The following is a 144,179-nucleotide window of genomic DNA, read 5'->3' as shown; positions in this document are numbered from 1 at the left end:
GCAGGTGAAGTCATTTCAGACAATTCCCTTGTGCATAGACTGTTCTTGATGCCTTACCAGATTCTTACCAGACTTTTGCTAGTACTTGGAGACTTATGACCCAAGGAAATCCTGAAGTTGTCAAGTTTGATGCATTATGCACATTGCTGTTGCAAGAGTCACTTTCCAGAAAAAACAGGACTAGACAACGTGTGCAGTTGAACAGTCTCTTATTGCTTCTCAAAGAAAGGGTGGTAACAGCAATGCAGCCACTTCTTATGGTTCTTCTGCGAGTGGAAAATCACATGTTCCTAATGCTTCTACTGGCAACAATTTGTCTGGAAATTCTGGTGATAAGGGTAAAAAGAAGATGTGTTGCCATTATTGTAAAGCTAATGATCACTTGATCAAGCAGTGTCCTAAGTTGAAGGCCAAAGAGGCTAAGAAGACAGAGGGTGGTTCTATTGCAAATGCTGGTTCCACTACAAATGCAGCCATTGTTGAGTCTTCTGTGAAAGGAGACTGTGATGTTGATGTTGATACAGAATGGGCTTTTAGTGCAGAGTACACTTATAATCCTGTTGTTCATGATGCATGCATGTCAGTTGTGCTGCAGATTTACATGAGTGGTATTTCGACAGTGGTGCTGCAAAGCACATTACCTCATATCGTGAATTCTTCACCTCTCTCAAGTCTGTCCCTCATGGGAATTCAGTCACTTGTGCAATGCCTCTTATCCAGTTCAGGGAGTTGGAAAGATTGTGCTTACTGCTGCAAATGGCAGTTCTTTCACACTTGTTGATGCACTTTATGTACCTGGGATCAAGAAGAATCTTTTGTTTGTATCTGCACTTGCTAGACTTGGGATGACAGATGTACAATTCATGATCTCAGTGTTGGTGATGAAATTGTTGCATCTGGCCTTTTGTGCCATGGGCTGTATAAGCTCACTTTGTATGACAAGTGTGGACAAAATTTTGCAAATGCAGTTGTAGATTCAAGGGCTATTTCAGATGCAAAACTTTGGCATGCACTTTTTGGTCATCTAAATTTTGCCAATTTGTTGCGATTGCAGAAATTTGATATGGTTGCTTTTTTGCCGCCTCTTGGAGCACCTGTCAAACATGTTTGTGAAGGATATATTTTGGGTAAGATGCAGCATTCAAAGTTTCCAAAGGATGGTTCAGTTAGGGCCACATGCAAGTTGCAGCTTGTGCATAGTGATGTTTGTGGGCCCATGCAAACTCCATCCTTGGGTAATTACATGTACTTCGTGACATGCATTGATGATTACTCCAGGCATGCATGGGTATTTCTGCTTAAAGCGAAGTCCAAAGTTCTTATGTGCTTCAAACAATTTTTGGCTATGGCTGACAATGTCTCAAAATGTACTATGGGCACCCTCCGTTCCGATTGAGGGGGGGAGTATATGTCTTATGAATTTAATGCATTTCTAGCTAGTCATGAGATAAAACACCAATGTATAGTGCCTTTTACGCCTCAGCAAAATGGTGTTGCTGAGAGGAAAAACATGCCACTTACGGAAATGGCATGATGTATGGTCAAAAGTCAAGCTTTGCCGCATTCTTTTTGGCTTGAGGCCATCATGTGTGCCACTTATGTACTTAATAGGTGTCCTACGAAAGCTTTGTAGTCTATTACTCCATATGAAGCATGGCATGATAGAAAGCCTTCTATTGAGCACTTGCGTGTTTTTGGTTGTTTGGCATATGCTTTGGTGCCACAAACACAACGTAGAAAATTGGATGATAAAGCTGTCAAATGTATTTTTGTTGGTTATAGTGCTGAAAGCAAAGGTTACATGTTGTATCATCCGCAAACAAAGCGTATTTTGGTTTCACGGGATGTAGTGTTTGCGAAAGATTTTGTTCAGCACTTGCTGTCATGTACTAGAGACATTAATGTAAGCTCACGAGATATTTATGACACTTTGTTGCCTCTTTTCAGTGGTGGAAGTTTGATATAAATTCCAATGAGGCAAATGTACAACCTATGGGGGTTTCCAAAAATGTTACAGATCGGCCTATTACTGATGCAGATGTACATGATGTACTTGATGAGGAAAGGACTGAAAATGAGTAGGCTAGGGGTATGCCAAAATGGCTGGTGCATACATTATGTGACAGTAAATTGGATGCACCTTTGTCTAGTTGTACTCATTCAGGCTCTCGCCATGCATCTTATGCATCAGATTTTTATGCTTTGACTGTGTCTAGCTTACATGATGTTGAGGAGCCTCTGTTTTTTGATGAAGCACAGAATTCAAAAAATTGGATGGCTACCATGTAATCAGAATATGATGCGCTTATAGAAAATGACATGTGGACTTTATGTGATTTGCCTCCCGGCAAAAAGGCCATTGGTACAAAGTGGGTTTACAAGTTGAAACGCAAGCCAGATGGTGAGATCGATCTCCATAAGGCTTGACTTGTTGCAAAGGGTTATGCACATCAAAAAGGCATAGATTATGAAGAGACTTTTGCTCCCACTTGTCGTATGACTGCTGTGAGTTTTCTATGTGGATTGGCAACTCATTTTGGTTGGGATGTACATCAATCAGACATTCTTACTGCTTTCTTGAATGGTGACGTATTTGAGGAAGTTTATGTAACGCAGCCTCGCGGTTTTGTCAAGAAGGGACAAGAGGACAAAGTGTGCATATGAAAGAAGGCTTTGTATGGGTTGAAGCAATCTCCTCATGCTTGGTATGAGAAACCTGACACTCATTTGGTCAAACAAGGCTTTTGTAACAATCCAATAGAAAGCACATTGTATGTAAAGCGTGAGGGTGATGTACTTCTCATTGTGGTTCTTTATGTAGATGATTTGCTGATCACTGGACCAAATGAGAGACATATTGTTGAATTTAAGGCTGATTTGAATGCTACTTTCAAGATGAAAGATTTGGGGTTGTTGCATCATTACTTGGGTATCCAGTTTAAGCAGTGTGATGGTGGTATTACCTTGTGTCAGAAAAGTTACATAGAGACATTGCTATGTAAGTTTGGACTTGAGGATTGCAAACCTATTACCACTCCCATGGAAACAGGTTTGAAATTGAGTCTTTGTGATGCTAGTGATCCTGCAGATGCCACTCTTTACCAAACTGTTGTTGGATGCCTCATTTGTGTATGCAACACGAGGCCGGATATTTAGTTTGCAGTCTCATAGGTCATCAAATTTATGGATAGCCCAGGGTCTAAGCATTGGCAGGCTGTCAAGAGGATTTTCCACTACCTTAGTGGCACTTTACAACTTGGCTTGTTTTATCCCAAGGGGGGATCATTGCTGCCAAACTTACATGCTTTTTCGGACTCAGATTGGGCTGGTTGTTTTGACATGCGAGTGTCCAAAAGTGGTTTTTGTTTCATGCTTGGTAGTTCATGTATATCATGGTTGAGCAAGAAGCAACTTACTATGGCCACTTCTAGTTGTGAGGCTGAGTACATTGCAGTCTTCACATCTACAATTGAGTGTGTGTGGCTCAGACACCGTATGGCTGATTTGGATGTTGGATAGGACACTGCCAATACTATCTACACTGACAGTCAGAGTGCATTGGCAGTTGCAAGGAACCCAATTTTTCATGCTCGCACAAAGCACGTTGAGGTGCATTACCACTATGTCAGGGAGAGGCTCTCAGCAGGAGAGATCAGCTTGGCTTATGTGCCAACACGTGACAACCTTGCAGATCTTTTCACAAAGGCATTGTCTCGTGAGGAGCTTGAAGCTTTCCTCAAAGCTTTGGGCTTACTCACCTTTGTGGACCGATCATGTCCTCAAGGCATGGCACTTCCCTTTACTCATGTGCCAGCTTTCGTTCACCGCATCAGTCCGGGGGGATTTGTTAACATATACATGTGGTAGTGATGTGTGTGAACACAGAAGGACCGCCGGGGCATTTTTTCCCTCTTTATGAGGTTTTTCCCCCCGTGCATTGTATATACGCCCATTAGTCTACAGCTATCTATCTTTCCATTGCACATTAAGTAATACACTCTCGATTGTGTGCCTTGAGCTTCCTTTGTCTTCTCCAAGCTGTGTGTGTTTTTCGACAACCCTAAATCCAACAAAATACCCAAATCTAGCCCCTTCTACAATAACCAATTAGCATTAGTATGTAGAACTAGGTTTGCATGGGAAGGAGCTACAAGAGAAGGGGGGGGGGGGGGGGGGGAGGTTTAGGCTAAAATAAATAGTAAGAAAGGCTGAAGTTATTAGGTGGATGCCACGTGAATAGCTTAGACGAGCTTTGATGCAAAAATTTCTCTTGTGCTTCTCATGCAAAGAACCATTCATTGTAATTGTATTCATTTTTTCATCATAAGTGCTCCAAAAGATACTTTGTTGTGCTTACAGGGTTGATGATGTCATTCGGTTAATTGGCTAACTGAAAACTTTAATCATAATTCCATTACATTAACTCAAATACACGTCTATTTTTAAAATGTCAATGCTTGGATGGGCAGCCCTTATATGCCATAGCTTGCGTATGCTCATTCCATTGCTTGCAGAATAATTACATGAGCTAATCCAATCTGTTACTACTAAGTTTCCTTCTCAGAACAAACCCCATCAAAGTTCAAAAAAAAATTCGACACCATCCTTCTTAAAGGAAACTTTCATGTCAAGATATATCTCATGATCCACTCTAAAGTCTAGTTGTAGAGGATAGATAGTCAACAAATTTTTGTAGCAACATCGACTGAAAAAACTACTTATGGCCTTGCCCATGTGTTTGAAATCAATCATTATTAATAGCAACAAGGATGTTATCTCCTACTAATTGTGGCAAGGAGCACCAATATAATGATGGTTATTCCTTTGTAGCACCAATTATCATATATTCTTGACCATCAAATTTAGAATATTAAAATTCTAAATATTCTTGACCATCAAATTTAGAATATTGAAATTCATTAAATTCGACACTTAATAATTAATGCCCACATACTAATCAAGCCATGCAAATCCTTGCACACTAACCTTTAATCAAATCACATATATAAATAATAAGGATAAGAAAGCAATGACAGAATATTAAAAAATGATTAGCCACCAACCAATCACTAAAAGATCAAAAGTAATCCATGCAAACATAAACATTAGTAAAGTAGAGAATAACAATATAAAACTGGAAATTTGAGCATTGTGTGAGAAATAAAGCCCCATGAGCATGACAAAGCTCAAGAACTCCATATTATCATATCCTTTGCAAAAGGTTAGTGCACAAAAAGTTTTAGTCTCAGCGCGTAGCTTTGCAAGTTGCCTTTAATATCTAGGCTTTTACTTGGGCATTGTCTAGGAACCAATAGCCTTTAGAGCTCCTCTAATAAGTGTATAGATAGCCTAATGATGCAAGCCATCCATATTAGAACTTGGATCTCTTATCTATAAAGAGAGAGATACGGAGAGAGCTTGCAATGTACCAAGCACACATGCACACAACCAAGAGAGCGCACAATGGAGATGGAGGCACCAAGCTTCTTCTTCTTCTTCATTACTCAAAATGATGATAAGTTCTATGAAACATAAGTGAGAAGATCAACAAAAAAAGAACTTTGTACAAAGGGTCAATGTGAAATTGCTAGTAAGTGAGCTGGCAAGATAAGTGACTATCACTCTCGATAAGTAGACCATGTCGGTGAATTCTAGTTGTAGTACTTTTGTGACATGCCTCGTGTCTACTATCTTGTAATAGTGATAATGTAGGCAAGAAGTCGTCCATGTTCACCATGTGTTGAGCTTTGCTACTTCAAGGGCCTTTGTGAACTCTTTGTGAAGATGTATGCATCCTACTCATTTGTCCTTGTGTAATGGAAAGGCCTATGAACTTTCAAAGTAGTGGATTTAGGAAATTAGGTGAAGCACTTTTGAGATATTACTTTGTTAGCTTAGCGGGTGAACTTAATTGATGGTAGCAAGATAAGCATGGTACTTAGTTAACTTGGCATGAACAATACTTTTGCACAAGAGAGAGAGAAAGTCTAGAGAACATGACAATAGTTGAAGACCGGATTCATACGGAGCCGGTCCCCCCCCTCCAATAAGCATTTGTATTATAGTTTCTCCCATCAAGAGAGACTTGGTACAATCTTTGTGTTCCTTGTGACCTAGCTGATGCAATGAAGATGGAAAGCTTCATGCATCACAAGCATAATATAAACGTTGTAGAAAGCATTAACTATCCCAAGCCTCGGTCCCAAGGCCTCAAACACCTTCGAAGGTGGAGAGAGCTGGCAGGGAATGAGGATAGGAAGGAGGAAGAAGAAACATTCCATAGGAGAAAGAAATAGTTCCTCACTTATCATTACTCTTCTTGCTAGCATACAAAATAGCATAGTAATGAAGATTGAGAAGATGGCAAGCTTAAGCATTGAAGCATGGCTCTTGGTTGGATTTGCATTCCATAGCCAAGAGTGTTGGCATACTCTACAAGAGGTAAGTACTTTTCCCATTGTGAGCGTTGATCTACTTCGGTAACATAAGTCTTGAGTAGATCGAGTATCGTAAGATTGGCTATCTCACTTTGGCCATCCGTTTGTGGGTGGCCGAAGAGAAATTCAATCTTGTTCCTAGATTTTCAAAAAGACCTTTTCAGAAATTACTGGTCATTCTAGGATCTCTATCTGACACAATGGATGTGGGTAATCCATGGTGCTTGAAAATCTGAGATATGAAGAGAGTTGCCATTTGATGTGCCTTAATAGTCTTTTTGACAGGAATAAAATGTGCTTGCTTGCTAAACCTGTCAACTATTGTCCATATTCTTGTATTCCCATGGATAGACTTGGGTAATCCAAAGATGAAATCCATGGATATACTCTCCCATGGTGAATTTGGAATAGGCAATGGCTGGAGTAATCCAGGTTGCTTCCCTCTATCATACTTGGTCTTTTGGCATACTACACATTTTGAAACATACTCTTGTATGTCCACTTTCATGGTAGGCCAATAGAAGTACGTCTCTACTCCTCGGAGAGTAGGTTGAATACCTCTATGCCCCGCATATGGAGGAGCATGGGATTCATACATAACTTTCTCACAAAGGGAATGGGTAACACATAGCCTATTTCCGTGGAGAAGATAACCATCCTGCAAGGTGAATGGTTCCTCTTTCTTCCCCAAAGCAAGGGCTGACATTATGTCTCTAAAGTCAGGGTCAGTAGCATACTCATCTATCATAGAGGATAGATCATTGTGAGTAGCTATAGACACCGCATTAACTTTGGGTCGTCGTGAAAGTGCATCGGCCACTTGATTGTGCTTACCAGCTATGTGAGCAATATGGAAATTAAATTGCGAAAGAAAATTTGTCCACCTCATTTGTTTGTCGGAAAGCTTGGTTTGCGTCATGAAATACTTGAGACTTTGGTGGTCGGTTCGTAGGATAAATGGAGTCCCCAATAGGTAGTGCTTCCATGTGTCTAGGGCATGTAGAACAACTAAAAGCTCTTTCTCATAAATGCCCAAGACTCGTTCATCAATATTGAGCCTTCGGCTCTCATATGCTATGGCATGCCCTTCTTGAAGCAAAACTCCTCCAAGGCAATCACCACAAGCATCACATTGAACCTCAAATGGCTTTGAGAGATCCGGAAGCACGAGGACTGGTTAGGAAGTAAGATTCTCTTTGAGCTTTTCAAAAGCATTTTTCTCCTTAGCAGACCATACAAACTTAAGCTTCTTCTTAGTTAAGTCGTGTAGTGGTCCTGCTACTTGAGAGTATTTTGCTATGAAGCGTCTATAGTATGCGCACATACCAACAAGGCTTCTTAGCTCATGTAGATTTCTTGGGTTAGGCCATGCTTATATTACCTCTAACTTTGATGGATCCATTTGGATACCATCTTTAGAGATAATATGACCTAGGTATTGAATCTCTTGAAGGAAGAATTCGCTTTTCTTTTGGTTGAGAAAAAGCTTGTTCTCCCTCAATACTTGAAAAATCACTTGGAGATGTTGCTTATGTTCCTCCAAAGACTTGGAGTAGATTATGATATCATCAAAGAACACTCCAGTGAATTTGCGGTATGGTCTAAAAATTTTGTCCATCAACCGATTGAACATAACTGGTGCATTAGTCAAGCCAAAAGGCATGACTAGGTATTCATAAAGTCCAAACGTTGTGCAAAATGCGGTCTTTAAGATATCTTCATCCACTATCCTTATTTGATGATAGCCACTCTTAATGTCAATCCTACTGAAGTAGGTCAAGCCTTGTAGCTTATCAAACAGATCTTATACCCGAGGTACGGGAAATCTGTTTTTGATAGTGATATGGTTTAGTGCTCGATAGTCCACACACATACTGTATGTACCATCTTTGTTTTGCACTAAAAGGACTGGAGAACAAAAGGGAGAGGAACTAGGTCTCACCATCCCTTTGTCTACGAGCTCTTGTACTTGCCTCATGATCTCCTCTTGTTGAGCTTGTGAGACTCGATAAGGAGGCTTGTTAGGTGGTGAGCTTCCAAGAAGGAGCTCAATGTGATGGTCATCATCCCATCGTTTTGGAGGTAAGTCCATAGGGATATCATCGATGAACACATCTTGGAATCCTTTTAGAAAATTAGACAAGTCTAACTCTTCTTGATTCCTACCATTTACATTTGATGAAACATTAGTATCTTTTAAAGACTCTTTGACAAAAATCATGTACGCAGAAACTGAGCTCTTCATTGAATTATCAAAAGCAAGAGGATTTACAAGTGGAATAGTGCGACCACGCTCTCTAGCATCTATATACATGTTCTTTCCTCTGTAGGTGAAGTAGATTCTCCTTTCAGGGAACTTCATGTTGGCATCCATGCGATCAAACCATGGTGCCCCTAGGATAACATCCTGATGTTGGAGAGGAGAGATGAAGAAGTCTTCTTTGTCGACATAGCTTTGGACATGAAGCCTCAACTTCCCAATCAAGGGAGTAACGGAGGCTTGTTGCCCCTTGAAAGCTGCATCAACCACTACTATATCTCCCATCTCAAAAGCTTGAATGCCCAACTTGGTGGCCAACTCCATTGATATGAAGTTAAGAGTAGAGCCAGGGTCAAACAAGATGAAGGCATCATGCTCTCTTACCTTTCCCCAAGCATAGGAAAGTGATGATCCTTTGCAATGAGCATCCTCTTTTGGAGCTTCGATGGTGGAAGCCCTAGGAGTCTCATTGCGAGTATTCTTCTTGGGGCAAGAACGATAGCCATGTCCTTGCTCCCCACACTTGAAACACTTATGGTCCTTGCGAAAAGCTTCAAGCCCTTCAGGAGAGAGTTTGTTTTTACCTTTGTAAACTCCCTTCTCCTTGGACCGATTGTTGTTGTTGTTGGAATTGACTTGGGAAGTATTTTGAACATTGGTTTTTCCCTTTGCATCATTTTTGTCTTTGTTTTCCATGGGCTTGACATTACGTCTAGCCCCTTGATGGAAATTGATGCGTGAAGCAACCATGGTGTGATGGATTACTTCGCTAATAGTACCAGGCCATTGAGAGTTGATGTATTCGGCCATATCTTCGGGTAATCCCGCATAGAATTGCTCCCTTTGCTCGGCAAAGTCTATCTTTTGAAAGACAATAGCCTTAAGATGTAAATCCCAAAACTTGTCTACATATTTGTGGATAGACTCATGGGAGAGGAGCTTCAAGCTGCGCCATTCGGTAAGCACTTTGTCCTTTGCATCGCTTGCAAGGAATTGCTTCATGATGGAAACTGGTAGAGTTTTCCATGTCTTTGGGGCTTCGCCATTTCCAGGAAGGCTAGCCCACCATTGACGAGCTGATTTTTGGAAGTGCATATCTACATGGCGTAGCTTAGAGGACTCTGTGAAGCCCTCATCTCCAAAGGCCGCATCAAATTGCTGGATGAAGGCCAACACTTTGTCGGTAGCACCAAAGGTGCCATCATAGGTGAGAAAAGAGATACTCTTTCCTCCCTTGAACTTCTTTAGCTTTTGTGACCTTCACCATGCAGGAAATGATTTGCGATGTCGTCCCCTCTTGTATTCTCTAGGAGAATAACCATAACTTTCTTCAGAAGAGGAGGAAGGTGAAGAAGAAGGAGAAGAGGGTGACCTCTTCCTAGCCCTTTTCTTCCTTTGTTTGCTCTCTTGCCTTTCAGAGTGATGAGGAGAAGGACTGCGTGTTGATCTTTTCCTCTTGGGAGGAGTGGGCGATTGTCTAGACCGCCGTCTTCGTGGAGCCACATCTTCAGAGGAACTTAAACTTTCATTGCTTTCTTGCTCTTTGGATTCCTCCTCTGGAATGGGAGAGAGTCTTCTTTTGGGTGTCTCTTCAAGAGGCCTCCTAAGCTCTCTCTCCTCTTGGAGAGGAAGGGAAATTCCATAAGCACGAAGTTGTTGAGTAACTTTGGCTTGCAAAGCAGGGTTGCCCATAACTTGCTGCAACCTAGTGACGAGATAATTCACAAAGATGGGAGCATCATCATTAGCACCTTCATGTGCAAAATCAAAGCTATCAATGTTCATTCTACTCTCTTGATTATTGTCATCCATGTTAACAAAATTTATGTATGTACTTAGTGTATGCTTTGGCAATTCAAAACCTTAGTTGCCACTCCTCTTAGCCTTTGAAAATCGGCTCTTAAGTATCTACACCCACGGCTCGAAGTGGTTAATTATAGAGAGTAGAGGAGTAGGTCTAACATAGCAGAGTTGCCAAGGGCTAGCTCCTTTCAGACTTCTTATGGCTCAATAATGGTAAAGCCGTAGGCAAGTCTAAAAAGACTCCATTATTAAGTCCAAAGCTCCCGAGGTGTGCACCATCCCCCACATAGTGGGCTCAACAAAACCGATAATAGATCCCAGTTCCACTTACCCTAATATAATTAACAACATCAAACATTTATAGGCTACTTAAGGAACTCTCTTATTAAGCAAGAAAAGAGAAACCAAATGCTCTGATACCAATGTAATGGAATTGGCCTATTTAATTTGAGAGTAGCAGAAATTAATGAGAGTACTTTTGAGAAATGACTTTGTGAGCATAGCAGGTGAACATAATTGAAGATAGCAACATAATCATAGCAATTAGTTAACTTGGCATGAACAATACTTTTGCAAGAGAGACAATTTAGAGAACATGACAACAGTTGAGGACCGGATTTATGTGGAGCCGGTCCCCCCTCCAATAGGCATTTGTATTATGATTTCTCCCATTAAAAGAGAGACTTGTTACAATACAATCTTTGTGTTCCTTGTGACCTAGGTGATGCAATGAAGATGGAAAGCTTCATGCATCACAAACATAACATAAACTTGAAGAAAGCTGTAACTATCCCAAGCCTCAGTCCCAAGACCTCAAACACCTTCGAAGGTGGAGAGAGCTAGCAGGGAATGAGGGTAGGGAAGAGGAAGAAGAAACATTTCGTAGGAGAAATAATTAGTTCCTCACTTATCATAACTCTTGTTGCTAGCATACATAATAGCATAGTAATGAAGAAGAAGGAGATGGAAAGCTTAAGCATTGAAGCATGGCTCTTGGTTGGATTTGCACTCCATATCTTAGAGTGTTGGTGTAGGCTCTCAACCTCTACTTGCTTGGAGAAGGAGAGCTAGTTCTTGCACTTTGCATAGCACACAATGAGAGTGTTTGTGAGTGTGTGTGGGTGAGTATACCCCCTAAGAAACCCCCTAGCTTGCTTGGGTCGACCCCCCCTTGTAGCTCATGCTTGAAGCTCATTGGACCCCTCCAGGCCTAGCCAATCACAAGCAGGAGGCATTATAAGCAGCAAGGGTAGCCTTGAGACAAGTGTCCCCCTTTCCCCTTTGAGAGAGAGGGCTAGATAAATGCTAAATCAATTAATTAAATCTCCTAAATTATTATTGGACCCCTTGGGTGGCCAACCAATAGGCTTCAGACACACCATAAGGGCAACATGAGGAGGAACTTGACAAGTGTCCCTTTTGCTTTCTTTGTACCATGCATGCCTTGTGTGAGTGTGTGGGTGTTCTCTCTCATCCCCACTCATGTAGGGCTCGCCCCCTCCTTGTAGGGATTGAATCTTTGAATTTTTGACACCTCAAGCCCCTCATGCATAGGCCCAGTTCCCACCACAAGCTTGGCTCATAAGCACTTTAAGCTTGGGCTGGGTTCTCACCTCAAGTGCAACCCTAGCATCTCAAGCATGTCAAGCACCTCAAGCATCTCAATAATTAAGCGCCTCTATCATCAAGCACCTCAAGCACCTTAGTCATCAAGAATGAAAAGCAGAACAAGCACCTTGAGCTGGGTTGGGTTCCCGCGCCTCAAGCTCAGCCCTAGATTACCTAAGGTCAAAGGCCTTTTACACACATTATTGGAGGTCTTCAATGAAGCTAACCCTAAGGTCTTATGCTCCATTTGTTAGCCTTGCTCTTTGATAGACCATCTCTCATTTGGGCCCCTTTACCATTGGCCCCGTGTTGAGATAGATCTATAAGCACATGTCTATATCTTAACACTTGTTCCCGTTTATTCTCCTACATTGAGTGATCAATTTAATATGAGAAAATCATTCGGGTTGGTTAGATATTAGATATTTAGATTTTATGACAGTTGCTACCATTTCTGGCCTAGTGCACTATTAATATACATGTCGTGGGTGCACAACATCAAAGCCTCTCTCTCTCTCTCTCTCTCGCTCTCGCTCGCATGCGCGCGCACAGACACACACACACACACACACACACACTAACTTTAAACATCCATTTGAGATTGATGATGAAGTTATGTCAAGCACAAAGAGACAAATTAAGGTGGGCAGGCCATGTCACATTCACCCACTAGGTGCATGTAGATAGTGGCTTCCTCTTCAACCCTTTATGCTACAAGACTATGGTCCCACCAAAATCACTACAATTTGAAGAGAAACCTCCCCAAATGTGTACATAGACTCTTCCTCAAATGTTGAGTATGCACATGTGTGTGTGTGTGTGCGCGCGCGTACGAGAGAGAGAGAGAGAGAGAGAGAGAGAGAGAGAGAGAGAGAGAGAGAGAGAGAGAGAGAGAGAGAGAGAGAGAGAGAGCACATGTTCTGTTTGACCTGCATTTGGTGGCACGACAAACCCTCCTCACGCTAATTGTGTATTTGCACACATGAAGTCAATCGATGACACTTTGGTGCAAGTTGTAGGCATAAACAAAATGATTCTACTTGCACACAATGAAGTCGATCGATGGTGAAGTTGATGATAACTTGGAGCTCATGTAGTGATCACGACTTTGGTACAGGCTGCAGACATAAGAACAATGCTCCACATTAGCTATTGGTAGCCTTTGCAAGGCTCATATTCACTCTCCTCTCTTCCCCCTAGTTAAACATATCTACATCAAATGGAACATAATGAGGGGGAGGGGGGGCCTCCATTATGATACGACTGCTGATGATTATCCAATGCTTGCATACAAGGGTGTGGCGGGCCCAATTGAGATGGATCTTTTTCATTGGAGCATCTCCATGTACGCAACATAAGAGAGAGATGATGTCATGAAATTACATGTCCAAAATGACCCATGAGACCAAAGGCAAAGGTTTGGTAGAGAGAAAGCCACTCCCCTATATTTTCTTTTTTGAAAAGTCATTTTCTATGACATTTGGTGCTACCGTTATGACCTAGATCAAGGCCAGCTTGACACTCATGAGAGAGAGAGAGAGAGAGAGAGAGAGAGAGAGAGAGAGAGAGAGAGAGAGAGAGAGAGAGAGAGAGAGAGAGAGAGAGAGAGATGACATTGGCCAAGACAAATTAAGAGAGGAGCGTGTTGCTACTTGTGAGATTGAAGAAGGCGTGAAGAGAAATTCATAGTGTGCACAAGAGTACTAAGACTGCTTGCAAAAGGGCCAGAGTGTTAATGGGTGTCATGGATTTTGAGCTGCAGTCATTAACGATAGAGTTGCTGGCAGACCACTACTTGCATGAGGACTACTTGTCACATGAACATGAATAATGCTATGAGAAGTTGGACCACTATTTGGGGTAGATCTTGCAAAAGATGTTGGAGTGCCTAAACCACAATCCATATTGTAAGAAGTTTGGGTAGTAAAGAGAGATCCACTTGCCTGCAAAAGCTATCAAGATGAGGCATGCACATCATGCATACCTCACTAACGGTGCCCAAGGCTTCAATGGATCTCTTGTGTTGGTCTACTCTTCATCTCTCACCTATCTGCTCTCCTTTGTTGTCATCGAGGGACTTCCAAATAAGCCTCATGGGCTCCTGGCAATAGGCAATACTAAAATTACTTTGATGCTACCACGTCTAGCTTGGTGCACTATTAATAGACACGTCGTGGTTGCACACCATCAAAAGACTCTCTCTCTCTCTCTCTCTCTCTCTCTCTCACACACACACACACACACACACACACACACACACACACACAATTACATGAGTTCTTTCACTTGACTCATCTCTTAAATTGGACAAAAAATGCATCTACATCTATATTAAGCCGCTCATTACATGATCACACAAACAACTGTCACAGTAAAAGCATGTATTTGGACGCTCAGCTAAATGTAAGATACGAGTCGCCAAGACTACCCCATACTCCCGAGTGCGTGGTGTACTATTAAAATATCCTCTTAGGGGATGGCCATAACTACGATACAAAAAATCCTTATGAGGAGGTAGGAACTTGGTATAACCGCTCTGAAAAACCTTGCTTCATTGAATGTTCTATGTAATAATAATGTGGCCCTAGGCCACAAGCCTCAGTTACCATCGCCAATCGGATATTGTTCTTGAAATGCTCGCGACCCCAAAGGGTCACATGCGTCACTCGGTCCTGATATGTCCACCACTTAGTTTGGAAAACAGAGGTTCCTAATTGCGGAAATAGATGATGTTCATAACGGAGTAACATTGCTCTCCGAGTAGATTCACTTGACAGATGAAGATGTGCTGTTGCTATGGCAAAAACCTGTTCTTGACTGTAAGCCATAATATGTTAGATACACCTGAGGAACAAATAAGCTGGAGATGTTAACTCCGGAAAAGTTACTCTATACTAATGCTATGGACTCGGTTTTGTAAAAATGTCACCTGTCTTTTATAGACCCACTTTATGACTCCTAGACCAAGGAAATAATAAAGATTACCCAAAATTGACTTCTCTAAGTAGATTAACTCACACCTTTGAGATCGGCGCATGTATACTTTACCCTAGTGGATAGCTGTATGACATAAGCTCATTGTAGGGTTCTGTCGTAGCGTAACGGGTTATGTATGATCAACCAAGGCTAGGTACAATAACACGTAACGAATTACGGACTGGGTATCGACCATGTGAATGGATTATTATCTGTTGCAAGGGTGAAATTTGGGACAGTGTGACTTGTGTTAAGTCTGGAGCCTGATTTACCTTGTAATCTTCTGTGGTAAAAGCGCACATTTGTAAGGCCCCCATTATGAGGAGAAGCCATCGTGCGTGAAGGAAAAGCACTCGCCGAAATTTTTTTTTTTCACGCGGCCAAAAATCGGGGGCAACTTTAGGGGCCTCGGGGGCGGAAGTCCCCAAGACTTTTTTTTCCGTCGCCGGAATATTCCTTTTTGCTGGAATATTATGGCCGGACGGCGATCGAAAAGTGGTCAGAAAACAACCGTCGGTTGGCCGGTGGCCGGTGGTCGAAAGTCAATGGCCGGTGGCCAAATTCAAAAGCGGACTTGTCTTCTCAAGGGCGGCCACACATGGGCGGATTGGAGGGTCCGATTTGGACTTATCTACACAAGGGCGGCTACACATGGTTGCCTCTCATGAGAGAGGGCAGCCCTTTTGGCCTATAAAAGGAGGCCATTTCTATACACATTTCATAGTGTGAAGTTGATGCAACAAGGTGAGTGTGAGGTGGTGAGAGTGAAGCAAGGCGGGAGCTCCATTAAGGGTATAATCCCTTTGTAAAGTACTTCTTGTTTTGAAGTACTAAAGCCATTGAGTGGCTGCTTTCCTGTGGACGTAGCCCACATTGGGTGAACCACGTATATCGTGTGTATTCTCTCTCTCTCTCTCTACTCTATAATCTTTTGTGTGTGAAATCTATCTCTCTCCATTAAGTAATCTACTCAAATATCTATTTAGCTACGTCTGATTTCCTAACAACTTGTCCTTGCATTTAACTTAAATCTATCTCTACATTGTACATAAAAAAATGTTATGTAGCGTTTAATGTATTCTCTGCATTAAGTTTTTGTGCTTCTTGCCACACGCTACCGCCTGTGTACTGGGGTTTGGGTCTGCAGGTGAATACAATAGCGGATGTGGCACGACATGGCCTGTAACCGGATCTTTGGCTGGGGGTAATCCCTAAAAAGATGGCCCTTATTGGCGATCTCGATTGTGGGTAACCTGTCCAACTCTGTGTCGTGTCTTCTACAGATGGGCATCAACAAGTATAAAAGCCTCTCAAGGTGAGTACTCATACTCACTTAGCATTGTGCTATGTAATCACCTGTGTGTGTGTTCAAAACTGTGTGAGTACGAATCTATTGAATACTGTGAGCTCAACATGCCAAAAAATACTGAGAAGGGGATTGTGGAGGCTTCTTCGTCTCCTAATTTACAGGTTTTTTTTTTTGCTCTTGAGACTGTTGAAAGATACTATGAGCCGGAATATGTGGCTATGTTGAAAGTGCTTGATTCTTAGTAAAATGAAAAGTTTTGAAAAACCATTAATTAGACTTCTTTTATATAAAAACCATGTTCTGGAAACTGGCTCTTTTTGGTCTATGGGAAGAATGTGAGTGGCTCATATGGCTAAGAACCACCAGGATTTTAGTATAGGTTTGCTTTATGACAGATGGGAAGTGGTGAGTCTCTATGACTAATGATGGTGGTTTCCGTAAAATAAGCGGAATGTCGAACAAAATCCGGGTTCTGTAAACGAGTTTTTTTTGGATGAGATAAAATTTGTCCCTATTGGCTAAGAACTGCCAGGTCTTGAGTTTATTTTAATGTATGGCTGTATTGAGTATTGGATGGCGTCGTGTTTAATGGAAAATGGTATGTCTATATGGTTGATGATGCTATTTTTTGTAAAATAGCTACTTAATAGGAGGAAAGTACTTATGAATGGGATACCGCAGGTCTCTAAATAAAGCTGGAAATTCACATAAAAATAAAAAACTCAAAACATTGAGCTGTAATGGTCTTATAAGAATGATAGGATACTTTGGTAAGATGTAATACTATTGGTTTGAAGTACTATGGGTAAGTTGACAGTTGATTTGTTTCTTAGTTCAGGTGCCTATTTTACTGAATTGTCTAAAAGATAATTTGAATTCACTGAATACTGATTTCAGATGTGTTGCCCTATCTTGTGATATTCTGTAGGTATTGAGTGGCATCACATACCCTATTGTGGTAGTAAATAGATTTTTGCAAATTTACTCGCTCTTTTTTACCATATTACATCACATGCTGGGAAGATTAGTGAAAGTTTCTTGTGGCTCATCTCACAGATTCACCGTATTGACAGATTTTTGCTGGCCATGGTTGGTTTGACCCTCGGTTATTCAATAAAATAATCTTTCCATCATCTGCTCGCTTCTTATTCTCACTCAAGTATATATGAATAATTCTTTGTCTACCATCTTGCAGTATATACAACGAAAAGTTTCTAGGGGGTTGGTTTAAAAGGTTCTCGATAGTATAAGGAATGTTATCAATTTCCCTTTAGCTGATCCTGGGTGGTTACTCTTACTTCAATTCTTTCTCGGACAATGTCTGGGCTGGCTCTATGGACTGAGTCGTCTAGGGTATTATGGTATGAAATATAGTTTATAGCTGGCTTGGGCAAAAGTATATCCGACATGACATAATAACAGAGGTATTTTTTGATAAAGGAAGTGAATATAACTAAACCAGAAAAAAAGGGCTCTGGTTTGTAAATCGGTAAATACTTAGATGTTTTTTGGGATATCTCAGTTTTTTTATAAAATGTTTTTTGAAGTAGGAACTGTTCCAAAAGATTACTTTTTCTATGCTTCAAATTACAAGGAAGGGATTGTCCTTAATAAATTGATATCTGGCTCGAGATTGCTTGTGCATACTTCTATAGAGTGAAATTCTCTCCAATCTGATTAAAGAAGAAGTTCTTTTTAGTTTTGATAATCTCCCTAAAAAACTCCTTAAATCTAAGGTTAGGCAAGGAAAATTTTATAAATTTAATCAAGAAATAAACAGATATATAGCTGCTCTGTGGGGATTTCACTTTCCTTTATTGGATTGGCAAAAAGCCAAGGAACTTTTTTTCTAAAAGAAAAAAATACAAGTTAAGGATTGTGTGTTTTTTATTGTGACATGGATAACAACTGGGATGCTCAGCATCACCTGCGTACAGTCATGTGCTAATGAATTGTTTTCTTGTGGCTATGGGTGCAGGTGAGGGCTACCTTCTTTGATTAAAACATTCTGTTCTTAACATATGGCGGATCTCTTAACCTAAAGCAAAATTTCCCAGACTTTGGGATTGCATTTTCCCGCGCTGTATTCTGTTATCTTCATTACCTTGTACAAAATTTATTTTCAACTGCAAATAAATTACTCTACAAATCCATTGTATTATTCTAGAATTGTTGGTCTATGAACATGTAGTGTTCGTTTGCGTATATATATAGATTTAGATCTCCTACACACACAATAAACGCAAAAGAGAGATTTACTTGGTTGTTGATCTCTCTCAGACAATGACTCTAGAAATAATCGCCTATTATAGTATAATATATTATTATCTACTAGGTTGGGGTGCTATCACACAGTCTCAGTGGTTCTTTTTGACCTGACTGGTGAAAGGTTGCTAACACGACCATTCCACTCTATATTCATGATTCTTGTTCTCACTTTACTTTAATTACTATCATTTCATATGTTATTACTCCTGTTTACTAGGTTTTGGGAAAGCTCACTGCAAGAATTAAGGTTTGCTCTGACTCAGAGAAAAGAGCCCTGATTTTGGAGAAGTTACGACTTGCTAAAGAAATAGAAAAGACCTTCCCTAATATCTCTCTTAGGATTAGGCCTTATCTACATAGGGCTATAACATTAAAAAAGATGTAACACTATGTATTAGATCTTCAGATCTACTCAACTCTTCCAAAATTACGGAAATCTAACTACTGTTATTTTTGCAGATTGTTTCTCTTTCCCAAGGGCTCGCTCTTCCTGTGGAACCCCTTTCCCTTCCTTCTCTTCTTGTACTGAAATGTATACAAGACAGAGAATCCTCTGCCTTAATTTTTGATGCTTCAAAGGAGTCTAGTATGTCTCTTGTCCAGCTTATTTCATTTGACCTCTCGGTAAAAGTTCTAGCTCTCCTTGTTAAGAATAAATCTAATGGTATCAACCTTCTGATGGAATTTACTTCTAATTTGGTTGGTCTTTCCAAAGCCCATATTCAGGACTTAGCATCATTCTCTTCCAAAGGCTCTGAACTACTATCCAATCTTCTTAGAAAATTTCGTTGGCTTAGTCCCATCTTTGTTACGACTTTCCACCTAATAGCCTCTTTTGCAGAGATGCAGTTGCATTAGAAGCTGTAAAAGAATTTCAGAAGGACCTTTGTTCACTAAGTGAAGCTTCGCTTTTGGATATGGTACCAAAAGTCTCTAGGGCCTTTCCTTTTTACCATCACGACAGATTGAAGTAGAATCCTTGGGGGTAGAGCACAGGCTGTGGATGTCCCCAAATAAAGGGTTTCTTGCATCCATTTCTATGGAAACTTGGGTCTTCCCTGACAACCTGGCCCTTGCTACTATTGAAGAATGAAAACTTAAAGTTCTTAAAGGGATCCAGCTCTTGGATAAAGGGGATATGATTAAAGCTCCATTCAATATGAGTTTCCTTGATGATAAAAAATGTAGTTCAAATACAGGTTTATATGCAAGAACCAAAGGAGTGATGACCTTTAGTAAAAATAATACTGATTACTACACTGAGACAGTGTGGAATGTGTTGAGACCTTACCCTAAGTGTGCTTGCAGATTTTTAGACCCCAAAGTTGCTTGTGAGTCAAGGATCATTTGGTTTGACCATGCTATTTGGTACGCCCTCAACAATCTGCCTAGTATCTTTCCTGACAAAGCAGAAGAATTTCACCTTTCCCTCTTTTGCTCATGGCTTGGTGGACAAGCTAAGAGCTCAAATCGCCTTTATTCAGTACATATTGATTATGTGTGACACACTTGAAGAGCTTGGTTATGATGGGTGTGGTACTCTGCTAACCACTTATGGTGGCTTTAAAGGAATCAAAAAGTATGGTTGGGCAAATCAAGCCTAATATTGAAGATGATGAATCTCAAGTTTCCAAATGACCTAGCACTCTTGTCTCTCCGGTGGCTTCTTACGCCTCTTTCTTAACTCCCTCCTCGAGTGAATCAGTTTTTGGGAGAGGGAGAGGTAGAAGTTATGTTAGACGACGGGTATAAACCTACCAATCAGAAACCTTTTGGATATGTAATGTGCACGTACGAAGGAATGTGTGTGGAAGACTTTACCTACCTCCAAAGGAAGAAACGTGTAATAAGATAATCTCACATTGCTTGTTTACTAGCAAGATTTTGGATTTCTTTACTCCCCAAGCTATTTTTTAAGAATGTTTTGGACATATTTTTGGATCTAATCTGTTACTAAATGATGTGATGTTTGGATGGAAATACTCACCGCCTATCAAGAATCTTTTTTATTCAAATGATTTTCTCCATAATAAAGTGATTCCTATCTGCTCTTGTCATCTATTTCAAAAATTTTGTAAAAGTTTCACTAACTTTGGATTACATGTTTGTACTTCTAACTTAGAATCATTTTTGATCCACATGTAAGGAGCCTCTTAAGTAAAGGCTTGAATCATATTCCTCCTTTTCCACTAAATCTTCAGATTGCCTTATTGGCTCTACTTGAATGCCTGGCCGACTTGGCCTTAAAACTCCAACTGGAGGAGGAAGTTCACATCCAACTTACCTCAACACTCAAAGAATTTTTTTGGAAAAAGATCAGTCTTATGCCGCAAGTATGGCTAAGTACTGATACTACCTGGCTTACGCCTAAAATTAAGACCTCTATTTTTGACTCTAAGGAGAAATGGCTCATTATTGGCCTAGATAAAGCCTCTAACACTGCGTCCTTTATATGTAAAAGATTAGCATTTGAGGCTGCCTATTCAAGACTCAATAGTAAGGATTTTCTTAAACTTGAGACCTCTCCGCTTTGTATAGCTACACTATTAAATAATGAATTATCAGGACTTGGTTATTGTCCTAACTCTCTGAAAATTCCTGTACTCTTTCCAACTTATAAGAATCATAAGCATAAATTTAGATGGATTTTTGACACATCCAATAGCTTGTTTTCTTGTGTTACGAATGACATCACCTACTGCTTAAATTTTGTTCTGCTAGAAATTGAAGCTATCTATGCCATCAAGCATAGAGACCTAAAAAGATTCAGAAATATAGATTATTGCCCTTTTTGGGTCATAAAAAACGCAGCTGAGGTGTCTATCAACCTCCTAGAAAACATTTTCTCTATCTTTACGGCAGACATAACTCAATGTTATGAAAATATCCCTTTAAATGGACCGTATGGGCTTGTTGATACCTTATCTAGCCTTATAAAGATTGCCTTTTCTCATAGAAAGAAACTAGGGTATACATGCATCTCACTAAAGAGGAATAAGGATGGGTGAAAAATATAATAAAGAGGATGATTTATATAAGTATATCTTTTGGCTACTTAATAATTGTTGTATCCAAGTAGGTGATACCTGCTACAAACAAAGTTTAGGGATCCCAATGGGATTTTCATGCTCTCCGATTATGTGTAATCTCTATCTTTGTTACTTCAAATACGAGTGGCTCTTAAAAATATTAAATAACCCTACTAGTGCTTCGTTACTCACAAACTTTGAACATTCATTTAGATTTATGGATGACCTGTGTAGCCTTAACAATCCCATGTTTGAGATATATATCCACCTTGCATTAATATTGAACCTACATTCTCTGATAGAGTTCTATGGCAGGATAAATGGGTAATTTCTAGGACTCATTTCCTGAATATTGAGTTTACTTTGACTCCCCCATTCTTGGGAAATTTTTATACTCGCTTTTTTTGGAAAAGAGAAAAGCTCGAGCTTGTATCCTCAGAATTTACAAAAAGGAAAAGCAATAGACCCTTCAAGAATTCTCTACACACCTGTCTAGGACTGCTTTTTCTTTTAATGTATGCCCCATCTGGCAGTTTTATAGCATATGAAGAAATCAATACTATGATTACCAAGTTCATTAATAATGGGTTTTCTAAAAAAGACCTCGTTGCGTGTATTTGCAATTCCCTAAAAAAACACAACTGGACCTACCTTAAGTTTGACTTACAAAATTTGACAAGTCTCCTTAAATAAGAATAAATTTAACTACAACATTGCATGTCGCAAATTAATTAAAACACTTCCTGAGGTAGTAGGTCCCTATTCTATGGGGTCTACTACCTCATAGGATATGATGACTGGGAATGGGTGGGCATGCACACACACACACACACACACACACACACAATTACATGAGTTCTTTCACTTGACTCATCTATTAAATTGGACAAAAAAAGCCTGGATGATAATTGTTTTGGGATCCCTTCATCTACATCTCTATTAAGCCGCCCATTACATGATCACACAAACAACTGTCACAGTAAAAACATGTGTTTGGATGCTCAGCTAAAGGTAAGATACGAGTCGCCAAGACTACCCCATACTTTCGGGGGCGTGGTGTACTATTAAAATATCCCCTTAGGGGATGGCCATAACTACGATACAAAAAAATCTTATGAGGAGGTAGGAACTAGGCACTGTAATGTAATTTGCCTATTCAATTTGAGAGTAGCGGAATTTAATGAGAGTACTTTCAAGAAATGATTTTGTGAGCATAGCGGGTTGACATAATTGAAGATAGCAACATAATCATAGCAATTAGTTAACTTCGCATAGACAATACTTTTGCAAGAGAGAGAATTTAGAGAACATGACAACAGTTGAGGACCGGATTTATGTGGAGCCGGTCCCCCCTCCAATAGGCATTTGTATTATGATTTCTCCCATAAAGAGAGACTTGTTACAATACATTCTTTGTGTTCCTTGTGACCTAGGTGAAGCAATGAAGATGGAAAGCTTCATGCATCACCATCATAGCATAACCTAAACTTGAAGAAAGCTTTAACTATACCAAGCCTCAGTCCCAAGACCTCAAACACCTTCGAAGGTGGAGAGAGCTAGCAGGGAATGAGGGTAGGGAAGAGGAAGAAGAAACATTTCATACGAGAAAGAGCTAGTTCCTCACTTATCATAACTCTTGAGCTAGCATACATAATAGCATAGTAATGAAAAAGAAGGAGATGACAAGCTCAAGCATTGAAGCATGGCTCTTGGTTGGATTTGCACTCCATATCTTAGAGTGTTGGTGTAGGCTCTCAACCTCTACTTGCTTGGAGAAGGAGAGGGAGCTCTTGCACTTTGCATAGTACACAATGAGAGTGCTTGTGAGTGTGTGTGGGTGAGTATACCCCCTAAGCACCCCCCTAGCTTGCTTGGGTCGACCCCCCCTTGTAGCTCATGCTTGAAGCTCATTGGACCCCTCCAGGCCTAGCCAATCACAAGCAGGAGCCATTACAAGCAACATGGGTAGCCTTGGGACAAGTGTCCCCCTTTCCTTTTTGAGAGAGAGGGCTAGATAAATGCTAAAACAAGTAGATAATTCATGTAATTTATCATTGGATCCCTTTGAAGCTTAGCCAATAGGCTTCAAGCAACACATGAAGGTAACATGGGTAGGGGCCTGACATGTGTCCTTGCTGCCTCTTTAAGTTGGGGCTTCCCTTGTGTGTGTGAGTGGGTGTTCTCTCTCTAGCCCCTAGGAAAAGGGCTCGCCCCCCCTCTTGTAGGAATGCTTTTGACTTTAGGTGATCAAGCACCTTACTCACCAAGCATGACAAAGCACTTGAACTAGGGGGTGTTCCCAAAAGCATCTCAGGCAAGCTTCTCAAGGCACCTCAAGTACCTTAATCATGCAGCAAGTCAAGCACCTCAAGCATGGAGTAAGTCAAGCACCTCAAGCACCTTAATCAAGCACCTCAAGCAGGACAAACACCTCAAGCAAGACAAGCACCTCAAGCAGGTCAAGCACCTCGAGCTTGGGCCGGGTTCCCACCTCAAGCTCAACCCTAGCTTAGCTAAGGTCAAAGGACTTTTACACACATTATTGGAGGTCTTCAATGAAGCTAACCCTAAGGTCTTATGCTCCATTGGTTAGCCTTGCTCTTGATAGACCATCTCCCATTTGGGCCCCTTTACTATTGGCCCCGTGTTGAGATAGATCTATAAGCACATATCTATATCTTAACACTTGTTCCCATTTATTCTCCCACATTAAGTGATCAATTTAATATGAGAAAATCATTTGGGTTGGTTAGATATTAGATTTTATGACAGGCTAGCAGGTATAACCTCTCTGAAAAACCTTGCTTCATTGAATGTTCTATGTAATAATACTGTGGCCCTAGGCCCGGAGCCTCAGTTACCATCGCCAATGGGATATTGTTCTTGAAATGCTCGCGACCCCAAAGGGTCACACACGTCACTTGGTCCTGATATGTCCACCACTTAGTTTGGGAAACAGAGGTTCCTAATTGCGGAAGTAGATGACGTTCATAACGGAGTAACGTTGCTCTCCGAGTAGATTCACTTGACAGATGAAGATGTGCTGTTGCTATGGCAAAAACCTGCTCTTGACTGTAAGCCATAATATGTTAGATACACCTGAGGAACAAATAAGCTGGAGATGTTAACTCCGGAAAAGTTACTCTATACTAATACTATGGACTCGGTTTTGTAAAACTGTCACCTGTCTTTTATAGGCCCACTTCATGACTCCTAGACCAAATTGGAAATAATAAAGATTACCCAAAATCGACTTCTCTAAGTAGATTAACTCACACCTTTGTGATGGGCGCATGTATACTTTACCCTAGTGGATAACTGTATGTGACATAAGCTCATTGTAGGGTTCTGTCGTATGGGTAACGGGTTATGTATGATCAACCAGGGCTAGGTACAATAACACGCAATGCATTACGGACCGGGTATCAACCATGTGAATGGATTTTTATCTGTTGCCAGGGTGAAATTTGGGACAGTGTGACTTGTCCTTGCATTTAACTTAAATCTATCTCTACATTGTACACAAAAAAATGCTCTATAGCATTTAATGTATTCTCTGCATTAAGTTTTCATGCTTCCTGCCGCACGCTACCGCCTGTGTACTGGGGTTTGGGTCTCCGGGCAAATACAGTAACGGATGTGGCGCGACATGGCCTATAACCTCCGGATCTTTGGCTAGGGGTAATCAGTGAGAGGATGGCCCTTATTGGCGATCTCGATTGTGGGCAACCTGTCCGATCTGTGTCGTGTCTTCTACAGATGGGCATCAACAAGTATAAAGGCCTCTCAAGGTGAGTACTCATACTCACTTAACATCGTGCTCTATCACCTGTGTGTGCGTTCAAAACTGTGTGAGTACGAATCTTTTGACTAATGTGAACTCAACATGCCGAAAAAGACTAAGAAGGGGGTTGTGGAGGCTTCTTCGTCTCCTAATCTACAGGTTAATTTTTTTTTCTCTCGAGGCTGTTGAAAGATACTGTGAACACGAATATGTGGCTATGTTGAATGTGCTTCATTCTTAGTAAAATGAAAAGTTTTGAAAAACCATTAATTAGACTTCTTTTATATAAAAACCATGTTCTGGAAACTGGCTCTTTCTAGTCTATGGGAAGAAATGTGAGTGGCTCATATGGCTAAGAATCACTAGGATTTTAGTATAGGTTTGCTTTATGATAGATGAGAAGTGGCGAGTCTCTATGACTAATGATGCTGGTTTTCGTAAAATAAGCGGAGTGTCGAAAAAAATCCAGGTTCTGTAAACGGGTTTTTTTTGGATGAGATAAAATTTATCCCTATTGGCTAAGAACTGCCAGGTCTCGAGTTTATCTTAATGTTTGGCTGTATTGAGTATTGGATGGCATTGTGTCTAATGGGAAATGGTATGTCTATATGGTTGATGATGCTATTTTTTGTAAAATAGCTACTTAATAGGAGGAAAGTACTTATAAATGGGATACCGCAGGTCTCTAAATAAAGCCGGAAATTCACTTAAAAATAAAAAACTCAAAACAGTGAGCTGTAATGGTCTTATAAGAATGATAGGATACTTTGGTAAGTTGTAATACTATTGGTTTGAAGTACTCTAGGTAAGTTGACAGACCTTAGATTGATTCGTTTCTTAGTTGAGGTGCCTATTTTACTGAATCGTGTAAAGATATTTTGAATTCACTGAATACTGGTTTCATATGTGTTGCCCTATCTTGTGATATTCTGTAGGTATTGAGTGGCATCACATACCCTATTGTGGTAGTAAATAGCTTTTTGCAAATTTACTCGCTCTTTTTTACCATATTACATCACATGCTGGGAAGATTAGTGAAAGCTTCTTGCGGCTCATCACAGATTCACCGTATTGACAGATTTCTGCTGGCCATGGTTGGTTTGACCCTCAACAATTATTCAATAAAATAATCTTGCCATCATGTGCTCGCTTCTTATCTCACTCAAGTATATATGAATAATTCTTTGCCTACCATCTTGCAGTATATACAACGAAAAGTTTCTAGGGGGTTGGTTTAAAAGGTTCTCGATAGTATAAAGAATGTCATCAATTTCCATTTAGCTGATCCTGTGTGGTTACTCTTACTTCAATTCTTTCTCGGACGATGTCTGGGCTGGCTCTATGGACTGAGTCGTCTAGGGTATTATGGTATTAAATATAGTTTATAGCTGGCTTGGGCAAAAGTATGCCAGGCATGACATAATAACATAGGTATTTTTTGATGAAGGAACTGAATATAACTAAACCAGAAAAAAAGGGCTCTGGTTTGTAAATCGGTAAATACTTAGATTTTTTTTGGGATATCTCAGTTTTTTTATAAAATGTTTTCTGAAGTAGGAACTGTTCCAAAAGATTACTTTTTCTATGCTTCAAATTACAAGGAAGGGATTGTCCTTAATAAATTGATATCTGGCTCGAGATTGCTTGTGCCTACTTCTATAGAGTGAAATTCTCTCCAATCTGATTAAAGAAGAAGTTCTTTTTAGTTTTGATAATCTCCCTAAAAAACTCCTTAAATCTAAGGTTAGGCAAGGAAAATTTTATAAATTTAATCGAGAAATAACCAGATATATAGCTGCTCTGTGGGGATTTCACTTTCCTTTATCGGATTGGCAAAAAGCCAAGGAACTTTTTTTCTAAAAGAACAAATTACAAGTTAAGAACTGTGTGTTTTTTTAATTGTGACATGGATAACAATTGGGATGCCGAGCATCACCTACGTACAATCACATGCTAATGAATTGTTTTCTTGTGGCTATGGGTGCAGGTGAGGGCTACCTTCTTTGATTAAAACATTTTTTTGTTAACATATGGCGGATCTCTTAACGTGAAGGAAAATTTCCCAGACTTTGGGATTGCGTTTTCCCGCGCTGTATTCTGTTATCTTCATTACCTTGTACAAAATTTATTTTCAACTGCAAATAATTACTGTACAAATCCATTGTATTATTCTAGAATTGTTGGTCTATGAACAATTAGTGTTCGTTTACATATATATATATATATATATATATATATATAGATTTAGAACTGCTACACACACACACACACACACACACACACACACACTACAAACATCCATTTGAGATTGATGATGAAGCTATGTCGAGCACGAAGAGACAAAGGAAGGTGGGAAGGCCATGTCACACTCACCCACTGTGTGCATGTAGATAGTGGCTTCCTCTTCAACCCATTGTGCTACAAGACTATGGTCCCACCAAAATCTTTGCAATTTGAAGAAAAATCTCCCCTAATTTGTACATAGACCCTTCCTCAATTGTTGAGCATGCACATGTGAGTGTGTGTGTGTGTATGTACATGAGAGAGAGAGAGAGAGAGAGAGAGAGAGAGAGAGAGAGAGAGAGAGAGAGAGAGAGTAGTTTCCAGGTAATTCATCTCTATGTGTGTGTGTGTGTGTGTATGTGCTTGTAATTATTGACTCTTCCCCCCCCCAGGTCCAACGCATCTTCACCTTCCACAGCCATTACCTTCTCACGAATTCCCTAGTAGACTTTCTTCCCTCACTACCTCAATGCGTCCATAGATATAGCCACATGGAATTGTCTGAGAAGGGTTCTCCATAATAGAGTAAATAGACTCTTAGCAACCTCACTGGCTAGAGTGGCTAGTGTCAACTTGGCAAGTTGGCACTGGACCAATAGGCTCCTGCTTCATGATTAGATGCCTTGCCATGGTAGATTTTGTTGTGCCTTTCCATGGTAGATTTTGTTGCCAGAGCATTAGGGGTTGAACTTTCTTCCATAGAATCTTGAACTTTTCCCATAAAATCTTGAGTTCTCTAGTAGTCTCATGATTGGACCAAGGGATCTCTCTCTCTCTCTCTCTCTCTCTCTCTCTCTCTCTCTCTCTCTCTCTCTCTCTCTTTTAGGATGACACTTGAGAGGACCTTTGGTTCACTTCTTAAGAGCCACCACACCGTTTAGAAAATTTTGTTTTGCATGCATACATAATCAATCCCTTGAAAGAAATTATTAGTAGAAACTTTCACAAAATTGGCCATACATTTCTCCATATTTGCACTATTTTTCACTCAACTTCTACAAAACCCACCATGTAATTTTCCATATTTACACTATTTTCACTCAAATTTGAAGGGGATGAGTCAACTTTTTGAGACCCACCCGCCAATTAGCATCAACCATATCAACTTTTGGCATCACAACCCACAATGGCTATCGTCATTAGAATATTGATTATGGGCATTGCAACCTTCGTAGATGCTCTCAAGCAATGATTGATGGGAGAAAATGCAAAACTTAGTTTGATTGATTCACTAGAGTGCCATCCATGGAGCAATCCAAGAGCAGTGAGCCTATAGCAAAAATGAGGAATCAATTGAGCAAATAGAAGTGAGCATAAAGTAGCTCGAGACAACCTCACTGTAGTAAAATCAAGCCCCATGTATTTAGGGTTTAATAATTCTATGAACAATACTCCATTGGATCCAAACAAAGCATTAACAATGACAACGAATTACTTAAAAAGAAACTTTAACATTTTTATAGACATTCATGAATGTTAATACTCCGTAAGCATATATTGGTAGGGCTATGGAAAATTTGCATGCCCCATGATTTCTTTTAAATTATGGGAAAGTTTTATAGGGAGGAAAATTGGTAGAGAGCTTGTGTGTGTGTGTGTGTGTGTGTGTGTGTGAGAGAGAGAGAGAGAGAGAGAGCTCATTTGAGATGTACTACTAACATCTACAAAGGGCCCAAATGATCTATGAGACAAAAACATACAATAATCATACCTATGATACAATTATTTGGAACATGAATGAAACGAAAGAAACAACCGAAAAAAATTATGAGTGGTGGGTACAAAATGAGACAGTGACAAGCTAGAAGGGGTTTGAAGGGTGTGTGTGTGTGTGTGTTGGGGGGGTGTGCATGTGTGTGCGTGTGTGTGTGTGTGTGTGTGTGTGTGTGTGTGTGAGAGAGAGAGAGAGAGAGAGAGAGAGAGAGAGAGAGAGAGAGAGAGAGAGCATGCCATTCAACATTGATCATTGGAGAGCAATGGAGATTGCAATATAGATTGGAGAGAATGCCATGGTTGAGTTGCAAAGATTGCAAAACTCTTCAAATATGTTATCGATGGAATCGATCATATTCTCGAAGGAATAACCTAGAAAAAAAATGTTTTAGTACCTACCTCTTATAAAAAGTTATGCTGATTCATTTCAAAAAAACCTTATGAGTGGGTTACGAAATGGACTAAATAAAAGGTACTAAATAACTGTAGTGATCTATAGACTATAGGTTTTGCTATCTTGTCTACCCTTCCAAAAGGAGTCGAACTAAATAAGACATCACCCGAGCTATAGCCCTTATAGCTGATTTGGCTAGATTCTAACTGCCTTTGTTAGCATATCCTTAAGGATGGCCTTTGGAATTTGTGCTTGATGGATATGCATGTTGTTGACATCTTGTCCAAGTACAATCAAGTACACAAATAAAGATGCTTGCAAGCAAGAAAGGAAGCCTTCTTTGCCAATCTGCCTTGAAAATCAATGCACAAACAAGATGTGACATTTTGAATTATATCTTATATGCATGATGTAGGGGCTCTACTGTGACCTTCTCAACAACTCTATAGTAAAAATCTCTTTCTCTCCTTCCACTTCTACATGGCTTCCAATCAATTTTTGGCATTCCTAATGCTGCATTAATTTGAGCATAGGCATCCTTCAATACCCCTGGTCGATAGGGATAATTTTGATCTTCATTTTTTCTAGCATGGGGCTCTCTCTGATGCACTTCTTTGGGGATCAATGATTCCATTGACACTCGAATCTCAAATCCTACCTTGACAAGTGCACAAACTTCTCAGATATTGAGTTTGGTGCCCTTTGCAAAGGTCATACATGTGGAGTGCACTCTGGTGGGGTGTATGATGCTTGTGACCATTCTCCATGTATGCCTCACATCTGTGTTGCAAAAGTAGCAAAACTTATGCTTCCACCAAGAAGATAATTGACGATACTCCAAAAACACGGAGTTGGGTCTCCCGATCTTTGCCTCAACCCACACTTATTACCAGTTGTCCAATGGTTACACTCCACTCTACTTGATGTTGGTATCCTACGAATAGCCCACTTTGTGTCATGGACATTTTTCTCTAGAGCTTGCAAAAATTCACTGCATGCTTGCTCATGTGCTGCATTTGACATCTTATCTTGAGTGACATAATTATACTCAGTCCTGTGGCTACAATTGCTTGTATCCATATCCATTAATGGTCACTTGGCATGCATTGTCCTCTTCTCACCCTTGTAACTAACTATATTATTGAACATTGGAGTACCCATGGAAGCATCATCCACTGCCCTAGAGGTGGCTGCTAGTGATGGATGAATCTACATCCTTGACATGGCTCTGTCAACTAGAATTTCCAATGTTTCCCCCCCTCCAATATATTTACCATCCAAGAAGGCTAAACGACAGGCACACTGAAGATACACATTAATTAGATCAGTGACACATGCATCATACAACCTAAATTTTTGCTTGTACCCCTCTCAAGTCCACCAACTCGCATGTTTGCTCTCAGAGAGGTTGGTCCTTGGAATCAATGCATTCATTATGGGCTCCCCATTCTTGACCATCATATGTCCCCAATGACTAACCCTAAAATGCCACCAACTCAACCAACTATCTAGCTTTGGTATGTTTTTATATGTTGTCTTGCATGTTTCCCACCTACGAAATTGCTCTACTGCCGCATCTGTTGTCTCAGACAATCTCCACTTCTCACACATCTCTTTATGCTTTGATTGGTATTGGGAGTGGATATACCTTTGTGTGTGCACCCTCAAATTATCCTCCCAGTGCTAGAGACAAGACCTTTCCCTACCCACCATTTCCTTCTTGTCCCCAAACATGTCTCATTGCATTCCAATTTTCTTTTGCCTCATCTGACATGAATCCTTGGAAATTGGATGGCCTACGTGTGTGCTCAATCATAACCCGGTTCATAAATTCCCAAAACATTATTTGTGCTTCCTCGCCCTCTTCTTTGAACTCACATGTTGCATTGTTAGAAGATCTCTAGTCCTAATAACATCACAAAGTCATGAGCCAAGGTATACAATAGTTTACATAATAAGTATCCACATCCCCTTATGTATATCCTTATACTTATTTGTTACTTACATGTGATCATAAACATGTGCTACCATTGTGTGCCAACCTCCTTCTATTCAACGGACATGGTCAAAACAAACCCATGATAGTCGAAGGTCTCCATGTCCATCTTTATCCATCCTTCTAACCACATCTACTCCTAAACTTGGGTGGGTAGTAGACATCTTGAATATGAAGGACCGCTCTTGTGCCGTTGATGCTTGCAATGGAAATTGAGAGCCATGGAAGAACTGAAAGTGGAACTTTCTCTTTAGTTCAAGAATTGTATCATATCTATCACCCATTGGTCATGTGGTCCTTCTACACTGCATCACCATTTGCTTTACCCTACAACATACATAATCATGGGTGACCAAATTTTCAAGGAAACAAGTGTTTTCATGCTTATAAGTTGAAAACTTACTTCTTCATGTTGACAAGGGTAAGCAATTCTTGGGACATCTCATGGACCTCCTTCTTACTTCTAAACTCCCCACTTGTAATATTGTCATCTGTGAAGGCCTTGAGCACCATTTCCCTAGCCAATATCATTTGTACCTTCCTAGCGCTTGCTCTATTGTCCATTATCACTGCCTTAGCTACTAAGGATTTTATGTTCTGAATTGATGCTCTAGACATTCCCTTAGGGATGATGTGCTTGTGCTTGCCGTAGTGCATAAATAGCCTACTATGGCAAGAATCCCTACGCATAAAGTAATAAATTGTTGGTGGAATATCTTTCACACACATGGGAACATGCTTGCAAAAAAAGCACTCCCAATTTTTGTAGCTCCCCATGGCTAGGCAGCCATTCTTTGGGAGCTTGGACAATTGACCATTCCAATGTTGCTTATTAGTTTGATTAGTCCTGCTCCTAAATGAGCACCACTCATTCATACATTGGAAAACCCCTCCACAAAAACTCTTCCTAATGACAAAAGATTTGTTGGTTCTTGTTTGAGTTTGTGGTTTTGTCCACAAATTCCCTCATACTTTTGCTCCATACCCTCCATTGCCTTCCCCTCAATCATTTCATAGATGCAAAATTCATGGTAGCTTTTTGGTAGATCTTTGACCCTGCCCTTGTATTCACACTCTTGCATAATAGTGTGAAGCACATCATTGGGAGGGTGTGTACGGATAATATGGAATGCAAAAACTGTTGCCTCAAAATTTGGAGTTTCTTCATTTAGCTTATCAAATTCAACATGATCTTCATTGTCCTTGTCGTCATCAATTTGTCTGCAAGAGAAAAACAACAAAAATAGTGAAGACATGAATGATCTTGGACTTACGTGCACTTACATTGGTGCAGGTGCTGGACCAATTGGAGATGACTCAGGGGTCTAAAAGATGAAGCATGCCTCCATATCAACCCCTTCATAGGTGGGAAGAGGTGCCAAAACCCTAAACTGTCGTCCCCCCATGAACAAGAGCCTCCACAATGATCCTAGTTGTACCACACAACTTCTCTTGCAGGAGCTTGAGGGGAAGGAGGAATTTTCCATTGATGAATGGAATGTTGATGGACTGTCCGGACACAGAGTGCAATAAAATTTTAGCTTCCGTGCATATTTCAATCAAATCAACACCATATCCATAGTTAGTAATTTTGAGTAAATCGAACACGTGGCAAGTCAATCTGTACCACCAACTTTATAAAAATTAATAATTTCATAGGCAATACTTGTGTCAGTGTGTTCAAAGGCATTCAAAGACACTACTATCAATCCATTCAAAGACACAAGACACAATTGTCAATCCATACAGAGGTAGATCATCGAAGCAAGACAACTTCAATAGGTCAATGGCAAGAGCAGGTACTCAAGAGTATTCTCAAGTAATTCAAAAGGATGTTGAAGATGTTAGTGACAATGAGGATGTTATTGGCATTGAGGATGGTGGTGGTGTTGAGGAGCTGGTTGATAGTTGTTCATGACTTGGAGCAAGAAAACCTTGAGAAGGTAGTGGATCAAGTTGCTATTGAGAGAGAGGAGTAGGGAGATGATACTCAGAGAACTCAGGAAGTTGATAATGAGGAGGTGGTAGTTGAGCAACATGACGAGGTGACTGAGGAGCAACATGATGAAGATGAGGTGAGTGAGAGGCAACAAGATGATGAGGCAACAAAAGGCCATAATATGTCCAATCTTGCAAGGGGGAGAAAAAACAAATTAAAGGTGTTTGGTAAGATCCTTGAGACCTCTACACCACAGGCATTCCTTGAGAGAATCAGAGTCACGTTTGTTGGACCACCCCCTAGGATCCCATTATGTAGGTTATTGTCTAGTGAAGCCATTAGGAAAGTAAGCCCTTCCACCGAAAGATCACTCACAAGAAGTTTTATTAAGATGGGAAGATATCTTGAGAGCAATGCGGGCCTTTACTCTCGCCCTCATTGACCTAGAGGAGGAGGAGACACCAATCACTCAAGAGAGGATAGATTGACAACAGTTTATGAAAGATTTGAGAGGTCCCTTTATTTAGAGACAGTGGGGGCCCTACTTGAAAGGAAAGATGGTCCATGTTCTGAATGGCAGCAATCATCTACATGCATGGATGGAATGCATTAGACAAGGTATTCTTTAACTTAATCTCCTTTAAGAACTTTTGTTGTGCTGCAATCTTTTGTTGATTGCACTATTTTATTATAATTGTACAATTATGCAATACAGGGTTTGAGAATGACCTACCTAGACATTCTTGTGTGGTCTACCACTTTTTGCAATTTGCAAAGACTGATGTGGGGGAACTAATGTTCTCCTTGGCAAGAGTGAACAAGTAAGAATGATGTTGGGCATCTACTATTCTCCCTGAAGATTTTAATTGTCGTTTTTGAATTTTTGATATTTTTTATTTATTTATGCTATAGGATGAACGATTAGGCATATGTGCCAACCACATTTGGAGATAGGGTGTTCCAATTGAGAAGGATAGGAGAGGCAGACAAGACTCTCTTGGATGGTTTGGCTATTGAAGACAAAGCATGGGTGGAGAAAGAAATGCAAGTTGTCTCATCTCGGGGAAAAAGGAGTTGGTTTACACTCCTTGTGCAAATAATGACATGGTTGCTCTTTAAGGATGAGATGGAACGGAAGATTGAAGAGTTGGCTAAGGGAAAGGATGAAGCTAATAGGGCCAAGGTGATAAAGAAGATGGAGATTACCTACAAGGGAAAGACCTCCAAGTATGCAAGGATTGAAAATCTTGCAAATGGAGAGAGGTTTTGACGTGCTACTCCGTCCTTGCCTTGGCATGAACCGAGTGTGCATATGGCGACTGAAGAGAAACTCCACATGATTGGAAATGCTTGCATAACAGATGTGGATAGGGCACACATTGTGAAATTGCTAGATAGCTCACAAGTATCAATTTGATCCTTGGAGTGCCCTCCCAATGACAAAGCAAAAGTTACGGACCGGATTCACATGTATTGCTTTTGGTTGCAAGTCAATCAATATGGTCTAGGTCTATTACTAGATATTCAAAATGATGATCAAGTAAGGCTCCCATTGGAACATTGATTTAGCAACTTTGTCGTGCTTTGTTGAAGAAAGTACTTCAATAGAGAATTTTGGGCTGTGGAAGGTGGCATTCAGTCGACCAATGCCATGATCGAACAACCCGGATTACACAATGCAGCCCGTCGAGTTGTTTATAGGTTTGTTAATTTGTATGGTTCAAAATTTTAGTCCTCACACTAAACTAATACTCAATAGTTGGTGTGTGTTTAGATGGCTACTCAAGGAGATTGCACAACATATGCTCGATGAGATGACCCCCTTGGAAAGTGTGTGGACATATGCAGATAACCCAACGTTCATGTATTCTGATGTGAAGCTTGGAAGGGTAAGTGATGCATTACATTGCATTTTTTATGTTAGTTCTTAACACATAGGGAGCTTATGCTAAATAATAGTTGTTGATTGTGCAGTCCTTGTCCACCATAGAGAAAGCCATGTGGCCGTGGTGGCTAGACATGGTTAAGAACCATGTGCCGGATAAAGAGTTGGAATTACTTCAAAACAGCAAGCAACCCTTCAACTTACAACTACTATGATTAGTGTCCTGGAAGAGGAGACTACGACAACTTCTCAAGTAGTAGCATCCATTGCATCAGGATCATTTCATAAGACACTTCCTATAAATCTTGGTAGGGAAAAGTTGTGCATAGGGCATTACAAGCAAAAAAGGCTAGAGAGGATGGCAAGATGCAAGGGCAACATCAAAGTGCAAGTAGTAGTGGAGGCCTAAGAGAAAATGATGACATAATCAATGAAACATTGGAACCTACAAGTAATGTTGATGCCTTTGCTTTGTCTATCTGATCTGATCCATGGAGTGTTGTCATTTTGATACATTTTCTTAAATGTAAAAGCTTTGATTTGTAGGGACTATTTACATTTTCAACATTTCTATTGAAGAGCTTGTTCATATTATTGAATATCCCCAACAAGCAGAGCAAATGGGGCTTGGGGTGTTAGAGGCCTTCAATGTAGTTTGTAGCCAAGGCACTGTGAAGGGCACTAAGCTATACTTGTGCGTAGACCTCATAATTGTAGATTTTTTGTCTAACATGGTTGTCGAGGGATGCTTTTTCAATAAAGTTCCTTTTGAAACAAGATGGGGGATAACCTGTATGACACCACATTTCAGCTTGCAGACTCGTGCTTGAGTGATTGGGGGTTTTATGTTTGTTTGTACACCATGGAGGAAGGGGTGAAAGTCCAGCAAGTTGGCAAGCAAAAAGGGTTTCACTTATATCATCGTCAGTTTGTGAGATTCACACCACCTATTGGGAAGAGGTTGGGACCCATTGTCACACAAGTACAAGTAATTTATTCAATGTGCAATAGAATTTAGTGTGACATCCTTCAATGTGGACGGGACCTTATCTTCGATATGTGAGTTGACTCTATCATTTACTTGTTTATATGTTTAATCCATCATTTATTGTTTATATATATATATATATATATATATATATATATATATATATATATATATATATATATATATATATGATAGTAAAGTAAAATGTGTATTTAATGAATAGTACCTGGAGCAGATTTAGTAAAGAGGAAAGGAAATCCATGGAGGGGTGGTTGTCAAAGAGGTCAAAAGCTTGTGAAGTACATAATCGCAGTTTTCAGTCATCCACAAGATGTAGTCCTTGACATATTTGTTGGCACGGGTACACTTGGCTTGGCAGTTGGCTTCATGGATAGACATGTCATTACGTTTGAGAGGGATGAGCGCATATATGACCGCTTGCTGAGCCATTTGGAGTCAAGATATGTTAGGAGTAGGTTTGTTGAAAATTATAAGTTGATTGACAAGAGGGATTGTATTAAGAAAGTGTGTATTTTTTTGCAGATGGATTGATTTTAAAGGGCCTCAGTGTAGTTGAAGATTGGATCTAGCCAAGCTTCACATTTTCTTTTTGCTGTTATCTTAGATAATTGTGATCAAATTTAGACTCATTGACAGTGTTGTAGATTTCTTTAAAACTACCTTTCTTTTATGGTTGTATTAGAAGGGTCGAATATGGCATATCGATGTTTTATGGTTATATCGTTAGTCAATCTTGTCTGGCTATTAGGATTGGTAGCAAATTTATTATATGATTTTACTATCATCATAGTGTTTATTTTGGCTAGTTATGTTGTCATAGTTGAAATATATATTCTACTCTATTAAGCAGAACGATGACAAATAAGAAGGGAGAGTGTCTTTTTCTTTTGGTGCCTTGAGATCCTCTGCCACATTTGTAGGCTTGCTGCCATGCTCACATAAAATAAACGCACTAGAGAAAATGATTGAGGAGTTGAAAAAGTAGTGGATGATCACATAGAGAGGGAAAGTTGAGAGAGACCCAAGTGGAGAGGGAGTACCCGATGGCCCTTCAGCCAAGAATCTAGATAGCCAAGACTTGACGGACTCGTTGTTTTTTACAACAGGTCCCTCTACGTCTTACCGAGATTCCTCTCTCTCTCTCTCTCTCTCTCTCTCTCTCTCTCTCTCTCTCCGCGATGCCTCCTCACCTCCCTCCTCCTCCTTCTCTCTCCCCCCCCCTCAGATGTTCAGCTCCCATGCATTCCCGTAGGTAGTCCTCCCGATGTCTACCTGCCCATGCATGCTTATTGAGCCACCTAGCATGCTAAAATTTGGTCCTGCTTAATAGAGTAAAATATATATTTCAACCACACACTTATGGACAAATGATGAAGTATTAGGGATGTTTTAAAGTTTCAAAGGTGACAAAAGTCAATGTGCGAGGCAATTGAATGCCTATTCCCATGGACTGAGAATTTGATCGATCTTACCTTTTTTTGGCATATATAAAAGAATTGTAGTATTCTTGACACGATTGTATTGTCAAAATCCAAAATTGTAATCTTTGTAGCCTCCAAAGCATGAATCAATGATTTAGCTAGCATGTCAAACATCTATGTCATAGAGAGCTGATTTTCTCAAGATGAGCTCTCAAAATCCCCCAAAAAACTCCAAGTGCTTGTGATAAAGAAATCCCACCTAACCTTGAACTAACAACATCTACACTATATATGAAGCAGCTTAAATTTTTCAAGGAAGGAGAGACCCTCCATGTGTCACATTCTGCTTCATTTCAAAGAGAACCTTTAAAAAACATTCAATGGAAAATGCAAAAGTGATGAGTAATTACTAGGATGGTAGAAAATGAAAAGACTTGTGAGGTTGTCTTGCCGGTGGAAAGTCAAAAAGACCTTAGTACTCTATCTAAATTTACAATACTTAAGCTTGCACTTTTTGGGAGACCATTTCAAAGCAGACCACTAGCTACTTTTATTTTTGAAAATCATTTGAAGGGTAGCTTTCCTTTACATTTTGAAGGCCATAAAGAATTTTTCTCCATGTGTTGTTCAATGAACCTCTCTTTGCATGTTTGCACGAAACTTCTATGTCGTAAATAATCTTTGGTCTCGACACTAGAAGTTCAAAAGCTAGATGCATCTATTTGTGCGTGTGTGTGTGTGTGTGTGTGTGTGTGAGAGAGAGAGAGAGAGAGAGAGAGAGAGAGAGAGAGAGAGAGAGAATGCATGTGTAATTGAGTGAGAGAGAGCATCATTCACTACAGCTCGTGTGTGTGTGTGTGTGTGTGTGTGTGTGTGAGAGAGAGAGAGAGAGAGAGAGAGAGAGAGAGAGAGAGAGAGAGAGAGAGCACTAAGCTCTCCGTGGCTGGAGAGAGACAGAGAGGGATCTCACACCGGCACTAGAGAGAGAGAGGGGAAGGAGAATGAGCATTGGTCTTACAATCAGTAATTGTCAAAGCGACAATCAACAAAATCCACAATCGAGAATCAAAAATAAAAATCGACATTGACATTTACAAAATTGAGAATTGACAAAATTGAGAGTTGGCGCAATTTGGAAAGTTCAATCTGACAAACCCAAGGCAGAAGATGTGCAAGCCCAAGGTAGGATCAGACGTAAACAGGCGGCAAAGGTGGATGATGAGAGATAACTCCAATAATTCTCAGCTATTTTTGAAGGTTTTTACGCTAGATTTCTTTGAGCTTTGTGAGTGCTCTCGCCTTTGGGTTGACTTGGAGTTCAAAGGTGAATCTCAAAATTTGTAAGTGGGATTGCACTAAATATAGGTTTTCTCAAGCGTTTAAAGGCGACTTAGAATTTTTGAGAAAAATCTCAAAGTTTTGTAAGGGAGGTTACACTAAATCGAGTTGAGGCATAGTGCTTTCTCCTAAAAACTTAGAAAACTTGTATATGAGAGATTTTAGGGGCAACTTGATTATGTTTTAAGACTTTTACACTAAATTTCTCTATACTTTATAGGTTTCCTCACCTTCAAATCTATAATTTAGAGAAACCTGTAGGTGGGATTACACTAAATTGAGGATTTTTCAAGCATTTAGCTATACCATACCTTGTTTCAAACATTTCAGAGACAATTTTACTCTATTTGAAGGTTTTTGCACTAAACTTCTATGCACTTTGTAGATTCTCTAAACATTAATTTATGTTCTCTAACCTTTGTAGTTTCTTTTTTTTAATATAAAAATGCTCTTAAGAGCTTGATTTGAATTAACTAAAAAAGAATACATGCAGACCTTGGTATATCCTTTGCATAGGGGTCTCCAACCAATACAACATATGCACACTATGACCCAAAACATACCCCAATATTTTTGCAAGTATATTATATTTCTATCAAGGACGTATCTTCTTCTTCTCGACAAGCTGCTTCCTCCTACTTGATAAAAGCCATTTGTAATTAGAGATAAATCTCAAAAATTATACTAAATTTTAATTTTTTCCTCCAATTGTTGTGGGTGTCCTAAAATTCAAATTAAATCTTACAAGTGTGTGGTCCATCCTATGGATGTAGAGAGAGAGAGAGAGAGAGAGAGAGAGAGAGAGAGAGAGAGAGAGAGAGAGAGAGAGAGAGAGAGCCTTTTCTTGACACCCAATCCACTCTCTTTATTTCTTTGCCTTAGTCTCCCTCCCCCCTGTCCCCCCTTTCACGCCCTTTCCTTATATCACATAGCAAGAGCCTCCAAGGTTCATTAGATATAGTTGAGAAAATTTATAGGCCAAATTATACTAAACTTAGGTTTTTCTTGAGCACTGGGGTACATAATAGATTTTTGTTATTATTCAATAGTCCATTATCTATACCTTTTTTAACGAAGTTTGAAAAATTAGAGGAAGGAGAGGACCTCCTCGTGTTTGGTTGATTTGCATGGCCTATTGGATCAACGCCGAAATTATGTGAGCATCGTTGGCTTAAGACAATCCATTCCTAGGATTCTATCTTAAATTCGGATGGGTAAGACTCTGAATTTTGCAGAAGTATTATGACCATCCAAAGCAAAATTCAATGTATCCACTGAAGTAGAAGATCTAACCTTCCTACTCGTAGCTAATTCTACTGTAAGGTCTGTATCAGGGTGTTCAGTCAGAATGAGGTTTCTGATGCACTTAGGAGATATGAAAGAATCTGTACTTCCTGAATCAATGAATAGGGTAAAATGGTCACCTTGATACTCCGGTGGGGTTTGAATAACTGAAAATTGTTCATTCACTCCCTGATGTTCAATTGCAGCATGAACATACGCGGTTGTCTGATTTCCTTCACCTCTAGTCCCTTGAGCTCTGTTAGCTTGAGGTCTTCCCTGAGGTCTTTGATTTCCCCCTCCTCTTGGAAAAATTTGACAATTAACATTCCCATTGTTGTTATTGTTGACAGGCGGTCCGTTCCAAACAAAAGGCGGATTGCCTGGTCTAAAATTCCCCTGGTTTTGAGGTGGTCTCTGATTTTGGTTAAAGTTCTTTGGTTAAAGTTCTGCTGATTGAAGTTCCTCTGAACAGTCTATGGTCTGGGTCTATAGTTTCCATAATTTCAATTCGGATTGAAATTTCTATGTTCATAATTGTCCACCAATCCTGTGAAGCTTGAGTTGTTAAAGGGACAACAATCCCTGGATTGATGACCACGATCAAAACAAGTTTAGCATAAATGATCCTATTTAGCTTTCATACGTAATAAGTTCTCTTTTCTTTGCTGTGGAACTCTATGTCTTTGTTCCTCCTCTGGACGAGGTTTTTTGATTTCACGAACAGAAACAGTTTCTGGTTTTCTTTTTTTGGTAGTAGATAACTCTATTTCAATGGGTTTTCCTGCATCAAGGACATCTGCAAAATTGGTAAGACAAAGACTTTGGAGTCTAGTCTTCATAGGATTATGTAGTCCTGACACAAATCGAGCTACCTTAACCTCAAGAGTCATCCCTGCTAGAGCATACTTGACAAGGATTAAGAAATGCTGGTAGTATGATTTCAGATCTCTGGTCCCTTGAGTACAATCAAGAAACTCATTCATACGGTCTGAATGATAAACATTGTTTTGATAGTTCTTCTTAAGTTGGGTCTTAAAATAATCCCAAGTTGCAGCATTAGGATCAACATTGTTCTCTGTGCAATGGTCTCTCCACCAACGCTTGGCTATTTTCTCCAGTTGGAACTTAACGATGATAGCTTTGCTCATTGCCGATGAGTGAGCCAAGTCAAAGTAGTCATCCATGCGCTCAATTCAATCTTCAAGAATTTTGCTTACATCTTTGCCTTCCCCGTTAAAATTTCTAGGTTGAGACTTGTGAAGCATAGCATCGATGTCTCTATCGATGATGGTGTGTTGAGGAAAAATAGGTGCATTTGCGTCAGCAGTAGCCGCATTTCCTCTATGAGACATGGTAACTTCCTGCACCATATCAACCAAGGTCATACTTAGCAAAATATTCTATTTCAATCCAAGTCCTTAAATCAAATAGAATAGACGTTTAAGATAAGATGAAAAGCAATTTGGAGAAAGAATAATGAATAAATCAATCAATTTTTGATACCACAAAACTTTGGGTTTTCAAAAGTCTACACGGTATCTCGGAAGTTTCTGATAAATCCTAGTGGCTCTAACATAATGTACTCGATAATATCCATTGTGATATCCTTCCACCAATGGAGCATAGTTGTCCCATTCCTTTAGTATGTCTGATGGTTGACTCCAATGGTCCTTTACAATCTTTGTTGGCATGTGAGTCATACCATTCTTGAGTAAGAGATTTGTTTGTTACAGGTACCCCCATTTCAGTGTGGATAATCGCCTTCCTGTACCCAAAGTAGTCATCGAAGAAAGAAGATTCCTTTGGAAACACATCGGTGTATCCCATCCAAATGAGCTGTGAATATTTGCCCAATCTGCAAGGCACTGAGGTCTGCTGTAGGTATTGTATAAAATCTTTACATTGCAAGGGTTGTAGATTAGTGACTTTCCAAATAAGTCAAAGAATAACTTCCAAGGTACTGGACTATAGGAATGTCGGTCATTGTTCTCGTACTGTCGTCCCCATACATTAAACATAACAATGCTGAAACATCCCGTAGCCATTACTAAGGGTAATATGTTTCTAGCTATCCACGTTTCCTTTATTGGTCTTAATGTAAGCTCATACGCATTTATATACAATATTTGGTTTGTGACAACAATTTCCTTTCCCAGCTTAGAATGTATCCACTCGATATACCCAGCAGGCGAAGGTTTATGTTGAAGTGGTCTAAACTCGGGCTTCCCTGCAGCATAGTGATGCCAAGCTCTGAAGGTATTTGGTACAATGAAATACGTAGACATCAACCTTTTCCTTTCTTCCCTGTTATGCGTGGCAGTGACAAGTCTTTGTACTTCCACTCCAGTTTGGAAATGCTCTTCCACCATAAGGCGAAAGAGTATATCCGCCCATATCCCTGAAGGTAAGATTTCAATAATCTACACACACACCCCATCACTCATGTTAGCTAGAAGGATAAAAAACCAAGATTCAAACTCAAGTATTATATCCTCAAAATAATATGTGTTATATAAAAATCATTTTATTTTCAATAACTGTAGAAGATCAAGAAGATAGATAGTGTTTCTTGGGAGATACATAAATACGAAAGGGTCCACTGAACCAATTCTTGGTTCCTACGACTGAGGTTCTACCCCTATATTTGTTCACATCTCGAGTGTCAAAGTTTAGCACTTCAACTTGTGCACTAAAAGTCGTGTCTTTTTCTTTATACCATTCTCCCCTCCGTGACACATCCTTGGGTGGTAATCCATTAACACAGTTTACATGGGCATGTCGTTCATTTACATCATTTCTGTAGAAATATCTACTCGAGTTCACTGCTATTGGTTGTGCTCGAGCAAAGTCACTAATGCACCTTGGTTTCTCATAGTTATCAAAGGTAATGGTAACATTGTGAGGGTTGTACTTGAGAATGGGTCCATAGACTCTATTGAACCAATCCTCGGGTACATAATAGAATTGGTTGCCGCCATTTGACTTCTTCCATACTTTGATTATGACCTTCTTACAAAAGCCGTATCTTTGGTTTAGCAGAAGGACCTTTTTACTAAGTATGACTTCACGACTTGGTATGTCCAAAAGAGAGCATAAGTTAAGGTAAAGAACACATCCTTGTACTTTAACATCACCTTCTTGGATTTTTTCCCGCACCCAAAGCTGTGGGTTGGTCACGAATCTATCAGGTACTTGTGTTCGATGTTCGGGTTGAGCTTGAACATATAACTCCCATGCTATGTAAGTGTTGGGTATAAGGAAATCCCTACTCCCCTTTGAAACTCGAGTCACTTCAATTCCCCAATGGAGACTGAATCCAACCACATAATTGAAAACGATTCTTTGTGCAAAATCGCTCGGAAGCTTATCAAGACAATTAAGAAGATCCATCTTTAATAAGAGAAAGAGAGAAAACTTAGTACACATGTGAATCAAAACTAAGTTTATGCTTCTTCTATTCATCAAAATTTGATCTTTATGATTTCATTACAATATTATGGGTGTTTTGGAGCTAATTCTCTAAATATTCTTTTAACTCTCATAACAGGATATTCTCTCAGACCTCCCACGCGACAATGTGGTCTGTAGTTATCCTCCAACTTTTCTTTTTCTATGACAGCTGCAAGAGCTTCAAACTTCTTGGAAACTTCGGCAATCCTTAACATTTGGGAACACATCGCCAAGTAGTAGAACATGTCTTCTAGGCCTAGCCATATTCTGAGTTGAAGTAGTATGAGGTTGGCAAACCAATCTCTTGTCGTCAACATAGATGAAGGAATTGACAGAAAGGTGAGAGATACCCCTCCCCCATGGGTCTATGCACAAAATATACAATTTACACTTTTATACAATTTCAATATATATCAGAATTGTGGAAGCATTTGCGTAGGGGAGGAGTTCTCAGCACCCGACCAAGCATGGAGTTTAGGCCATGAGTCGGACTGCATCTAGAGGTACCTAGCGACTAGTGCTACCCTTGAATGGGTGTTATGAATGAAAGCGTACTCAAGAAAAAATATAACATTGTGGAGGGTGAATATGTGTACACCACGTTGCGGGAAGAGAGAGAGAGAGAGAGAGAGAGAGAGAGAGAGAGAGAGAGAGAGAGAGAGAGAGAGAGAGAGAGAGAGAGAGAGAGAATATAGTGGAGGGTGAAATAGAGTGCATAAAGACATGAGAAGATGATGATAGAGAATCTTTAAGTGCCCATCTAAATGGAATAGGAAACCATGTATTACTGCAATGACAAAAGTTGGGTATACCATAACATGAAAAAGTTTATGACACAATAACTAGCAAAGCACCAGCCCCTGTGTAGGGATCGATCAGTCCATCCATCCACTTCCACTCTACTATGGAAAGAGAGAATTTCACTTCCCCGGGAGCGAGCCAGAACACCTCCATCCTACGTGAGCCAGACATAGGTGAGGCCGCTTTGCCTCCCTCCATGAACTCGAGCTCTGAAAGGATCCCAAATACCAGCAGGTGGTAGGGTATCAACACCAACCATACCAATTTAGGTGCCCCGCCTCTTCGATGCCCATCACCGGGTGTTTAGGCAAAGCCAGGGCAAGATCCCCGATGCGTTAGCCGTGTAGGTCATTCAACCCCTGACGCACTAACCGTGTAGATGAGCCTAACAAAAAGAAGAAGACCTATGCAACACCCCCAATCCAACAAAGCCCCAGGTCAGCGATCCTTTAGTCTAAGGCTAAGCGATGTAGGTGATCCTAGTCTTGTAGCGACACTGCCATGAGAAACATAACACATGAGTCCAATCACAATAGCACTTCTCATATGCACAAACAATCCTTTTCCAAATAGTTAGATTGTATAGGGTCTCTACCCTTACACGTCTACCATAAACCATCTTGACCACTTCATGATCCAATCCAAAAACCATAACCCACAAACCATAATCCAATCACATCACACGGGTGAGCTCTCCACCCTACTTGGGTGAGGCACGACCAATCCTGCATAACCACTTTAGAACATAACATGGCTGCAAAAATTTTGGCAGCATTTCGACAGCATAACCCAATCCAGAAAAAAACCATAAGCCACACCGACTTCCACCATTAAATATCAACCATAATCCATGAGGGAATCTCAGCCCTTAACCATAAATCATAATCAGCCTGGACCAACTCCCACACTTGGAGTTTGACATATCCCCTGCAATCAATTGGAGTCTACACACATGTGACCCTTAAGATGTGATTCTTTCATGCATAAAAAGAGTTTGGCCAACGACTAATCATAATATAAAAAACCAATTTTTGACAACATTCAACCATGCAAAGTTGATGCATCACATCTGCACTTCACCACTCTAGCACATAGAGCTAGTTTTTGACCTAGAAAGGTGGAAAGCAATCATAACCATGCATATGAAGCATCCACATTAATCCATGAGTTCCCATGAATCATATGGTAATGTTCCAACACCATAAACATGATGCAAAACAACTTCAACCTTTAGGTCAACCATAAACCATAACTTCACACATGTGCAAAAACAATTTTTTGACATTTTTGGGAGCATGCAAACATGCAAATGAAAGTGTTTGACTTCAACCCAATGCATCAATTTCAGCTCTATAATGTATACTATCACTCTATCACGCCACTTTGACCATATGATACTCACACAACAAACGATAACCCCAAAAGAAAGTCACTTTATTCATATCTGCTTATGCGGTTCGGAATGTTTAACCACATACTCTCATGTAAGTTTAGGGCCATCTAATAATTGAAATCAACTGACCAAAACAAACCATAATACATATCAAACGGCTCGGTTAACTCACGACGTCATATGGTATCCCCCCTTTGATAGCATACGCGTGTAGGTTAAACTGATAATAGAATGATTAATAACTCTCATTCCCGAAGTGATAACAGAGACCTCAATTCATTTATCATCAAGTTTCATCAAGCTTTTCAATTGGTTAAGTGGCTTTTCCCATCCAATGAATCTATATAGTAGTTCTCCAAGGAGCCTGGAGTCAAAACTTTTGGTTAAGTATAGTGGGCAGCAATCTATTTTTTTGACCATATCTCTTAGCTCATGCGTGTTTTTCACATGACACATTAGAGAGAAAATGTTCTAAATGATGTGTTTTATCTATGGTATAAAGGGTTCAGGCTGATTCATAACGGTTTGTGATTTATGACCAAAATAGTATTCCTACCGCTTCTATGACGTGAAATAAAAAGTGCTTCTTTATGCATGTGCGTGCCCATAATGCATTATGTTCATAAATTAATGTGTAAAACATGATGAAATAATCATGAGGCAACCTCGTATGTACTTGGTTAATCCATACATGCACTCGTATGCGAAAAAAACAATCACCGAGAGGGTGACTACGTAGAAAAACGACATAAATAGAGAGATGATGACTATGGAGTTTATGGTTTCTCACCGTGCTTTAGAATCAATTAGGGCTTGTCGAAAGGCTTCTTGATTTGCCGCAAGAGAGAGATGATGAGAGCTATGTAGAGATATCCGCCACGAAAACTTTTGGAGAGCGCGTACACTGTGAAACGAGAGAGGAGATAATTAGCAAATAGAGCGAGAGTATCCTTCTTCTTCTTCTTCATGAGAGAGAAGAGTTTATGGAGATGGTGATGAAGAGCTTGCACCACTCCGTATAATAGATAAGTAATTCTGACGTCAAGGCAAGAGAGCTTCCGCGTTCGAGAGTGTATCTATCTCCCTTAAAGTGAAAGAAGAGAGGTCTTTATATAGGCTCTCAAGGCCAAAAGCACTAGCTAAGAATAGAGTGAGCAAGGAGAGACAAGTTTGTGTACGTTCGTAGCTTTTCATTTTTTTTTTCCTGAGGACACGGATTTCGACGCACGATTTACAGACTCTAAGAAGAAGATTGGCTTCCAAGAAATGAGTTCTAAACTAAGCTCCTCTTCTCTTTTTTAAAAAGACTCTTTCTTTCCTAAAAGCAAGCCTTTGCTTTTTGGTGGTCAACTCTCCCACTTACCATTCAATTTTTACATTAAATTTGACTATCCAAACAATATCTAACCAATTAATAAAAAACCGTAGTCAAACTACGCCACACCTTAACATCCCGACATAATTATGACTTTCCAATGCTATCAATCAAAATTCGACGAAATAGATATTGAAAGTTATTTTTCTTATTTTTAAAAGAGACCCAAAAATTGGAGATCTTGCAAATTTACATGTGTGGTATTTTGACAGTGGTACTACAAAGGACATTACCTCACATCGTGATTTGTTAACTTCTCTTTAGTCTATCCCTCATGGGAATTCAATTAATTGTGCCAAGAATGCTCTTATCCGGTTAAGGAGTTGGAAAGATTGTGCTTACTACTGCAAATGATAGTTTTTTTCACACTTGTTGATGCACTTTATTTTCCTGGGTTCAAGAAGAATCTTTTGTCTGTATCTGCACTTTTTAGACTTGGTCTTGTAGTCAAATTTGTGGATGACAGATGTACAATACATAATCTCAGTTGTGGTGATGAAATTGTTGCATCTGGAATTTTATGCCATGGGATGTATAAGCTCACTTTGTACAAAAAGTGTAGCTAACGAACCTACAAACAACATTGCATCAAGCAGGTCACACAAGTCTCTTAAAGGCCAACAATGATTGGCTACCTACATCGTGATTGCGAAGAGTTGCGTGTGATTGGCAAGGATACTTCTGAGATGTGCCTACACTCTACTACTTAAAGGTGAGGGCTACCCTCACTTAGGAGATTTCTCTGCATTCTTTTGTTTTTTTGGGCATTTGTGCTTTGCTGCAATGACATGCTTGTTTCAGTACTTTGTGTGTGTAATGATATGGAAAAGGGGAAGGAGAAGAAAACATCAATGGAGGTGCAAGCATTGGCTTCTTCTCAGCACAGGTGGGTGATTCTAGCCTGATGTAAAAAAAATAATTTTTTTATTAGATGTATACTGGGAGACATGCCACGATTGAATTTTTTACTTAAATATGAGAGAATGAATGCACAGTTTAATCTAACAGTTTGCATGTATAATCCCAAGTGGATGTGAACCATTTCTAGCTTAAAATTGGAATGTGATTGCTTGATTACAGTTTCACTATTGTCCTTTAAAACTTGAAGGATGGAGTAGCTTCATTTGGCCAGATATGTCTTGTTTGAAATCCTGCTGAATATATGTACTTCATTGGTACAACCCGTTCGAGATTAAATGGTTATACATATACTAGCAGGGCACTTGATAGCCATGTTATGCATGCAAAACAAGGTGGGATATATGGTTAGGACTTCTTGGTATGGCTAATTACTACAAATGTATTAGCTGGCTAATTTTGGATAGTCTAATGGTATGGCTACTGGTTTTAGTTTTGATTTAGCTACCTGCACTTAACATTATTCTGTAACTCTCCTTGTTCTCTTAGAAACTTTCCTTAATAGTTAGGGCTAACTAAGAATAGGTTGAATGTGTGAATTTTAGCACGATCCCTCCGGACGACCTAGTCTCGCATTTTGAGTGAAATAGGACTCTTGGTTTATGATATAGTACACTATGGTATGCCTTTGATGGTTTCGTACTTGTATGACTGAGTGCATATCTAAGCTAGTACCTGATAACATTTGTTCCTGCTTACTCTAGATTGGAAACTACATAGACTTGCTAAAAGGGTTTATTATACATTAATAAAGGCAAACATTCTTCAGAGTGTGGTGGATGTTTTGCAGGGTCTCCTATCCTTGTTAACCAATGGTTTTTGAAAGGGTTTCGGTTAAATATTGCCTATCAAAGTAGGTGGACATGTTTTGTGGTGAATGTATGAGCTTGACACTCGGTTGCTATAGGGTAACAACTAACAAGGTGGATCTAATGGGGAAAGGTATGGCTAATGAGCTGCAGGTCAGGTTTAGCTACCTGTGCTTAGCAAGTTTTGATGGTATTACTTGTGTTCCTAGTTGCTTGTCGGCGGATGCACAAACTGTGGTAGATTACGCGGCTGGTGGCCTGATTTGGCTTACTAAAAGAAATAGGACCCTTCGGTTAATGCATGGTGCATAATAAATTTTTTTAAAAAGTTTCCTATTAAAAGTACTATGGATGAATGCATTCTCGCATTTGATATGATACTCCCAAAGTTGGTCTTTTGTACTCTAACATGGAATATGCATGTGCTTGCTGGCATGGTACATGGTTTCATTATACATTGATAAGGTCTGTCATATCTTAGGGTATGCATGAGTCGATGCTAGGTCTTTGTTAATCTTTTACCAAAGGTCTTCATAGGGATTCTGCTCCATGCTTATACACGGCCTGCCTGACTGGGTCGAGATGGTTTTAATGAATAGATAATCTTGACACTCAATTGATGTTTGATAAGTACAAACAAGGTTATATATAAGGTATGGTTATGGTATATAGGGGTAGTTAGAAAAACTAATGATGATTGAATTTTTAACATCAATAGAGGTTTGGCTGATGGGATTGATATGATGATTAATGTAGTAAAACAAAGGATAGATACATTGTGAGTATAAAAAATAATTTACTTACATGTTTAAATTGTGTGTTGAAGTCTCGAAAGGAAATGCTGATGGAATTGAGGGTTAATTCTGTTACATCGAACTTGTTGGTGATAAGGAATTTTCTTACTTGATATGCTTACTTTTGGTGTTGGTTTTCTACATGCTCTTAGATACTTGTTTTTGTAGCCTATGTCTTCTCTGAGGGCCGGGACTCGGATCCATCTCCCCCACCCGTTTGGTTTTCACTCGGCTTGATAAGAAGGGATGAGGTCTACAAAACTTAATGAGAGGTGAGGCTTGGGTATGATAAGGTGGGGTAGCCTTGTTGTCCTCATGACTACGGACAACCTATCAGAGTAGTATCTAAGTTTACGTACACACAATTTGCTTTCATATGCTCTAAATGAGGGTAGGAATTATGCTTCAATTAGGAGTATAAGATTGGAAGATTTTGTGCAGAGGGTCATACTAATGTTTATTTTTAAAAAACCAATGTGACGATCGGGTAAGCAATACTAATTTTACCTAAATCTAAATGTTTATTGATGCCAAGAGGTACCGAAGTATAGATTGACTGCACGAATATGTAGTGTATATGATCCTATCAAGCGGGCTCAAATCTTGGCAAAGATTAGATCAGTAAGGGTTGGATATGTGGCCTTCTTTGCGGCAAAGAATGTGGCAAATATTAGGAAAATACCCTACCTTAAAAGGGCTTGCAAGAATAAGGAAATTAATTATAAAAATATTTAGTAGAGTAATGCCTCTTTTGTAAAACCTGTGCTTTTTTCATGATTTGTTTACAAACTTGCAAATAAAGTGTTATTATTTTTGAGAAATATTGCCTAAAATAGTAGCTTTAATGTCATATAATTTCTCTTTTATGTTAGATAACTTTTACAAAAAATTTGGGCCTTTGTGACATTGATAACAACTAGGATGCCCTTGCTACATATAGAACCGATGCTAACTGAATGTTGTGTTGTTTCTATGGGTGTAGGTGAAGGCTTCTTTATTTGGTTCAACTTTTTGGTTGCTATCTCCACTCGAAGAAAGGATTCAAGTATGAGGTTTTGAGAACAAATCTGTACTTATATAGGATGGTGACTTATACCAGCATGAAATTATTTCTTTGTACAAAATTTTCCATCTAAGTATATCTTGTACAAAAGACCTTGTTTGAATCTAGGTTCCTTGGTCTTGGAACATGTAAATGTTCCTTTGTGGGTAGTATATGTCTACAAGTGTGTGGAGCTTGTGATTTCCACTTGAGCTTACACAAACTGGAAGCCTTGAGAGCTCAAATAATTCCCAAGCTCTTTGAAAAAGAGTATAGATAGTTATATGCCCTTCCAATTTGACTAGAAAAAAAAGGGCAGTTTCATTAGAGTGCATTCGCATACAGAAAGACCATCATTTTTGTTGATGAAAGCAGTCTTGGTTGGCTTGCATAAATGGCAAAAGTGTCACTGCCCTTGATTGCACCAAGAAGGAAGAGAGAAAAAGGGAGAGAGAAGCTTGAGTTTTGCCAATTTTTCCAAAATTGGTAGAGTTGGAGTACAAGGGCAGCATTTTAGCTCCAGACAAAGCGTTTTAGCTCCAGACAAAGGAGTGCTTACTATGGCAAGACCTTCCATTGATCTTCTTGAAAAATCCACCTTAAAACTTTTCAAAAGGGAATGAAGAACACCCTTTGAATTTGATGGAAGGAAGCATGGTTTGTGTAGAAAGGAAATGGGTGTTTCTTTATGGCCTTCAAAAGAAAAAGTAGTGTCACCTTCAAAAGGAAAAGTAGAGTCACTCTTTTTCATGGCTTGACATGTGGATGTCTTCGAGGCTCTTTTTGGCCCGCCCAAAGGGCAAGGCTATAGTGATGCCTTCTCTTTTTGCTGACTAAAATATAAAAAAAGTAGAGTTATATTTTCAAACATTTTTTTATAAAGTAAATAGGCTGATTGGTTGAAATAAGATAATGGACACTCATTTTAAATGAAGAGTGTGTAAATCTAATGATAGACATGTCTTGAGTGTTGAAATATGAATGAATACTCATTTACCAAGAAAAGATTTTGGGCTTCCATGCTACCGTATGAGTAGGTCCTGCCTGTCAAATTTGGGAGGGAGGTGAATCAAGGAGAGTCTCGAAAGATGCTCCCAAAGCTTCAAGGGGAAAAAGAGAAGAGCTGGCACTGGTTGGTTGCACAGTTTCTTTTTAAGATATCCACAATGATGCTCACTTTGGTTTGAACTAAAAAAAGGGGGCCAGCGACACGAGGAGGAGGGAGATATATTTCCCACAGCTGGGCAGGGTAGAAAACGACGCGTGTCTCGATAGTGCGGACAAGAGCAACGGAGGCGACCAAGACAAGAGGCCAGTAGTGTGCAGGTAGGGCAAGGGCCGAGGAGACCTGGAGACTCTCTCTTTCTCTCTCTCTCTCTCTCTCTCTCTCTCTCTCTTTCAGGCGTGCGCTACTAGATCTGCAACAGCAGGGGTAGGGGGAGAGGCTCTTACTGATGCATGTGCGCAAGTGGAGCAGGCACACTCTCTCTCTCTCTGTGTGTCTAAGCTAGGGTGGACACTCTATGTCTATTTCACAATCCAAGGCAGGCAGAACAATAAAAGACAGGTTGTGAAGCCTAGATGGATCCCTCTCTGTGCATTTGTGCATGCATTTTAGGAAAAAGGTTAGCAGCTCGCACGTGGGGCGGAGAGAGATATGAAGAGACATAGATTTTTCTTCTTTGCTGTAAAATCCATGAAGCAAAGGTCACAGTGAGATTTTTTCCCTCTATTTCTATTGTGTTGACATTGCGACGGAGTGTCAAGAAGAGCATCGTGAGGGAGACCAGACCATAGACGGATATAATGCCAGCTGCGTGGTTGTGGACCAGAGAAGGTACACAATGTCTGAGCATGAACGCAGAGAGAGAGAGAGAGAGAGAGAGAGAGAGAGAGAGAGAGAGAGAGAGAGAGAGAGAGAGAGAGCAATGCCTTCATTTATTCTGTGCAATGCATCCTGAGGCTGGAGTTGTTGTGCGTGCTTTAGTTGGGCTTGGATCGGCTTCTCTCCACTGATTGTCGAGAAGGTGAAGTCCGAAGGCGATACGGGGTAAGTTGATATGCGATATGTGAGGGCGAATGTGGACACTCAAAGTTTGATCAGCTGCAAACTGCAGGCAGCATTGCAGAGCAAGACAGTGGCTTGAACTCTCCGAGCTATGGTCGCGGAGGATCAGGGCAGCAAGATTGGGTTGAAGAGGGATGCAGATGGCGAGTTCTCTCTCTCTCTCTCTCTCTCTCTCTCTCTCTCTCTCTCGTTGGAGGTCTAAGAGGGATGCACATGGCGAGTTTGCTCTCTCTCTCTCTCTCTCCCCCCCCCCCCCCCCCCCCCCCCCCCCCCCCCCACCCATGAGCAAAGGAGATGATAATGGACGTGTAGATGGCATGGAATGAGGCTAGCAGGTCTGGAAGAGGATGTGGAGGAGAGAGGGAGAGAGAGATGTGAGCAGCACGCACGCACACACACACACACACACACACACACACACACACACACACACACACACACACACACACACACACAGAGAGAGAGAGAGAGAGAGAGAGAGAGAGAGAGAGAGAGAGAGAGAGAGAGAGAGAGAGAGAGAGAGAGAGAGAGGATGCTTCTCCAGTTGAATGTGCACGTGCAAGAGCGGGAGAGATGAACTCAGAGATCGTGTGTCTGCTCTCAGTGAAACGATGCAAGGGAGACATGAAAGGATGTGATGGTGGGACTAAGGGTGGATAGAGGTAGATAGAGGCGGGGGAGGCCAATGGTGAATGTGCTGAGTCATGACCGTGATGTGATTGCAAGAGAGAGACACAGAGATGCGATGGGAATACGGCTACGCAGAGCAGACGGAGGTGCATGTAGGAAGGAGCCACAACGGGAGGGTGTGCAGAGGGGATTTTTCTGTGTAGAGTTGTTATAGCAACGTGGAAAAGGGTTTCCCTTTGTAATTCATAGTGTCTTGGGAATCTTCCTAAGAAATTAATGGACTTAGTGTAAGTACACTTTGATTAGCCTAAGTTGGTTTCCTTAATCCAGGTCTCTTTGCAAATTTGTGCCGCATGTTTTGAGCTGCATTTTTGAGTCTCATGTATAGAGTGCAAGCATGTACACAGATTTCATTATTTCTCTGTCTTAAATGTTTCATTTCAAGTCCTACATTCCAGGTATGTTGTGCAGATGATTAGACGGTTTAGTACTATCCTTGGATTCCTTATTGTTGGAGGTGTCCTTTAGTACTATCCTTGGATGCAACTCGTTCATGTGTGTTTCTAAGGTGGGCACTTTAGGAGCTGCCATGATTCCCTTAGTGTAATTTGCGCTCCTTGAGCTCTTGAGATATTGGGCGACTCATTTGACATAAAGACATCTCAACCTTTTCAAAACAAGATGTTGCAAATGGTGCCATGCAAGTCATAGGTGAATACAAGGAAAAAAGCACTACTCTTACAACAGTTAGACACCCTTCTTGGAGTCAAGTGGCATTAGAGCCTAAATCTTGCTTACAACAAAATCCGCTTTAAATTCTTTTTTCGGTTGGTCACAATTCATGGCCGTTAGTGCTGCTTGAATTAGCAAGACCGGCAACACTCCTTGCCGTGCTTGTTGGTTATACTATAGCTGGCAATATAGAGCAAAAGAGAAAATTTGCGTTAAAATCTGATAACCCTAGTTGCACTACACTTCCCCCCTCTTTTAGACACGTCCGTTGTTACTGTTGGTTTCTCTGTTGCATTCAATGGATTTGCCTTGGTCTTCCGCTACATATACAGCACCAAACTAGGGGATGAGACGTAGCAGAATAGGAAGAAGAACAATGATGGGCAATTGGAAGAAGCCGACATGGATGCAAATAGTGCTTAGTGACATATGTCTAGGGTGGAGCAGGCGTAGTAGCATGAGAAGTAGGAAATCTATAGCTGCTAGTAAAAACATACGATGATGAGCACCTTGCACTAGAGGGGCATGGTGTAGGCAACGAATGCTCATCCATAACACCACATTCTCTTCATACTCCTTAAAGGTGTGATAGTCTCCCTAAATGAGCCTCGAAGTAGAGCATTGCGCCAATAGTTTATGTGGCCCTGAATGAAGGGTACACGATCTATGAGAGTCTCTCTCTCTCTCTCTCTATCTCTCTCTCTTCCTGTTTTTGGAAGCGGCTGATGGCTATGAACATGAATATCATGGTGTTGGGGGCTACATTCTCCACATTGACTTCAAAGACTTGGGAGGTGCACTTTTCTTCCAATGCCTTCCAATTGGCATTAGCGCTTGTAGGGTTTCAAGAAACAATTCTCGATACTATAACATGCACATTCTTTTCTGCCTTCCCCTTTCTACCCTAGCCCTTATAGGCACGCCTTGCAGGCCTTGTGATTTTACAACGACAAAATTACAAAACAACCTCCAGCTTACAAATTGAATGCCTGCATCCTCTAATGGAGGCTCAATATATTCTCAAGCTCTATTGTATAGAGAGAAGTAATTGCTTACACTAGTTTCTAAAAAATATCTCATTATGACTTATTTTCATAAAAGTATAATCGTAGCTTAGAGATATCCATCACAAATTCATATTATTTGTTTTTGAGCCAAGAAAAAATATATTTGTTATGTCCAAAGAATCTCGCCATGCTTTGATTTTACCATGCTGTATCTTAAGCCCTCTTGAAATTAAATTTGTAGCATATTCTTTTTTGACCTTTCAAAGGAAGGACTATGTGGAGGGGTAATTCTTTTAGCAACTCCAGTATAATGATGACATTTGATGTGAAATAAGAAAATAATGATTAGTTTGATGTGAGTTCATTGAAGTGAGATAATGTTTTCTCTACTTTTTCTACAAAGAATCATAAATAGGATTTGTTTAAGATTTTGTCAAATATTTGGCTCTCTAAAATATTGGGGCCGCCGCAAAGCCCTTATTGGATAGAAATGGTCAGGAAGGTGAATAATAAGGGGCTCGTTCGATTAGAGCAATTATGGGATGGCAACAAGAAGTGCTGGAAAACTGCTGACTCTTTAGCCATCCAATTTCAACTGGATGGCCTTGAGATCTTACTAGTCTATAGGGTGATTAAAGAGCTTGGTAAGGTGGTGATGCCAATTTGTGAATCCAACTTTGAATGGGACGCTTGGAGATGGCCGGGGAGTAGCCTCTTCTGGAAACCACACTCTAAAGGCATCTACCATGCATTAATGCATGAGGCTAATTGGTGTAGCCCCCTCAACAAATTATGGAAGAGGCACTTGATGGAAGAACGGTGAGAGGGAGTCATGGAGAACATCTTGAAGCCAAGATGGCCTCAGTATATGAAGATATTTCTATGGAAAGTGATATGGGGTGCTCTGCCGACGTGCGTAAAGATACAAGAAAGAGGCATCGGGTCTGATCGTTGCTCGGGGTGCAAAATAGCCAGTGAAAACCTAGCCCACCTTTTCATGGAATGCCAGGCAATCGGGGGCATGGCTAGGAAAATATGTAAGTGGATTCAAAGGACATGGAAAATTAAGTTCTTCAAGAATGATCTGTTCTTTGGTAGTAACAGGATGGGAAGTCCTGCTCTTCTCGTCTGCACTCAAATAATCAGGTACTACTTGTTGCACCATATTTGGCAAGCAAGAAACTGCCGCATGTTTGAGGGGGAACTAGTTGTGGCAAGCTTTTGTGAAATCACGAAAGAGAGCAAATTGATGATCCACATGATCGGATGCAAACAAACCTCAGAGGACTGGACTAGAACAATACATAACATCTTGTAATAAGTAAAGCCGAGGAGTAGGACCAAGCAGACAACTTGTAATCCTTTGACCCTCAAGGCTCGGTTTGAGCTCGTTCTTAATACTATCCACTCACAATTGTGAGTTTTGCAAAAAAAAAAAAAAGTCAAATATTCATAATTAATTTTTTTCTTATTCATTGTTCATTCATAAGATATAATGAAATTTTTCATTAGTATCATGTACCATTCATTGCATACTGGGTTTGATTGATTAGTTTTGCATTGGGCTGTGTGTGTGTGTGTGTGTGTGTGTGTGAGAGAGAGAGAGAGAGAGAGAGAGAGAGAGAGGATCATCTCATGTTTTGTTGTGATCAATTTGATGTTCAGACATGTTACACGTTGATATTTTGTTGAAACACAATGATTAACGTTTTGTCGAAACACAATGATGACTCTCTGATGTGAGTCAAAAAAATCATGCTTAGTTTGATGTGAGTTGGTAATGATGATTAGTTTGTTTTTTTGGCTTGTTCACGCATGCTTCAAGTGTCCTTTAAACATTTAAGATATAAGACACAAAGAAAATCATTTAATTTTTGGACTATATAAGGAGTCCTTAGTGAAGGGTTGATTTTTTGGTGCAATTGTGGACCATTGAATAAAACTTGCCCATTAGTGTCATATGGCAAAAAATTTGTTTTCTTAATATTTTTCTAGGTCTTTGTACGAGGTGTTGCATTTGTGTACCTCTCTCTTTCTTGGGTCACACAATCTTTCTTGTCCTCTTCGACCTTTTTTTTTTCTTGAATTTGTTATAATGCTTTCAAGTGATTTTCAAAACATTTTTTTAATATTTTTAAAATATATTATAATCTAAATAGTTTATTGTTACATTTTTTTCAAAGAACATAGTATTTAATTATGACAACAAACGTTTTAAAAAGTTAGCGTTACTTTCATGTTTTGCTTTCACAAAGAAACTTTTATTATTAAATTCTTATCGAGGTATTAACCTTATGTGGGCCATAGTGAACTTTCACCTTGTTTGAAAACGTGGGATCTTTGCTTTAAGAGCTCCTTCCAAGATTCCCTTCACCTTTTATCATCACCTCTTTAATTTATCCTTAGAATAATAGAGTGAAGAGTCGTGAAGGCTTAGACATCCTAAAGTGAAGGACAGATACGAGTTATAGAGAGTAGATCTAAATAAGTAAGTGCAATCACATGTCATTTTTGTTATGTTTAATGTCCATTATACACACGTAATTACAAATGTCATATATCTTACAAAAGGTCCCACTTAAACAACAATATGAAAGGCTCACATTAGCATTTCAAAACAAAATTAAATGAAACGAAACTTTTTTTTTTAAAAGACCCATTGAAAAGCCAAGACAAATTTTTTTTTAATACTTTCATAAAAAAGTTTGAATTGAACCTTTATGAGGTCTTTAAAGCAAAGAAATATTTCATAAAATAAAATATTGGAAAAAAATCATCGAATTAGTACTTCACATCATAGGATCAAACTCCTGGGAATACACTCTTTAATCCCTTGTTCTCTAAGGCTTTTTTGAGCCTTTGTAAAAGAGTTTTTTCCATTAGTTTACGTAAACTTATCCTTTAAAAAACATATTAATGAAATGTACACTTTCCTTTAGCTTTAAAACTCTTTCAAATAGGATATTCAAACACGAATGCTGTTAATCTAAAACTTTACTAGAGGGAAATAGTAAGAAAGCTAAACAATAAAGGCCTCCAATGACCAATCCACTTTTGGGATGAAATCAACAAGCACTGGAAACCTTCTGAAGATTTAGCCTATCAACTTCAGCTAAATGGCATGGAGAAGATGCTTGTCTGTAGAGTTCTTGAAGGTCTGAACAACGGTCAAATGCCAATTCAAGACTCTACGTTTGAGTGGAAAGCCTGGAAATGGTCCAAAGATAGGTCTTTTTTCAAACCCCAAACTAAGATCATATATCAAGAGCTCATGCACAAGGATGACTGGTTTACCCCCTTAAATAAACAATGGAAGATACAGTGGACAGAAGCTTGGTGGACTGAGGTCACCTTAAACATTTGGAAGCCACAGTGGCCCCACTTCATGAAGGTGTTTTTATGGAAGGTGCTTTGGGGAGCCCTGTCCGACGGGCGTCAAGATTCAGGCACGAGGTATAGGAACCGATAGATGCTCTAGCTGTCGGGGGGCTAGTGAAGACCTGTCACACCTTTTTATGGAATGTCCAACCATAAGAGGTTTGGCAAGGAAGGTGTGCAAATGGATTCAAATAATGTGGAAGCTTGGTTTCTTCAAAAAGGATCTTTCTCTTGGAGAAAAACGCTTTCGAAGTCCTGCCCTTCTTATTTGTACCCAAATTGTTAGATTTTGCTTCTTCTACAATATTTGGAAGGTCACGAACTGCCGTGTCTTCAATAATGAAGTTTCTGTGGCTAGTTTCTCAGTAACTATTCAAGAAAGCAAAGAATTGATATATACAATAAGTAAAAGTCATGACTCGGATGATTGGATTTGGGTAGCACAAGCCATTCGATCAAAGCCTTTATGTTGTAAAGTTTGATGTAATATCCGCCTCTCAAGATCTGTAATTTTTTGTTCTCTTTCTAATACAATCACTCACAATTGTGAGTTTTGCCAAAAAAAAAAAGGATATTCAAAATTTTGATTATGTGTTTATAAGTATCGTCATAAGTATTTTTATATGAGATGCAAATCTGTAGCACTCGTATTTTCTTTTGTCGTTAAATTTTTATTCAATCAGAGATTTTATGAAATTTTAAAGGGATTATCAATGTTTAAAAAACGTTTTTTTGGAAGGTTATATGTTTCAACATGTTTACGTGATCACCTTGTTCAAAAAGAGCCACGATGAGTACTTTTGTAAGATTCTTTCAAGTATTTGGAATCTCTTCTATTCTACCCTAAAGATATTACGGAATTCTTCTCTCTCTCTCTCTCTCTCTCTCTCTCTCCACACACACACACACACACCATATAGATGCACATGCATGCAAGATAGTGTGTGAATGTACAAAATTTTTATTTTCTTTGCATATTACTTTTGCACATTTTGATTTCAATAAACTTTTTATGATTTTTTATTAATTCTCTCTTTCTATTTGTATATGTATTCTCAAAACTAACATAAATGGAAGAATGTTTTAATTTTTAATTAACTAGTTTCTCTACTTTTGTGTGTATATGTGTTTTGGAAATATGAGAGAGAGAGAGAGAGAGAGAGAGGTCTGCACTTTTGTATTGAGGTCCTTTTGTACACACGCAAGAAAGACGGTTTTCTGTAAGTGAAACTTCAAGGAATTTTGAAAGTGTTAAAAAATGATGTTGACATACCTCACTTTATCATCATTTAATCAATCCACTTTCCATTATGATGTATCTCTTCAAGAGATGGACCACTATCTAGTGTAACCAATCAAACTTTTTTGAGCCAAAAAAAAGAAAGAAATCGATTTTAGCCAAGTACAAGAAGTAGACATTTCATGAGGTATGAGATAGACACTACCTTCTTTACAAGCAGTGTTCGGGAAAATTCATTTTCACAAACATACAAAAATCCCTCCAAGACAAATTTGAACCGGAAATTTTACAATACTAACGAGTATTTTTGCAAAATTACACTATTTTTCATGTATTTTAAGTGGAATTTTTTCCTTCTGGCCTTTCCCTCAACCGGCTACTTTGATTTTGCAACCGGCTCAAGGCTAAGCTGAGGCACACTTTTCCCGAACACTGTTTATAAGTCATTCTATATATTATCTTGGCCCATAAGTTTGATTTAGATCTTTGCTAAGTTGAAATTCTTTTTTTCTTAGCAAAACTCACAATTGTGAGTGAATTATATTGAACAACCCAAAAAATTACAAGGTCTTGTCATGCTCTTGTTGAACCATGACATCATCTAAAGACTATAATTACATCCGCTATCAAAGCAGCCACCCCTACCAACCCGCCCCTCCTCTTTGACACACAAGGTCCATAATCTTGTCCTTTTGACACCTTTTATTTATCGATGGCCAAGATTTCCCCCCGTCCTAGGCATTCCATATGTTGAAAACAATGCACAAGGAGTCCTACACCAATCCAATAAATTATTCAAGAAAGCAGAGTGCTAATAAGTTGAAATTCTTATCAATGCTTTTACCTACTTACTTTCTAACGAGTTGAAACCCTTATGAATATTTTAACACACTTTCTAATGAGTGGTTCAAATCTCATAAACTAATGAAAGTTTTTGATTGTGAAGGTACATTTTAGAAAGAAAGAACGAAAGAAAGAAAGGAAAAAAAAAAGGGGGGGGGGGGGGGGGGGGGGACTTAGCTTAAAATTTTCAAAGAAGAAACCATCCACATATCACACTTTGGTTCATTTCAAAGAAAACCTTTTTTTTCAAAACTCACAATTGTGAGTAGATTATGTTGAGTAGCCCAAAAAATTACAAGGTTTTGTCATGCTCATGTTAAGCCATGACAACATCCAAGAATCATAATTACAATGGCTATTAGGACAGCCACCCCTATCACCCCACCTCCCCATCCTTGGTATATAAGATCTATACTCTTGTCATTCTGAGATCTTTTACTTACCGATGGCCAAGATTTGCCTCCATCCCAGGCATTCCATCAGCTGACAACAAGGCACAAGTAATCCTAGACCAATCCTCCGAGTGATGCTTGCGTCTGAGTGCCCATATTAGCACTTTGCTTTTCTGTATAATTTTTGCAAAGCTTGCCACCTCAAATCCTCCTTCAAAGACATGACGGTTCCTTGTTTGCCATACATTATGAAAGAAGGAGTACCTGACGATCTGAGTGCTGACGAGGAGTGCAAGACTACCTGAATTTTTACCTCCAAGGCATAGGTCAGTCTTGAAAGAACTAATTTTCCATGTTCTCTGGACCCACTTGCATACTTTCCCTGCGAGGTCTTTTATAGAAGGGTAGTCCATGAATAGGTGGGCCAGATATTCACTAGCTAACCTGCACCCCAAGCATGTATCTGACCCAATCTGTCTCTCCTGAATCTTCACCCCCGTCGGTAGAGCACCCCAAATAACCTTTCATAAGAAAACCTTCATGTACTGTGGAACCTTTGGCTTCCATATGTTCTCCATTACATGCTCCCACCTTTCCTCCGGCCATTGCTTTTTCCATAGCTTGTTTAGGGGGCTAGACAAATTCTTCTTTTGCATCATTGTCTGATAGGTGATTTTAGTATGGGGTTTCCACAAGAGATTGCTTCTGGGCCATTTCCAGGCATTCCAGTCCAACTCCGAATCACAGATTGGCATCACTAGATTTTCAAGTTCTTTCATCACTTTGTGGACAAGCAAGACCTCCAAGCTATCAAGTTGGTACTGGGCAATCATAAGGTCAATGGTTTTCCAACTCTTGTTGGCACTGTCCCAGAAGTGCTCAAGTCGGATCAAACCCTTATTATTCAGCTTCGTGGCTGTCTCAATCCAATAGGCAGTTTGTGGCGGATCTACAACTTTCGAGAGCCAGGGGGACCAATGCAGAATGGAGTTCTTGAAGTATCTAGCTTCTTCCCCCCACTTTAAGACTCCTGCTACTCTATTGCATTTTCTTACCAATTCTCATGGGCTACCTCCCAGTCTTAAGGTAGACCATGCCGGGGCAAGTAGTTTGTCATGAGCCTCCACCCCTCTCCACTTTCCTCCCTTTGAGCCAAGATTAGCTTCTCCTATCATATCTCTGATCATGACTGCCCAAACTTGATCCTATTTAGCCAAGGAAGCAAAAATTTTGGCGCAACAAGCTTCCGCATGGGTCACAGGGTTAAGAATCCCGAGGCCTCCTTGATTCCCCGGGCGAGCAACCGATTCCCAACTGGCCCATCGCCATGGCTTGGACGATTTCGTGTTATTTTTCCATAAAAATGTTTTCAATGGTTTTAAAAACTCTTTCCAGTGACATTTAACCATCTTGAGAAGCGGGCTAGTGAAGGAAATATAAGGAATCATAAAGGCATTTATCACTTTTATCCGGCTTGGGAATGGGAGAAGAGCATACTCCCACTACTCATTTTTGTTTTGATTTTTTCGAGCACCCACTCGAATCTTTGCTTGTGAGTTACATCCACCCCCAAGGGGGCTCCTAGATGTCTGAAGATATTTCCTTTTGTGACAATCTCCCCTGACCAGACAGAAGGGTCAAATGAGTCATTTTTCGATAGGGAAATCATCCTTGACTTCTCTATATTACACTGGGATCCCGAAGCTACCGAGAACATTTGTACAATCTCCAGAGCTTTTCTGATGACCTGGGGGCACACCTTCAAGAAGAGGAGAGAATCATCTGCAAATAGTTTTGCCAGGAGTTGTCTATTTCCTGGTAAAACAAGGCCTTGCACCTCCCCTCGTTCAGCACTAGCTTCGAGCTCCGTGATTAGAGGATGTGAACCTATGGCAAACAATAGGGGGGCAAGAGGGCATCCCAGTTTGATTGACCTTTTGACCTCAAAAGAGCCCACAATTCTATCACTGAATAGGAGCTCTGACTCCCTTCCCACCCCCATTACATGAACCATCCGACAGAGGCACGGCCCAAAGCCTAGAGCTTCCATTATGGCTTCTATATATGACCATGCTATTCCGTCATAGGCCTTGTCCAGGTCCACCAACTACAGTAGAATGCAATCCTGCTTAGTGACAGTTGTGTATTCTATGCCCACCATTGTTGCCAAGATGTTATCGTATATGGACCTTCCTTTAATGAACCCATGTTGATGGGGGGAGATGATCTTGGTTAGTAAGGGAGCTAGTTTGAGGGCCACTGCTTTAGCTATAATTTTGTAGGCTACCGACATCATCGTTATAGGGCGCCAATGTTTCAGTTTAGAGCAACATATCTATTTTGGGATGGGCTTGATAAGCCCTCTCTTCACACTTGTCTCCAACGACCCTTCAATCATGGCTTTATTGGCCAAACTTGTGATTGGGGCCTTGAGATTATCCCAAAATTCTGTATAGAATTCCACCATCATCCCATCCCAACCAGGGGACTTTTCCTTGCCAAGGGCTTGCAATGCTAGTGAACATTCGTCTTCGGAGAATTCCTGTTCCAAGTTATTAGCTTCTGAGTGGGGAATTTCCTTTTTAACACTCTGAAGTAAGGTCCCTCTGGCTTCTTCCACTTCTTGGGACTGGGTCTCTTGCCGTCCAATGATTTGACTGAGATAGCTCAGCATTATCCCAGCCATTTCATCCTGGTTATGAACTGCTGCCCCTTTCTCGTAATCGAGCGAGCGAACATGGCCCCCGTTCTTCTTGATTTTTAAGGGCCTAAAAAACTGAGCTTGATTGGAGGCTTCAGGTTGCAGATAAATCTCCCTAGAGAGAAGTCTAGACTTTTTGATATCTTCTAACTGCTCATTAGCGAGATTCAAATTAACTTCAAGCCATCGTTTGTGTTCGACCTCAGTAGCATGGCCATTGGCTTTTATAGAGGTATGCAATTGTACCTCCGTTGAAAGATGCCCAAGGTGATCCTCCCTAGCTTTCTTGATTCGGGGGCCTGAGGTTTTGATTGCTTTCTGGATACTCCGAGCAGAGAGGTCTTACGCATTGTGTATGTTGAGGTCAACATCTTTTTTAAGCTTACCCAGTGCTTTCTTGGCTAGATTCCTGAAAAGAGGGTCTTTGAATAAGTGTGCCCCTGTTACCAACAATTTTTTTTAACCTCTTGGGGCCTGCTCCTCCTCTTTATTCTTCTTAAATTGTATGTGTAGAGGAATGTGATCCGAGAGGGTTGTTGCTGGGACTATCTTCATTTCCAACAACGTCGATATCCAGTCAGCTTGGTGCGAGCAATAGCATCTGTCCAATCTGGAGGCAGTGCGAGCGTACTACAAGCTTGTGTAGGTGAACCCAAGCGTGTTGTTCCATGGGCCAACATCCCATAAGTCAATCATTGCCCACTTTTCGCACAAACTTTGCCATTTAGATCTTTCTGAGCCAGCCAACACACTAGAGAATCCTATTCTATCCCTGCTCTTTTCTACCATATTAAAGTCACCCACCAACAACCACTCCCATTCAATAGGGGTATCTCTTAGATGCATCCATAGTTTAGCTCTACCTTTTGCATTGCAAGGGCCGTACACATTTATAATGGTGAGGGGACACACTTCCCATCTGATTCTAATCCCCAATATTCTGTCGGATGGGTGGTTAAGAACCAACTGCGGCTCCAATTCTCTGTTCACAATGCTGAGGACGCCACTAAAGGCGTCATTTCCTTCTCCATAGAATACCAGTTTCTTTCCTAGCATCTGCTTTCTCTTGCTATGGGCATCTAGATGGTGTTCCTGAATGGCCCAAAAGTTGGCTGTCTTCTCCTTTCTTATTTCCTCCCAGAATAGGGTACTCTTCTTACAGATTTTCAACCCCTTTATGTTCCAAGATTGGATAGTGAGAGACTCCATCATTAATACGGGGTTCATTGGGATAGAGGAACGAATTCTTTAGCATCCGAATCATTCCCTCCTCCCCCCTTCTCCTTGGTCTCAGGAGAATCCGGGGGTTCCAAGTCAGAGTATTTCTTTTCTTGCAGTGTTGCAAATTGATTGTGCAGAGGGACAATGAACCCCCCTCCTTTCAAAGGGGTAGAGGATGAAATAGTTCCTTTCACCTCCATTGTTCTGACGACTTGCAGCACTTTGGAGTCTCTTGCCACTGCCTTCACTCTTTTGGCTCTTTTCAGACCAGGCCGTCGCCGTTGTTACTGTCATAAATTTGGGGGTAGCAGTGGCAGTAATGATCCTATTATTATTGCATGTATCTTCAAAATCTCGTTGTATGGGAATTGATTTTTCCACCATCTTTTCCTACATCCTCATATCCATTTTCTCACATACTATCCCTCCTTCCAATCCTTCTCTGTATTAGCCCCTTCATTATTGTCTCTCTGCTTCTCTAGCCCTCCCTTCGGGGATTCCATTTTAATGGGGGCCTGAGCTGCCGGATCTGCAGTGCCATTAGAATTCAATGGGCAATCCTTGGCGAAGTGACCAAAGTTGTTGCATTTGAAACATGCCCCAAAGTATGTTCCAAAGTTTAGCGGAATGGAAACAAGCCCAGCTCCGACATTGATAACCATGCTTTTAGGTGGCGTTTTAGAGGAATCCCATCCTATACAAACCCTGTTTGAGGTTCTGCCATACCCTCTCTTACTAGGTACAAATAAGGGAGTGCCCAGTTGGCTAGCAAGCATCCTGAGGTTATCCCACAACCAGCTAGGTAGTCCCACAAACTCCACCCAGACCGGATGAACCGCTTGCAAAGATTCATCTGAGTCGAACACTAACTCCCAAGGCACCACACACACCGTAGTCCTATTAAATACTAGGGGCCCTTTGTCGAGGATCTTTTCCACATCGGAGGCCTCTTTGAATCTCACTGAGCAAAAACCTTTAGCTAGGTAGGAAGTACTTTCAACTTCTCCTCCATGACCAAGGATTTGAGGGCCCTGAAGCCATTGGATCATCTCAAACTTGTTCGGGATTCTTCCACTGAACCCAAAAACAAGCGTCAACATAGCTTGGCTGGCTAGCTTTTTTTTATCAGTGTTGGTGGGATCGCTACAATAATAGCCTCGGCCACCTCCACTTGCTGTGGCAAGGACTTTTTTAAAGCAGAGAAGTCTCGATCTGGCAACCCGTCTTCTACCAGTCCACTGAATTATGAATGTGAGCAAGTTCTTTTGTTGTTGTTAGGGCCGGCCTCAAGCTTTTTGTTGACTTCGAAGAGCTCTTGTTGAAGTGTAGCTTTTGCATTCTGCAGGTTTTTCATATCTCATGCACTTGACATCCCTTCTGCTGAGCCTTTGCCATAATCCCTAGAGTTAGGCCCCTTGAGTATACTAGCAAAAGATATTCCTGGCCTGCAAGTAGCCAATGAGCTTGACACTTTATTTACATTCGCATAGATGGGTCCCTGAGGAACCCTGTCTTTGATGGTTTTTACTTCGAATTTGAACCCTTGCGCTGAGCCCTTTTTCTCTCCTGTTTCCCCCGAGGGAGCTTTTTTGGTCGGCACCATTTTGTCCTCTTTCATGGTTGATACCTTTGGCGAGCTGGGGCCTGACATTTCTGTGTCATGCACCGGTCTCAAAACCGACCCACCACCTACATCGATTGGCACCGCAGAATCTGTTTTGGACCTCTTCATCGCCGCTAACATCTACGAAAATTTGCCTATGTCCTTACTTATGGCCATCGCATCGACTTCCATTAGCACAGAATCTTTAATAGCTTATCAATGGCTCAATTCCACAATTGGGCCAGCCGCAATCAACTGTCTTTTAGGCTATGGTATGAAGGGGTGCTATGCAAAAGGGAAACTTCACAAGATGCTATCCACAATTATTAACTCATGCAAACAACAATTATTAACTACTAACAATGAACGATTATTTTGTGGGTGTAAACGCGATTATTAAGTGCGTAGGGTATCGTGCAGTTGTGGCGTGCTGGAGTGGGGGGGGGGAGGGGGGGGGGGGGATGCGCTGCCAGCAGCTTGGCGTCCGATTCACAAACTCAGCCCCGCTGAGGATGTCGGCTCCTAGCTCGTTGCTTTTTGTGCCCAGTATAGCCACGACGCGTTAGGAAAGAACCTCCCAAGGCGTACATACAGTACTCAGGAGCTACTCTGCTCGAATGCACATCGCACCCTGTGCTCATGAACTCTGCGCGCCCTACCTTGCTCCCGCCATCATAGTTCTTAAGTATCTTTATCCCAATTTCAAAGAAAACCTTAAGAAATATTTAATTTGAAATACAAAATGAACGGAAAGTACTAAATGGTAAAATATGAAAAGACTTATGAGTTGAGTTGAGTCGAGTTATGACAATGTAAAGTCAAAAACCTTGGCACTCTATCTATCTATACTAAGTATAATGGGGGAAGGGATTCCGGCTCTCTCCCTCGGACACATGGCAATACTTGTGTGCTCCGACGTCCTTCCAACAGTGTTCCTTGAACTTCCACATGTTGAGAGAGAGAGAGAGAGAGAGAGAGAGAGAGAGAGAGAGAGAGAGAGAATAGACGTGCATAAGACATAGAGAGACTCATGCCTGCCAACTTCAGGTGCCCTGCCAGCTCAGCATAAAGCACTGCCAACTCCAGCTCACCACCTCAAGGTGCGAACATTGCTCTGGAACCTGCCCTTGAGCTACGAGGTACACAAGCTACCTCTCTCTGTATCCTGGAGCTGCGACCCACATAAGCGCTCTCTCTCTCTCTCTCTCTCTCTCTCTCTCTCTATATATATATATATATATATATATATATATATATATATATATATATATATATATATATATATATATATATATATATATATATATATATATATATCACATGCGCGCTCGTGAGCTGCGCGGTACACAGTAACACAAGCTCTCTCGAGCTGTAGGGTCTGCATCCTGGAGCTGCGGACCACATAAGGTCTCTTGGGATATTTTCCTACGACGTTAAAATTATCTTCTTCTTCTTCTTCTTCTTCTCTAGCGCTCTCTCTCTCTCTCTCTCTCGATACGGGGCCACACTTGCTGCCACATAAATCTCTCTCTCTCTCTCTCTCTCTCTCTCTCTCTCTCTCTCTCTCTCTCTCTCTCTCTGGGGGTCACTACGTAGCCGAAAACCAGAGGAGCCAGTGGACGGTAAGTGGCATGCTCCACTGCAGCCTTTGGCTCATTGTGGCAGCAATGATTGTGATGGCGAGGATGGTGGCAAGACGATGGAAATTGAATCCTCCCTTATTGAACCATTGTAGGTACTAAGAGAACATTTGGGGCACCTCCCATGTTCAGTAGAGAGAGAGAGAGAGAGAGAGAGAGAGAGAGAGAGAGAGAGAGAGAGAGAGTTATAGGGGTTTATGCAGGATGAAGCTCAACAATGCAATCATCCCCAGTGGTCGCTTCAGGAAGGAGTGACAGTCTTCCATAAGGACCTAGCCCACAAAGAAGAGGCTCTTGCCCTTCAGAAGGAGGTATCACTCAACCAGCTTGCAGGAGAGAGAGAGAGAGAGAGAGAGAGAGAGAGAGAGAGAGGCCGCCAAAGGCGGCCGGCCATACTAGTATTTATAATATTTATAGTGGCTCTACTTTGTAGTTTGAAAGCCATAAAGAAATCCCCTTTTCTCTCTACACAAATGCACACCTAGCCCTAAAATTTATACTTGAGCTTTAAAAAAAGCAAAACTTTTGAAGCTTCTATGCATCACATAATGTTGAGCTAAAACCTCTCACTTGGCACCTCCATGTATCATTGTCCTTCTAGCCTTGAGGATGTGCACAGTGCATATTGTAATAAATAAATAAATAAGGGCACAATAAGACTCTTTTGGATTTTAGGTCAAAATTTGAAGAATTGATGGTATTTACACTAAAACTTGTAAATTTTTTACCAATTTTCTTGAAGGCAAACTTGAAATCTAGCCAAGGATTTGCAATTTTAGCGGTAAAAATATACTAAAGCCTAATTTATTGCAAAACATTGAGAATCGCAAATAGCCCCAAAATGGAAGGGCATGACAGATATAGAAAAGTTGAATGCCCAGTACATCCATGATCACTCACTCACCACCCCGAGTACATGGTATGCCAAGAGAGGAGGGACACACCTATTGAAAATATGGTACACCCTCACATGAGACACTAATATGTACGTGTATGTATAGTTGTTTTTACTTAAATAATAAAACATAATTGAACTTTAACATTAAAACTAGTATCTGACCCGCGCGTTGTCGCGGCTAGAAAATTCATGTTTTCTATTCTTACAACTATAAAGGTGGAAAATTATAAAGAATCTATTTTTCTACATGTATACACTCTTTTGCATTTCAAAAAAATGATTCACAACATCTCTCTATGGATTCCCAAAAAAATTTATACATGCAAGAGGCAGCAAATATTCCTTTATTACCAAGCTTGGCAGGTTCTCACATGTTACGTAGGTTCGGTTGTAAACCTCTATCCCTCAAGGCTTAGACTGAGCTTGAGGTTGATTTGTATATCTGTTGGTGACTATATAATACAATCACTCACAATTGTGAGTTTTGCAAAAAAAGAAGAAGGATTTTCTAGCCCTTATTCAATGGATCTAGGAGTGTTTTATAGCTATTGAAGAGAGAGAGAGAGAGAGAGAGAGAGAGAGAGAGAGAGAGAGAGAACAGAGAAAATTAAACAATTACAAGCAACCTAGAGAACTATCAAATTAAACAAACGAGAAGGAGGAGGAGGAGGATTAATATAAACAATTACGAGCAACCTAGTAGTTCTCTAGGTTGCTTGTAATTGTTTAATTTTCTCTATAGGTTGCTCGTAATTGTTTATATTAATCCTCCTCCTCCTCCTTCTCGTTTGTTTAATTGGATAGTTCTCTAGGTTTCTTGTAATTGTTTAATTTTCTCTGTTCTCTCTCTCTCTCTCTCTCTCTCTCTCTCTCTCTCTCTCTCTCTCTCTCTCGCCCAAAAAAAACTTTAAATACTAAATATCTTCATATTGTATAGGTTTTCTTACCTTCTAATTTATAATTTAAAGGTAGCATTTCAAAATTTGTAGGTGACGTTCCACTTTTTTTCTCAAGATTTTCTCCCAAGTCATGACGTCTCCTACACTTATGGTATTTGTTGTACACCACCTACACACACACACACACACACACACACACACACACACACACACACACACACACACACATAGAGTCTAATTTTTTGAGAAAAAAGAGAGCTACATAGGGCCTCCAACTCCGTGATGAAGGAGAATTTAACCTTAAATAGCTTCATCAAGGAGCTACTGCACATCTTTGGCCAACATGGAAGAAAATCATTCCTATGTGTACCACATCTGAGAGATGCAATTGGCCATGGACGTGAAGAAGATGTGTAGTGTCATCGCCACCCAATGAGCCATCTTGTGAGAAGTACCATCGTCACTTGGTTGCACTCACATCGAGCTCATACGCTAAAAATGGATGATTCCAAGCATTTAGAAGAGGTGAAAAAAAGCATAGCTCATGTTTTCTCATTGGATGACTTATACATCACACTCGACATTCTTGAGTCCATGGGATTGGGCCCTAGCTTGATGTAGGAAGAGATGAAGAATGGTTTACAAACATCGAAGCATGTTTGGGCCATAGCGCCTTCAAAGGATCATCTCCATACCCATCCCACATTCAAGCAAACCAATAGTTCAAGAAACCATTAATGTGTTAGCCATCATGCAAGGTCTAGATGAGGGAGAATTTGCCTCTTCACCATCATTATTAGATGCTGGATCAATGGCACCTTCAACAAATAATGTCTAAGGCACTTCGACACCTTCCCCTCCCTACTAAGAGTCTCAAAGCTTTTATCTCTTGTAACATTGATTTTGTGTATTCTAATGCTGGAAAAATGGCTAGGTTTAGTGCAATCACACCTAGAAATGTATTTGAGTGTACGCTTACTATAATCCTATATGTAGATTTCTAAGTTTTTTGGAAAAAATATTGTGTATTTGAGTGTTAAAAAAAACCTAGGTTTAGTGTGATCCCACTTGCAAAATAAAACCTGCAAATATAATAAATTTGCCTTTAAAATTTCTCATACATAGGTTTTCCAAGTTTTTGGGAGAAAGTATTGTGTATCTGAATGCTTTAAAAAAAACGACGTTTACTGTAATCTAACCTACAAATCTTGAGATTTACCTCTAAATTCTAGATTTGAAGGTAAGAACTTCTACAAAGTTTAGAAAAATTTAGTGTAAAAAACATCAATATAATAAATTTGCCTCTAAAATTTCTCATAGGTAGGTTTGTTACATTTTTGAAAAAAGCATTGGGTACGTGAGTGCTCAAAGAAAATCTAAGTTTAATGTAAATATAGTAAATTTACCTCTAGAAAGTGACCCTAAAGAGTAAGAACCCTTAAGAATGGGGGATGCTAAGGGTCACATAAGTGCATTTCAAGAGGCTACATTTAAATATGTGTACGTGTTGACCAAAACATTTTGAATCAGGATGGTTTTTTTAAAGAGCCCATCAATAGCCATTTTAGTTTGCTTATGCCAAATACTTGCATGATGCCACATGCCTTTGAGATATAAGGATACAAAATTGTATCTAAACAAGAGCCCTCACCTTGCCTCCTGTGAAAACTACTCGGAGCTTCCTTACCCTCACCCTTCTCCTTCTAGACATATGCGGCATCTTAAACTACAAACATTAATACCATCGAGAGCTTGTCGTGCGTTTTTCAGAACATGATCACACTTAGTGTACATGTTGAGTAACACATTTTCAACCATAATCTATTTTTTGGGCTTCTCCAAGAGCCCTTGATATGAATCTCATCATGAATTCTTTCATTCATGTCAACTTCTTAAATGTTGGCATCGGATAATACTAACATACCTTCGAGGTGCAAGCCAATGTTGACATCATTTAGATCATTTAATAAGCAGAAAAAAGCTAGTTGTGCTGGCACTCGAAGCGGGTTACTTGAATGTAAGTTTCTAGGAAGGGAAACAATGAGTGATGACTTCTCAAGTTCTTTAGTGAAAGCCCGAAGATTGACACTGACAAAACACACTCTAGAGGGATCCACAATGTAGAGAGCTTGAGGAGTTGCAAGTTTTGTTGACTTTGGGACCAATAAGTAGGGATGAATTACAAATCAGAGAGTACGTATTCAATCATCGTCATACATGAAAATGGAGAAAATAAAACTTGAAAACCTTCATATATAGTAAATTTTCTTCTAAAATTTCTCATACAAAATAATTTTTTGTAGAATTGGCCCTTGATGGAAACCTCTAGATTTAGTAAAATGTTCAAATTTTAGATGCAAATCTCCAAGCTTCTAGAGGAAAACTTTAGGAAAATTATATAAAATCTTCAAATATAGTACATTTGCCTCTAAAATTTCTCATAAGGAGGTTTTCAAGTATCTGAAAAAAAGCACTATATATTCAAGTGCTCGAAAAAAAACCTAGGTTAAGTGAAATCCCACCTACAAATTTTGAGGTTTACCTCTAAATTCTAGATTTAAAGGTGAGAAAACCTACAAAGCTCATAGAAATTAGCAGGATGAACTACATATCAAAGGGGAGGCATACAATCATCATCATACACACAAAGTAAGAAATTCAAATATAAAAACCTTCAAATTTGTCTCTAAAAGTTTATCATATGTAGGTTTTTCAAATTTCAATTTTTGTGGGATTCTCCAAGAGCCCTTGATGGCAACCTCCAAACTTTGTATAAACCTTCAAATTTTAAAGGCAAATCTCCAAATAATAGGAAAATCACGAAAAGACCTTCAACTATACATTTCTCATATGTAGGTTTTTTAAGTTTTTGAAAAAGAGCACTATATATCAGAGTGCTCGTGCTAGGAAAAAGGTTAGGTTTAGTGTAACCCGACCTACAAATTTTAAATTCTAGATTTGAAGGTGAGAATACCCATGAAGTTTATAGAAAAGCACTATGTATCCAAGTGCTCAAAAAAACCTAGGTTTGGTGTAATCCCACCTACAAATTTGCAGATTTACCTCTTTATTCTAATTTGAAGGTGAGAATGTCTATGAAGTTAATAGGGAAAAACCTATGTCTAGTGTAATCCCACCCACAAATTTTGAAATTTACCTTTAAATTTGAATTTGAAGCCACAAAGTTCAAAGATATTTGGCACAAAAACCTTTAAACAAAGTCAACAGTTTACTCTGTCTTTCGTCGTTATTAACTTGCAATTGCTCATCGCCCGTCCTAGATTTTCTCTATGTTCTGGATTCGTCAACTTGGGCTTACTCGCCTTTGTTCGTGATTGGCTATGGGGCCAACTACTCTCTCTCTCTCTCTCTCTCTCTCTCTCTCTCTCTCTCTCTCTCACACACACACACACACACACACACACACACACACACACACACACACACACACACACACACACACAGCTTTGGGTGCGTACACGGGCTCACTCAGCTAGAGTGGACTATCTCACAATCGCATTGTAGGTTGAGATTTGAGTCTCATACACACACATAGCTAGTGGCCAATTGCGTTGCTTCTCTCTCTCTCTCTCTCTCTCTCTCTCTCTCTCTCTCAAGTGCACACACACACACACACACACACACACACACACAAACAATCTTTTCTTTATTACTTGAAAGGTTGAAAAGGTTCACAGATTCCAACATTCAAAAATTCAAAGAAATGAGAGATTTTATAAGGTTTTCTCTTAAGTGAAGTGAAGCACTGGGTGACACATGGAGGGTCTCTCCTTCCTTGAAAAATTTAAGCTGCTTCATATATAGTATAGAAGACAACTGACTTTAGAGAAAAGCCAATGATAAGTACAAAAACAACTGAGTCTTAGAATTATCTTTGTAAATGACTTATGAGAATGAAGCCTTATTCTAGTGTAAACTGATAGTAGAAGTACTTTCCAAGCAGTAGGAGTAAGTGTAATCACGGATAGACATTTTCTTGAAGCCAAAAAAAATCCAAGAAATGATAGAGTCCTCACCTGCATCCATCCAAACAAGACAACACATGCGTTAGCCTTGGATGTGTTTTACAGGTGTCGATAGATTATATCAGTTGTTATCCATGTCCAACTTACAACTTTTCTAACTTAAAACCAATGTCAAGAGATTTCAAGGTAATTGTTTGTAAAAAAGTTTTATTTAACCCAAAAAAGTTATATTATAAGTATGGTCCCCATCTTTTATTTGTACATTAAATAGATAATTGCAATCATATTATTATTGATCAGAAGGCCACCATCCCTTCCTATCCAAGTGTTTTAGTTTCTATAGCAACTCATTATTCAATACCACATTTTGCCAGATTTGTCAGGCACTAATTTCTTTAGTTTTTTAAGTACTATAAAGCTATAAAGTAACCAAAAAAGAACCTTTAAATATCTCTTATCAACTCAAACTTCTATTTGGCACTAAAAGGTAACCGACTCGGTCATGTTTATCAAACTCAACCAAAATATATAAGTCCACTTGGGATGACTGAATCACTCTACTTTAGTTTGTATGTCCCAAGTTATTTTGTATTTATACCAATCTTTCCACCAAGTATATTGCATCACTATTGAATGAGGTGTCAAACCTTCCAAAAAACAAAAACTAGTGCATTAACCCATCCTTCTATGTCAGAAATGAGCAAGAGCTAAGATGTAAATGCATCAAAAAAAGCCTTTTACAGCTTGCCTAGCAAAATTCAAACAAATACCCATACTTGTTTACAGTCTTGTTAGCGTATATTTCACATGTCATGCCTCATAAGACAGTAAGCGATATTTTTAGCAAGTGAGACTTTCCCAAAATGGCACCAGGGAAGCAAAACCCCATTAGATTATGCAGTAATATGCAGAGTTTTCTACCTGTTAGATACAGAGTCTAGAGAGCACATAGAAAGCACATCACTAGTGGTTTTTAGTCCCAAAAGGCAGGAGATCCTACTAGTTACCAAGTACCAATACTGCCAGAGTCCAAAGCAATATGAAGAGGTCCCGTCTATAGTACATACAGACCATCGCAGAACATACCCGTCAAGAGTAATGAAACACTCCACCTCCATGTGTGGTTCCTTCATTAGAGTAAGAAGGGTGCCAAATCTAACTTAGAATATGCAGTAAGTTTTGTTTATGCAGGCCTCAGTAACAAGCTATGGTGAGTTTAATTTATGTAGGGCTCAGACCAAAGTGCATAGTAATGTCAAAAAGTGGGGTTGGAACAGGACAACCCTTCACAATTTTTCCTCCAACCCAGCGCCTTTTTTGCGAGGAACCATCCCATGCGCTGTTGAATCAGCCTATACATCTTAATAGTCAACCACTCCAAGTGTTATTATACATATACAAAGCCAAAGATGGACATCACAAGACTATGCCATTCACCTTAAAATCTTTATTAACACCGTCAAAAATTACTGTCGGCCCCCTAATATGTGGGCCTTACCAAGCCCATTTTACCAAATATTCACGCAATTACCACAGATGTTCCATCAATGTGTCTTACCAAGGTACAAGCAAAGGAGCTTACATCACCTTAGAACCACCATTCATAGAGAGATTACCATGTCACAGTATAAGAATGAATTCAAGTCAGGTATCAATCTGTGTGGGCTGCACTCTGAGCTCCATACCACCACAACAAACAACAATGCACACAGTCCTCTCTTTCAAACCCTCACACAATCAAACACACTCAAGGGTAAGTGAGAGGCAAAATGCGTCCTCACCTGTTTAAATAGAAGGAGGTCAAGATGGGGTGTAGTGAGTAGTATTCTCCATCATTCCAAGCTTGATTTGGCAGGGTGTCACTCTCATTAAGGAGCCAAATGTAGTCGCTTCCGAGATAGGGCTAGGTCATGGTGGACAGAGCTACTTATGCGCCATTAACATGATTAGGAGGAGAGATTGAGGCTAAGAGACAGGGCATGAAGCCGGCCTCGTTACATGAGACTTTTTATGCCCACGTTTAGGCTTATTGAATTTCTTCCTTAGGGGTACCATCTCGCGGTGGGAGTATCCAAGGGTAGCCATGAGGGAAATAGGCACCATAACTTTTCCCACCTTGTTGAGCTAGGTGTCCACATGTAGGGTGTTACTAACCCCAGTTTTAGCATGGGTGGGTGCCCATAGGAAAAAATAGGATTTATTTATGGGGTGTTTTATAATGCCAAGCCATATGTGAGTACGCCTAGGGTTTTTTTAATTTAAAAAAACATAGTTGATAGGTAACAAAGAAAAAGGTTAGCTAAAGAAGTACCCATGTGTGTGTGTGTGTGTGTGTGTGTGTGTGTGTGTGTGTGTGTGTGTGTGTGCCCTCCTTGTCCCAGGCATCGTACACAAGGGGTGGATAGTAGGCTCATTGTGAATGGGCCTACTACCTTATTAAAGAATTGAGGTTATTGTGGTTAAAATGCAAGCCAAGACAGTCATTTTGAGAAAGAGATTGTGTGATTTTTTAATTATGTCACTTCTTTTGAATCCATTAAGGCAAAATTTGTGTATAAGTATCTTGATATCTTCTCATGCTAAGAAGTAGTTAGAAGAGGAGTATACTATCAAGTAAAGGAGACTGATGCAGGTACAAAGAGCAGCTTTGTGGAGTCTATTATTGTTTTTTTTATGAATTCAATAGGTGGGATATCCAAAAGGTCCCGCTTCCAAGAAAACCTTTGGTCATAGTCTCCTACACATGGTTTATGAAGATAAATTGAAAAGTTAAGGAACTGTACCAAAGTGGAAAAGAATCCGTTTGATGTAGTAAACCTTGTCCATAGGTTGGTTCAACTTTTAAGCAATCAAGATAAATATGACTGATTTCCTCCGAGAATGATCTATTGTTGATGCTTAGTATGTCATCCATATATCTATAAGTATGCTTGAATATTGAAAGATTATGATACTTACTTTGTCACCGATGGTTTTGAGAAACCATTTGTATTCAAAGAACGCTAAGTATACACTACACATAAAAGGTGAGCAAGAAAAGCCCATGGGAATGCTCAGGCTTTGGTTAAAGCACCGTCCTCCTAAGAGAATAGTGTAGTTATCAAGGACCCATGATATATTTATACATAGTTTCTCTTCATCGAAGTGTATTGTTTTTAGAGTTTTAATGCATAGCTCTTTTTCCACAAGTTTTACCTTGTTCAATTGACCATGCATACATTCATGGCAATTGTTTACTATAGCGTTGAACTACCACTCATTTTATTTAATTAAGGTTCTATTAGATTTGTCATGTTCTTCATGGGTAGTTATTCATATTGAAATTATAGTATGTTGTGATATATAGATGAGCAATATTTAAAAAGAGGTTTGTAGTGCTCTCATATTTCAACCATATGTAGTCTTTCTTTGTCTCTCCATACTCCATCTTTGTGCATGCACACGCACGTGTGCACACACACACACACACACACACACACTCGTGTTTCTAAATACATTCTCATCCCAAGACCATTGTACCATTTGGGTCATTACTTTGCGTGAATTCTAGGAGTTCATCTAATTTGCAATACTCCTCCTGACTGGATGAGTAATCTCTTAGTCCTTTACTTTGTAACTTGTTAATATGGGGTTATCACCGTGTAGAACCTCGTGGGATCGTCATAAGTGTGATTGTCTCCTTGACACACCTTTTGGTAATGCACTAGTTGACTCTCTTCAAATTTTCTTGCTGGGAAATCCCCCTACCATTGAAATTGTAGGGGCTTAGAAGGTGAAGTTTCATTCCTACCGTTTGCATCTCTCTCTCTCTCTCTCTCTCTCTCTCTCTCTCTCTCTCTCTCTCTCTCTCTCTCTCTCTCTCTCCCATCCGCATCCCCTCGTTTCCCTAGTAGGCTTTAGGCCTATGACATGCCTCAATGTTGTCTCACCCCCTTTTGGTTATTGACTATGCACTGCAACATCACATGGAAGCCTTCCTCCCCCCTTGATGTGCCGATTGGCTCTCCCTTCTATTATAAGTACTGCGGGGCTCCTTTACTTTATGCATCAGTGTATAAGTTTTGGCTTCTTTTAGTCTTGTTCTTAGGAATATGGATATTTCCTTGCTCTTACGGATTACGTTGAATACATACCTGTACACGCTTGTGGCTGCCTTGGTCTGTTGCTCACACATGTACAACTATGGGACTTTCTGTGGCTTTATGATTATTGTTTGATGGATGGCAGCTGACTTGATTGAGGGGTGATGGCCTTTTGATAAGAGCACATAACAAAAAGTTTTTTTTTAAAGAAAAGACATTCTTTTGTTTTAGGTAAGTAGCTAATTTAAATTGTTTAAAGCATGACATGGATCAATCAAACTTGATAGGTTTTTTGACACCTGTAAAATGTATCCAAAGCTAACAAATTTATTATCTTGTTTATATGGATGCAGGTGGTGATAATTCTATCTTTGCTTAAAGAGGATTAGGTTTGTTGCAGTCAAACCTTGAAGGTGACGACGCATTTCATCTATATATTGATTTTTTGTCTTAATCACTAGAACGATGCCTCATCTAACCATATTGTACAAAAATGATTCGAAGGCAAAAAAGTTTTGTGCAAATCACCTTCCCAATGTCTAAAGCGAGCTATCTTTTGAGTAAAGTGTTCTTTTGTGTATAAGTATTATCTTTGAAATAGCAACACACACATCCTATGCACAAGGCCTTCTTGGGCAATTGGATTGGCCGGGATGCTCTCTTTGGATTGTTTATGGTCTTTGGTCTTTGACACGCTATCTTTAATTCCTTTTTGGTTGACAGTGTTATGTGCTCGACACTGACCTCAAACAGGGGTTCCTATTCACAACCATTTTGGTCCTTTAACTTCGTTGGTTTTAGGAGGAGCTACCAATCATACTTCCTCCTGTTATCTATGTTATTTTGTTTCAGGGAATGACTACTATTTGAACTCCTCGCACGAAAGTCATCCACACTGTTTTATACTAGCTTATAAAGTCTTGAAAATCCTCAAGAGTAATGTTTACAAAAACACTGTCTGAAACTGTTTATCAAGTATTGCTTTGATGGTTCTCATAATCATGACTTATATTAAACTATCGTATACTCAATGGGCCTATTGCCTTAACATTAAGTATGGTGTCTAGAAAAGCATGGGCACGCGCACGCACACTACTGTTTCTACTCACACTCTCATCTCAAGACCCTTGTAACATTGGGGCCGTTGCTTGCCTAAATTTTGGGAGCTCATCTAATTTGCAATACTCCTCTTGACTGGATGAGTAATCTCTCAATCCTTTACTTTGTAACTTGTTAATATGGGGGTGCCCCTTATAAAACCTCGTGGGATCATCATAAGTGCAATTGTCTCCTTAACACACCTTTTGGTAATGCACTTGTTGAGTCTCTTCAATTCTGCTTGGTGGGAAACCCCCTACCATGAAATTGGTACGGGCTTAGAATGTGGAGCTAGATGCACGTTTGGTAGCCATATGTGGCTACTACTAGAATCTTGATCTTTTCAATTCAATTAAGCCTTGACAGAAGACTAACCCATGAGAGAGAGAGAGAGAGAGAGAGAGATATTCTAAATTGGTTTTGTCCCTATGGGTTTATTGATAGATTGTCTTTGTTTTTATGGTGAGACCCAAATATGAACAACACAAACGGGTGCATTGAAAAACCAATCTGTCCCATGGCCAAGGCTGCTAACAGCACTGTGCAAGTTCATATTCAATGCTAAATAAAATCATTACCAACCTGTTATTAATTCTAACAACTTGTGTGTTAGACAATCAATCAAGGTAGTCTTGTTTACCTCTCCAAGTCTTCTTAGTTGAACTAGCCTATCTCCAAAGGTGGCTAGCACAAAGGCATAATCATCCATTTTTGAAGGCAATAGAAGAAGAATGCATTGCTATTAGCTTGACAAGAAAAAAAGAACATTGTTATTTGATGGGTTCAAAGAGTCACTTGTTCAATCTGGCCAAAAAGGATATCAACTTCCCGGGGCATTCTTACAAATTGACCTTAAGAGACTCGTAACGGACTTGTTGTAGCACAATTTTTTTTTTGCATAATTGGCCATTGATTTGATTTTATACATATATAGTTGCAAATTTTGATGTTGCACAATTTACCTAAAGATAAGCTCATGTCTTTTCCTCATATTCCAAGTCTTCAATATCCCTTACAATCATAGAGATGCTTTGATCATATACATGAATTTGGCATCTTGTAGCCAGCAAGACAAGCTCATTTTGTGCGACAAGTTTTGAAATACTTCTATATTTTGACCATCATTCAATTATTAAGGAGTACATTTAGAAGCAACACATGTAATCTAGGCCGCGGTAATGGGTTGGATACTAACAACTTAAACTAACCTCCAAGAAAGAATAATGAGAGGGAAATCTAAATGTACAATTATTTATCCACTCTATATGTAAGAGAGGATAATTAATTAATTAATCTAAATGAGAGGGAGACAATAGTGGGTAGGGGTGGGGTGAAAGCTGATACAATGGAGCTCTGTGTGTGTGTGTGTGTGTGTGTGAGAGAGAGAGAGAGAGAGAGAGAGAGAGAGAGATTGAACTTCATTATTCATTATCAATATATAATGCAGTAAAAACAAAAGATAAGACTGGCATTTCGATCTCCGTCCCAATTCTAAATGCAACTTTCTTCCAAATACCCATTAAAGTCCTGACTAAATACCTTGCTATCCCTACTAATGTTGTTTGTGCTCAATAATGGTTTCAGAGCTGTTATTGATGAGGGCCTAAACACAGCACTTGTTATGATATAGACATGGACCATGCTCTTCCGGAACCATTACTCAATGGCCTAAGGTCAACCACTAGTATTGTCGGCACGGCCAATTGTTGAACAAAAGAAGACACACAAGTTCAGTAAAAGTAGAGAAAAATCGAATGTTCGGATCAGTATCTTGTTACCATAGAGAACCAAGATGGCCATTGCAAAAATCAGAACTTTAAAAATTCAGAACGACATCAGGACTGCTGTCCAAAAATTACCTGTTTTCAAGACATATGAACGCATAGCAAAACGTCAGACCATTAGCTTTGTGGAAGCAAAAAAAAAAAACTCATGTTGTAGGTCTCAATGGTTTGAAATGTGAAAGCAAATTTTAGGTGACAAGAATACCAACAAGAGCTCTACTAGACAGAAAGCTGAATAAAGTACAATAAAATTTGCACTAAGCTCTAACAAAAACGATGGCCAAAAGTTTTCTTTACACATGTCGTGGGAGAACATTTTGGTCCATAAGAGGTTCTTAATCATGGGTTGTGTCATCTGGAGGGACCATCTTCTCAAGAGACTCCACATCCCCAACTTCAGACAGTGTTTCTATTCGAATGCTATCTGCGTCCGAACTGCAAGACAAACTTACTTGTCACAAACTATCCAATGTTCCTTGAAGCATAACAAGATCAAAGACTAAAGCCCAGAAAAACGTGTTTCTTACTCGGTAACCCCAAAAATTTCTTTCACCCGCAAGGAGCCCCCGGATGTTACTTGACAAAATTCATCTAGCTGGTTTTTGGAAAACAAAGACAAAATAAAGCCAAGTCTAAAACAACATTATTGTTCATAAATGCCTCAAAGGAGAACCCACACACCTCCGAAAGATAGAGTAGCTTGCTAAAAAGCGCTTGAACGGCTGCTTTCTTTTTCACTCCCTTCTCTGTCATACCTCTTGTATCCATCAGCACTGGTCCTGAAAGCAAAAAAAATGTCGTTTTGGTACTGTATGCAGTTTCAGTCAATACTGAAAATCCAGCCAGAGAGAAATACCTTTTTCTTTTACAATACGTTGTGAGACGTCGCTTAAAACATCAACTATTTCAGAGTTGTCCAGTTCAGAAATTTTTCGCAAATGAATCAGATTAGCCACTAGATCTGGATCGAAGGGCTTCTCATTCAAGGCATATCTGATGTACTTCCGCAAAATCTCATGTGTTGTAAAACCTGTCTATTACAACAAATCACAAGGGGCAGAAATTACGTGTTGAACAGACTAAATAAGAACAGATCACTATTTCAGCTTGGTAAGTGGGGAAAAAAAACGCCCAAGAATATTCAAGGACTCTCCCCATTGCTACGCTAGCGCACTCACTCTTTCCAAGATTCATTATGATATCATCTAAATCCTTTCAAGGCTCCTTAGTATATTTTGATGAATAAGGATGGCTATAAGGCCGCTTCTGAGTAGGCCACCCCCATGAACGATGAGTCTCCCTGAATATCACTAGTCGATTTTGCAAGTAGTCAAGGTCAATCAAATCTTGAAGAATTCACCTCCATAAGGTTAGAAAAGTATGAACTTAAGATCTAGAAGAGGTACTTACGCTTGCACAAAACACCAAATCAAGGCACACCAAGGAAGAAGCTACCAAAGCTAGACTGTTTCAAAATCGTCCTATTTATTGAAAGCCAATACAAAGACAGCAGTTAATACAAAATGGCATAGACAAGGGAAAAATTGATGGAAAAGCTTACTCCTACAACATTGACATAAGACAAAACAGAAAATTCTTGAAGAACCATTGTTTCAAATTTTGATTGAGATTTTGAATACTATTTGCAAATTGTTTAAAATAAAACTTATCTGTTTTAAACCTGTCTTGGTGCCCACTGAGTGTTTGATTCTCGTTTAAATGCTGGTTTCAAAATTGTCTGAAAACCTGTGGACGATGTAGACTACTGTCTAGGGAGCTAGTTGTATTTGGGACCTCTAAACGACGTAGGTTGAGGTCTGGGAGCGTTTGGTTGGATATGGCCTTTGAACGACGTAGACTTTGGTTTGGGGAGAGTTTCGTTGAATCTGAATGTTTTATGTTATGCGTTTGCACATGTGAATTTCGTGTCATCTGCAAAGCAATTTGTGAAGCATATGAATCTGATAGTTCCAATTCCGATGAGATTGCTTGGCATTTGGTTGGATATGGCCTTTGAACGCCGCAGACTTTGGTTTGGGGAGCGTTTAGTTGAATCTGAATGTTTTCTGTTATGCGATTGCACATGTGAACTTTGTGTCATCTGCAAAGCATTTTGTGAAGCATATGAATCTGGTAGTTCCAATTCGGATGAGATTGCTTGGGTATGTGATCTTAGTCCATCTTAGTGCCGTCTGGGTGTGACGGCTAACATTGTTATGCACGAATATCAAGAGCTCCGATGCGGATGAGATGACTGAATGAAAATTTGCTTGTGGAATTGCATGGTGGTAATGCATGCTACAAAATGTGTTGTCTGGTATTGATGGGCATTGGCATATATGAATAAAGGCAGTGTCTGCTAAAAAATTGGATTGAGTTTTGCAAGTCTAATCACGGACGATTACTCTTCTTTCAAGAGGGGGGTATGTCACAAGTTGGTGATGTGGCATGGCCCATAGGGGGTTAGAGCCATTAAAGACCACAACCATGGACAATCGGCCGAGGGGGACACAAAGGCCTAAAAACTGATGACGTGGACACGCCGTACGGATAGCCAGTGGAAATGTCATAGGCGTGCCCAACTGAGGAAATGACCGAGAGGACAAGGGGTTAGAGAACCCAAAAGAAGTGTGAAGATTTGGCCGTGACGCCTAGGGGGGTAGGGTTTTGAAAAACCCAACCCCTACCAACTTATAGAACACCAGCCGAGGGGCTATACCCTAAAAATTTAAAAGCCAAGCCCTACAGCTGATTTCCGAATTTTGTGCTGGCATGATGACATGGCAGGCTATATAGATTTCTACGAATTACTCTGGCAGATTTGGCAGATTTGCGCAAGCTTTTTGAGAGTAGATGCTTTTGGATAAGAGCTTTTGGGGCTCTGCTTTTGGGCATCCCTTGTACTATTTATAAGGACCCTTGGGGCCTTACTCTAGAGAGCATCTGGACCCACAGTCTAAGAGAAGAGGACCCTCGCGACCTATACCTCTGTGAAGCAATAATAAGAAATACCAAAAGGGGCGCCAATCTTATTGGGTCAAAGGCCCTAAATGACCCCCTTTATGTACACATTGAACCTGGAGACATTTTTAAAGTCACTTCTAATAAAATTGGGAAGGCCACAAAACCACTTATGTGGGTTTCCCCAAATCGTATGAGCTCTCTCTCTCTCTCTCTCTCTCTCTCTCTCTCTCTCTCTCTCTCTCCCTGCTTTCGATCTGCAACGCTTTAGTATTCGCCTGGCAGTAGCCTCTCCTTCGCACTTTCAATTGGTATCAGAGCCCTAGGATTCGAAACAGGACCTGCGCAGGCTGTTGGACAGCAAGCTATATTGCTTTCTTGTAACGATTTTCACTTCCATCGCGAAACTCCTTGCTTCAGGGGTCAAGAGGATCAGCGAAACTGCCAAAACAGCCCAAAACAAGTTGTTTTTAGGTCAAAACAGGTGATTTACACGTTATTACAGGTTAAGCAGCAATACGCAGGTGTACCAAATTTATGGGATCATATGTATTGATGTTTACTGCCAGGATTTGAGTGAGTATAGGTGATTTAAATCGTATATTCAGCTGAAAATTCAGATTTGGATTGTTTCATGTAAAGAAACTGTGCTCTTTTGTATGCAAAGTCTTGAGGTTGCTCCTATTTGCTGAAATTTTCAGCCTATTGCATCTATCTTGTATACACACTTGAGGGTTGAGTTAAGATGGCTGCTACCTCTTCCGCATCTGACACCAAAAGTTTCATAAAAATCAAACGGTTTGATGGTCAAGGTTTCGACCTTTGGCAAGAACGCATGCAAGGTATCCTTTTCTTAAAGGATTGTGAAAATGCATTGGAAGAGAATAAGCCACAAGGTTTGTCTGACTTAGAGTGGGCCGGGTTGAATAAGAAGGCCATGGCCTACATCAAAATGGCTATCAATGATGACATTTTGACGGACATCAAGTGTTTGGACACAGCTTATGCTATATGGCAAAAGCTAAAGTCCAATTATGAGAACACCACAACTGTGAACCAAGTGCATTTGATGCAAAAGTTGGTGAATATGCAACTTGATGACTCGAAGTCAGCTTCTAAGCATTTGAGTGCTTTTACAGGTGTGTTGAGTCACTTGTAGGACAGTGGGCTTCAACAAAATTTGATGATAAGCTGAAAGTTGTTTTCTTTCTTATGACATTGCTAGATACTTGGGAGACATTGGTTGTCTCCTTGAGTAACAATCCCAGCCTCACCTATGGCGTGTGAGAGGGTCTATTCTCAATGAAGAGATTAGACGCAAGTCTAGTGGGGAAGGTTGTAGCTCTGCCTACAATGCAAGAGGTAGAAATCAAAAGCATGATGCGGGCAACATGACTCAAAATAGAAGTAAGAGCAAAACAAAGGATAAAGATGTCACTCCCTATCAATGTGGCAGAAAGGGTCACAAGAAACCCGATTGCACGTATTTCAAGAAAGAGCACGAAAGGAAGAAGGAAGCACAAGAGAAGAAGAAGAAAGGGGAAAATCAGCAGGTGATTCCTCCAACGATGCTGAAAATGCAAATGTATCCTCTAGTGTGGTCATTGAGGAGTTGTCAGATGTTGAGGAAATCTTGGTTGAGGCTTCATGCCCCTCAGATTTGGTAATAGCTAATGCAGAAGACATGCTTATCTCAAAGAAAGATGTCATTGATGCATTGCTTAGTGCTAATGATGGCCTATCCTAGTCTTGGATAGTAGATTTTGGTGCTTCTTTCCATGTGACTCCATCTTTGGAGTGTTTTGCTACATATGTCGCAGGCAATTATGGCAAGGTGTACCTTGGTGATAATTTTGCTTGCAATATTGAGGAAATGGGTGCTATGCGCTTGGCTCTTAACAATGGTCAAGAGCTTTTAATGAATGATGTCAGGTTTGTACCAGGCATTAAGAAAAGTTTGCTATCAGTTGGCTAGTTAGATGCACATGGTTTTACTACCATCTTTGCTGGGGGTTCATGGAAGTTGCGTAAGGGCTCTATGCTTGTTGCTAAAGGGTCTAAAAGAAGTACTTTGTACTATCTTCGATGCAAAGCTTTGCTTGGCAAGTTTCTTGTTGCTGAAATTGCTTCACATACGGAATTATGGCATAAGAGACTTGGCCATATGAGCCAAAAGGGTATTGATGTGCTTTTTTCTTTGAAGAGGATTGATGTAAAAGCCAAAAAAATTGATTTTTATAATGATTGTCTTTATGGAAAGCAAAAGAAATCTTCTTATTACTCTGGTGTCTCTTACAAAGCTAATCCTCTTTATCTTATTCAATCCAATGTATGCACTATGTATGTTAAGTCTTTCGGTGGTGCATTGTATTTTGTTACATTTATTGATGTCTGTACTAGGAAAGGATGTGTGCAGAGTGAGACTTTTAATGCTTTTAAGAAGTTTTATGCTTTTGTCACTACTCAAAAGAGTGCTAAGCTTAATTGTATCGGGTCCAACAATGGAGGAGAATATGTATCTGTTGAATTTCAATGTTTTTGTGATGATAATGGGATCAAAAGGGAGTTGATAGCCCCTTATAATCCGTCTTCTAATGGTGTGGCTAAGAGGTACAACCGTACTTTATGTGAGAGAGTGCATTGCATGTTGTCCACCGCTAATCTTTCCCAAGAGTTCTGGGGAGAGGCATTAAAAAATGAAGTTCATATTTGCAATCGCTCTCCTAATAGTACGCTGAAAAATGACATTCCAGAGGAGGTTTGGTTTGACAAACCTGCCTCTTATGATCATTTGAGAGTATGTGGCTGCGAAGCTTTTGTTCATGTACGCAATGACTTGAGAACAAAGCTTGATATGAAGTCCATTAAGGGAGTCTTCCTAGGTTATGGGGAAGAAGGTAAAATGGGCTATAGAGTGTGGTTACCACAATTTAGAAAGGTAATTCGCAACCGAGATGTAGTGTTCAATGAGGCAAAATTGCTTAAGAATGCTACAAAATCTGATTCTGACAAGAAAACAGACAGATTTCAGCCTCTCGTGCCACAGATTTCAGCCTCTCGTGCCACCCATTGATGTTGAAAAAGAGCCTCATGATGCATAACTGCAAGCTGAAATTGATAATCAGCCGGTTAACCTTGAGCCAGAAGAGGTAGGACATGATATTGATGCTCCTAATGAGGATGGACAGCTACCTGAATTGACTGAAAATAATTTTTAGCAGCATGATAGAGCTGAAAATGAGTTGCCTGATGATGTAGAACCGTTGCCTGAGAATGTAGATCATTGGGTACGCACGTCAACTCGTTTGAGAAGGTAACCGCAGAGATTTAACCCTTCTTTGCATCATGTAATGTTGTCAGATGAGGGTGAACGTCTTACTTAAAAAGAGGCCTAAGTCATGTGAGTCAAGCAGTAAGTGGGAGCTTGCACTACAAGAGGAAATGAAATCCTTGTATGCAAATGATACATGGGATCTTGTGCTTTTGCCTAAAGGGAGAAAGGCTCTTCCTAACAAATAGATGTACAAGATTAAGATCGTGGATGAAAACCCAAGTACAAGGCAAGATTGGTTGCAAAAGGATGTGCACAAAAAGATGGAATTGATTTCCAAGAAATCTTTTCCCCTATTGTAAAGCTTACAACGTTACGTGTCTTTTTTGCTCTCGTTGTGGTGCTTGATTTGGAATTGAATCAAATTTGCATACAGAGCCCTTTTCAGCTTGCATACTAGTTCCTCGTGTGTAGAACTACAAAACCCTCAGGTTGTTTCGTGTATATATCCTCCTCAATATCACCATGGTTGGAGACGATCATCATGGCAATGATATAAGAAGCTTGACACTTTTATGCTGTCTCAAGGCTTTAAACGCAGCCATGCAAATCAATGTTTGTATACGAAAAGGGATGAAAATGGTAGTCCCATAATACTTGTTCTCTATGTTGATGACATGCTGCTTGCCGGGAAACATAAGACTAGTCTCGATGCTCTTAAGTGTAAGCTAAATTCAGCATTTGCCATGAAGGATTTGGGTGATGCAGAGCATATTTTGGGCATGGGTATTAAAAGAGATAGAAAGCTGAAATTATTGTTTTTATCTCAAGAAAAGTACATTGCAAAAGTACTTGACAGATTTAATATGGCTCATGCTAAGCCTCTTGGAGTGCCTTTACCTCCATACACCAAGCTTAGCAAAGCAGATTGCCCAAAGGATGAGGTGGCATTGAAAGCAATGAAGGGAATCCCTTATGCATCAGCTTGTGGTTCTCTTATGTATGCTAGGTTGCCACTCGTCCCGACATTGCTTATGCAGTGGGAGTTGTTAGTCGATACATGTTGAATCCTGGCAAAGCGTATTGAGAAGTTGTCAAATGCATTCTGAGATATTTGCAAGGTACACAATCAAAGTGTATTTGCTATGGCAAAAGTGACTTAAAGTTGCACGGATATTGTGATGCAGACATGGCAGGTGACATGGATACCAAGAAATCTACCAGTGGATATGTATTTTCTATTCCTGGTGGTGCACTCTCTTGGTGTTCTAGGTTGCAGAAAATTGTGGCACTGAGTAAATACTGAGGCTGAATACATTTCAGCCACAAAGGAAGCCATTTGGTTGGGCAGACTGGCAAAAGAACTTGGCATGCCTGCTAGTACTTCAATGTTGGGATGTGATAGCCAGAGTGCTGTCTGTTTAGCCAAAAATGCCATGTTTCATGCGTGTACCAAACACATAGATGTGCGGTACCACGTCATACGTCAGGTATTGGAGGATGGTCTAGTCACCTTGACTAAGATCAATACACAGGATAACCCTGTAGATGTTCTCACCAAGAGTCTTGCTAAGGCTCAACATGAGCATTGCATACAGCTAGTGGGAGTTGGTTAGCTTAAAGGCGTCATTTATGCCTTTAGGTGGGAGGTTATTGGGTTAAAGGCCCTAAATGACCCCCTTTATGTACATTTCCAGGTTCCTTTCCAGGTTCCTTCAAAGGAACCTGGACACATTTTTAGAGTCACTTATAATAAAAGTGGGAAGGCCACAAGCATCCAAGGGCAATTGCTAGAATAGGGCAGCTTGCTTAATAAATCTCTTTAACCTCTCCAGATACATAAAGTGAATGAGGAGGGCTTTGATGGCTTCTTGTCCTTCAATAGAGACCCATTTCAAAAATTTGATGCTTTTCTTGAGAGAGTCAACTGGAAAAAAGGAAGTGACATTAATCATCATTAGCCATAAAGCATGGTCAAACCAAAGTACACTGCCATCACGACAATGGTCTCCTTTGCCATTAAACTCACAGCCACATTCCATGAATGGTCTGTGAATATTCCACAGTTGTGTAGTGTAGCTAGGGTCTCGGTCTGTGAGGGAAATGACTCCTTTTACTCCAAGGACGCATCCCAAGTTGATAGAATCTTTGTGTCTCAAATTGTGCAGCCAATGAGACAGGGCTCAATCATATCGGAAGAATTGGTTACCACAATGTGCTGCAAACCAATTTTTGTTGCATCCTTGTCCTTGTCATTAAGTAAGGTGAGGAGAAATTTCTCATTAATGGGAGCTAGTAGAGCATAGTTCCCAAAACCCCATACCTTTTGATGGGTGTCTTGCAGCATAGGTTCCATCCTTCTATGAGGGATAAAAGGGTCAGTATAAGCCTCCATAGGTTTAGAGACCTTCTCTAGAAGAGTTCCAACAACTGAAAATTCCTCCTTGACAGCCTCTCGCTCATCATCCTCTAGTTCTTCTGGAATGAGGTTACTCATATGGTTTGAAGGTGGTGAAAAAGACAACATGGGAGCCTTTTACACCATACTTTTCTTCCTTTGCCTGATTAGAGGGTCATTTCGGAGCTTCTTCCCATGCGTCTCCTCATGATGGAAGGGGAATTATCCCATCATTCTTTGTGCTGGTTACTTCTCTGTGGCTAGTGATGGGTATTCTCGGGCTAGGGCATAGATGCATAGCCATGCTGGGATGTCCAGGATGGCTAAGAGTAGAGTGTCAAATCCTGCTCCAGCATTGTCACATGCTAAATCATGTTCAATGATGGTGTTGTATAGATAGGGTCCCTTATGCAAAGCAGTAGGCCTTGTATGAAAGAGGCTACAACAGGTAATCGGTCTGAGTATCCTAGTCGCATGAGTTCTTCATGCCAAGTGAACAAATTAGTGCTTCACCCATAGACTGCCAGTGTCGTGTAAGTGGGGCACTTGTTATCGATGTCAACTATATGCTAAACGCAAAGTAAAATTAAAAGGTACTCGTGTTTTTCTAAAACATGAGTGGGAAGATCCATGTAGAATTGGTTGGCGTTGTAAGGCCCAATGAGAAAGTCTTGCAGGTTGAGAGCCTCAGGATCAAAGACCACCACCTCCATATATAGTTGAACGCTAAAGGAGTGGGGGTAGTGGGAGAGGTGGTGGACCTGCAAGAGGTTTTTTCTTGCACCCGCCATGCAAGGATAAGTCCAGAGAGTGGGATAGTGGATTCGTGTAGGGTGGTACTTTGATTTAACCCCTCATGTATAATGGCTATCCACATCACTTAGTACCCTTACAGATTTTGCCAAAAATTCTAAATGATAGGATTTTTATAATTATGGGGAGGTTCCTACATAAATCTCAAATGGAGCAAAATCATGGTGTGTGTGTGTGTGTATGCTGTTATCGATTTCACGCTTGGAGTGTTCAAGCCTGATGCACGTCGTCACTACACACTTGTTCTCCTTTATACATCTAAGCGCCATGGCATCACACGATGCTTCTCCGCACGAGAATGGCGCCACTAGCACGCTTCAACCTATGGAGGAGATACCTCTTTCTCCTCTCGACTCCACACACACACACGAGCTTCGTCCCAAGGGTACTCCTCCATCCCTTGTTATGGAAGCATCCTTGATAGCGGTGCTACAATAACACCCACTCCAGGAGATACACTGACAACTCGTTGAGTTGCGTACCACGCACGTTCCGTTTTTGCCCGTAACCATGAGCACTTTGTCTCTTTCAGTTCCATCCCGACCTCTTCAAAGGAGAGAAGGAAGAATGTGAAGGACTGTTATTGACTCATGGCCGGCAAAATGGACAATCTACTTTGATTTGTATCGCTTCACTGAAGCCCACTGCATCCGTCAGATACAAATTGTGCCCTAGGGCGAGGCTTACACATGGTGGGCTAGGTTTCCACCTAAGTCTGAGCGGCCAACGACTTTTGCCTCTTTCTCCAAAGGATTCCTTCACAACCTTGCAAAGCTTCGACGTGCTTGGGATCGGCTCAATGCAAGGATCTAGATTCCGGTCTTTCATCTTCCTCAATTGTACGCGGTAGGCACTTGGACATGTTCGGAGTAAGATCAAAGCTCCGGAGATCTTGAATAAATTGAGAAAATGTACAATATGATGACCCTACAAAAAGAGTTAACTTGGAGGTAAGGTTCCGAACTTCGGACCCTCGACAGTCGAAGGTCACATTGAGAAGACAGAGTAGGTCATTATTCAGGTAGGGAAGCTAATCAAAGATATGGCTATAATCTTGATATTGCATTTGATTCCCGATGTGCTTTCTATTCAGCCTTGATTACTTTAGGGAGAACCAGTGATTGGACATAAAAGGAGCTTCTTCACACGGTGGTTGGATCTGTTGGACCAATTAATGAAGGTTTGGATTCAGAGGATGCCTAAAAGCCCTAGCTAGACAGTAGTCCAAGAAAGGAAAGCAAAAGAAAAAGGCACAAAAGGATGATACTTCCGGTACTCGTGAGAGATCCAAATGTCAGATGCAGCAGAAGTATTTAGGATTTAGCTCAGGTCTAGTACTCTGCACACAAACACAAGGGTTGCTTTACTTCACTTGAAAGAACTGAATCGAACTGAAAAAAAGAGAGAGACGAGAGAGAGAAAAGAGATGACACAGGGATGTCGGATCCCAACCCTCAAGGGCCCCCTTGATCTGTTGCCAGAGCAAGTACTTTCTTTATTCTTGCACAAATGCTACTACAATGATGCTGATGCTAATGGGTACTATGTCGATGACGGGGAGGTCTACAACGGGGCCATGCTGGTCATGCTGATCATGCGGTCCTATGTCGGAGACGGAGAAGTCGGCAACGAGATTCTATGTCGAAGATGGGGAGGTCGACGACAAGGTCATACTAATCATGCTGGTCATGCGGGTAATATGTCAAAGACGGAGAGGTCGTCGATGGGGCTCTATGTCGAAGACCGTGAGGTCGATGACGAGGTTCTACGTCGAAGACTGTGAGGTCGACGACGCAATCATGCTGAATCTGCCAACTGTGTCAATAGCTTGCATCTGCAACCATGACAAGGCTAGGGGCTGAAATCTGCTGGCGACCAAGGGGCTGAGATCGTTGACTGTTCTGGCTGCAAAACGCTGGTCTTAATTGCTGAAAACGCTGGAGTTCTGGACTGCAACTGCTGGCGCTGCAGGCCTCTGCTAACGCTCCCTCTTCTGCTTAGAACTGGCGCCAAATGGCTGCCCTTCATAGGCTGATTTTATTGGGTTGAGCAGGCTGCATTAGACTTCCACAATCTGGCCTAATAAATCCTAAGTGAAAAGTCACTTATTATTTCAAGGCTATAAGAGGTGGTTCCTATGCACGCGTTCATGCGGTACAAATGCTCATGCTAACTAACTGTGCAAGAGAGGGTATGCAACTGTGAACGGCCTGGGCATGCACGTCCTGCTAGAGGCTCACGAAGTGCCAGGCTCAATCCTAAGCTAGGCTGACTAATGCTAGACCATGGCAGAAGCATGTCCACGTAGCGCAAGTGAAGTGCGCATATGACATCCCCCTTGTTGAAGGTGAGGCACAACTGCCGATCTTCTATCTCTACTTTTGATGTTGATTGCTTCTGATGCATGTGGATGCATAACCAATGAAGATCCCTCCAAACAGAAGGATACTACAGATGTAGATCTCGTGCGATGTCAACACCGACCATACGAGTTGCTAGGTAGCCTTACTACTGTCGCAGAATGCCAACCTTCGTGCTAACTCTACCTTGCGAGTAAGACCTAACACTTGAATAGTTCTGTCGTGAAAACATTGCGGGTGAAGCTGAAAGCTAAGGGTGCTCAGAGGTATTTCCAAGGGTTTCTTGTTGACGAGAGTGGATGCATGCTACATGCGAATGCGAATGCAGAAGAGGGTTCGGGATCCTGTCTCCAACTCCTTCCATATCCGCATAAAAGGCAAGTAGATCTTGGTACTCAAGATTTGGGTTCTCGTGTATCCGATGTCGATCTTCCTTCAAAGACACGGCAATGAAGATGGGATCTGGTAAGTCCATGGTCGGGACTCAAAAGATTCTTCAAGGAAAAAAAAAAAGAGAGGTTCTTTGGGTTCTTGGGTACTTGGATTTCTTGGGGTTCTTGGTTCTTGATGGTTCTTGGTTCTTGATGGTTCTTGGTTCTTCTTGGTACTTGGGGTTCTTCCCTTGAGCTAGCCGAAGCACACACAGAACTCTAATACCAATGTCAGGTGCAGCGGAAGTGTTTAGGATTTAGCTCGGATCTAGTACTCCGCACACAAACAAAAGGGTTTTTTTACTTCACTTGAAAGAACCGAATCGAACTGAAAGAAAGAGAGAGACGAGAGAGAGAAAAGAGACGACACAGGGATGTCGGGTCCCAACCCTCAAGGGTCCCCCTTGCTCTGTTGCCAGAGCATACTTTCTTTATTCTTGCACAAATGCTACTACAATGATGCTCATGCTAATGGGTTCTATGTCGAAGATGGGGAGGTCTACAATGGGGCCATGCTGGTCATGTTGATCATGCGGTCCTATGTCGGAGACGGAGAAGTTGGCGACGAGGTTCTCTGTCAAAGACGGGCAGGTCGACGACAAGGTCATACTAATCATGTAGGTCATGCGGGTACTACGTCGAAGACGGGGAGGTCGTCGACGGGGTTCTATGTCGAAGACGGTGAGGTCGACGACGGGATCATGCTATTCATGCTGAATCTGCTAGCTCTGTTGATAGCTTGCATCTGCAACCATGACAAGGCTAGGGGCTGAAATCTGCTGGCGACCAAGGGGCTGAGATCGTTGACTAATCTGGCTGCAAAACGCTGGTCTTAATGGCTGAAAACGCTGGTTCCACTTGGCTGGAAACACTGCGGAGAAAAGGGCTGAAAACGCTGAAGTTCTGGACTGCAACTGCTGGCGCTGCAGGCCTCTGCTAATGCTCCCTCTTCTGCTGAGAACTGGCGCCCAATGGCTGCCCTTTATAGGCTGATTTTACTGGGTCGAGCAGGCTGAACTAGACTTCCACGATCTGAACTAATAAATCCTAAGTGAAAAGTCGCTTCTTATTTCAAGGCTATAGGAGGTGGTTCCTATGCACGGGTTCATGCGATACAAATGCTCATGCTAACTGACTATGCAAGGAGGGTATGCAACTGTGGCTGGCCTAGGCATGCACGTCCTGCTAGAGGCTCACAAAGTGCCAAGCTCAATCCTAAGCTAGGCTATGACTGATGCTAGACCATGGCAGAAGCATGCCCACGTAGCGCAAGTGAAGTGCGCACGTGACACCAACAAGGAGGTAATATCATAGTTACCCGGAACGCGGAACGGGAACGGCAACGGGATCCCCGCGGAACGGGGGAACGGCTAGGGGTCCGGAACGGGAACGTCGCAGAACGGGAGGTATAAAAAACACCCAAATAGTGCAATTTTTAGCTCCTTGTGTTTAAATACAAGGAGTATTAGAGTGCTTTGACTCTAATACTCACAAAAAACTCGTTTTGAAGACCATTCAACCTTGCTATGACTAGATGATGAGAGAGAGAGAGAGAGAGAGAGAGAGAGAGAGAGAGAGAGATGGAGAGGGAGAGATTTGAGAGAGTGGGAGGGAGAGGAAGAGAGCTTGAAGGCTTGAGGCCTTGAGCCTTGAGAGAGTGAGTCTTGAGAGGGAGAGATCTTGAGAGTGAGAGGGAGAGAGCTTGAGCCTTGAGGATTAGCTTGTGAAGAGAAAGGGGGAGGGGGGTGCATTTTATGAGTCCTTGAGGCCTTGCACACTTTCAAAAGAAGCCCAAACATTTACTTCAATTTTTTCAATTTTTGCCAAATTTGTTTGTAGCCGTTGGCCGTTCCAGGGGCATTCCGGAACGGTCCGGGGGCGTTTCGGAACGTTCCGAAACGTCAGACATTCCGGGACGTTCCGGAACGTCCGGGAAGGGAACTGCCCCCCGGAACGCCGGAACGGGGGCTAGGGGGCGTTCTCCGGTAACTATGGGTAATATGTCATTAGTGTGGAGAACAAGGCATATTCATCAGAATTGTCTGAAGAAGTCAGATTTGGATTTGGAGACCGCTGAGGCGGATCTGTTGCACTTGCTAGGTTCATTAGGACTTGCAAAGACTCACGGATGGATATCACTCTTGTCAAATTTCTCTCTTGAGACCAAGCATTTTCACTTCTTGCTTTGTGAACCGAACATTGAAGCAGGATGGCTCGACTAGTCCCTAGAGGAAGTGCGGGCCGATCTCCGATTTTTCCTATAACCTATAGCTATTGGTAACATGCTCACACGGGAAGGAGCTGTCACAAACTGATGACGTGGCATGACTACCTGGACAACACAGGTGCTGATGTGGCAGGAAGAGGTATGGACAGATGATGACGTGGCAGACTGTTCGGCAGAACCCGGATTTTGCACTGACATGTGCCTCGTGGCAACAATACGGACTCCCACTGTAACATTTAATGGCCTAAACATAGTGGGCATGAACATAGTGGGCATTTCATTAGAATAGATTCCTAATGAGAACTACAAGAGTGCTTGGGTGGAGAGAGCAACAAAAAGCATAACACCTAATTAGATAGCATGAACAATACTTTCAAAACAGAGAGAGAAATTAAGCTAATGACAACAGATGAGGACCGGATTTTCATGGAGCCGGTCCCCCCTCCAAAAGGCTTTGTATTATGGTTTCTCCCATCAAGAGAGACATTGTACAATACAATTCTCTGTGTTCCTTCAAGACTAGCTAGTGCAATGAAGATGAAAGCTTCATGCACTAACCAAAACACTTATCAAACACAACATCAATTATCTCCGGTCTCAGACCCAAGACCTCACACACCTTTGAAGATGGTGAGAGCTAGCGGGGTATGAGAGTAGATTGAGAGGAAGGAGGAGTAGTTTTACGAGAAAGATGTACATCTCCTCACATAATCACTCATATTAGCATAGCTTAGCTTAGTAATTACCATGGTAGAGGAGATGAGCATGCATTGAAGCTTGGCTCTTGGTTGGATTTGCATCACAAAGCCAAGAGTTCTTGATGTAGGCCTCCCTTCTCACAAGCTTGGAGTAGGTGGTAAGCTTTCCATTAAAGCTTGAGAAGGAGAGAGAGTCTTCTTTACTTCACACATGAGATTGTGTGAGTGTGTGTGTGATAATGCCTTGCAAAAATCAGCCCCCTCTCCCTCTTGGTCGACCCCTCTTGCTATTTGCTCATGCTCCCCTCTCATTGGACCTCCCTAGGGCTAGCCAATGACAATTAGGCAGCATAAGTGATAGCCTTCTGACATGTGTCCCTCTTTCCCCTTTTGTGAGAGCTTTAGGTAATTTAATAATTCAACTAAACTCTCATTGGACCCCTTTGCCTCCTGGCAAATAAGAATTAGGCAAGCCATTGGGCTGCTGAATGCTCATTGGACCCCTTGGGAGACTGTCCAATAGTCTTCTAGAGAGCTTAATTCTCATTGGTTCTTTTATTAAGTGTTTTTAAATTAATTAGGCTAGATTTACTCTAGCCTAATTCTCATTGGTCCACCTCCAAGGCCATCCAATAGGAATTGGGTACACCTTGTGGGCATCTGGGCTAGGGAGCTGACATGCGTCCCTCATTCTCTTTGTGTAAAGGGAGCTTGTGTGTGTGTGTGTGTGTGTGTGTGTGTGTGACTTTCTCTCTCATCCCCTACAAGCAAGGCTCGTGTCACCTGCGTGTGACTACTATCTATCCTTTTTGTTGATTTCTTTCTTATTATTTATTTACTTTCACTTTTTGGAAACACCCCTCGGGAAATCTAACTGCCCTGCATTGCATAGCTAGTGTGGAACTGTTCAGAGGGAGTCCAAGCCTGAGGGCAAGAGAGCACTAAGGTTGGACAAGGACTATGGTTAGCCAAAGTGGGATCATTGACTAGCCAAAGTGGAATCCTTTGCTACAAAGGCTACATTTCAGTTCTGGGTGTGGCTGCAGTGTACAGAGGCTACATTTCAGTTCTGGGTGTGGCTGCAGTGTGACTAGCCAAAGTAGAATCCTTTGCTACAGAGGCTACATTTCAATTCTGGGTGTGGCTGCAGTGTACAAAGGGGGTCAGATGACCTAGAAAGATACAATGGGAGCATCTCCTAAAATTTAGGGAATTGCTATTTTGGGACCTGAAAATATGTCCGCGTCATTACCTTCGGTATGACTAGGGAAACATTTTACAACTCTGCCGCGAAGTCAACTAGGCAACTGGTCAGGAGATTTTGAGGCGGCAACCCGGAAACGGGAAATGACTTGTAAATGTGCCAAGTGGCACATTTCTGTGCAGTTTCCTCATACAAGAGAAGGTGGCGCTGAATTTGAAGGGGAGAGAGGCTCATTTGCAGTTTTTGTCACAGGTTAAGAGCTATGGAGTGCTTCCTTTCCCTCTTATGTACAATGCGGTGCCAGGAGTGATGCCCTGCACGCTACGCACTGCCCTCTCTCTCCTCTATGGCAGTATGTTATGCCCCTCTAGTGGGCTTTTCAATTGACCGACATACAGTTGTGTGGGTTCATGCGCGATTGCCGAGGCAAGAGCCTCTTGCATAGGTACTGGATTAGCTAGCGGCTAATCCCCCGCAGGTACAGGTGAATTGGGAGAGGCTCCACGTCAGAAATCTCGTCCGATTCAAAGGGCAAGTAGCCCTACACGTGCGGGAGCTCGAGGGCTTCCTACGGATGCGACCGACACGAGAAACGGAGCCCGAAACAGTAAATCACAGCCTGCTGTGTATTTTTGCAGGTTTAGGGTTTTGGCCCTAAACAGACCCTAATACCCCCAGGAGGTTCGGGGACGCGAGGGGACCGCTATACAGGTGATCTGGCGCATTTTCGGGGCTGAAAACAGAGAATTCAGCGTGCTGCAGATTCTTGCCAGGTTTTGCAAAGTGCCCGTATGCGTCGGGAAAGTCATTCAATACGTGGGAATACTGACTGTGAAGGGTCCTAGTACAATTATGCTGCCGAAATCAGGCTGGAACAGCTGAAATTCAGCCAAGCTTGTGTGGGGCAGCTTGTAGGGAACCACATCGTTTATTCCCTCTTTTAAACAATAAAGAAATACCGAAAAGGGCGCCTAAGTTAGGGGCCAATCTGGTGTCGGTCTTCACATATAGGTGCATTCTAGCAGCCTGTATCCCTTTCCCCTTTGTTGTGTCTTGAAAGTAAAGGTAAAGTGGGCGACAAATTAAATAGGTGAAAGCAAATAAGGATTAAGTCTATAGTCTACCGCCCTTTTTGGATTAAATAGGCGGGTTTCATGGTTTCATCCCCGGGATTAAATCATTTTTTCCCATAGAAGTGAGCCTTGGTCAGTTTGGGCTTGAAGACACAGGGGATCATAGACCAGACACAGGGAATTGCAATTATGGCTGAGAGACCAAATGATGTGACAAAAGAGGTTTCCTCTTCACAGGGTCAACAGACACATGAAGTGGGTGAGTCTTCAAGACCACCAAAGACAGATGATGATATATTCAGAACCCAGTTGGCTACTGTTGTGGCTATGTTCACACAAGTAATGCCGAACCTTAGGTTTTTAGCCTTTCTGCAACCTTCTCTTCCGTCTCGGCAAGGGGTCACTGGATCATATTCAAAAGCCTGTTAAGGCTAGAACACAGGTGATTCATACTGCACAGTCAATGGAAACACCTGTACACTCGACGGAGAACATGCAGTCTCCACAACCTGTGCCTAAGATGCAAGAACAGGTGGCTGAGATGCCAGTCTTTCAAGCTGTACCAATTCAGTCAGCCACTTTTCAGCAGCCTATAGCTGGTTCTAATGGGCAGGGAAGCAACCTACAGGCTATGCAACAGGTCTTCCCACCACCTTCAGTACACCCTGGCTATTTTGGAGGTGGATCGATATTCCAGAGCATGGCTGGTCATGCACCTGGAAATCAATTTTACACGCCAGGATCAGTATTCGGGGATGCTCAAACAATGATGCCTAACCCCATGTATGGTGTCACGGGCATGCTACCAAGGTTCCAAAGCACTCAGGGCCAATTTGGGATGCCACAGACAAATTTTGGTATGGCTGGAATTACAAATCAACAGCCAAATATGGCATTTCCAGGTCAACTTAATTGCGGTCAGGGAACACAGATGAACCCTAACAGTGTTCCCATGTTTCAGTCACTTCCATATGACAACTTAACGCCGCTGGAGAGGCCAACTCCGTACAAAGAAGGTGGCAAAGGTGTGACATTTACGACCTTTACAGGGTTTGATGACAGGAAGAAGGCTCTCTCATTCCTCCAGCAGTTTGACAAGGCCTATACAGGGGGAAACTTTACAGAGGCTTCAAAGGTCCGCAAGGCAGCCACTTTCTTGACAGGGAATGCGGGACAATGGTGGACAACTTTATTGCTTCAAGGGCAAGCTCCGTCCACATGGATTTACTTCAACCAGATTTTTGCAGCAGCATGGTTATCTGATGACTTTGAAGCAGATATCATGACAGAAAGGCACCAGCTTAATGCTGCCACTTGCAAGAATCTGGATGACTACAATCGGAAGTTTTGGAAAGCTCTACTTCCAGTAACTTCCTATAGGTTTGTGCCATTGACAGAACAGATTGAAAACTAATTTTGTGGCCTACCCAAAGGATTGAGAAAGTACTGCACGAAGACCAAAGTCACTACTTTGACGCAGCTCATCGAGGTAGCAAACACTGGCAATGGTTTGCTCAAGGGAGAAGATTGTGAATTCAATATTGGTGTCAAGGAAGGATCAGCCAAGAAAAATTCAGCAAAGAAGCACGTTCCCAATGAGGTTCCTAAAGGGACTCAGGAGCCAGCCAACGCAGGGAAAGGCAAAGCTACCGCTGAATCAGAAAAGGGACCAGCAAAGAAATGGAAAAGACGTTTTCCTCGCAAGTCGGAAGAGCAAAAGAAGGTCCTGAGGTCAGAGAACAAATGCTTTATCTGTGAGCAGCCTGGCCACATTGCTTACAATTGTCCTACAAAGAAAAGGCCAGCTGATTCTGAAGACAAGGAGGACAGGAAAGGAAAGAATCCCATGGCTGGTCTAGAGCCAGATATAGTGGGCGACAAGCCAAATTCAGATGCAAGTGAGCTTTGCAGAGCATGGGGAAAGATCAGGGATCAAACAGTGCTTATCTTCTTTGATCCAGGTGCCAAAGCCAACTTCATTTCCCCAGAATTGGCTTCAAAGTTGGGAATCAGACCTAAAGAGATGGGGTATACAGCAGAGGCAGGTTTGGCATGTCCTGGCCATACAGAGGCTGTGACACCCATCATTGGAAAGTTGCGTCTACATATCCAGTCCTATGTAGATGCTGAAGAATTTTACATCATGCCACTGGACGGATGTGATGTGTTGTTAGGTATTCCTTGGTTATTTCGTGTACAGGGAATCATGGATGCCTACAACAAAAAGATCACTGTACAGAGCAGGGGAAAGACTCACATTCTGGATGTAAAGCTTAAAGGGGAGTCTATTCCTACTGTATCAGCTTCTGCTATTACTTCTGTAATGAAAAAGCATCTTTCTGCGTACTTGGTTTTTGCACGTGAAGTGTCAGATTTTGATGAATCAAATTTATCTGTGCTAGATAAAGAAAGGTCAATGTTTTTACAACAGTATAGTGACTGTTTTTCCGATTCATTACCGTCTCAATTACCGCCAGAGAGACCCGAGGACCATGCGATAGATTTGGTGCCAGGCAGTAGCCCACCAAATAAGCCTCCGTACAGGGTTAGTGCGGCTCAGCAGAAAGAGATAATGAGCCAAGTACACGAGCTGTTAGAAAAGGGGCTGATTCAGCCCAGTTCATCTCCATTCTGTTCTCCAGTGGTGTTGGTGCAGAAAAAGGATGGCTCATGGCGTATGTGCATCGACTACCGTGCACTGAACAAGAATACCATCAAGAATAGATTCCCTATACCTAGAATTGATGATATTCTTGACAAATTAGGAGCAGCAGCTATGTTTAGCAGGATAGATCTAAAGAGTGGGTACCATCAGATCCGCATTAGATCAGAGGATGTGCACAAGACTGCTTTTAGAACAACGTTTGGCCTTTACGAATTTTTAGTGATGCCCTTTGGTCTCACAAATGCTTCTGCTACGTTCAATAGGATGATGGACAGAATTTTCCGTCCACACCAACAGTTTGTTGGTACATTCTTTGATGACATGATAGTCTACTCAAAGAATGAAGAGGAGCATAGGCATCACTTGTCCATTGTGTTCAAAGAGCTACGCAGTCATAGGTTGCTCATCAATGCAAAGAAAAGTGAATTTTTTATGGAAGAGATTTTTTCTCGGACACATTGTCTCAAAGGATGGTGTCAGAATAGATCCTGCAAAAGTTGAAGCGATCAAGTCATGGCCAAATTTGAAGACGGTGCACGATGTCCGAAGTTTCTTGGGACTATGCTCCTATTACAGAAGGTTTATCCGAAATTTCGCTGAGATTGCTTCACCTTTACATGCTCTTCAAAAGAAGGAAGTCACCTTTAGATGGACACACAAAGAGATTTCAGCTTTTAATCTCTTAAAGGAAAAGATGACTTCAGATCCAGTCATTGTGTTGCCAGATCTTAGGAAGTCATTTGTGGTCCAGTGTGACACCTATGGTAGTAGCATTGATGCAGTGCTAATGCAAGATAGCAGGGTAGTAGCCTATGAGAGTAGAATCTTGCAAGGGCCAGAAAAGACTATGCAAGTCTATGAAAAAGAACTGCAGGCCATGATTCATGCACTCTTGAGTTGGAAACACTACCTGCTAGGTGAAGATTTCGTTGTCCAAAAGGATCATCAGACCTTGCGATACTTCTTGACACAGGTAAAGTTATCTGAGAAGCATATGCGATGGGCAAATATCTTGTCCATGTTCCATTTTCAAATTGTGCATGTGGAAGGCAAGAAGAACGTTGTGGCTGATGCCTTGTCAAGGAAGCCACAAATTTCAGCTGTGTCAATTCCTTATCATCATGAACTTGATGATATGAGGGAACAGTATGCAAATGATGAAGATTTTGCAAGGGTCTTCGAGCAGCTCATGGATGGACAATGTCATGAACACTATCTTCTCAAAGATGGGTTCATGATGATGCATGGCAGATTGTGTGTCACAAAGCCATTGCGACGTAAAGTTATGGAAGAGAGTCATGTCCCACCGTATGCAGGGCATCATGGTATCGATGCTACAGTTAAAGCGGTTGAGACATTCTTCTACTGGCCTACATTGAGAAGAGATGTGGATGCCTTTGTGCGAGAATGCCTAATATGCCAGAAGGTCAAGTTTGACAGGCAAAAGGCACCAGGGTTATTGCAACCACTACCTATTCCAGATAAACCATGGGAAAGTATTGCTATGGATTTTATCTTTGATCTTCCGAGAACACAGACAGGAAACGATGGTATTTGGACCATCATTTGCAGATTCAGCAAGCAGGCTCATTTTATTCCTGTCACGAAGAAGATAAAGCCAGATCAGATGGCACGCTTGTTTATGAGCAATATTTTCAAGTATCATGGCATGCCACAGTCAATTGTTAGCGACCGTGATCCACGCATGACAAGTTTGTTCTGGAGAGGCTTGTTTGAGAATATGGGCACAACGCTCAAATTCTCTTCGTCATTTCATCCTCAAACAGATGGGTAGTCAGAAGAGGCAAATTCTACTGTCCTAGATCTGCTGAAGTGCTACGTGTTAGAGCATAAAGGAAACTAGGAGCAGTATTTGCCATTGGTGGAGTATGTACAATAATACACTGCATTCATCAACTAGCAAGGCACCTTTTGAGATAGTTGAAGGTGGCAAGAAAGTTCCTCCCATACTGCATACAAAGGACAAGATATTTGAAGCAGATAAGCATGTTCAGGACATGGATGAAATGTACAAGAAGGTCAAAGTGGCCTTAGAAAAGACTCAGGCAAAGCAAAAGAAAGCAATTGATCGTCACCGTGGTATTTTCGCTTGGTGATTGGGTGCTTCTACGCTTTGAAAAGGCAAGGTTAAAGAAGATGAAGGGCAAGGAAAGACTGTTTCCAAAGCTCAGCATGCGTTACTATGGGCCTTTTCAAGCATGCGACATAATCAATGATGTTGCATATAGGCTGAAATTGCCTGAGAGTTGGAAGATTCACAATGCGTTTCATGTGAGTCTTCTCAGACCCTATGTGGGTGATGTGCTAGAGGATATGCCAGCTGAAGATCAGCCGGAAGTCGAGGAACTTGACGAGATCTTGGTCCCGGAGCAGATTTTGGCACATAAAGAAAGAAAAGTGAAAGGCAAGGTTGCTAGGCGTTACTTGGTAAAGTTCAGAAACTATCCACCAACGGATGCTAAGTGGATGGAAGAAGGTGAACTTGCAGAGTCACCAACTGTGTTATCACTTTACCTTGAAGCCTTCCTTGACCCCTTGAGTTTCAAAGCTACATGGATTGTCAGTGTGACAATGGCTTCTGAAACAAATGATGTACATGGTATTAAAAGTGAGCTCAAATTAAGTACATGTTACATGAATGTTAGAGCGGTACAGATTGTCAGTTTGGCAATTGCTCTTATGGAATGTCCAAAAGTTTGGTTAGTGCTATAGAAGTGAGTATTCCTTGTCAGTTTGTCAAGGATACAATAATTGCTTCTATTAAAGGGTACATGTGTAACTGCATTCTTAAACTATCGGTTTGGGTATGCTCGAAAGTGTTACTGGGCCCAACGTGTACTATAAGACAGTGGCAAAATGTGTAGCTACCATTTTGTCATTGGAAAGATAGTGACTCAAAGCAATGGCAGAGAGCGAAGCTACCACTATCTCATTGGGACAGGGTTCACACGCAGGCAATACATGGTCAACGAGGTGTTGAATACACCAGGGTTGACAATGAGCATGTATGTGTCGTACATGTGTCGACAGGTGTTGAATACATCAATGTTGACCGTGAGCATGTACGACATAGATGCAAACGAGGACGTTTGAGATTTCAAGAGGGGGTTATGTCACCAGCGTGTGACTACTATCTATCCTTTTGTTGATTTCTTTCTTATTATTTATTTACTTTCACTTTTTGGAAACACCCCTCGAGAATTCTAACTGCCCTGCATTGCATAGCTAGTGTGGAACTGTTCAGAGGGAGTCCAGGCCTGAGGGCAAGAGAGCACTAAGGTTGGACAAGGACTATGGTTAGCCAAAGTGGGGTCATTGACTAGCCAAAGTGGAATCCTTTGCTACAGAGGCTACATTTCAATTCTGGGTGTGGCTGCAGTGTACAAAGGGGGTCAGATGACCTAGAAAGATACAATGGCAGCATTTCCTAAAATTTAGGGAATTGCTATTTTGGGACCTGAAAATATGTCCGCGTCATTACCTCCGGTATGACTAGGGGAACATTTTACAACTCTGCCGCGAAGTCAACTGGGCAACCGGTCAGGAGATTTTTAGGCGACAACCCCGAAACGGGAAATGACTTGTAAATGTGCCAAGTGGCACATTTCTGTGAAGTTTCCTCATACAAGAGAAGGTGGCACTGAATTTGAAGGGGAGAGAGGCTCATTTGTAGTTTTTGTCACAGGTTAAGAGCTATGGAGTGCTTCCTTTCCCTCTTATGTACAGTGCAGTGCCAGGAGTGATGCCCTGCACGCTACGCACTGCCCTCTCTCTCCTCTATGGCAGTATGTTATGCCCCTCTAGTGGGCTTTTCAATTGACCAATGTACAGTTGTGTGGGTTCATGCGCGATTGCCGAGGCAAGAGCCTCTTGCACATGTACTGGATTAGCTAGCGGCTAATCCCCCGCAGGTACAAGTGAATTCGGAGAGGTTCCACGTCAGAAATCTCGTGCGATTCAAAGGGCAAGTAGCCCTACAGATGTGGGAGCTCGAGGGCTTGCTACGGATGCGACCGGCACGCGAAACGGAGCCCGAAACAGTAAATTACAGCCTGCTGTGTATTTTTGCAGGTTTAGGGTTTTGGCCCTAAACGGACCCTAATACCCCTAGGAGGTTCGAGGACGCGAGGGGACCGCTGTACAGGTGATCTGGCGCATTTTCGGGGCTGAAAACAGAAAATTCAGCGTGCTGCAGATTCTCGCCAGGTTTTGCAAAGTGCCCATATGCGTCGGGAAAGTCATTCAATGCGTGGGAATATTGACTATGAAGGGTCCTAGTACAGTTATGCTGCCGAAATCGGGCTGGAACAGTTGAAATTCAGCCAAGCTTGTGCGGGACAGCTTGTAGGGAACCACAGCGTTTATTCCCTCTTTTAAACAATAAAGAAATACCGAAAGGGGCACCTAAGTTAGGGGCCAATCTGGTGTCAGTCTTCACATACAGGTACATTCTAGCAACTTGTATCCCTTTCCCCTTTGTTGTGTCTTGAAAGTACAGGTAAAGTGGGCGACAAATTAAATGGGTGAAAGCAAATAAGGATTAAGTCTATAGTCTACCGCCCTTTTTGGATTAAATAGGCTGGTTCCAGCTCGCCCCCTCCTATGTAGGGATTGCTAAAGACTTTTGGGACACACACAAAGCATCCAATTTTCTAAAAGTTTGATCTTTGGACACAACCTTAGCATTTTGGAAGTCCTAATGGGCTGAACCTTAGGGTCTTTTAAGCCCATTTTTGCACATGGCTCTTTTGCAGATGGCCCCCCCTTTGGATCCCTATTTTCCCTCCTTTGGATCCCTATTGTGGCCAGTCTGCTAGCTTAACCAATATTCTAGCTTTTTCTCCCCTGGCACTTCCCCATATTAAATGATCAGTTTAACATGAGAAAATCGTTTAGGAGATTTAGATATTGATTATTATGACGTTACCTCTCTCTTGAAATCATAGTGGTCCTCGACTATGGGATAGAGAAGATAAAGCATATTCATTAGTCCTTTTCTTAGCGGGTAGAGGATCCCTATGTTACCCTATGACATCATTCCACAATGGATGACTAGTCCATTTGGCGCTTGAGAGCCTGAGGCTGCCGCAAGCATGTCTGCACATTAGTCCTATCAATCTTCCATAGTAGAGTGACAAGCTCTACTTGGTGTTTGGGAGACGTCGTCTCCGCAAACTTGATCTAAGCATACATACTACTTCATTTTTGTGCACAATAAAGAAAAAGAGTCTTATAAGACAAAAACTTTGTTCATTTTTAACATTTTGTACATTTGCTTACTCTTGGAAAGCATTGACAAGGTTTAGGTTATCCTTTAATTGTATGCCTTGCATCCATCTAGCATCTTCAAAAGTATAATTCTTAAACTTAATAAGATATCATCGGATAGTCTTACCGCCTCTTAGTACCTTGTCTTCATGTCGAAGAATGGACTCGGGCTGCAGCACTTCCTCTTGGTCCTCGATATTCGGTGGGTCTTCAGTAGTTGGTTCTTGAGGTGGCTCTCCTTTGTAAGGCTTTAATAGGCTCACATGGAAAGCATTGTGTATGAGCCAATGATTGGGCAACTTGAGTTGATAGGCCATCTCATTGATTGGCCTAAGAATTTGGAAGGGACCATAGTACCTTTTGGCTAGTTTAGCATAGTACTTTTGGTGTCCCGTAGGATTCTTGCCCGTCGTGTGCCTTAATCGAGCCTTGGGAAATTTTAATAAGACTTAATCATTTTCTTTAAAGGCTTGGGCTCTTCTCTGCTTGTCAGCAGCAGCCTTTTGCCTTTGTTGTGAGATAGAGATAGCATCCTTAATCTTTTGAAAAGATTCTTGTAGGTCTCGGCTATACTCATCTGCAGCGAAGATCTTCCAATGTACCTTAAGTAGCAAGGGACTTTTTTATCTTTCCTCAATTACCTCGAAAGGTGCTTTTTCCGTGGAAGTATGTACAGTGTTATTGTAAGCATACTCCACTAAGGGTAAGTACTTCTCCCATTGGGATCTTTGATCTACTTCCGTTACATAGGCTTTTAGTAGGTTGAGAATTGTTAGGTTAGCTATTTCACTTTGGCCATCCGTTTGTGGATGATAGGCCGAAGAGAAGTTTAGCCTTGTCCCTAAATTCTCAAAGAGACCCTTCCAGAAATTACTGGTCATTCTAGGATCTCTATCCGACACTATGGACATTGGCAAGCCATGGTACTTGAAAATTTGTGAAATGAAGAGGGTTGCCATTTGATGGGCTTTGATAGTCTTTTTGACACGTATAAAATGAGCTTGTTTACTGAACCTGTCAACTATCGTCCATATTTTTGTATTCCCATGGATAGACTTAGGCAATCCAAAGATAAAATCCATGGATATGCTCTCCCATGGTGAATTAGGGATTGGCAAGGGTTGAAGCAATCCAGGTTGCTTCCCTCTATCAAAAATGGTCTTTTGGCATACCACACATTTAGAAACATACTCTTGTACGTTCACTTTCATGGTAAGCCAATAGAAATATGTTTCAATTCCCTTTTAGATTCAATCCCTCTATGCCCCGCATAAGGAGGAGCATGAGATTCATACATTACTTTCTCACGTAGTGAGTTAGCAACGCATAGTCTATTGCCATAGAGAAGATAACCATCTTGTAAAGTAAATGGTTCTTCTTTCTTCCCTAATGCAAGGGCTGAAATCACATCTCTAAAATTGGGATCAATAGCATACTCATCTATCGTTGAAGATAGATCATTGTGAGTTACTATGGAAACCGCATTCACTCTCGGCCGTCTTGAGAGTGCATCAGCAACTTGATTATGCTTGCCAGCAATGTGAGCAATATAAAAATGAAATTGCGAAAGGAAATTTGCCCACCTCATTTGTTTGTCGGAGAGCTTGGTCTGCGTCATGAAGTACTTAAGACTTTGGTGATCCGTTCACAGAATGAAAGGAGTCCCCAATAAATAGTGCTTCTATGAGTCTAAGGCATGTAGAACTGCAAGGAGTTCCTTTTCATATATGCCTAGAGCTTGCTCAACAGGGTCGAGCCTTCGACTTTCATAGCCTATGGCATGCCTTTCTTGAAGCAAAACAGCTCCAAGGCAATCACCACAAGCATCACATTGGACATCAAATGGTTTTGAGAGATCCGGTAGTGTAAGCACAGGTTGAGAGATGAGCTTTTCTTTAAGCTTTTCGAAAGCATTGTTCTCCTTAGCATACCATGTATACCTAACGCTTTTCTTTGTTAGGTCATGTAATGGTCCCGCAATTGGTGAGAACTTTTCTATGAAGCGTCCATAGTATGCACACATACCTATAAAGCTTCTTAGTTCATGAAGATTCTTTGGTTTAGGCCATCCTTTTATTACCTCTAACTTTGATGGATCCATTCGAATACCATCTTGAGAGATAATGTGACCTAAATACTGAATCTCTTGCAAGAAAAATTCACTTTTCTTTCGATTAACATAAAGTTTATTCTCTCTTAAAACTTGAAATATTACCTAGAGATGTTACTTGTGTTCATCTAATGAATTAGAGTAGATGATAATATCATCAAAGAACACTCCAATGAAGGTTCAATGAGGCCTGAACAGCTTCTCCATCAAGCGGTTGAATGTGGCTGGTGCATTGCTCAAGCCAAAAGGCATGACAATGTATTCGTAAAGACCAAATGTGGTGCGAAATGCGGTCTTTACAATGTCTTGATCAACTATCCTTATTTGATGATAGCCACTTTTTAGGTCAATCCTACTGAAGTAGGTCAATCCTTGTAGCTTATCAAATATGTCTTCTACCCGTGGAACGGGAAACCTATTCTTGATACTGATCCTATTCAGTGCTCTATAGTCGACACACATACGATATGTGCCGTCTTTCTTTTGCACTAATAGCACAGGTGATGTCACCAGCCAGTGGCAATTCCATTTTTGTTTATTTCTCTTTCTTTGGGAAATTTCGTTTGTTTTACCTTTTGGAAACACCCCTCTGGAAATCTAACTGCCCTGCATTGCATAGCCAGTGTGGAACTGTTCAGAGAGAGTCCAGGCCTGAGGGCTAAAGAGCACTAAGGTTGGACAAGAACTATGGTTAGCCAAAGTGGGGTCATTGGCCAGCCAAAGCGGAATCCTTTGCTACATAAGCTACATTTCAGTTCTGGGTGTGGCTGCAGTGTACAAAGAGGGTCAGATGACCTAGAAGAATGTAATGGCAGAAACTCCTAAATTTTAGGGACTTCTATTTTTGGACGGCAAAATGTCTTCGCGTCATTACGTGCAGTTTGACATGGGGATCATTTTGTTACTCTGTGGCCAAGTCAACAGAGGCTGCAGGTGAGATATTTTGAATCCCGAGGGTCTAAAGCGGGAAAATGCACAAATGAGAGACACTTGGCACTCTGAGGCCAGTTTACTACTTAAAGAGAAAGCAAAAACGTGATTTTCAGGTGTGAGCTCATTTTTGAGTGCTGTCACAGGTGGGAGAGCTTCAATGGAGTGCTGGCTTACCCTCTATGTACAGTGAGGTGCAGGATGTCATGACCTGCGCACCTCTCACTGCTCTCTCTCTCCCCTATTCTTTATGGTTATGCCCCTCTAGTAGGCTTTTCATTTGATCAATGTACAATTATGTGGGTTCATGCGCGATTGCCGAGGCAAGAGCCTCTTGCACAGGTATTGGATTAGCTAGCGGCTAATCCCCCGTAGATACAGGTAAATTCGGAGAGGTTTCACGCCTGAAATCTTGTCCGATTCAAAGGGCAAGTAGCCCTACAGGTGCGAGAGCTCGAGGTCTTGCTACAGATGCGACCGGCACGCGAAACGGAGCCCGAAACAGGGAATTACAGCCTGCTGTGTATTTTTGCAGGTTTAGGGTTTCGGCCCTAAACGGACCCTAATTCCCCTAGGAGGTTCGAGGACGCAAGGGGACCGCTGTCCAGGTGATCTGGCGCATTTTCGGGGCAAAAAACAGAGAATTCAGCGTGCTGCAGATTCTCGCCAGGTTTTGCAAAGTGTCTGTATGCGTCGGGAAAGTCATCTAATGCGTGGGAATACTGACTGTGAAGAGTCCTAGTACAGTTATGCTGCCGAAATCGGGCCAGAACAGTTGAAATTCAGCCAAGGTTGTGCGGGGCAGCTTGTAGGGAACCACAACGTTTATAAAGAATGAAGAAATACCGAAAGGGGCGCCTATTTAGGGGCCAATCTGGTGTCGGTCTTCTCATACAGGTGCAATCTAGCATCCTGTATCCCATTCCCCTCTCTTGTGTCATTATAGCACAGGTAGAATAGACGACTCATAATGGGTGAAAGCTAAATCAAGGTTTGAAGTAAAGTCTACCACCCCACGGGCCGGTTACATGGTTCCATTGACGAGATTAAATCACTTTTTCCTCAAAAAGTGAGCCTTGGTCAGTTTGGGTTAAAGACACACAGAGAGTTTGGGATGACCTTGAAAACAGAGAGAGTTTGAAAGTAGATCGAGTGGATTTACAGGTGAGAAAGGCTACGCGAGTCTTTCTTTGGATACAGGTGAGAAAGGCTACGAGTCAAGGGAACCGCTGTACAGGGACGCAAGGGAACCGCTGTACAGGTGATCTGGCGCATTTTCGAGGCAGAAAACAGAGAATTCAACGTGCTGCAGATTCTCGCCAGGTTTTGCAAAGTGTCTGTATACATCGGAAAAGTCATCTAATGCGTGGGAATACTGACTGTGAAGGGTCCTAGTATAGTTATGCTGCTGAAATCGGGCCAGAACAGTTGAAATTCAGCCAAGGTTGTGCGGGGCAGCTTGTAGGGAACCACAGCGTTTATAAAGAATAAAGAAATATCGAAAGGGGCGCCTATTTAGGGGCCAATCTGGTGTCGGTCTTCTCATACAGGTGCAATCTAGCATCCTGTATCCCATTCCCCTCTCTTGTGTCATTATAGCACAGGTAGAATAGACGACTAATAATGGGTGAAAGCTAAATCAAGGTTTGAAGTAAAGTCCACCGCCCTTTTTGAAGTTAACAGGCCGGTTACAGGTGAGCAAAATGGAGATGAGCTAGGCCTAACCATGCCCTTCTCAACTAACGCATGCACTTGCCGCATAATCTCCTCTTGTTGAGCTTGAGAAACTCTATAAGGAGGTTTGTTAGGCGGTGAACTTCCTAGAAGAAGTTCAATTGCATGGTCATCATTACCTCGTTTAGGAGGTAGCTCACAAGGGATGTCGTTAATAAAAACATCTTAAAACCCCTTGAGAAAATTAGATAACTCTAATTCCTTTTGGTTGCTTTTATTTTCTTTTGCTAAAGCATTAGGTTTATTTTGAGAATCTTTAACAAAAATCGTGTACACGGAAATAGAGCTCTTTATTGACTTGTTGAAAGCTGGTGTATGTACAATGGAGATAGTGTTACCCATTTCCTTAGCATCTATATACATGTCTTTTTCCCTAAACTTAAAGGAGATTCTCCTTTCAGGGAATTTAACATTGAGAGCCAGGCGATCAAACCATGGTGCCCCTAGGATTACATCCTCATGCTTGAGAGGAGAGATAAAGAAGTCCTCTTTGTCCACATAGGTTTGGACATGGAGCCTCAATTTCCCGATTAAGGGAGTGACTGAAGCTTCTTGCCCCTTGAAAGCATTGTCTGCAGGTAGGACATCTCCCATCTCGTAGGCTTGTATGCCTAGCTTGGTGGCCAACTCTATAGATATAAAATTGTGAGTAGAACCAGGGTCAAAGAGAATAAAAGCATCATGTTCTCTTACCTTTCCCCAAGCATGGCATAGAGGAGATCCTTTGTGGTGAGTTTGGTGAGTCTCCTCCTCTTGGATTTCAACCAAGGTAGCTCTAGGAGGATCTTGGCGGTTGTTCTTTTAGGGACAAGCGCGGTACGCATGCCCTTGTTCGCCGCACTCGAAACACCGGTTATCCTTGCGATAACGCTCAAGCTCTTCAGGAGAGAGTTTGTTTTTACCTTTATAAACTCCCTTCTCTTTAGCTTTGTTGGAGTTGCCCTTAGGAGACTTTTGGACATTGTCCTTCCCCTTAGGCTCGTTGGAACCCTTGTTTTCCGTGGGCTTATTATTTCCTTTAGCTCCCGTTTGGAAATTGATTCAAGAGGCCACCATAGTATGGTATATTACCGCCGATATGGTACGTGGCCTTTGGGAGTTAACATACTCCGCCATTTCTTCGGTTAAGCCCGCACAAAATTGTTGCTTTTGCTCTCCAAAATCCAACTTTTTGAAGACAGTGGCTTTGAGTTGTAGGTCCCAAAACTTGTCTACATATTTGTGGATGGATTCATAGGGAGAGAGCTTTAAGCTTCGCCATTCGTTGAGTACTTTGTCTTTGGCATTGGTGGCCAAAAACTGCCTCATAATGGAAGCTCTTAAAGCTTTCCATGTTCGTGGAGCTTCACCCTTGGCTCGTAGGCTAGACCACCATTGCCTGGCGGACTTTTGAAAGTGCATAGCTACATGGCGTAGCTTAGAGGACTCCGTGAAGCCCTCATCTCCGAACGCCGTATCAAATTGTTGGATAAAGGCCAAGATTTTGTCCGTAGCACCAAAGGTGCCATCATAAGTAAGGAAAGAGATGCTCTTCCCTCCCTCTTTGAACTTCTTCAGCTTGGACGACCTCTTCCATGTGGCATAGGATTTCCTATGGCCTCTTCTTTTTGATGGTTCAAAGGTTGCACCACCACTTTCTTAAGAAGGTGAAGAATTTGAGCAAGGTGGAGAAGAGGGTGACCTCTTTCTCGCCTTTTTCTTGTCTTGATCTTCGTCGTCTTCACCATCACTTTCATAAGAGGAAGAGGATGAAGAAGATGGAGACGAGGGTGTCCTCTTTCTCGTCTTTTTCTTCTCTTGCTTTTTATCATCCCTCTTTGAATTATGGTGTGGAGAAGGGTGCGATGGTCTTCTCCGTTTTGGAGGTGATGGAGAGCGTTTAGCCCGCCGTCTTCGTGGAGCCATCTCCGCCGAGGTGGCGGGAGACTTACTTCTTTTTCCTTCCTTCGGTGGAGGCTCTTGAGTTCTCCTTTGGGAAGGAGATGCATCATCAAGAAGTAAATTCTTGAGCCCTTCATAGGGATTCTCGTCTTCTTCTTCTCGAATCGGAGAGAGACCTCTTTTGGAAGTCTCACAAGGAGGCTTCCTAGGTGTCCTCTCGTCATGGTGGTGAGCTTGGAGAATCCGATGAGCACGAAGCTGCCGTTGCACTTCACTTTGGAGAGATGGATTGCCCATGGCTTGTTGAAGCCTAGAAACAAGATAGCTAACAAGCATCAGGGCATCATTAGTAGCTTGCTCATTAGCAAAATCAAAGTTATCAACATTAATTTCACTCTCTTTACTATTGTCAGCCATTCTAACAACTTTTAGGTGTAAACTTTTTAGGTGTACTTTGGCACTTCAAGCCCTAGTTGCTACTCCTCTTTACCCCTTTAGAAAAACCACTTAATGAAACCGGCCCGTAGGGTGGTAGGCGTTGGCTTTCACCCGAAATTCTTTACTTTAGACACACACAGAGTAATTTGCAAAGGTAACATGTAACAGGAATTAACACTTAATCACACACACGGCTCGGAAGCTAGAATGCTCCGAGCAGACACCGACAACCTGTAGGCCCCAAAATTGGCGCCCCTTTCGGTATTTCTTTATTCTTTAGGAGGGTAAAGTACAAAGAAGAGTCCTGGGAATCCTTTGACTGTATCCCACAAGATACCACCTGTTTTGGCCAAATTTCGGCAGTATAACAATCCCTAAACTTGCGCGAAATCAATTCCCCTGCTGGAACTCGCTTCTACTGGCGTATACCCTCTGATTCCTGCCCAAAAACAGTAAATTCAGCACGCTGCATTTATTGGTTTTTGCCCTGTTTTCAGCCCCAAACAGTCCCCTAACTGTCCTCTGCCAGTGGGGCACAATTCCCAAAGGTTCTGGCGTCCGTATGGCTGAAAAACAGTAAAATTACACCGCATACACAGCGCTGATTTTGCACCTGTATGGTGAGGTTATGACCCTCACCAGTGCCTGCTTTGGAGTAGCAGCTAGCTACCCCTGTTCCTGCTCAAGGAGGCTCTTGCCTCAGCACAAAAGCATGAACCCACACAGCTGTACATCAGTCAAATGAGGAGCCCTCTTGTGGGGCATCACATAACTGCACGTAGGGGAGAGAGAGAGCAGTGTGTAGTGTGCAGGGCATCACTCCTAGCACCACACTGTACATGAGAGGGAAAGGAAGCACTCCATAGCTCTTAACCTGTGACAAAATGCAAATGAAGGCCTCTCCCAGCTTAAAAATCAGCGCCCATTTTTCTGCAAGAGGCAAGTGCATGAGAATTTGCCACTTGGCGCATTTTCAAGCATTTTCCCGTTTCGGGTTCGCCGCTTAAAAATATCCTGACCGATTGCCCAATTGACTTCGCGGCAAAGTTGTAAAATGTTCCCCTAGTCATACCGGAGATAATGACGCGAACACATTTCACGGCCCAAAATAGCAGTTCCCTAAATTTTAGGAGATGCTTTCGTTGGGCTCCCACTGGTCTTCTGACCATCTATCCTCATTGGGACCGCATCCAAAAATGCAATGTGGCCCAACTATCGGATACTTTCAGTTGGTAGTCACACCTTGACTTTAGGCCTTTATTGAGTTCACTTCCTAGTATCCACCAACTTGCTAAGTGCGACGGGGGGACCTATATGATCTTGCTCTGAGCCTAGACATCCTCTTACCATACGAATTCCAATGCCGACCATTACCCATCTGCGGGTGAAACTACCGTTCACATTGGCCATGCAATGTCCGACCGTTTGCTACTTCAAAAAGAGGGTCTCAAACAAAATAAAATAAACCCCATTGGAAAGAAACCACCAACCAAGGTTAGCAGTTGCCACATCTTTGTGACATGGTTAATAACTGCCACGTCCTCGTGACATACCCCCCTCTTGAAATCGCAAACGTCCTCGATTGCATACCATAAATACACGCCACTGATGATCTTGTGCTATTAACACTCTTTTATCATCGCATGTATCCGCAAGAAAGGTCGTAACATACATAGATACAAATGACTTAATGAGGCCTTCATACTTTTGTCATTTCCATCTATTACACTGAATTCATATGCACATTTGATGTACTAGCTCTATCATTACCCCTCCTTTGCACACGTTGGGTTGGGGCATAAGTAGGCTGTAACCCAAAGGCTTCAAGGTAAAGTTGCAATAGATTTGGTGACTCTGACAGTTCATGCTCTTCCATCCACTTTGCATCCATAGGCAGATAGTTCTTGAACTTCACCAAATAGCGTCTTGCAACTTGTCCTTTAACTTTTCTGTCCTTATGTGCCACAAATTGCTCAGGTACCAGGATCTCATCAAGTTCCTCAACTTCTGGCTGATCCTCATCTGGTATATCTTCTAGCACATCACCCACGAAGGGTCTTAGAAGACTCACGTGAAATGCATTATGAATCTTCCATGCATCAGGCAATTTCAGCCTGTAAGCCACATCGTTGATCTTGTCAAGCACTTGAAAAGGCCCATAGTAACGCATGCTGAGCTTAGGAAATAGTCATTCCTTGCCCTTCATCTTCTTTAACCTTGCCTTTTCGAACCTTAACAGAACCCAATCACCAGGTGATAGTAGCAATTCACGACGGTGACGATCAGCAGCCTTTTTCTGCTTTGCCTGAGTCTTCTCCAAGGCAACTTTAATCTTCTTATACATCTCATCCATGTTCTCAACATATCGATCTGCCCCAAAGATCTTGTCCTTTGTATGCAAAATGGGAGGAACCTTTTTGCCGCCTTCAACAATCTCAAAAGGTGCTTTGCCAGTAGACGAATGCACTGTATTATTGTACGCATACTCAAGCATAGGCAAATATTGTTCCCACTTGCCCTTATTATCTGACACAGCATTTCAACAGATCTAAGACGGTAGAATTAGCCTCTTCTGACTGTCCATCAGTTTGTGGATGAAACGAAGACGAAAACTTGAGCGTAGTGCCCATGTTCTCAAACAATCCTCTCAAGAACAAACTGGTCATGCGAGGATCACGATCACTGATAATCTATTGTGGCATTCCATGGTACTTAGACACATTGTACATGAACAAGCGTGCCATCTGATCAGATTTTATCTTCTTCTTGACAGGGATAAAATGGGCCTGCTTGCTGAACCTGCAGATAATGGTCCATATACCATCATTCCCTGTTGGCGTCCTTGGAAGGTCAAAGATAAAGTCCATAGCAATGCTTTCCCATGGCTTATCCGGAATCGGCAGTGGTTGTAACAACCCTGGTGCCTTTTGCCTGTCAAACTTGACCTTTTGGCAAACTATGCATGCTCGCACAAAGGCATCCACATCTCTCCTCAAGGTAGGCCAACAGAAGAATGTCTCTACCGCTTTAACTGTCGCATCAATGCCACGATGCCCTGCATACGGTGGGACATGACTCTCTTCCATGACCTTATGTCGCAGTGGCCTAGTGACACAAAGTCTGCCATGCATCATCATAAAACCATCTCTGAGGAGGTAGTGCTCATGATGTTGCCCCTCTTGTAACTGTTCAAAGATCCTTGCAAAATCTTCATCAGCAGTATAATGTTCCTTCATGTCATCTAACTCATGATGATAAGGAATTGACATAGCTGAAATTTGTGGCTTTCTTGAAACGCATCAGCCACAACATTCTTCTTGCCTTCCACATGCATAATCTGGAAGTGGAACATGGAAAGAATGTTTGCCCATCGCATATGCTTTTCGGATAACTTTGACTGTGTCAAGAAGTATCGCAAGGTCTGATGATCTGTTTGGACAACAAAATCAACACCTAAGAGCTAGTGCTTCCAGCTAGAAAGCGCATGAATCACGGCCAAGAGCTCTTTCTCATAGACTTGCATAGTCCTCTCTGGCCCTTGCAAAATTCGGCTTTCATAAGCTACTACCCGTCCGTCTTGCATTAGCACTGCTCCGATGCCACTGCCACATGCGTCACACTGGACCACAAATGACTTCCTGAGATCTGGCAAAACAATAACTGGATCTGAAGTCAACTTTTCCTTTAAGAGACTAAAAGCTGAAATCTCTTTTTGGGTCCATCTGAAAGTGACCTCTTTCTTTTGCAATGCGTGAAGAGGCGATGCTATCTCTGCAAAATTTCTGATAAACCTTCTATAGTAGGAACACAATCCCAAGAAGCTTCAGTCTTCAAGTCTGGCCATGTCTTGATAGCTTCGACCTTTGCGGGATCCATTCTAACACCATCCTTTGAGACTATGTGGCCCCGAAAGTGGATCTCTTCGAGCAAGAATTCACTTTTCTTAGGATTGACAAGTAACCTGTGAACTGCGCAGCTCTTCAAACACAATGGTCAAGTGACGCTTATGCTCCTCTTCATTCTTCGAATACACTATCATGTTATCGAAGAACGTGCCAACAAACTGTTGATGCGAGCGGAAAATTCGGTCCATCATTCTATTGAACGTGGCAGGAGCATTTGTTAGCCCAAACGGCATCACTAGAAACTCATAAAGACCAAATGTCGTTCTAAACGCAGTCTTGTGCACATCCTCTGGCCTTATACGAATCTGATGGTACCCACTCTTAAGGTCTATCCTGCTGAAAATTGCAGCACCCTCTAAACGATCGAGAATATCATCAATTCTAGGAATAGGGAACCTATTCTTGATGGTATTCTTATTCAACGCACGGTAATCAATACACATGCGCCACGAGCCATCCTTCTTCTGCACTAGGAGCACTGGGGAGCAAAAGGGTGAAGAACTAGGCTGAGTCAGCCCCTTCTCTCATAACTCCTCAACCTGGCCCATAATCTCTTTCTGTTGCGCCGCACTAACCCTGTAGGGAGGTCTATTTGGTGGGCTACACCCTGGCACCAAATCTATCCAATGGTCCTCAGGTCTGTCTGGCGGCAATTGCGACGGTAATGAATCAGAAAAACAGTCACTAAACTTTTGCAAAAATGCTGACCTTTCTTTATCTAACACAGATAAATTTGACTGATCACTATCTGAGACATCACGTGCAAAAATCAAGTACACAGAAAGATGATTCTTTATTACAGAAGTGATAGCAGAAGCAGATACAATAGGGACTGACTCTCCTTTAAGCTTTACATCCAAGATGTGAGTTCTGTCCCTATGCTGTACAGTGATCTTTTTGTTGTAAGCATCCAAGACTCCATGCACTCGGAACATCCACGGGATCCCCAACAAGGCGTCACAACCTTCCAGCGGCATGATGTAAAACTCTTCACTGTCCACATACGACTGAATATGCAGACGCGGCTTTCCAATGATGGGAGTAACACACTCTGAGTGGCCGGGACATGCCAACCATGCCTCTGCTGTGTACCCCATCTCTTGAGCTCTGATGCCCAGCTTCATAGCTAACTCTGGTGAGATAAAGTTGGCTTTGGCACCTGGATCAAAGAAGATGAGTGCCCTCTGATCCCTAACTTTACCCCATGCCCTGCATAACTCACTGGCATCTGTGTTGGGCCTGTCACCCACCATGTCTGGCACTAAACCTGCCATGGGTTTTGGCTTCTTGCCTTTCTGGTCTTCTTTATCCTCTGAGTCAGCTGGCCTTTTCCTTTGTGGACAGTTGATAGAAAAGTGACCAGGCTGCTCACATATAAAGCATTTGTTCTCAGCCATTAGAGCGACTTGCGCACAAAAGGCTTCCTTTTCTGTTTCTTTGCATGCGCTCCAGAAGTCTCAGCTGAATCCTTGTCTTTGGTGGCCTTTTCTGACCCCTGTGACGCATCAGGAGCCGTTTTCACAAAGGGCTTCTTCACTTAATTTTTCTTTTGCTGCCCTCCTTTGTCTCACTGCTCGGAAATCCACTGTCCTCTCCTTTCAACAAGGCAAGACCAGTGTTCGCAACTTCCATAAGCTGAGTAAGGGTAGCCACTCTGTTCTTTGTACAGTAATCGCCAAGCCCTTTAGGCAGCCCACAACAGTACTTCTCTATCTGCTCTGTCAGTGGCACAAATCTGTAGGAGGTCACTGAGAGTAACGCTTTACAAAACCTCCTATTGTACTCCAGCAGGCTCTTGCACGAAGCTGAAGTAAGCTGGTGCCAATCTGTCATGACGTAGGCTTCAAATTCATTTGACAGCCAAGCAGATACAAACATTTGCTTGAAGTAAACCCAAGTGGCGGGTGCCTGTCCTTGCATTAACAATGTCGTCCACCATGTAAGCGCATTGTCCTTTAAGAAAGTGGCAGCTTTCCTGACTTTCGAGGCCTCTGTAAAATTCCCTCCCGCATAAGCTGTATCAAACTGCTAGAGGAAAGTGAGGGCCTTTGTCTTATCCTCGAAACCACTCAAGGTACTGAACTTTACCACTGCACCACCTTCTTTGTAAGCCTTCGGCTTCTCTAGTGCCCCCAAGTTGTCATACGGAATGGTCTGCAACATGGGCACTGTAGTAGGCATGATCGGCACGTGTTGGCCATTCACATTTTGCGTCAGAGGTGCGATATCTGGCTGCTGTCCAGAAAAACCAGCCATGCCAAAATGACCCTGTGGCACCCCAAACTGGCCCTGGTTGCAGTGGAAACCTTGCTGCATGCCGATACTACCATACATGGGGTTTGGCATGATGCCTTGCATACCCCCGAACATTGTTCCTGGCATGTATAGCTGACTTCCAAGCGCATAACCAGCCATACTTTGGAACACTGATCCACCCCCGAAATACCCGTGGTGTGCCGTGGGTGGTGGAAAAACTGAGTGCATAGCCTGGTATCCATCTCCCTGTCCATTCAAAACAGCATGCTGGCTCTGAAAGGTGGCGGGCTGAACTGGCATAACCTGTGGAATAGGCGTTCTAGCCACCTGTTCAAGCACGGGAGGAACCTGCTTTGGAGCCCCTCGACTCCACAACATGCGAGTGTTCCCTTTCCTCCTGCGCCACATGAAGTACCTCGGCTTGAGCATCAACAAGCTCCATACGCGGCGTAGGTTGCCTATTTTGTTGTTGCACTGGTGGCACTTGCAAGAATTCCATAAACCTCGGATTCTGCACCAGCTGCGAAAAGACATTCACCGCGGCAACTAACTGAGTCTTGAACGCATCATCCTCAAGTTGCCCAGTCATAAAGCCCTGTACTACTGGAGGGACATTCACCTTGACAGGAGGTACAGACTAACGCAGCCGTGAGCTCTCGCCAATCTCAAAAACCATAGGAATCTCCTGCCTGTCCTTTGAAGAGGAACCCTCTTCCATAATTCCCTTCCCCTTGTCGGCCATAGTGTAATCCCCACGTTCCTGCACTCTGTGTCTTTACCCAAAACAATCCAGGCTCACTCTTTAAGGAAAAAGTGATTGATGTCCCGGCGATGGAACCATGAAACCGGCCCGTAGGGCGGTAGGCGTTGGCTTTCACCCGAAATTCTTTACTTTAGACACACACAGAGTAATTTGCAGAGGTAACATGTAACGGGAATTAACACTTAATCACACACACGGCTTGGAAGCTAGAATGCTCCGAGCAAACACCGACAACCTATAGGACCCAAAATTGGCGCCCCTTTCGGTATTTCTTTATTCTTTAGGAGGGTAAAGTACAACGAAGAGTCCTGGGAATCCTTTGACTGTATCCCACAAGATACCGCCTGTTTTGGCCAAATTTCGGCAACATAACAACCCCTAAACTTGCGCGAAATCAATTCCCCTGCTGGAACTCGCTTCTATTGGCGTATACCCTCTAATTCCTGCCCAAAAACAGTAAATTCAGCACGCTGTATTTACTGGTTTTTGCCCTGTTTTCAGCCCCAAACAGTCCCCTAACTGTCCTCTGCCAGTGGGGCACGATTCCCAAAGGTTCTGGCTTCCGTATGGCTGAAAAACAGTAAAATTACACCGCATACACAGCGCTGATTTTGCACCTGTATGGTGAGGTTATGACCCTCACCACTGCCTGCTTTGGAGTAGCAGCTAGCTACCCCTGTTCCTGCTCAAGGAGGCTCTTGCCTCAGCACAAAAGCATGAACCCACACAGCTGTACATCAGTCAAATGAGGAGCCCTCTTGTGGGGCATCACATAACTGCACGTAGGGGAGAGAGAGAGCAGTGTGTAGTGTGCAGGGCATCACTCCTAGCACCACACTGTACATGAGAGGGAAAGGAAGCACTCTGTGAAGAACACTACTACTAAGTGTGTTTATTCATAACTGTACTTAGATGAAAACTGAAAACTGAACTAGACTAGAGACAAAGACACAAGAGAGGAATGTGTGTTTGATTGCCTGAATCTGTTACAAGAGGGTTTCTTATATAGAATCTGAAAAGACACGATCAAAAGACATGACCATAGGCCAATAGACATGACTCTAGGCCAATAGTCGTGTCTCTCTGCTGTAGAGTTGTAACCCTTCGGCGTAAAGGTGCAGCCATTCGCTGAAGAGACATGGCTATTCGTCGAACAGGTGCAACTCTTGGTCGAAGAGACGCATCCTTTCGAGAATAGGGGTCTCCAATCTGGTACGTCTTTGTATCTGCAAGAGAATCACGTAAAGAAGGTAAAGAATACGTCACAATCGTGACATTCCCTCCGATTTAAAATAAAACCTTGTTATTAAATAATTGTCATACGTTTATCAAAAAATTCTTGTAAAAGGTTAGGGTATTGTTGCATTTCTTCATCCGTTTGCCAAGTAGAGTCTGACTCTTCAAGGTCCATCCACTTGACTACAGACTCGGTAATAATCTTCCTTCTTGTCTCCTTTTGTCGAACATCAAGAATAAGTTATGGGATTAAAATCAAGTGTTCTTCTTCAATTTTTGGAACATAGGATGAGACATCTGGAATAATTGAATCTCCTGGGATATATTTCTTTAACCAAGAAATGTGAAATGTTGGATGAATCTTTCCCCATGCTATTGGAAGTTCGAGTCTGTAACTGACTGTAGAATACTTCTTCAAAATTTTGAAAGGACCATAGTACTTGGGCCGTAGCTTGGGAAAAACAGGCTTTATTGTTTTGTATTGATGCGAGGCAACATATAGTAACACCAAATCTCCTTCTTGAAATTCTGTATGGCGACGGTGTTTATTTGCTTGCTTTTGATAAGTCTGTCGAACATGTGCCAATCTGTCCTTGATCTGAAGAAGGATATCTTGCATTTCATTTACCAATTGATCCGCTAAAGCAACTTTATGTTGTATCACAAAGTTTGCGGGAATCAATGGTGTATGTCCAAATGCTGCTTGGAAAGGAGTCATTCCAATCGCTGAATGAAAAGAATTATTGTAAGCAAACTCCACCAAAGGCAAATATTCTTCCCAAGAATTTAGGCGGGTTTGTATGTAATGTCGCAACATTTCCTCCAATATTTGATTCACTCGTTCAGTTTGTCCATCAATCTGTGGATGATAAGCTGAAGTGAATAAAAGATTCGTTACCAATGACTTGAATAAGGAAGTCCAAAAATGTCCTGTGAACTTGGGATCTCGATCTGAAATTATTGATTTTGGCAGTCCATGGATTCGAAATATATGTTGCACAAATAACGAAGCAATATCTGGTGCTGAGCAGTAGTTCTGCAAGGTATGAAATGTGCCATCTTTGAAAATCGATCCACAATCACCAATATCTGAGTATTGCCTTTTGATGATTTAGGCAACGTTGTAATAAAATCCATACTAATGCTTTCCCATCGCTCATTTGGAATTGGTAAAGGCTGTAACAATCCTTGTGGTAACTGTCTTGAGGCCTTCATAGTTTGGCATGAGTGACAAGCTTTAACAAAGTTCACTACGTCTTGCTTCATTTGAGGCCAATAAAATACAGCTGCCAATAATTTATACGTTTTATTGATTCCAGGATGAGCTGTATAAGAAACTTCATGATGTTCTTGAATAATCATCTTCCTCATGCGTAAATTGTGTGGTACGCAAATTCGGTCTTCATAATATAACAGATTATCTTCTACTGTATATGCTGCAACCAGATTCATTTCTGCTTGTGTGGGAGTATTTGTGCGAAGTACTCGAAATACTTCAGCAAAATCTCGATCCGTCAAATATTCACTCTTGAAACAATCAGGAATATCAAAAGTAACTGTAGATATTGCCATGTTTGTAGCTTGTGGCATTCGACTGAGTGCATCTGCTACCGAATTCTGAAGTCCTGGAACATATTCAATAGTCATGTGGAAATTTGCCAAGAATTCCACCCATCGACCTTGACGAGGATTCATAACTGGTTGTGTAAAAATATACTGCAATGATTGATGATCCGTTTTGACAATAGAGTCGGCTCCCAAAAGGTAATGTTTCCATGTACGGTAGGCATGGATAATTACGAGGAACTCTTTGTCATAGACTAGGTAACGTATCTGTATAGCAGTAAACTTTTTACTATCAAAGGCAATAACTCTGTCATTTTGCATTAATACTCCACCAGAAGCACGATCTGAAGCATCTGTCATTACTAAAAATGGTTTGAGAGGATCTGCAATGGCCATGACTGGAGTAGTAGTCAAAGCCTGTTTAAGATCATTAAAAGGCTTTTCTGCTTCTGAGGACCATGTAAGCTTTTCAAACTTCGTCAACTATGAAAGAGGAGCAGCAATGTCCGAAAACTTGTAAACCTTGGTATGGTAGAAATTTGCCAAACCCAAGAATGAGCGAACATCAGATATTGTTGTTGGAAGAGGCCACTCGACAATAACTTTGATTTTCTGAGGGTCAACTGCTATTCCATCAGCTAATATAACATGGCCAAGATAGTCGATCCGATCCTTGAAAAATTTGCTCTTTTTCTTGTTGATATAAAGCACATTAGTCCGCAATATTAAAAACACCAAACGAAGATGTTCTTTATGCTCTGCAATATTCTTACTAAAAACGAGAATGTCATCCAAATAAATTATGACGAATTTATCCATATATGGACCAAAAATCTCATTCATCAATGTCATGAACGATGCAGGAGCATTGGTTAGTCCAAAAGGAATTACCAAAAATTCATAATGCCCATATTTTGTTCTAAATGCAGTTTTATACTCATCACCTGCTTTGATTCTAATTTGATGATATCCAGACTTCAAGTCAATCTTCGAAAATATCTTAGCACCCAAAAGTTGATCAAAAAGTTCATCAATCCTTGGAAGAGGAAATTTATTTTTGATTGTTAGCTTATTTAACGCGCGGTAATCTATGCACAAGCGCATAGAACCATCTTTTTTCTTTACTAACAAAACTGGAGCACCAAAAGGACTTTTACTTGGACGAATATGACCTTTATCAAGCAAATCAGCGAGTTGTTGTTGAATTTCCTGAGATTCGGAATATGAGACTAGATATGGAGCTCGTGTAGACGGAGCACTGCCAGGAATTAAATCAATAGGATGATCCACTGGTCTACGAGGAGGTAAAGTGCTCGGTAATTCATCAGGAAAGAGATCCAAGTATGGTTTATAGAATGGTTGCTCAAGATAAGCTGCTGGATTGGGTTTTGGTGTGGATTGAATTGTATCCAATGAAGCATCATCTGTGCTATGTATCATTAAGAGTGCTGTAAAATTCTCAGATTTTCGTACCATCCACTTAACTTGTAAAGCAGAAACAATAGCTACTGGTTGTACTTGAAATAAGTCATTTATTGTAATGAGTTGACCATCCTTGCAAAGTGTTATTGTATGTCCTCCAAAACTGATAAGAGGATCATATTGGTATAACCAACATTGGCCAAGAATCATATCATAAGTTGATAATGGCATTACTTCAAAAGAAAGGCTGTCTTGATAATCTTGGACATCAAATGGCAAGTGCTGAACAATTGTGTTACATGTCAAAAATGAACCATCAGCTAATTCAACATCATATGGTTGAATACTTTGAACCGTAGGCAATTTAAGTCGATACACTATGTTGGTGCTCACAAAGTTATTAGAACAACCGCTGTCGACCAAAATATTAATCGGTTTGCCATATATGAAGCCAAAAAGACTTAAAACCTGGTTAGACAAGGTGTTCGGGACGCGCTTAGCATTATTGGCATTTTTCATAAGAAATGTAGCCACCTTAGAAACACGAATTGTACTAACCACACGCTTGCCTTTATCTTGCTGTGGTGTAGATTGCTCAGAAGTGGAAGGTAACATTAAAGGTGTCTCTGCATTAGCATTGCGTCGCAAATTGGACGGTTGAGGTCGCTTATTACATTGGTACCATCTGTGTGGTCCACCACAAATTGTACACAATCCATCTATGGACTGTTGTGAAGTAGACTGCTGAGGAGGAGCGGCAAAAGTTGAAGCTTGATTGCCATACGAACGTCTGTCTGAATATGAATTTGGCCGAAAAGTTTGACGGCTTCAACGACGTCGATTGAAAAGAGACCGATCATTTTGGAAATTAGGTCTACCGTTCTGCGCTCTAGAACTCCAAACATTAGACCTGGATGAAGAACTAGCAGTTGATTGTGACTGCATAGAATTAGGGCCATTTTGTTGTCTGCTGCCTGAATAAGAGATTTCTTGCTGGTTGCGAAAAGAAGCACGGGGTCCGCGACCAAATGGGCGATCACCGGCTCTACCAGACGGAAAATTTTCTCTACGATAGTCTCCTAATCTTTCCACATAACTGATGGCTTCTTCAAGTGTAGAGGGATTAGCCTTATGTACATGTAACCTTAGGCAAACACACATCGACGTGGGCAAAATTCAAGCGAGCATTGTGTAAGGCTTTCGTGCCAGCTAGTGCCGATTTCCATGCACGCTCTGCTTTGCATCACCTATGCAAGACATGCTCAGTGGCTGCATATGTATCTCAGTTCCAAAGTTTTGCCACCATAGGAAGGCGCTATCTTTAAGGAGACTAGCAGCTAAGGCCACTTTCTTGTCATTCGGCAATTCAAGATTATTGAAATACGTGTCCATTTTGAACAGCCATTGGTCAATGACTCGCTTATTACGGCGGCCATCAAAGGGTTCTCGCGGTTTAATGTCTACTTTCTTTTTATTAGATTCTATGAGTAAGCGAAAAAGATATTGAAGTTCAGGATTATTAACTTGTTATGGTTGATCTGGCATCGGATGATTTCTGCCCTTCACGGAAGAAGCTGCACTAGAATCTAGCGAAGAAGTCGATTACTTCAATGATTTGACCTCTGCTGATAAGGAATGAAGTAGTGTTTCAAATTGCTCTTGACGTGACACTTGGACTGCGAATTGCTGCTGGATAGCAGCCAAGAGTGCAGTAGCATCCATCTGTCCCTGTCCTGGAGTATAATCTGGCACAATTTCCTCCGAATGAAAAGGAACCAACGTGTGCGCAGTCTAAATCTCTGAAAGACTATCAACGAAACACGCTGGGATATGGTGTGCCAAGTGCGGAAAACGAGTAAGGATGAACTCGTAATGCTGTAACTCGTCCTGTTGACACTGTATGGTCACTTTCCAAATCGACCAACGCTGGAAGCCAAAGCGGCGCTGACAAATGTGTACCAAGTATTCACGTTCCAACGGGTTCGGTGGTTCAGGAGAGTACACCGGCGATGGAATGGTTGCGGGAATGTCCGGAACTGGAATGGGTTCGGGAACAGGCGTAGGAGCAGGAGCAGGAGCAGGTTCTGGCAGAATAGGATTCTCTGGGAGAATTTCGTCTGGCACTCCGTCTACGTACGACAGGTAAGGAACGGGAACATCATATGCGTCATCGGCCATGAGGCAGTAAAGCCTGCGACGCGGAGTGTGTGTCCAGAAGAAAAGAGCGCAAGCAAGCCAGTGTTGCAAAATTGCCCTGTGTTGCTGGTTCGTTGCGTAGAAAATAATGTAGCCATGCTGTATAATATGGTAAGTTAATAAAACCTCTTATGGCCGGTCACTCCAATTTGGGGCGGCCGGACACTTGTAATAATGGGCAAGTTTATAAAGGGGTCAAGCAGCCAGCGTATTAACCCCAGCGTAGAGAAAAAAAAGAGGCTCTGCCAGCGTGCGATTTTAGCCAGCGAATAACTCAGCCAGCGATCAATTGCAATTTCAGCCACGTAATTTGTGTGCAGTACGTAAAAAGAAACAGCCAGCCAGCGAATTCTATGTGTGAAACGCTGCAAGGGGTCAATCGCTGGGAAAGTAGTACCGTTTGGAGAGAGTCCTGTCTCTTGGTGCCCAAAGGGTGTGTCTGTTGGAAAGACTTTTCATGCGAAAGGGTGCGATCGGCCAATTTGAACAAGGACTCGCAAGTTGCCGGGTACGTTGCACACACATGTCGCACACACATCATTGTATGTTGTAGTATAGTATAAGTATGAATTGGATAAAACACTTAAGTTACCTCATACTCAGATTCGTGTGTGTACCACCGTTCTTCTGCTGCCATACAACACGTAGAGTGTCGCGGGGAGGGTGAGCAACGGCGAGGTAGAAGCCAAGTCCAAAGGCCCCGGGAAAAAATTTGCTATGATACCACTGTGAAGAACACTACTACTAAGTGTGTGTATTCATAACTGTACTTAGATGAAAACTGAAAACTGAACTAGACTAGAGACAAAGACACAAGAGAGGAATGTGTGTTTGATTGCCTCAATCTGTTACAAGAGGGTTTCTTATATAGAATCTGAAAAGACACGATCAAAAGACATGACCATAGGCCAATAGACATGACTCTAGGCCAATAGTCGTGTCTCTCTGCTGTAGAGTTGTAACCCTTCGGCGTAAAGGTGCAGCCATTCGCTGAAGAGACATGGCTATTCGCCGAACAGGTGCAACTCTTGGTCGAAGAGACGCATCCTTTCGAGAATAGGGGTCTCTGATCTGGTACGTCTTTGTATCTGCAAGAGAATCACGTAAAGAAGGTAAAGAATACGTCACAATCGTGACACACTCCATAGCTCTTACCCTGTGACAAAATGCAAATGAAGGCCTCTCCCAGCTTAAAAATCAGAGCCCATTTTTCTGCAAGAGGCAAGTGCATGAGAATTTGCCACTTGGCGCATTTTCAAGCATTTTCCCGTTTCGGGTTCGCCGCTCAAAAATATCCTGACCGGTTGCCCAGTTGACTTCGCGGTAGAGTTGTAAAATGTTCCCCTAGTCATACCGGAGGTAATGACGCGAACACATTTCACGGCCCAAAATAGCAGTTCCCTAAATTTTAGGAGATGCTTTCGTTGGGCTCCCACTGGTCTTCTGACCATCTATCCTCGTTGGGACCGCATCCAAAAATGCAATGTGGCCCAACTATCGGATACTTTCAGTTGGTAGTCACACCTTGACTTTAGGCCTTTATTGAGTTCACTTCCTAGTATCCACCAACTTGCTTAGTATCCACCAACTTGCTAAGTGCGACGGGGGGACCTATATGATCTTGCTCTGAGCCTAGACATCCTCTTACCATACGAATTCCAATGCCGACCATTACCCATCTGCGGGTGAAACTACCGTTCTTATTGGCCATGCAATGTCCGACCGTTTGCTACTTCAAAAAGAGGGTCTCAAACAAAATAAAATAAACCCCATTGGAAAGAAACCAACAACCAAGGTTAGCAGTTGCCACATCTTTGTGACATGGCTGATAACTGCCACGTCCTCGTGACACTCAAGCTACTGTACCTGTGGCTCGAATACCATTAATTGCAAGGAATAGAAGAGAGGGTCGTTCAACACCAAAACAGCATCGGCTCCTGTCAAGCTTCTAATAGCTCAATAGTGGTTAAGCCTTAGGCAAGCCCCGTAGGACTCCACTATTAAGACCATAGCTCTCGACGGTGATGCCCCGTTAGCTGCACGAAGGCAAGTGCACTGCAAGGCTAAAAAATCCCTATTCTACTTACTCACAGGCAATTAATAATACCAACCATTTATAGCTAGCTTGAGGACCTCCCTTCTTGAGCAAGAAAAGAGAAACCTTGTGCTCTGATACCAATGTAACATGTGTGTAGCGGAAATTAGCATGAACATAGTGGGCATTTCATTAGAATAGATTCCTGATGAGAATTACAAGAGTGCTTGGGTGGAGAGAGCAACAAAAAGCATAACACCCAGTTAGATAGCATGAACAATACTTTCAAAACAGAGAGAGAAATTAAGCTATTGACAAGAGTTGAGGACCGGATTTTCATGGAGCCGGTCCCCCCTCCAAAAGGCTTTGTATTATGGTTTCTCCCATCAAGAGAGACATTGTACAATACAATTCTTTGTGTTCCTTCAAGACTAACTAGTGCAATGAAGATGAAAGCTTCATGCACTAACCAAAACACTTATCAAACACAACATCAATTATCTCCGGTCTCAGACCCAAGACCTCACACACCTTCGAAGATGGTGAGAGCTAGCAGGGTATAAGAATAGATTGAGAGGAAGGAGTAGTCTTACGAGAAAGATGTACATTTCCTCACATAATCACTCATATTAGCATAGCTTAGCTTAGTAATTAGCATGGTAGAGGAGATGAGCATGTATTGAAGCTTGGCTCTTGGTTGGATTTGCATCACAAAGCCAAGAGTTGTTGGTGTAGGCCTCCCTTCTCACAAGCTTGGAGTAGGTGGTAAGCTTTCCATTAAAGCTTGAGAAGGAGAGAGAGTCTTCTTTACTTCACACATGAGATTATGTGAGTGTGTGTGTGATAATGCCTTGCAAAAATCAGCCCCCTCTCCCTCTTGGTCGACCCCTCTTGCTATTTGCTCATGCTCCCCTCTCATTGGACCTCCCCAGGGCTAGCCAATGACAATTAGGCAACATAAGTGATAGCCTTCTGACATGTGTCCCCCTTTCCCCTTTTGTGAGAGCTTTAGGTAATTTAATAATTCAACTAAACTCTCATTGGACCCTTTGCCTCCTGGCCAATAGGAATCAGGCAAGCCATTGGGCTGCTGAATGCTCATTGGACCCCTTGGGAGACTGTCCAATAGTCTTCTAGAGAGCTTAATTCTCATTGGTTCTTTTATTAAGTGTTTTTAAATTAATTAAACTAGATTTACTCTAGCCTAATTCTCATTGGTCCACCTCCAAGGCCATCCAATAGGAATTGGGTACACCTTGTGGGCATTTGGGCTAGGGAGCTGACATGTGTCCCTCATTCCCTTTGTGTAAAGGGAGCTTGTGTGTGTGTGACTTTCTCTCTCATCCCCTACAAGCAAGGCTCGCCCCCTCCTATGTAGGGATTGCTAAAGACTTTTGGGACACACAAAGCATCCAATTTTCCAAAAGTTTGACCTTTGGACACAACCTTTGAATTTTGGAACCTTAGCATTTTGGAAGTCTTAATGGGCTGAACCTTAGGGTCTTTTAAGCCCATTTTTGCACATGGCTCTTTTGCAAATGGCCCTCCCTTTGGATCCCTATTTTCCCTCCTTTGGATCCCTATTGTGGCCAGTCTGCTAGCTTAACCAATATTCTAGCTTTTTCTCCCCTGGCACTTCCCCATATTAAATGATCAGTTTAACATGAGAAAATCATTTAGGAGATTTAGATATTGATTATTATGACACCCACAAAACGCGCTAGCAGGCTGACATGGCTGTTGTACAGAATTCCGCAAATTACGTTGAGGTTGATGTCACAAACTAATGACATGGCATGACCACCTAGACAATGCGAGTGCTGATGTGGCAGCAAGAGGTACGGACAGATGATGACGTGGCAGACTATAGACAAAACCCGGATTTTGCGCTGACAGGTGCCACGTGACAGTAATACGTACTCCCGCAAAACGCGTTGGCAAGCTGATGTGGCTGCTGTACAGAATTTCGCAGATTACGCTGATGTTTTTTGGCCAGCTTTTGGGGATTATTTCTTTTGGAACACTTTGCTTTTGAGTTTAGAAGCTTTTGGGGCTATGCTTTTGGCATCCCTTATAAGAATAGAAGGAGCCCAAGGGGCCTCACTCTTCAGAGCATGTGGACACAAAGTCTGAGAGCAAAGGTCCCCTCGGAAGTTGTACTTTGCTCAACCATTAATATAAAAAGAAATACAGAGAGGAGTGTCAGCTTTTGGGGCCAATACCTCTAGGGGCAAAACTACGCCGAGCCGTATCTACTCAAGTTTTGAAGTTGTAAAGTACTTTAAGTGATGTTCTCCTGTGTCGTGTCTGATTTTTTACTTGGAAAATTTCAATCACATACTTAGTTCATGCTGAACACAGTGTTTCAATCATCTAGTCATCTCATCCATCCAGAAGTCTTGATGCACCTAGATCTTTGTGTAGCCATCTCATCCCACAGGAACTCTTGATGCGCTCACCACAGTATCCAGTCATCTCATTCATATGGAATCTTGATGCAAAGGTCTCATATGGGGGCAAATCTAAGAAAATAGCAGTCATGAAGCAGACAAGGTCCCTCCAAGGGACAAAGGTATGGATAGCTGATGAACTAACCCTACATCTTAAGAATAGGCCAGCAGAGTTGGCCAAAGTCAAAGAAGCAAGGAAAAATGGCAAATGGACAGTATACAGAGTTGGGAAGCAATCATCTGAGAATTCCACACCCCACTCCCGAAAGGAGTGAATCCACATCCTACTTATTTTATAACTATTTTCACCCCCATGTAATGAATCCCATTGTAATGAAACTCTTATGAGTTATAAGAGTCTCAAAGACGATACTACCATCCCCCTCTTTTGATTTTGATTTTCTTTTTATCGACTCTTAGGTCCTAGAGTGGAATGTAATGAAAGATCTTTGTCCCCGATCTCACATGGACGTTAATAGCTCCCCCCTCCCCCCCACCCTCCCTCCTCTCTCTCTCTCTCTCTCTCTCTCTCTCTCTCTCTCTCTCTCTCTCTCTCTCTCTCTCTCTCTCTCTCTCTCATCTCTCTCCATCTTCTCTCTCTATCCTTTTTCCCTTCTCCTCCGGCTCTCCTGCATGTTCTCTTATGCACTTTGACAAGTAGATGCTACTACTTACAACGTTGAGCATACAAGCCAATTGTCATCTACTGCAACAACTTCCGCAACATATAGTGGACGTGGAACCCAATGTTCCACGCGAGTACAAAACACCTTGAAGTACATTACCACTACATCAAAGACAAGGTCTTAGCTAGCACAATCTACCTTAGGTGCGTAGGATGGATGAGTAGGTTGCACACATCTTCACGTGCTGAGCTTGAGGGGGAGTGTTGAGATATCAAGCTCAACACATGGTACGCTTGGATAACTTCTCACCTGCATTTATCACTCGCATCAAATAGCCGACACAAGGGTCATCGTAAGTGGTACTAATGTTGGACTTCACCCACTTGGTCTACCTACCAAGAGTGATGGCCACTTATCATGCGAGCTCATTCACGATTTCACATTGACCATAGTACATCGTCTCTTATTATGTTGTATTTCCCGCTTATGTTTTACAGACCTTATCATCATTTTGAGTAGTGAAGAGGCAGCAACTTTCATCCTCCATCTCCATTGTGTGCTCTCTTGGTTGTGTGTGTGTATGTGCGCGGGCGCGCCCGCGCGCTTGCAAGAGCTCAAGCTCTCCTCTCTCTCTCTCTCTCTCTCTCTCTCTCTCTCTCATGTAAGAGAGAGAGAGAGAGAGAGAGAGAGAGAGAGAGAGAGAGTTTTAACCTCGTAGGAACAATCCCAAGAAAAGAAAGAAAAGTTCACAATAGAGGAAGAACCAGGAAGAAATTTATGTTAAAATGAAAGCATTCCATGCCCATCAAATTGATATGTTCATCACAATAAAACTTTTCACACGAAGAGAAAAATGGCATCGCAGATGAGAGTTTACCTTGCTTTTCAATGAGTTTAGCTCCTTGCTATCCAAATCAGATCTGCTTGAAGCAAAAACCTCATCAATTGATGTGCACAAGAATAGATTTTGGTCCACCTGGAACATAAAAAACATTCATATTTACCAAAAGATGAAGCTCCTTAGTATTATAGAGATTTGACATCAGACCCATGCAACCCTTCCGCAAGTTAGATTGAGTGTTGTATGAGTTTATCAAAGTTTTGCCTCATAAACAACATCCCATTCTATTTTCTTTAGCATTGTGCAAATTACACACTACATGTATGGAAAAGAAATATGATGGATCCAGGAAAGCGCCCAGAGCTTTTATGTGACAATAAGAACAAAACAGAGAAAAAAATGTGTGCTCACTCGGCGACGCCTTTTAGCTTTGGGGGAGCTATACTTGAGCACGGTCTTCACTACCGCAATTACAAAGGTGATGCCGAGGTAGCCAATGGGGGCTGCAAGAAGCCATGGAAGTGATGTGCTGCCAACTCTTGGACCTGGTATGGCATTTACTGCAACTCCAACATTCTCATATAAAGTCTCTGCTTTTTCTTGAAGCCATGGAATCTCAACCTCTTCATACTCTTCATCCTCCTCTTTAGCAGTGGCAGGTGACTTGCCTTTGTCTGCAGCCGCTGTTGGAGCGGCTTCCTGCTTGGAGTTGTCTCTCTTCGCCCTTGCAGTAAGCGTGTAGTATTTCGGGCTTTTTATGAAGAGAAATGAGGAGGACGAAGAGAGAGGAGAGATGGGTGGAGCAAAGAACAGCGATTGGTTCAATGGGGGCGACCGAGCCTGCAAGGGATGAGAGACTTGAAAACACAGCGAGTCCATCGTTGGGATACGCTTTCACTTCCCCTGCGACAAATTGACAATCGCAAACATCACCCAGAATTTGCCGGCTGCGCCTGTCTTCCTAAATGCTTCAACTAGTCTTTTACCTTTTGACCACGAGCTAGTACTAGTATTTTGGCATGGGTGGAGGAGGGGGGATCTATGCCTAGAAAGAGGCGTCGTGATCGGGTTTGATCTACACCATCAGATCTGATGCACTAGGTTGAGCGAGGACCACTGAACTAGTAGAAAGGGCGAACTTGGGGCATAAGAGTGGGTGCAAGTCAAAACTTTATGGGACTTTGAAAAATTTTGAGGGCTTAATCTTGCTGCAAAAGGGTCAAAATCATCCACTTCATTCTCTACCACCTAGCTTTACTAGTTCACATAAGATTTAATTGCGTAGATCAAACCAGATCGTGATGCCTCTTTCTAGTCATAGACCCCCCAACCTCAACATCGTGCTATATAGTGAGAAGGCCCAACGGATGCAGACTTGAAAGAGGCCATTGTTGCTCATTGCTCACCCTAATATGAAGGGTGAAGGAAAGTTTCGTTTCCTTCATATATAGTGTGGGCTCAAGCTCAACATATAAAACTACAACTAAACTCATTGTGTTCTATTTAAATTGACCTCAAGGTGAACCCACCGTTAAATTGTCCAGACACCCATCACACTAACCTTATCTATTATTTTGATCATAAAGAACAATAAGGAGTAGTGAGTTATTCCAATCCTAACTCAGAGCTCCACCAACACTTTGTGTCTGCTTTTCTTCTCCCTCGCACTTCGCATGAATCGTGCACTCTTCAAGTGATATCAAAGCCGAAGGTTGCAGTGCTAATTCTCTTCCGGCGTTTCCCTCTTCCCTGAAGCTTGCATCGGCAACAACGGATCGAAGCTCGGAGGTTCCATAGCTATGGAGGCATTGTGAGCTCAATACATAGAGCTCACATATCAAGGTGGCAAGGGGCTGAACTCCACAAGCCACTTTCTGTGAGTTGAGAGAGAGAGAGAGAGAGAGAGAGAGAGAGAGAGAGAGAAGCAGGTTGCTCGCTTTAGGGCAGTTGACAGCATGTCACTATTTTGCTCATAATTTGGGCTACAAAACGGAGATCGCTTTAAGCTCTACGACTTTGTAGAAGAACTCATCAACTAGTTTGGAGTGCAGCTGTGTCAAAAGTAAAAAACACAGAAGCTGTTTTCTCAAGACAGGTTGTGCATTCGAGTTGAGTAAGAGAGGAGAGAGAGTGTAGAAAGAGATAGCTTCATCTCAACTTCAGCATTGAAGGCCTCAAATACACACACTCTCCGAAAAGAAGAGTACGGGGATTTGATAGAAAGAGAGAGAGAGAGAGAGAGAGAGAGAGAGAGAGAGAGAGAGAGAGAGAGATTTTGTGCATAGCATGACACACACACACTTTGATTCTCAACATCGGCAACCCGTTTTCTTGGCTTGCAGCATCGACTTCTCCTCCGACATTGATATGTAGGGGTGAGATGCCTCTTTCATAGAGGACTAACACTCGGCATCAACATCGACTTTGGCGACATCGACTACAGGTTTTCACACGCTCTTTGGCATTGTAGAGAGCGAGGTAGAGAGACAATTTGTGGACAATGACAAGCATGTTACATATTACCATTAGCAACATTATTATGCATTTTTGGAGTGTGTATTTGGATTTCCATATGCGTGTTTGCGTTCTCTATGGTATTGCTTATGCATAGCCGTTTACGGCCTCTCAGAGATAGCTTTCAGATACAGTTTGACACACACAGGGACAATTATAAATTTTTTGGACACAATAGATCTACGAGCATCTTTGGTAGTGACAACCATTACAATTCTAGTGGAAGTTTGGATGCATAAGGTTTATGTGTGACTAGCAATTGAGAGTGCTTGTGCTCTATTGAAAGCGTTTTACTCCCCGCAAGGAGCTGGTTCTGTGCTTTTTCTTGCATACTCATTGGTGCTTGTTTGAGAGTGTATCATGTGGTTTTGCAGTGACAATTTCATGGATGGATGTATGTTGTGTTACGGATATTTCCATTGTACTTCATTATGGAGCAGATTTTGGCATGTTTTGGTAGTCCCGGCCGTTTTTGAGACTCGTTCCGAAAGAGCCCTTTCTGAGACTGTGGCTAGTTGTGTCTGTGTAGCCTTTTGTGAAGGTCGTTGTGTGAGGTTTTTTGAAGTTGGGCACTAGGGGCCAGGTTACCCATTGTGAGATAGATTAGGTTGCTAAAGATCCCCATTCGTGGCCTCACAATAGGAGATGTATAGGTGGGTATAAGTGCTTTGATGCCAAGTTGGCAGTTGTTTGACATTTTGTTTGAGCAATACATACGAGTTTATGCATGATCAACAATCTTTGTTGGTTTATACACTACTTTGGCTTCTGTTTTGCTTGAGATTTTGATCTCTGTATAGAAGAGACTCTGCTAGATTTTTCAATGAGTCCTCTAGTTTGCTTACTGCACTCTTTTGTATTGACATTGCAGAGATTTTGCTAAGTTTTTGGTTGAGAGTTTGATCTCTGAACAGAGCAGACTCTGCCAAAAATTTTGCAAAAATTTCCCTATAAGTTTCTAGTCTCACTCTCTTGCATTTGCTCTTGTCAGTCAACGGCTGGAAATTTTGAGAAAGAAGAATATTATATCAAGAAGTTTGATGGCACAAACTTCACGATATGGAAGCATCAAATGCTTGATGTCTTGGCCAATAAGGGTCTTGCAACGCCATCAAAAGAGCGCAAAGAGGGTGTTTACACTGATCATCAATGGGAGGAGCTTGATGCTCGTGCTATGGTGACCAACTTGGTGAGTCCATTTTCTTTACGATTATGGACAAGACTACTGCAACAGAACTATGGGAGTCATTATGCTCAGCTTGGGATGGTAAGAGTGCATTGAAAAAGTATTTTTGATGAAGAAGCTTATGCGCTTGAATATGGAAGACGGTAGTAGTGTTAGTTTGCATTTGAACGAGTTCAATAGTGTTTTCACACAGTTGACTTCTAAAGGGTTGAATTTTGATGATGAAATGAAAGCCATTTTCTTGTTGTGATCTTTGCCTGCATCATGGGATACATTTAACACTGCCATTAGTAACTCTACCCCTCAGGGAAAGCTTGTTTTCAGTTATGTTGTTAGTGCTTTGATCACAAAAGAGATACAACAGCAATCTCTTGACATTGGTGGGCATGGTGATGCATATATGGCTAGTGGAAGTAGCCAAAGAAACCATCATGGCAAAGAGGACATAGTCACAGTCGTGGTTGTTCTTAGGATTGCAAGATTGCATGTAGCAAGAGTCATGGACGGACACATGGAACATTGAATGCTACCATTGTCACAAAAAAGGACACATAAAGAAAGATTGTCATTTATTGTTTTGCAAACAAAAAAGGGTAAAGCCATTGTTGTAAGTCCTAGACCTCCTAAAAACAGTGTGAAGATGTCCTTCTCGAAGAAAAAGAGAGAAAACGGCTCGTTGCTACTGCTTCGCACGCCATCGCTCCCCCTCCCCCCCCCCCTCCCCCAGCGCTGCCCGTTGCCCTTACTGCCTCACTGCCTGCCTGACAGCGCTGCTTGCCCCCGCGCTGCCCGCCCGCCCGCCCGCTGCCTGCCCCACGCTGCCTACCTGCCACCACTACCGCCCCCGTCACCCCCTCCTGCTGCCGCCAGCGCTCCCACTTGCCCCAGCCCGCTGCCCCCCCCCCCCCCCCCCCCCGGCCCGTCTGCTCGCCCGCCTGGGTTTCACCCCGACAGCCCTGCAATTTGGTCCATTCAGCTTTGTTTCAATTCTTGGGCGATGCTTTCAGCGCCGGATTGCAGCATCCTCCGGTCGACATCTTCTTACGACACAGCAGTAGACACAGATGGAGGCTCCAGCTTCGCCACAGAGAGACTCGCCAGAAGGCCGCTCGCCCGACCCCGCTAAGCCCACCATTCGACTTGCTCTCTCGCCGACAGAGCAAGCAAGCCTTGCCGCCAGAGGTAGAGCGATTGCAGGCGAATTCAGTCATTTGCAAGATTCTCGGCACCCGAGCTAGCAGAGGAGAGCTGCGAGACCTTCTCCAGGCCCGCCGCCTTCTCGCAGAGGTGGGCAAGATCTTGGATGTCTACATTCTCGGACGAGGTTACTATCAGATCGACGAGTTTGAGACCTCCGAGATGGCATCCAAGGTCATAGCTATGAGTCCACTCACCATCTGAGCATCACGCGCCCACTTTCGACAGTGGCGACATGGTTTTGACCCGGCTTCGGATGTTCTAGTAGAGGAGGCAGACATCCCCATCTCAGTCTACTTTTCGGGTTTACAGAGGGAGTACTTACAACTTCTTTCTAGGATCGGCTCCACCATTGGGACTATCCTGGAGACACCTCGTACGGCAGCATCAGTAGCTGCCATGGCGGCAGCCATCCCCTCAGTTCGAGTTTTGGTCAGAGATACCCACACGCTCCCGAAGGTTATCCTTCTGTCTCGGGTGAGTGGGGGTTGGTTTAGACAGAGTGTGGAGTACTCAGGCCTCCCGAACCAATGCTTCATTTGCTGACAGATGGGCCATCTAGCAAAGGCATGTCCACGGAGGAGGCTGCGACCTGCACCACAGCCTCATCCCTAGCCTACCAGGGCTGGCCCGCAGCCACAGTCAGCGGCACAGCGCACACATGCAGAGCTACCCTCCGAGCCTGGGGCTCTAGCGGAGGAGGGGTGGCACAGCAGGCCCGTGGTCGACGATGCAAGGGGCCACAGCGTCAGCCTGGCACTCAGAGTGGCCCTCACGTGCCTACTCAGCAGTAGTGGAACCACTTTGGTCCTCTTGAGCAGGAGGAGATCCCTGCGCCAGCCCCCACCTTTGCTTCACCTCGTCGACTCTCCACCTCGCCCCTCTATCTCTGTCGGCCCATCCCGCCCCTCTTCTCCTCCGCTCCCCCTAGCTCCTTCTCCCCCCCCCCCCCCCCCCTTCTGCTCCAGTTTCACAGTCGACTCAGGAGACAGGTCCTTCTCCGGCGAGTAGGAGATCTCTTGGCTGCGCCTTTGCCACGAGTCGCCTAGCGAGAGAGGGTCAGTCCTTCTTGCGGCCCCCTTTGCAGATTCAGATATCTTCCCTTGCAGCTATCCCTCGTGGTCTGATGAGCATTGACATCCGACGCTGCTGGGACTTCTTCGACTACCGGTTCACTCGTTTTCTCGGCGATGCAGCAGACCATGAGGCAGCCTGCTTCAGGGTCCATGTTTTGTTCCTCACCGCTAGGGGGACAGAGGCCTTGGACTCAGCAATTGGTTTCTCCTTCCCCCTCTGTGGTAGGGCCGAGACAGCGTGGTCCCTCGACTCAGTGGTGCGATGGTTGCATACACAAGTCCTAGAGTTCTCTCACCACATGGGAGAACTTGGAGTTACAAATATGCTACAGACTTTGTGGCCATTAGCCAAGTTTGCGGTGACACCCCCAGACTCAGCAGGATGTAGGCACATTGTGGTGTACTTCTTTGCTGATACACAGTGTTTGCCTTGCTATATATACATTCATGAGGACTCCTGGACAGAGGAGGTTGCTTTATGCACAGCTCGCTCTGCTTGGGCTTGGGCTAGGCACTCACTGCAGTCACGCCTATCTAGAGGACGCTCGGATGCGGATTACTCCCCATCCAAGCCAGCCTCGAAGATAGCCCGTCTTGCTGCTGCGGCAGCATCTGTTCTCTCTCGCTCCCCATGAGGATCGTCTCATGGAACGTGCAGGGACTAGGTGGGCCCCAGTTTCAGCGACAGGGGGGCCGATTGCGTCAGGAGCTTTAGTGTTGCCTTGTGGGAGGAGAGATTAATCTTCTTATGCTTTAGGAGCACCATCCGTGGGAGAGCCGCATTCGGCGATGTGGTCAAATTTTGCGTGGACGATATGATACCTTTTGGTCAGCTGCTTTTGGACCTGGAGGCATCCAGGGTGGGGTATGTATGACTATTGCGGACTCATTACAGCAGTCCATTGTGGGCAGAGGGATTATTGTGCCAGGCAAGGCTCAGTGCATTACTATGCAGGTTCAGGGTGGCCTTGTGGGCTTCCTAAACATCTATGCGCCCAATGTGGCGAGTGCTCGTACAGAGTTTTGGTCACAGATTGTTGAGTCTTTGCCGCAGGCCGATCATTGGTGTATAGGAGGGGACTTCAACATGTTGGAGGACCCTTCTGACAGGATTTGTGGCAGCCATGCTACTGTGCATGGAGTCGAGTTGGCAGCTTGGGAGAGGTTGTTATGACTTTGAGGGTCTCGGATACATGGCAGCACTCTGGTTTTGCGAGGCTCCCAGACAGTCTTGCCTTCTCTAGATCGGACCGTAGAGTGGGAGGAGTGAATCTATCGCGGATAGATCGCTTCTACACTAGTGACCACTTCAGTGACTTGGGGGGATCAGTGGGCATCCTGGCAGGGACATCCTTCTCGGACCATGCACCAGTGATCCTCACAGTGGCAGACAGGCAAAGGAGTGGGAGCACGATGCTTTGCATCCCAGAGAGGGTCTTGTTGGACTCAACACTCAGAGAGAGGGTAGAGGCTCTCTGGACAGAGGGCATGGACAGCCAGGTTTCACCTGTAGACAGAGTGGCCTCAGGCCTAGCTCAGCTTAGCCACTTTTTTCTTCAGAAGTCTCTGGCTCGCCAGGCTGCAGTGAGAGAGGCGGAGCAACATCTCAGACGAGGCATTGCTTCACTACAGAGGATGCAGGAGCAGCATCCAGACAGTCCATGGTTGGAGGAGCAGTTACATTAGGATCGACAGGAAGTGTCATGAGTTTGCCTTTCACCGACAGGCATCTCAGTGGACTCAGGTGGGTGACAGAGTGACTGGTGTTTTTTTTGAGACAGTGGGACCTCGGCACTCGCATGCCAAGGTCATTCAGTTGAGGAGGCCCGATGGGTCAGTTGCTTGTGAGCCCAAGGATATGCGTGCAGTTGCTATTGACTTTTACCATGAGTTACTGTCGGGGCTGAGCCTCAGTCAGAGCGGCAGGATGCATGCAGGGAGCAGGTTTGGGCACAGATGCCATGTCTTGTGACAGAGGAGATGCACCAGAGGCTTGAGATGCCACTTCAGATTGAGGAGCTTCACACGGCTCTTAGGGACCTCCCTCGTGGTAGCTATCTAGGTGAGGATGGGTTGACTCCCAGCTTTTTCTTGGAGTACTGGGACCTGCTTGGCCCAAATCTTTGTAGTGCTTTTCAATACATTTTGCACACATGAGTGATGCTTGATAGCATGAGTGAGGACCTGATCTACCTCATTCCCAAGGAGGGTGGCTCCTTGGATGAGATTCGACAGTGGCGCCCCATCACCATCCTTTACTCAGCTTACAAAATTCTTGCCAAGGCTCTGAGTTTGAGGATTCGGCCACTTTTAGAGAGCCTTATACATGGGACTCATACAGGTTTTGTCAAGGAACACAGTATCCTTGACAACATCTTTACTTTCTGGGAGGCTTCTGCCCTGGCACGACTCTGTGGTGAGGACCTTGTGATTCTTCTTCTAGATTTTGAGAAGTCATACGACAGAGTTGACTGGGACTTTCTAGAGGGCACTCTACGCAGGATGGGCTTCTCAGATGCTTGGATCAGAGAGGTGTCAGCTATGTACAGGACAGGCTCACAGTCAGGTGCTTTTGGTAGGAGGGAGAGGTGAGCGCTTCATGCTCACACGCTCGGTCAGACAGGGTTTTCCCCTTGCCCCCTTTCTCTTTCTGTTCTATGCGGAGGCGATGAGCAGATTTTTGGTGTCACAGCAGGTTGGTCTACGGGGCTTAGCACTCCCTATTCGGGAAGATGAGCTACCGGACGTTGAGTTTGCCAATGACTCAGCCTTGTACTTAGATGGCCAGGAGGACAATCTTCATAGATGTGAGCAGGCTTTGGAGACCTTCTGTTGTGCATAGGGCACACTGATCAACTAGAGAAAGACAGTGGCTTTCTCGGTTGGTAGTGCTCCTATACAGATTGGATGCAAGGAGAGGGTTTCAGGTGGATTCCCCCACGGACTGCAGTTCGGTACTTGGGTTGTCAGGTTGGTTTGGACTTGTCTCCCGAGCAGCAGATTGCTCCTCTTCTCCTATCCATTAGGAGAAATCTGTTACATTGGAGCTCAACACGACTTTCGTTGGCTGATAGAGTAGTAGTTGCCAACCAGGTGCTGTTGGCGACTATTTGGTACATCATTTCCTGCTGGATCTTCTCGAGTTCTTGTATTAGCCAGGTAGAGAGGCTGATCAGGAACTTCCTTTGGTCAGGACGTGACACTCAGATAGCCCGAGCCAAGTGGCTTGGTCGGTCATCATGTTTCCTTGTTCTCAGGGAGGGCTTGGGATCACTGATCCAGCACAGCAGAGCAGAGCCCTTCTTGGGAAGTTCATAGTCAGAGGACTTCTTCCAGGTGAGGAGCCCTGGAAGGACTTCTTGCTGCAGAGGCTTTGTGCCAGAGTGCCTCAGTTAGGAGGCCCTTGGCAACCTTCGACCAGATGGATCTTTACAGAGATACGCCGAGTTGGTTTGAGTAGGAGACTGGAGGACCACTTTGCTGTGAGTTTGCTTCGATCTTGGGAGCTCTTACGGCGTGGCCTGGAGCAGAGACAGCCGACATGCACGGAGGAGCGCCTACGACAGCCCCTTGTCTGGAACCCCATGGTTAGCACTCAGAGAGGCCACTTGGTTGGTAGTCGAACTCATGTTTCCTTGGGTCCCATGGAAGCAGGTCCAGCGCGCTCTGTAGGTGACTGGCTAGAGTTCACAGGTTTGTCAGAGGAGGTGTAGGGTTTCCAGCTCAGGGCATGAGAAGGGTGTAGAGCATGTGCCAGGACATCTCAGAGTCAGTTCCAGCTGAGTGGCTCACGCCTCTCGAGCCAGTAGCACCCCGGTGGATGGGAGCCTTCACATGACTGGAGGTTCTCATTTCAGTCAGGGCCTGCTCAGAGACTGTCCCAACCCTGTTCTTTGAGCTTCAAGGTGGGGGACGATTACAACGAGTTGCAGTAGGGCCCCGCAGGTAGCAGAGTGCTGTTTCCAGAGGATCCGAGTTGTGGGCATCTGTGGGAGGACTTGCGTCATAGACCCTGACCCAACAGCTCTTGAGACTGGACACTAGAGGCTATGGGCTTGGGAGTGTTGTCCACTGGCACGAGTACAGTGGGATCCTGGTGAGTGGCTATGGAGGGACCCCTTCTCTTCTGCAGACCACCCAGGAGTCCCCTTCTTTCAGTACACTGTTCGGCTTGGACGTCATATACTTGCAGCACAGAGAGAGGCCCGCCCCGCTTCTGCAGCACGTCATTGGCAGGAGGAGGGCCTCACAGTCGAGTTCTTGGCACCCTTTTGGTAGAGGCTGTGGGACTCCAGATAGCTGAGGCGCGTCACTTTGTTTCAGTGGCTGGTTGCACACAGAGCTACAGCAGTAGGAAGCTGGCTTGTGCATAGTGGTCTCTCAACCGCATGTGCAGCCTGTGACCATTTGGTGGAGAGTCAGCATCATTGTCTTTGGGATTGTCCCTCGCCCCAGCTGGTGTGGCTACGAGTTCTTCGGCTGATGCCTACTCTCTCCACGGCTAGACAGTACACTTGGGGGGCAGCGGCTTGGTCCACTCTCACGGGCCCGGCACTTCAGTTTGAGCTTTCTTCCACTAGCAGGATGATAGTGATACAGGGGGGGCGACCTACACTCCAGCCTGCTCTACAGAGCTTACTCCACAGGAGTGGTGCAGTGAGAGAGAGGAGTGTTGGGAGCTCATCAGTGGCCTGACACTTTGGTTCATCTTGCGGGCCCGCTGTTTCCGCATTTTTGAGGCTCGCTCTGTGCCACCAGCAGAGATTGTTCGTGACTTTTGGCTAGAGCTGATCCATACTCTCAGCTTGAGGGACTACAGGGCAGCTCCGACCGCATGCGGAAGCGCCGCGAGGCTTTCCTTCGAGTCGGGAGCCCTGGGCCTTTCTACACCATTGTCCAGGGTGTGC

General features: G+C 42.1%; 1 protein-coding gene across 1 annotated transcript; it reads right to left on the bottom strand.

Moving 5' to 3' along the window:
- Positions 1–81,684: 81,684 nt before the first annotated feature.
- Positions 81,685–134,277, bottom strand: LOC147447859 (ribosomal RNA small subunit methyltransferase J). Its single transcript, XM_086523690.1, has 6 exons — positions 133,711–134,277; positions 133,336–133,434; positions 82,377–82,554; positions 82,202–82,299; positions 82,048–82,115; positions 81,685–81,955 (listed from the first exon to the last, which is right to left on the bottom strand). The coding sequence occupies exons 1-6, from the start codon at positions 134,176–134,178 to the stop codon at positions 81,856–81,858; spliced, it is 1,011 nt and encodes a 336-aa protein (XP_086379816.1). The 5' UTR covers positions 134,179–134,277; the 3' UTR covers positions 81,685–81,855.
- Between the last annotated feature and the right edge of the window lie 9,902 nt (positions 134,278–144,179).

Source organism: Adiantum capillus-veneris, chromosome 11, assembly GCF_014529385.1.
Source record: "Adiantum capillus-veneris isolate H3 chromosome 11, ASM1452938v2, whole genome shotgun sequence".
NCBI lineage: Eukaryota > Viridiplantae > Streptophyta > Polypodiopsida > Polypodiales > Pteridaceae > Adiantum > Adiantum capillus-veneris.
Note: the sequence above shows the minus strand (reverse complement) of the source record. Positions and strands in the feature narration are given on the sequence as shown.

Excerpts from the sequence above, each read along its gene's own strand:
- LOC147447859 (XM_086523690.1), bottom strand. The coding sequence starts at position 134,178 with ATGGACTCGCTGTGTTTTCAAGTCTCTCATCCCTTGCAGGCTCGGTCG. Across the intron at positions 82,300-82,376 it reads ACGTATTGTAAAAGAAAAAG|GACCAGTGCTGATGGATACA; the intron begins GTATTTCTCTCT and ends TTTTGCTTTCAG. Across the intron at positions 82,116-82,201 it reads AGCTACTCTATCTTTCGGAG|CTAGATGAATTTTGTCAAGT; the intron begins GTGTGTGGGTTC and ends TCCAAAAACCAG.